At 42.7% G+C, this 140354-nt stretch overlaps 5 protein-coding genes across 10 annotated transcripts in view; 3 read left to right on the plus strand and 2 right to left on the minus strand.

Moving 5' to 3' along the window:
• The first annotated feature begins 616 nt into the window (after positions 1 to 616).
• On the plus strand, positions 617 to 34461 carry LOC309377768 (TGF-beta receptor type-2-like). Its single transcript, XM_081925501.1, has 7 exons — positions 617 to 836; positions 19873 to 20023; positions 21626 to 21828; positions 29204 to 30015; positions 31181 to 31322; positions 32917 to 33044; positions 34170 to 34461. Exons 1-7 carry the CDS (start codon positions 785 to 787, stop codon positions 34404 to 34406), a joined length of 1725 nt encoding a protein of 574 aa, XP_081781627.1. The 5' UTR covers positions 617 to 784; the 3' UTR covers positions 34407 to 34461.
• Positions 34462 to 35724: 1263 nt separating this feature from the next.
• OSBPL11 (oxysterol binding protein like 11) lies at positions 35725 to 81362 on the minus strand. 3 transcript variants are annotated; one of them, XM_081925018.1, is made up of 13 exons: positions 80474 to 81362; positions 60842 to 60910; positions 57127 to 57302; positions 55649 to 55728; positions 54191 to 54370; positions 51722 to 51923; positions 50409 to 50554; positions 45679 to 45819; positions 44525 to 45014; positions 41612 to 41798; positions 39664 to 39846; positions 38643 to 38796; positions 35725 to 37501 (listed from the first exon to the last, which is right to left on the minus strand). In XM_081925018.1, the coding sequence occupies exons 1-13, from the start codon at positions 80668 to 80670 to the stop codon at positions 37424 to 37426; spliced, it is 2283 nt and encodes a 760-aa protein (XP_081781144.1). In that variant the 5' UTR covers positions 80671 to 81362; the 3' UTR covers positions 35725 to 37423. The 3 variants fall into 3 exon arrangements, with proteins under 3 accessions (XP_081781144.1, XP_081781145.1, XP_081781146.1); XM_081925019.1 differs by lacking the exon at positions 80474 to 81362 and adding an exon at positions 71135 to 71207; XM_081925020.1 differs by lacking the exon at positions 80474 to 81362 and adding an exon at positions 66582 to 66735.
• Positions 70975 to 100666, plus strand: LOC309377682 (glycerol-3-phosphate dehydrogenase 1-like protein). 3 transcript variants are annotated; one of them, XM_081925311.1, is made up of 11 exons: positions 70975 to 71082; positions 75848 to 75904; positions 86627 to 86702; positions 87758 to 87970; positions 93982 to 94159; positions 95258 to 95398; positions 96674 to 96812; positions 97445 to 97557; positions 98742 to 98975; positions 99724 to 99830; positions 100497 to 100666. In XM_081925311.1, exons 4-11 carry the CDS (start codon positions 87930 to 87932, stop codon positions 100591 to 100593), a joined length of 1050 nt encoding a protein of 349 aa, XP_081781437.1. In that variant the 5' UTR covers positions 70975 to 71082; positions 75848 to 75904; positions 86627 to 86702; positions 87758 to 87929; the 3' UTR covers positions 100594 to 100666. The 3 variants fall into 3 exon arrangements, with proteins under 3 accessions (XP_081781437.1, XP_081781436.1, XP_081781438.1); XM_081925310.1 differs by lacking the exon at positions 86627 to 86702; XM_081925312.1 differs by lacking the exons at positions 86627 to 86702; positions 87758 to 87970.
• Positions 100667 to 105831: 5165 nt separating this feature from the next.
• On the minus strand, positions 105832 to 121402 carry LMLN (leishmanolysin like peptidase). Of its 2 annotated transcripts, none has more exons than XM_081921050.1 (17): positions 121213 to 121402; positions 118439 to 118536; positions 118011 to 118041; positions 117324 to 117406; positions 116956 to 117073; positions 114161 to 114336; positions 113519 to 113624; positions 113180 to 113274; positions 112755 to 112872; positions 111360 to 111467; positions 110347 to 110423; positions 109475 to 109585; positions 109187 to 109319; positions 108478 to 108637; positions 108118 to 108248; positions 107467 to 107680; positions 105832 to 107297 (listed from the first exon to the last, which is right to left on the minus strand). In XM_081921050.1, the coding sequence occupies exons 1-17, from the start codon at positions 121369 to 121371 to the stop codon at positions 107197 to 107199; spliced, it is 2019 nt and encodes a 672-aa protein (XP_081777176.1). In that variant the 5' UTR covers positions 121372 to 121402; the 3' UTR covers positions 105832 to 107196. The 2 variants fall into 2 exon arrangements, with proteins under 2 accessions (XP_081777176.1, XP_081777177.1); XM_081921051.1 differs by lacking the exon at positions 121213 to 121402 and adding an exon at positions 120714 to 121142.
• Positions 121403 to 124743: 3341 nt separating this feature from the next.
• LOC309378019 (protein mono-ADP-ribosyltransferase PARP14-like) overlaps positions 124744 to 140354 on the plus strand; it is a 23047-nt gene continuing 7436 nt past the window's right edge. The window contains exons 1-10 of the mRNA XM_081925814.1: positions 124744 to 125122; positions 126950 to 127089; positions 128089 to 128122; positions 128327 to 128524; positions 129910 to 130179; positions 131469 to 131705; positions 133148 to 135414; positions 136035 to 136265; positions 136865 to 137086; positions 138729 to 138872. Coding sequence (XP_081781940.1) covers positions 124927 to 125122; positions 126950 to 127089; positions 128089 to 128122; positions 128327 to 128524; positions 129910 to 130179; positions 131469 to 131705; positions 133148 to 135414; positions 136035 to 136265; positions 136865 to 137086; positions 138729 to 138872 — 3939 coding nt within the window. The 5' untranslated portion in view covers positions 124744 to 124926. The remainder of the gene's footprint in view (positions 125123 to 126949; positions 127090 to 128088; positions 128123 to 128326; positions 128525 to 129909; positions 130180 to 131468; positions 131706 to 133147; positions 135415 to 136034; positions 136266 to 136864; positions 137087 to 138728; positions 138873 to 140354) is intronic.

A 140354-nucleotide genomic window follows, 5' to 3' on the forward strand; every position in this document is an offset into this window, starting at 1 on the left:
AGAAATCGTGTGGTGGCAGTGGGAGGCCCCATTAGCTAAAGTGGTCCCTCAGGTTAAGAACAGACCTCCAGAACGAATTAAGTTCTTAACCCGAGGTACAACTGTACTGTGTTTCAGACCTGAAGCCAGACTGAAAGGTTAAAATAGGGTGTGCTTTTGTATCCTTTTAAGATCTTTGGACTAGTTTTAAATAAAAGCTTTCAAAAAAGCAACAACAACAACAAACCCAATGATGATATCGGCAACATGCTTATAGCAATGAATGTACAGATGTTTTCCTGAATGTCGGATTTTGGTATTTGATGAAGCTTAACATCAAATTCCAGTACTTTCTAAAGGAAAGTGATAACATAGGGAAATCGTCACTGCTGGATTCTTTCATTCTCTTTCCAAGAAAAGGATTTGTACATCTAATCTTAGTAGACCTGTTAAAATTAGAGGCAGGAATTTGGTGCTCTTCAAACAGCGTTGGACCATACAGAGCCGTTTTTTCCTGAAGCAGCTTAGCATTGTCATCATTATATCAAGCCCTGCTCTCCGTGCCAACTTTCCCCTCCCCATCCTCCCCCTCCCATATTTGTGTGTGTTCAGAGAGTCAAGCTTAGCCTGCTCATAAACTTCAGTTCCTGGGCGGACCCCACACACGCACAGCTGGATTTGAAACAGCTGGATCTGCCTCCCCTTCAATTTTAGACAGGAGCCCCACAAGCTCTGGATGGGCTGGCGGAGGATGAACCGATCAACGCTGTGAAGCAGGGATTCAGTTGCTGGCAAGATCCAGAAAATGGGTTACTGGAGGAGCCTCACTCTGAGTCTGCTACTGCTGCTGTTGCTCCGTGAGTAAAGAAAAGAAGGGCTTCTGCTTCAGCTGTTTATGTTCCTTCTCTCAGCTCCCTTCTCCTTTGCTGATGACTGGAAGGATAAGAAATGTCTGATAATTTGGTATAAGCGCTAGTTGCAAGGCAGGCTTGAAAATCCAATCTCTGCTTCTTTCTATCGGTAGATGTTTGTCCTCTACAGTCAGCCTTCTTGTAGCTGCAACTGTTACGGTACTTGCTGTAACCAAACGTGGGTTAATGTTAGATGAAGAAACTAATGGTTTTCTTGGGGGGAGGGAACTGCATTGGTTGTTTTTACATTGTCTTGCAGCATTTTAAAATCAGCGGAAAGACTTGGTTGGATATTTTGAGATGGTCAGGGTTTTGAGATGGTTGTAACATAGCTTGTGTCACTCTCACATTGACCCATTCGCACAAATTTAAGTGCAGTACTAACTAAACCAATTAAGTATGATGTGGAGGGAAATGAGGATTTCTGCCATTGCATCTAGCTGCTTGGCAAGGCAGCCCAACTATCGCATAAGCAAATAATTCTTTGTGGCAAGCACTGTGTTTCTGTTAACATTCTGTTAATACTGAAGATACAACTTCCATGCATGGATTTGATAGGATGCCCCACCAGGCTGCAAAGGCTCTTGTTTAAATCATAGATGCACACATATAGATGCTATATATACACAAGTCAGAAGAAGTATATACACTTCTCATATATATGTATATATATGTATATATATATATATATATATATATATATATATATATATATATATATAAAAAATGTGGCGCAAACAGCATGACTTTATATGGGATTTGTTTATTGCACTGATACACAACATTTGAACAAAAAATGCATTCTGTGTCATTCTATGAAACCATAAGGGTGCCTTTTGATGGATGATTACTTGGCTGTCAGTTATGGCAATTCAGTGTACCCAACGCCTGGAGGGTAAGGCTATCAGTGGCTACTAGGCATGATGGCTGTGTTCTGCTTCAGAGGAAGTATGCCTCAGTATGCTAGTTTCTGGGAATCATAAAGGGGGGGAATCATAAAGCAGGGAGAATTCTGTCGCTCTCAGATCTTATTTGCAGGCTTCTCATAGGCATTTGGGTCTTACATCTGATCCTGCAGAGCTCTACGTAGGCTCATGTGCAAGCCACACAGACAGGACCCTGCCTGTTCTGTGTGCTGCAGTTTCCCACAAGCACAAATAACAGAGCAAGGGTTATCCTGGGGGGGGGCACTGTTTAAGTAACCTATTTTGGCAGCATTGTCATGTTTCTTCCTGCACAACCCTGAGCTCTTCTTCATGGTTCTGTTTCTCCACCCTTGCACGGGACAGGACGACAAGAATAGGGGCAGGCTCCTAGAATTATATACCCATGAAGCTGTCTCATGCAAAATCAGAGCATCAATGCCTCTGGTCAAATAGTGCCCACTACAGCCTTCAACAGCCTGGTGGCCTTCCAGGTGTTTGGAGCAGGTAGGAGTTGGAGTCCAAAACCTCTGGAGAGCACCAAGTTGGCAAAGAATGGTCCCCTTCACTTGACAATGGCTCTGCCAGTTCTCAAGTAGAGGTCTTTAATAAAACGTATGTATACCACTTGACGGTCAAACCCGCCACCTCAAGCGGGTTATTAGCTGTGGTATCATAAGGGCATGACTTTGGGGCAGAAGTCTAGAATGAGCTGGAAGGCTGGATGACTTTGAATAAGTGAAATAACTCATATTAGCATCTAAAGAAAAGGACCCCATAAGGTTATTACATCAGAAATCTTCGGTTACCTAAGTGCACCACTTCATAACTTGAGAAGCCAGGAACAGAATTTTCTGCATGCAAAGCCTATGCTTTTTGACTGAGTTATGGCTCTTCCCTGTTTTTTTCTTGGGGGGTGGGCAGGCAAGCTCCTGCTTGCCACCCCCACCCCACTTTCAAACAGTATGCTAAAGAATGAGGACTGGAAGCAACAAGAGTTTCCTTTACTCCCGATTCCTTTAAGGGAGTGCCTGGATCAAAACTCCCTCTGTTGCCAGTTTGGTACTAAAGCAGAAATGCAGAAAGCGGAATGCAAAGCAAAGTAACATATAATAGGAATGAATACCATGTTTCATGTTCCTTTGCAAAACCCTCCCCCAACCTTTACAAATTTCTTAATTCTTCCCGTGTATAGTATGTAGTAGCAGTGTTCCATCGATGAAGATCTTGTGTAGTTAGTGAGGATCAGAGACTGTGAATCAGGACCTCTGAGTTCAGATACTGGGCTCCAGACAGCCAAAATGAAGCACTTTGATTTCTATGGAAGGGCCTATTCAACATCCTGATCCAATAGATGCCTACTCTGAAGTAAATTCCACTGCATTCAATGGGTATATGATATGAAATACACCCTCTCTGCAAATATTTCATACCTTGTATCAATGCCCTAAGAAAATAATTCTTAATCATTTCAACAGCACTTCCCGGAGTATTTTATAACCATTGTCTTATTCCTACCCACAACAGCCCGTCAGATAGGGTAACTGATTTGCCCAAGGCAACTGGGGAATGTTTAGTGGGGCTAAGAATGCATGACTTTGAGGTCTCAGTCCAGAATGCAAGCTATGGTCCAATGCAAGTACAGATATGCCTCAAGTGCCTTGAATTTAGGCAGACTCCTTCGTGACAGAAAGAAAGACTGTATCTAGCCAGCAAGTAATAAGTTTGGCTTTCTTCAAACTGGACATATGGAACAGGCAATCACACATGTTAGACCAACAAAGCCTTCAGAACTTTTAATTTCTGTATTTAATTTGCAAATAGGCATCTTTCCAAGGTTGCTGGAAAATTCTGTAGGATATTCTCACCAGATGTACAGGAAGATAGTTTTGGGGGGTTGCTTGCCATCCTCCATCACACATTCTGTTATTGTTGTTGTTTCTCTAGGGATATAGTTCTCAAAAAGCGTGATCTAGACCTTCCTCTAGAAATGCAAGGATTACTTGAAGTTGGGGGAGATGAAAGGTGTCTCCCAAGGGGGAGGGGTTTCAGCTGTGATTTGGCAAAGCAGAGACAGGCAAGGAAGAAGTGTCAGTTTATTTCGCAGCAGGGACGAGGATGTTATCTCCTGGGAAGCTATTTGCCAGTCCCCTGCATGTCAAATAAGTGTGTTTTTTCTCGGAAAGAAACCCACCAAATAAGCCAAAAGGAGGAAGGAGGTAACATTAAGCATCGCTTTCTTATGACCAATGAGAAGGTAGAAAAATAGTGAATAACCTTCATTAGGCTGACTGTTAAGTAAAGCATAGTGGAGTGAGAACAAAAGCTGGCTTCAGATTGAAGCCATAATGTCTGCATTAGTGAAAAGTTAATTTTTCTTCAATAGTCTTAGTACTCCAGAATTTATCACTGGCTTTGAGAATGGTAAAGGTAAAAGTAAAGGGACCCCCTGACCATTAGGTCCAGTCGTGGCCAACTCTGGGGTTGCGGTGCTCATCTCGCTTTATTGGTCGAGGGAGCTGGCGTACAGCTTCTGGGTCATGTGGCCAGCATGACTAAGCCGCTTCTGGCAAACCAGAGCAGTGCACGGAAAGGCATACTGAACTGAGTGTGGTGTCATGGTTAGTGTTGGACTAGGACCTGGGAGGTAAAAGTTCAAGTACCCACTTGGCCATGAAGCTCACTGGGTGACCCTGGGCCACTCGCTGCCCTTCACAGGGTGGATGTGGGTATTAAATGAAGAGGGGGAGCAGTGGCGTAGCGTGGGGTGTCAGCACCCGGGACAAGGCAAGTAATTTGCGCCCCCTAACCCGTGGATTTTAGCAGGGGGCAGAGAGCTGCGAGTGCAAGCGCGCACCCTCCAGATGTTGTGCCCGGTGCGGCTGGCCCCCCTGCACCCCCACGCTACGCCACTGAGGGGGAGAACCATGGACATGACCTTGCGCTCCTTGGAGAAAAGAGTGGCATATAAACATAAGGAGAGCCCTGCTGGATCCGGCCAAAGGCCCATCTAGTCCAGCGTCCTTTTCTCATGGTGGTCAACCAGATGCCTATGGGAAGCCTGCAAGCAGAAGCTGAGGGCCACAGGGCTCTCCCCCAACCCTTTGTGATTCCCGGCAACTGGTACACAGAGGTATAATGCCTCTTGACAGTGGAGGTAGAACTTAGCTAGTAGCCATTGCTACATCCTCCATGAATTTGTCTAATCCTCATGTAAAGCTGTCTGAGTTGGTGGCCATCATTACTCCCTCTTGTGGGAATGAATGGTATAGTTTAACTATGTGCTATGCAAATAAGTACTTTATTCTCTATCTTTCCTTTTCTGGCCTACCACCATGTGTCTTGGTTTCTAGTCACTAGGCAACTGTAAATTGTTTTTGTCAGAGCAGTGGCTCATCAAGCTCAGTATTGTCTACACAGACTGGCCATGTCACTCCAGAGTTCTTTCTCAACTCTCCTTTTATTGCATAAGGTATCCGAAGGATTAAGGAAGTTTAGGGATGGGATGACGGCAATAGGATGGTGAATGAAGTGCGATTGAGGGAGACTATAATTCAGTGGCAGGACACATGTGTTGCATGCAGAAGATACCAACTTCCATTTCTGGAATGTCCGGTTAAAAAGGATCATAATTTCTGCTTTAAACCCAGGACTCAGCTGTGCAGCTGCAAATGAAACGTTTTTAGTGTGTTGCGAAGTTCAATATACAAAGGTGACACTAGATGGCGAAAGTGAGCTATGCTAAAATCAATATATTTTCCAAAACTCTTTTTTTTTAACACACACATTTTCACAGTGTTTTTTTTAATATGTGTGTTGAGTCCACCCCAGTCACAGTAGGCAATGCCAGGAGTTAGATGTTCAAATAACCTGACAGGTGTAATGAAGCTTTCTATGTTCTGCAGATCTACTTTGAATTGAAAAGTTTGCAGTCCAAAAATTGACTCATTAGTTATAACCAACATACCAGGTTGGGAAAAGCTGCTTTAAGTCTATTTATTCCCTCTCAGCCACCTCTCACTAATTCTTTCTTGCCTCATTTCTCTGTCTCCTCTGTCCATTGAGTCTACCTACCTTACCCTACCCTCAGGGTTTGTGCGAGTTTTAATCCTAGCCCACCTTTTAATACCCTTGCAAATCTGGACTAAAAGCATTATAGCAGCTTTCCTCCAACAGCTGGAATGTTTATAAGCATTCCATGCCATCACACAGTTCAATAAATCAGAGGATTTGCTACCACAAGCATAATACTGTATCAATTCAGTATAAACGGAAATCCTTACCAAGTCTAAGGGACTGGCATATGAGTTAGAATTTTATTTATTCCAGCAGGCTTTTGGGAATTTGTGATCCACCTTGAGTTCCAGTTCTGGGGGAAAGGGGGGATATAGATAAATAAACTTAATAATAATAAAATAAAGAAGTCTTATTGCACTGTTCACATTATAGTTACTGTTGTAACACATAGAGGGCTATTGACTGAGTTTTGCAAACCCAGCTGCTGTAACTTGCAAGGAGTAGCAAATAGAGGACCAAGAAATATGAGTTTCACTAATTGATTATAAAGCAACATTTTTTAAAAAAATTACATTTCAGTTTTCTAAGACTTTAAAAATAGTATCAGTTGGCAACTTTATCAGCTGCAAGGAGATGGTTACTGGAACTGTCTGATTAAGAAAGGGGTGGCATTAATTTTTAAACCCTTCTTCTTGCTTCTCATGATTTATAGCCTCTTGCAAGATTCGTCATTGCAATAAAATAACAAAAAAGGCTGGAAAATGCTTAGCTTAGTGGACCACAGAAGTTTGTCACTGAGTTATAGCAGTTTCTTTGCTCTGACATCTCTTTGTTGGCTCATCAAAGTCTTTCTGCCAGATGGTAAACAGAATGCCTGCCAGAAATTTTCAAACACTCCCCAGGAAGTTCATCTAAATCACCAGTAAACCATTTGCACTTAAAACAGAGCACAAACCCCCGTTGCTCAAATGTGACACAGATAACATTTCTGCCATGTTTACTGTTCCAAGGACAACACCAGATTTCTTTACACTGCCCTTCCCCGTTCCTTCCCATCCACTTAGATAGGTCTACAATTCCTACAGGGGAAGCAAAATATAGGAAACATGAGTCTCAAGGACAGAGTTGTCACATGAAATTTGAGCTGCTTCCTGTGCAATCCTATGCGTGCCTACTCAGAATAAGCCCCACTGAGTTCAATGGGACTTACTCCTGGGCAAGCACACTTAAGATGGCAGATTTAAGATTCTGAATTTTGGATCCAATGTCAGATTCTTTGCTTTTGCTGCATTTTTGTAGACTTGTTGGATACAAGTCACCATCAGCACATACCCTCTTCCACAGAAGGAGCGTATTTGAGCAATAGTTATCCTTTGTTATGGGGCTTAATTCAAGAGGGAAAGTTGCCTGCATCCTTCTGGACATGCTTGATGTGGATTGGTTATAATGTTACAGCAGGGATGGGGAGCTGGTGGGCCATCAATTGTTGTACAGCTACAACTCCCATTAGCAATAAACCTTTTGCAGGCAAGATGATTGAAGAACCTTGGAAATGTATGGGATCTCTCTGAGAATCAGGTGTAGGGATAGCGGATTTGCTGCCTGCTGTTGGGGTGCTTCTTTACTTCCAGTGTCCTCTACCTGTGTGTCTGTAAGTAAAACAAATATTACAAACGTGGGAAACTGCAGTCAAATAGAACTCTTAAACTCAGGGCTAGTTAATGCACGAAGGGGTTAAGACCACATAAATTGTTTTGTTAGACTCAGTTAGGTCATGCCCCCTCACCTCCAGTGAAGAAGGGAGTGAAGATTCTTCATTCTCTTCCACTATGTGAAGCTGACCAGGCAACATGCCTGGGCTTGACTGCTTCAAGCACAGACCGTGTTCTCAGAAATATTTTTCTGTATTTTGTAAACCCAAGTTTTCTACTTGAGTTCTTGCTGCTGCATGGAATAAGGCATTAATCTGAGCTTTGGAGTTTGTAAGTAAAACCTTTAAACTTAGTAACTGTGTGGTCTGTTCATTGCAAGAGGAGCAGAGGGGAAATGCTTTAAGTGGCTACAACGGGTTATTTAAAAGGTCTATTAACCTATTATTCCCATGCTTCACTGTGCTGCATAATCCTGTGATTTTAATACTCTGCTGGGGTCTCTCAAGTGTTTTTGGATCCAGCAATCCTTCCAATTCTTTTATTAATTACCCCACACAGGTGATCTATATCTAATTTCCACCCAGTAACAAAGACACCATAAGATTTAAGGGTTCTCTTAGCCAAAGGAAACCAAACGCTGTGTAGCCCTATCCCTGGAAACTCACTGTTTAAGGAAGTGGGGAGGGCTTAACACAAAATATGATACTTGGGTATCAATGGGCTATTTGTCACTGAGATAATAAATCTGTTTGTTCTGAACCACTTCAGAATGCAGGTGGGAGCTACTGTGTTAAAAAGAAATTCCCTTCATACAGAAAATTAGATGCCAGGAGAAACCATTCTAACCTATCCATCCAGACCTCCTTATTTTTAAATGAAATGTGAGGGATATAATTTTTAAATTCACATGTCATCCTAAGAGTCCTGTTACCTGAAATGCAGCTCATACATTGACAAAAAGAAAAACCCAAATGTAAGGGTATCAGGGGGTTGCTCGAGAGCAATCAGGCAAATGCCTTCCTGGTTGGCTGTAAAGCCTTGTTATTGGTGCAAAAAAAACCTTAATGCAGAGTGCCACTAATCCGTGGCTCGCTCATTCATTGGCAGAATCTGAGAGTGGGCGGCCCTTAAACCTTCCCCAGCAAAGTAGTTTCTTGACGCCCAATCTGCGCTTCCCCTCTCTGCACGGAAGCCTACTGCGCAGGGAGGGCGTGGGTGACGGAGGACCTCTCTCCTCCCCGCTTTGCTCAGGCAAGGTGTCCTGGCACCACCTGGCCTCCTCCGAGCCCTGAAGCTCCTCTCCACTGGAGGCGTGGTTACTTTCCTCTGCTGAGGAGGTGCTGCTTCCCACGATCTTTGGGGGCTCTCTGTAATCCATCTGGCTTTTCCCCTCTCGCCCCTGAGCCGATGGCAGTTCCCTGACACCAAAGATTCCACCATATTAACCCAAACTGCAGTTTGAAATAGTGAGGCCCAGATTCAGGCATTACCACCTCAGCGAGAATCAAGCCCAATACAAATGGGTAGACAAGTTAGATCTTGTACTCTTAATACCTGGATGAATGTGAGAACTGTTTGTCTGGCACCGAGGCCAATCTGCCTGGTATACACATGTAGCAAATTCTGTTGATGACAGAGAATGGACTGTACCACTCCAGGTTGTCAGTGAGGGAAAGCCATTTCCAGTGTTCCTACATTCATTCATTTATGAAAACACTGTCAATAAAAGAAAAATATCAAACATATCGGAGAGAAAGATTATTATATTGCCACTCTTGAAGTATTTTCTAGGCTTTGGCCAAAGCCCCCAAAGTCAGTGGGAATTTTTGTTGTTGGTGTCAATGGATTTTAGAAGATGCCACGACTTGCTCTAGGATTCACCAATTTAGTATGCAATTTCTCATCTTCCCCGTTTTATTGAAGGATTTTCTTTATTCACTGATCTGAATAATTTTCTACAAAGTGCTTCAGTAAAATCTTGATCGTAAATCAGTTTATGAGAGCAAACTCTTTTATTAAACTTGAAAGAGAGCCCTAAAGAGGAGAAAATTGGCTTTATAGCTGTAAATGTTTATTGCTTAATCTTCTAATCCCAGAGCAAATGGAGAATATGCGTTCAACATATTTGTAGTTTAGAATGCCATGCAGCTCCTCCATTACTTTACTGTATTTCCAAGGGCCTGAGGTCTGATTAGTTGGGAAATGGAAAAGATTTATTGTGAAAGTAACAAGTAAAAAGGCGCAGAGAAGAAATAGTTCCCCATCACACACACGCATGCAGGTGTATGTACCAGGGTAGCAGGATTGACCACGAATCCCCATTGCACGTACACACACGCAAAAATATATTGGCCACCATATTTTCTCCACACCAGCTTGATGACAGAAGTGTGTAGAATTTTATAATGTATACCAACCAGAGAATAAGAGAGCCTGTGTGGTAGCTCCTATCAGAAAGGTGTCCAAGGGGACATCTGCCAAAACCAAAAACTGTACAGTATTGCCTTCTCCCCGCAAAGTCACATCTTTAGAGGCAGGGGCTCCTATTGTTCTCTGTTCCATTCCCACTAAACTGACATTCACCTTTGCCTTCTCCCCATTGCTTGCACCAGATATAGAATTGAAGTTTATTGGATTAGACACTAGTGCTGTCTGTTGCCAATGAATACAATGCAATATGCATTTTGCAGGGATAACTGGACTGTCTTCAAAGATAGGAGTTGATTTATTATAAGTTTGCTGTGTTTCACCTCATCCCCCAATCATATTTATACTAACATGACTATGTAGATACAATGACTTAAACGTTATGCAGAACAAATCTAATGGATTGTTTTAAATAATTTAATACAGATTAATGACCAGCAGAGGCTTTAACCACTATTTTATAGACACAGAGGTAGCAAAAATGGGGCAAAGGAATGGATTATTCCCCCGGGCATTTTCAGTGTATATTTGTCTTTGAAATATATTTTCTAAGTGCTGCTTCTGTTGCCATTTCCCCCTCCTGACATGAATTCTCATTAAGACCCTTGGGTTGTGCAAGTTTCCTGTTCAGCGTCTGTGGTTATTTGTGCTGACCAAGTTGTGTCTGAAAAGAACGCCACCCCTTCTCCACAGGCCATAAATAAGTCTTATAATGACTTTCAATTAAGGCTGTTATTAATTTGAACTGTTTCATTTCAGTATCTTTACCGGTAATTTCAAAATGTGTGCCAGTGGAGATTAGAGTACGGTGCAGGGATCGCCAGCAGGCCTGAAGAGATAAATAATTAAACTTTCCTATGAACCCAGAATATCCACCGAGAAAAGAGGCTGAAACACACCATGATAAATTCCTGGGCAGGGACTTATGCAAGAACATGGGGAGTAGGCTCCTCATGATGTTATTATATTCTGTTATCTTCCCCATATAATGGATGAGGCCTGCCCCAGGTAGCACATCTTGGATGTCATGAAAGGGCAGCCTACTATTAGTTACTTAACTTATTATTGTGTTTTTACTGGCAGAAAGTGGGAGAGGCACTTGTGGGATTTATTTATGTCTCAGGTGATAAAATAACTTGACTTGGTGCCATTTGCTGCTTCATTTCAGGCATCGAAATGTATTGGGTCAGCCTTGGATAGCACTGTAGGCATGTTTATTTTTTGAAAGAATGAGAGCTATGGAAAAGGAAAACAGACTAGTGAATGTGTCTTCATTAAGTATAATTTGTGTTCAGTTATCTTCAGCATTTCGGGCATATCACGGGGATTTGAATAATTGGATGTAAACAGGAGTGGTGTTTCCTTAACATTTCATGATGAATACAAAAAGAAACCGAATGAAGAGCCAAGTTCTTTTCACCCTATAGCTAATCTTGGAAACACTATGTATGTCTATTCTTTGACAAATTTAAAATGCAATTCTTCTTAATCATGATCATTTGGAGAAAGTTCCACTTGAAACTATTCAGATTGGCGTGGTTATGTTTCCCTATGTAAAATAAATAACTCCCTTAAAATATAAAGCTAGCAGAACAGGGAAATAACTTGTCTATAACCCTTCCCTGGTTTGCTAGTTTCCTGCTTGCATGGAATTATTTTCTTGGGGGAACATTTATATATATATATATATATATATAAATATATATATATGCAGGTTTTGGTGTCCTCGGGTGTCTTCCCGTGTAAAAGTTGGGGTGTCTAGGCGACGTTTCGACGAGGTCTCACTCGTCATCTTCAGGCTGGTGCTTTCAGCTTCTTGTTACTGGAACAGAGCAGGATCTCAGTGTTTGAGTTCCTATAAATACTGTTGAGGGGGTGTGGTGTATAGCCTCCAATGTTCTGGGCAGAGAGGAAGTTCCCAGGCTAGTGTGCCTTTTCTTCTTTTGTTCCTTAATTACTTGAGGGATATCTTGAGTGATTTCTTGAGTGATATCCTGAGTACCACTTAGGTGGGTCATTAGGTGTGGATTAGTTGCTAAAGTCTTTGTGTCTTGACCTCTTGAACTTTGTGAAGAGTTTTTCTGAGAAGATGGCTGTACTGCACTTAGTTGTGCTCTGGCTTGGCTTCGTGTGTAGGGGCGAGCTGTGGTTTTGTGGCCTGTGTCAGCCAGATCTGTGTAGGGATTGCAGGGGGGTGCAGCATCCGGAGGTGCCACCATGGTTTGGCTACTGGATGGTGTCTGTAATTTATCTGTGGAGAGGGTCTGGGTTTGGGTCTGGTGTGGTTGATTGGTGATGGCGTTCTGTGTGCCTCTGGATCTGGTGTCAGTTTTTGCACCAACCAAAAAATAGCCAATATCCTCAGAAACCCCAAGGATAAAATCCAGTTGGAAAACCAAGGGGTCTATGAAATACCCTGCAAAGTCTGCCCAGCCACGTACATTGGACAAACAAACAGACGAATAAATGCACGTATCGCAGAACACAAGAATGCCGTCAAAAAAGAAGAAAAAACTTCCTCTCTTTTCCAACACATGAAAGAAACAGGACACGAAATTAATTTTGCAGATTCCAAATTGCTCTTTAACATGGAACATCACCACAAGAGAATAATCATGGAAGCCATCGAGATAGAGAAACACCCTCACAACATGAACAAGCGTGACGACACATCCCGCTTGCCAGACATCTGGAAATTAGCCCTCCCCACAAAAACTGACACCAGATCCAGAGGCACACAGAACGCCATCACCAATCAACCACACCAGACCCAAACCCAGACCCTCTCCACAGATAAATTACAGACACCATCCAGTAGCCAAACCATGGTGGCACCTCCGGATGCTGCACCCCCCTGCAATCCCTACACAGATCTGGCTGACACAGGCCACAAAACCACAGCTCGCCCCTATACACGAAGCCAAGCCAGAGCACAACTAAGTGCAGTACAGCCATCTTCTCAGAAAAACTCTTCACAAAGTTCAAGAGGTCAAGACACAAAGACTTTAGCAACTAATCCACACCTAATGACCCACCTAAGTGGTACTCAGGATATCACTCAAGAAATCACTCAAGATATCCCTCAAGTAATTAAGGAACAAAAGAAGAAAAGGCACACTAGCCTGGGAACTTCCTCTCTGCCCAGAACATTGGAGGCTATACACCACACCCCCTCAACAGTATTTATAGGAACTCAAACACTGAGATCCTGCTCTGTTCCAGTAACAAGAAGCCGAAAGCACCAGCCTGAAGATGACGAGTGAGACCTCGTCGAAACGTCGCCTAGACACCCCAACTTTTACACGGGAAGACACCCGAGGACACCAAAACCTGCATTCCTGTACCCGTGAAAATCTACGAAAGCATATATATGGACACACTATCTACCGGAAAAAAACACACACCAACCGCTACTTACATGCACAATCACACCACCACCCTGCACAAATAAACTCCGTAGCCAAGACTCTCATCTCCAGAACCAAACGCCTGGCTGACAAAGACCACTTGACAACTGAGTTACAGAATCTCTCAAATGTGTTAATTGCCAATGGATACCAGCAAAACAGGGTTACGAAGCTAATCCAAAAAGAAACACCCCCCAAAAACCAAGACACAGAAGAAAACAATGGCATGGCCCTCCTTCCTTATATCAAGGGCACTACAGATAAAATTAGCAAAATCCTCCATAAACACAATATCAAAACAGCCTTTTGCACCAACCAAAAAATAGCCAATATCCTCAGAAACCCCAAGGATAAAATCCAGTTGGAAAACCAAGGGGTCTATGAAATACCCTGCAAAGTCTGCCCAGCCACGTACATTGGACAAACAAACAGACGAATAAATGCACGTATCGCAGAACACAAGAATGCCGTCAAAAAAGAAGAAAAAACTTCCTCTCTTTTCCAACACATGAAAGAAACAGGACACGAAATTAATTTTGCAGATTCCAAATTGCTCTTTAACATGGAACATCACCACAAGAGAATAATCATGGAAGCCATCGAGATAGAGAAACACCCTCACAACATGAACAAGCGTGACGACACATCCCGCTTGCCAGACATCTGGAAATTAGCCCTCCCCACAAAAACTGACACCAGATCCAGAGGCACACAGAACGCCATCACCAATCAACCACACCAGACCCAAACCCAGACCCTCTCCACAGATAAATTACAGACACCATCCAGTAGCCAAACCATGGAGGCACCTCCGGATGCTGCACCCCCCTGCAATCCCTACACAGATCTGGCTGACACAAGCCACAAAACCACAGCTCGCCCCTATACACGAAGCCAAGCCAGAGCACAACTAAGTGCAGTACAGCCATCTTCTCAGAAAAACTCTTCACAAAGTTCAAGAGGTCAAGACACAAAGACTTTAGCAACTAATCCACACCTAATGACCCACCTAAGTGGTACTCAGGATATCACTCAAGAAATCACTCAGGATATCCCTCAAGTAATTAAGGAACAAAAGAAGAAAAGGCACACTAGCCTGGGAACTTCCTCTCTGCCCAGAACATTGGAGGCTATACACCACACCCCCTCAACAGTATTTATAGGAACTCAAACACTGAGATCCTGCTCTGTTCCAGTAACAAGAAGCCGAAAGCACCAGCCTGAAGATGACGAGTGAGACCTCGTCGAAACGTCGCCTAGACACCCCAACTTTTACACGGGAAGACACCCGAGGACACCAAAACCTGCATATATATATATATATATATATATATATATATATATATATATATTCTCTCATCCTACAGTCCAAAATGGCCCAGCACTCTTGACCAGCTCATGGGTCTACTATCTCATTCTCTTGCATGTGCAGTAGTTCCAGTCAGGTAAATCCTCTGAAAACAAGCCTTAATATAAGCTATGTGAAAGGTGTTTGGAAATGCAATTACATCCTCAGTGTGAAAAAGTGTTCCTCCCATGTGACACTTGAAACCCTTGCTAATGGCCCTTTTGAGGTTAGGCTGAGGAGAACCCATCCTCTTGAGCAGGGGTCTGCAACCCGCGGCTCCGGAGCCGCATGTGGCTCTTTTACACCTTTGCCACGGCTCCGGGGCGGATACTAGCGAGGGGAGGAGGCGCATTGTGCTCCCCGACACTCCCCACTGTGGCGGGCGCTGTACTGGCTGTGACGTCGCATGGGGGCGGTGCGTGCGTTAGTCACACGCCGTCCCGATGTCACCTTCCTATCCGCCCACCCGCTACATTTTAAAGGGCATGTACGCTGGTCACTGCATTGAAAGGGGGCATGTACGCTGGTCACTGTTTTGAAGGGGAGTGAAGAACACACACACAAAAAGGTAACTTGTTAATTTAACATTTAGTTCTATGAGGAGCAGTAATTCTGAGGGGTCAAACAAAGAAATAATAAAAAAGTGACAAAAAAGTTATTTTTATAATGTTTTGCAGCTCCCAGGTGTTTTTTTCTTTGGAAACGGGTCCAAGTGGCTCTTTTTGTCTTAAAGGTTGCAGACCCCTGCTCTTGAGCCATAGGCTCTCATAGACCTATCAACCCCTTCATCAGTAGGGTGTAAACTGTGTGCTTCCAAGTAGGAAGCGTTGAGGAACTAAAAGTAACTGATACAGCAAACAGGATCACTAAGAAGAAGCGTGCTGGCTGAAAATTATTGGATACACATGGAAGAATCAACAACACTGGTGCCTTAGCAATCCCAGAAGCATATTTCTTTTAGGGAAAGATGCCTTGCCTATGTGTCATTAGACACAGCTGTCAGATAAATTGAAGACAGGCAAGTACACAAATAGGGGCAACATATGCATTAAGAGGCACTCTATGGAAAAACTGAGGTTCATCGCATAAATGAATGGATCACTCTTGCTTTTATCTCCTACTGTCAATTATATTTTCTTTCTCGGTGCCAGGCAACACTGTCACATTCCTCCAGATCAGCCTTTCTCAACCTGTGGGTCCCTAGATGTTGTTGAACTACAACTCCCATCACCCCTAGCTAGCAAGACCAGAGCTCAGGGATGATGAGAGTTGTAGTCCAACATCATCTGGGAACCCACAGGCTGAGAACCACTGCTCCAGTTGATCATGTAGATGCAGTTCTTAATTTTGGGCTCTGGAATCCATGGCCTTGCAGGGGCTCCCTCCATAATCACTCAATTCAAAATATGGCAAGCCAGTCCTGCTGCATTTGGGGCAGCTTTCCTGCTCATTCTGCTGAGAGGGGCTCTGGACCTCTGCCCCAAAGCCCCGCCCTGGCAGCACCACTGTGTGCAGATGGGCAGTGTTGGGTTGTGAAGAAAGACTAGTGCTAAACAATACTGTACATACGTGCAACAAGCCAGCAGATATTTCATATGGCCACATCTGTACCTTTTGCACAACTTACTAACAGAAATAGGCTTGCCATCACCCTCATGCGTAGAGCCCTACTAGCCTTTCACCATGTGGTTGCGTTGCTGCCTATATAGTTATGTGGAGGAATTTGCAGTGTGAACTGGCCCTGATGAGATTCTACTATCAATCATGGGACCCACAGTAAACAAGCCCATTAATCGGAGCTATCGCCAAATCACACTAGGAACACACCCAAGTATTGCACGTGTAATCTTAAAAAGAGAGAGAGAGACGTTCAAAAGAATGTTGGTTCTGATTGGTACACTGCCTCGAAAGAAAAATCATCACCAGCTGTGCTACAAGATGCATCAAGATGAGTCTAAATGGAGGGGGGGATCTTAAGTGCAAAGGCAAATTAGGGTTGGAGGGGGGGAGTACTAACCAGTCTCCCACAACCTAGTGTCCTCAAGATGTTTTGGACTACAGCTCCAATCATCCCTGGCCATTGGATCACAACTTGGGGGACCTATGTTGGGGAAGGCTGGTAGGCTGGTCCATTAGGGCAAGTGAGGGACTGCCCCACCAAGCTCAGTTAACCAGTTTTCCCTCCTTATTTACACCCAGTCTTGGGGGGCAGGGGGAGGTGTCAGCTCCCTCTTCCTCCTCAATCTCAGGGTTTGCCCTTGCTGCAGAGAATTCAGCAGGGACAAGGATGGAGACAAAACTAGAATTAGTAGGCTCTGCCTGTCAATGGCTCTGGCTCCACCTACTATTGGGCTCCCCAACTTCTGCCCCACCAGTCTCAATGGGTACCAGCCACCTCTATAGAGGTGGCAGATAAAACCTCCACCAAGTTACGAAAACTTTCAGTGAGAGGTTATTGCTAGCTTGGTTCATCATGTGATTCCCCCTCATCTGTTTTGGAAGGCAAGCTTTTGCATAGGAGCCCAGCTTCTTAATTAGTGAAAATCAGGGCAAGAAACTTGCTAAAACTACTATTAGAACTTTGTGTCCCTGAACCATTAGCTTGTAGTTTTAACTGCCACATCACTCATCTTACCCCTAATGAAACCCAGATGAATGCTTTCAATGTTAATACTCAGATAATTTAATAAAGCTGCACGGGCAGTAAAGTAACAATAAGCTTCTACAAAAAGCTTTCCAGATGTTGCAGAGGCAAATGCAAAGCATCAAAATAAAAACTTTTTTTTAAAAAAAAAAGTTTGGGAAACAAAACTTGGAACGAACTATAAACTAATTAAATATGAGGATGAGGTCTCCAAGAATAAATTGAAGACATAAGGGTTTAGCGGTAGCCAATAATGATTGTACTAGTCAACGTTGTTGCAAAGTCTGTCTGTCTGTCTATCTCTTCTCTCTCTCTCTCTCTCACACACACATCAGAATTCACCAATCATAGGATTACTGTCTCTTTTGTAATGCAAAATTTCATTTTATGCATCAGGAAATGGGATGGGAGATTTATTGCTGGTTGCCAGAAACTAGAGAACAATAAAGGGTCAAATCTGAATATTGGTATAAAATATTCTTTGGAAGAACATCATGATAATCAGAACCAGATATCTAGGTCTGCTTTTCAGCTTCTGAAACAGCATCCACTGACTCTCGTCTATAACAAATTTGCTGAGTACTGAATCTAACGAAATTGCTCTGCCTCATTCCAAAGAATTGGGGAGCTGTGCAAGCTTCTAGTAGCTAGGGTTAGGAACCCTGATGGTCACAGGATTTCACCTGGGGATGAGATTAAGTTTAATAGTGTTTTCCTTGACCCTCAATGAAACTGACTTGGGAGGCAGGTCCTTGTTCTGTACTGTCTTGATTTTTGAATCAAGCATGTTGCCTTAATTTGCTATTCTGCTACTCTTGGTTTTCTCCATCTGTCAGAACTGTGCCAGATAGGTCAACACAAATGTTTGTGGGAGAGAAGGCCTTTTCTGTGTGATCAGCAAAAATGTGTCTCAGTCACATTTTGGCCCTTGCTTGATCCCTCCCTCCTAGTCTTGTTCATGTGAAAAGGTAATGTCAGAGCAGTTCTGAGAGCATCACACATGGGTTGCCCCCAGACCACAGCACCATATGTACAAGATTATTATGCTCAGCCCATTTTGTGTGTACAGAACTTACTGGGTTCTGCTTCCTTTGGAAGGAGGTCAGTGGCAGGCTTATGGCATTTCGTAATATGTGAGTTCATTTACAGATATGAAGGTTGATTATAGGTAAAGACACAGCTTAAATACTTCAAAAGACAGCCAAAGTCTACATCAGATCACCAGATCATCAAATCACCAGGGGCTTAATTTCCTCTAATACTCTGAATTCAAACTGCATTTCCTATCGTTTCTCTTCACACACAAGACATCCAGATTACATCATCAAGGGGGAGGAGGTCTGCTTTTGCCTGATTCATAAGACACAAGGAGGATTGTCTGATAATTAGTTTCTATGGAAACACATCACCTGAATTCCCAGGACTATTAACAGCCTCCTCTGTCAAGACTCTGGCACATATTGCCTTAAAACAACTCATGGTGATAGTCCCATTCACCAAAAAGAAAAGAAAAGAAAAACCTTACAGCAAAACCCATTGCAGTATATTGCCCTTTGAGTGCTCAGTGGATACAATATCCCCATAACAGAAGTGCAACTTTGAGAGAATATGAAGTTTGCTATAAGCATGTTCCTATGCATTAACATCGGGACACGGGTGGCGCTGTGGGTTAAACCACAGAGCCTAGGACTTGCCGATCAGAAGGTCTGCGGTTCGAATCCCCGCAACGGGTGAGCTCCCGTTGCTGGGTCCCTGCTCCTGCCAACCTTGCAGTTCGAAAGCACATCAAAGTGCAAGTAGATAAATAGATACCGCTCTGGCGGGAAGGTAAACGGTGTTTCCGTGCGCTGCTCTGGCTTGCCAGAAGCGGCTTACTCATGCTGGCCACATGACCTGGAAGCTGTACGCCAGCTCCCTTGGCCAATAAAGCGAGATGAGTGCCGCTACTCCAGAGTCGGTCACGACTGGACCTAATGGTCAGGGGTCCCTTTATGCATTAACATAAACGTATGCAGAAACACCCAGAAAGCTTGTGACTGTGCATGTTAGTGCGTGGATGTGTGAATGCAAGACACAGAATTAATGAGTGCACTTTTAATGAGGCCTAAAGGGAAACAGAGTATGGTCAGTGTTTGCTACAGAAAGAGAATCCCCTTATCCCATACAGCAAACACACACACACACAAAAAACCCAAAGGGCTCAGCTATACAGCTGCAAATAAAACGTTTTAAGTGTGTTGTCAAGTGCATTATACAAATGTGACACTAGATGGCGATGGTGAGCTATGGCAAATTCAATATATTTTTCAGAACGTTTTTGGAAAAAAGCATTTTCACAACATTTCTTTATGTGCATCTAGATTCCACCAAACACACACATTCACATGGTGCCTGCAATATGTGAAACCTGTGCATTCTCTCCCCGTGGATGATGGTATCATAGTACTTTATGTCAATTAATGACCCATGTGTGAACTCAGAATCAGCAGATGAGACATATATACAAAATTGTTCATTCAAACAACTAAAGATGCTCCTTTTGTTTGATTTCTTTTTATTCACAGCACATGACGGCCAAGGAGGGCGGAATGTGAAGAGCAATTTATGTAAGTGGTGTAATAACACGTACCCAGTCTGTAAAGATCAGGAGTGCTACAGCAACTGTGATCTGAGCTCCTATTGTGAAAAGTCAGAGGAAATCTGTGTGTCTATATGGTAAGCAGGCAAAGAGCACCAACCCTCATTAAGCACATCCCTAATGAGCAATGAAACAAACTGTCAATGAAATCAAATGCACAGATAATATTAGAATATGGGTAAAAGGAAATATAAACATTATAAGCAGGGATTTTTTTTTTAAGCCGTAACTCACCAGAACTCAGTTCTGGTACCTCTCAGGTGGCTTCTGGCACCTCTGTTAATAAAAACATTTACATATTAAATGTAAAATAAAGTGCAAGAACATAGTTACGGAAAGATCCACACCTAGCAGTTACATTTTCCAACTGCTGCACATTATATCTTGAGGATTCTACTAAGTGCAAAGTCACAGTTGGGGACAAGCAATTGACATTTTAAATTTATATGGGAGTTCATCTGATAGGAATGAAAATGTTGTCCTGTACCTCCCCCACCCCTTTAAATGTGGGGGTTTTGATCCTGTCTATTTTGGACTTTCCAAGGATGGAAAAACCTTACATTTCCGGGTTCAAGACAACACTATGATGAGGAGCCTGCCATGTGGACACCACTACATCAATGGGGAGGCAGGCAGGTGCAAATCTGTGTTTTGATCCAGTGTGAACAAGCCCAAAGACAACTTTTGGATACACTTCCAGTTGTCATCGGGAAATATTAACAGCCTTGGGCAGCATTCACCTAATGAGCCCCATCAGCAAGGACCTCCAGTTGTGCAACAAGACTCCCCCCCCCCAAATGGTCAGGAGAACCCCCAGAACAGTATGCGGGGGGAGGAGAGGAAGGGATCTGGCAAGCCGCAGAACATTTGTAACAGGCAATGGTGAATTCCACCCATTGTACAAAGCACTACGTAGGCTACTGTGTCAAGGTACATTTATAGAATCATAGAGTTGGAAGGGATCCAAGGGTCATCTAGTCCAACCCCCTGCAATACAGGAATATCAGCTAAAGCATCCATGGCAGATGGCCATCCAACCTCCGCTTAAAAACCTGCAAGGAAGGAGAGTCCATAGCCTCCCGAGGGAGACTGTTCCACCATCGAACAGCTCTTACTGTCAGAGAGGGATGTGGGTGGTGCTGTGGACTAAACCACTGAGCCTCTTGGGCTTGCTAATTAGATGGTTGGCAGTTCAAATCCCCATGAGAGGGTGAGCTCCCATTGCTCCATCCCAGCTCCTGCCATCCTAGCAGTTTGAAAGCACGCCAGTGCAAGTAGATAAATAGGTACTGCTGTGGCGGGAAGGTAAACGGTGTTTCCATGCACTCTGGTTTCCATTACCGTGTCCCATTGCACCAGAAGTTGTTTAGTCATGCTGGCCACATGACCTAGAAAGCTGTCTGCGGACAAACGCCGGTTCCCTTGGCCTGAAGTGAGATGCGCGCCACACCCCATAGTCACCTTGGACTGGACTTAACCGTCCAGGGATCCTCTACCTTTTTACCTTTACCTTACTGTCAGAAAGGTTTTCTGTATGTTAAGTTGGAATCTCCTTTCTTGTAACTTGAAACTATGTTCAGGACTGATTTATTATTTGTTTATGAACAAGTACATAAATGCTGGCTTACATTATTCTACCTTCACAGTGTTCATTTTTTCCAATTAATTATGCATTTCAGGAAACAAGACAACGAGAGCATTAGAGTGAGTACTCTTTGTCACAATCCGCAGCTTCCTGTGGAAAATGTCATGGTTCCCAAGTATAACACATCCCAATGTGTTATGGTCCGTCAGCACAATGAGGAGGGGATATTTTACATCTGTGGCTGTGTGAATGAACAGGAATGCAATGACAAACTCATTTTTGAAAAGCACACTAATAGTGAGTATGCTTCCTGGTTTGAGTCCACCTTTCTCGATCTTAGAGATTATTTTTATTGAGACTGTTGGCAGTGGCAGACTTTGGGCTTTAAACTTTCCGTGGCACCCCCACCTCTCACCTTCTATTGTTTGTCATTGTGTGTGTTGTTTTTTTTAATTGGTTTTCACATATTACTTTACAATACAGATGTACCAAAGCCAACACCATTTCCTCCCCATCCCTCCATACATTTACATTTCTATTTCCTCAATCTATCATATTATTCCTTTCTCCTTCCTCCCACTTCCCTCTGTCCCCACTCAATTTCCTCCATATTATACAATTTACAATAATCTTTGCATTCTACAACCTTCTCAAATCATCTATATATTCTTATTATCTTTCCTTACTGATTTTTCTTCCATCGAGTACTTCACATTTTAATCTAGGCATATTAGCATATCTTTTTTTAAGCAATATTTTGCCATATATTCATCAGAACATTTCCACTCTGTTAAGTTGTGGGAGAACATAGCAGACGACACAGCGATTTCTCCAGAGCAGCTCTTTATTTGTAAGCTGGACAGAACTGAACAGCAAACAGCTCAGCCGGCCTGCTTTTATAGGCAGCCGGCTGTCAACATTGTAGTAACAACAACCCAGGGTTTCCCGCTTAAAATAACTGACGTGGACCTGAGTGAAAACTATCTACAGTATCCCCCTGCTGGCCCAGGGTGAGAACTTCAGTACATAACACACTCCTTTTTTAATTTTTGATTTGACTGATTTTTTATTCTAGCAGTTAATTTTGCCAAAATAAAATATTCATTTAGTTTACAAATCCATTCCTCCTTTGTGGGTATAGTTTGTGACTTCCACCTAGCAGCAATCACTATTCTAGCAGCTGTACTTGCATATAGAAAAACTCCACCCCCCTGTTGTTTGTCATTGTTGCGATGCCCCCTGTGTTGCCCTCTCAGTGTAGCACCCAGTGTAGGCAAACTGATTGTGCTCCCCTAAATCCGCCTCTGCCATTGGGGTGCGTGTGTTAAATCCTTTCTCCCCCATCTTCATTCTCAGTCATTCTTGCCCCTGCTGCACTTGGGGTGAAAGCGGGGAGGAGAGGACTGATATAAAGGCAATGTTATTTGGGTTGAAATGATTGAGTCAATTCCTAGAGAGGAGGAAAAAAATGACTCCAGCATAATGTAGAAAATGGCTAGACTGAACAATCTAACCTGGCGGATTACAGTGGTACCTTGGTAGTTGAACGGCTTGGCTCCCAAACAAATCAGCTCCTGAATGCCACAAACCCGGAAGTGAGTGTTCCTGTTTGCGAACGTTTTTCGGAAGCCAGACGTCCAACGCAACTTCCGCAGCTTCCAATTGAGTGCAGGAAGCTCCTGCAGCCAATCAGAAGCCACACCTTGGTTTCTGAACCATTTTGGGAGTCAAACGGATTCTCTTGAATTTAGAGAATCAAGGTACCACTGTAGTAACACAGCCGGCCATTTACAACTGGGGAAATGATGCAGCTATTCAACTGAATTTTAAAAAGCTTCACTTTCTGAGCTCTCAAGTGGGGCAGGGGGAGGGAAGCTGGACAGAACATGAGAGGGGGATGTTTTGTTCACAACATTATAGATTCCCCAGAAAAAGTGAAAGAATGCAGTGTAAATATTCTACAGTAAATGTTCAGTGTGAAAGTAGCCTATGTTGCAAGGCAGGGGAGGAGTTCTGCCTAAGGTCTCGTTGACTGTCGGAGTAGATCAGTTAAAGTACCACAACTGACCATTAAAGTAGACCAGTAGTAGCCAACAAGGTGACCTCTAGATGCTGCTAGACTCATGGGCCTTAGCCAGCGCAGCTGACGGCCAGGGAAGATGGGAATTGCAGTCCAATAACATTGGAAGGGCAGCATACTGGCGACCCATGGTGGATTGATGGTTTGACTTCGTATGCATATGTTCAAGCCAGTATTATTTTAGACTTGTAAGCTAAGCCATCGCTTTCAGTGTTGACCTTATCAGATGTTAGTTTTGCAAGGAATGGGATCTGTTTCCTGCTTATACAGTCTAAAAACAGAGATGGCCCAACCACATCTCCCCACCTCCCAAACATTCCATTGAAAGTTTGCCTGTCAGGCAAAAACATAAAACACCAGGCTGGGTCATGTGTGGGAAGGAACAAAATGTAGCAGGGAGATGCCTCTCCCCCTCCCTCTTGCCCTAATTGTGGGTCTGCTTAGTTTGGACCAAACTGTGGTAAAGTTTGATGCAGTTTTTGAGCTGTGAAACTGAAACTTGAGTTTATCCAATGTGCAATGATTACGTAGCCTGCTTTAGGAAGAAAATCGCCCCTTAAGTCACATTATCAGCTTCAGAATCTATAGCTGAATTATAAATGGTGCTCCAGAAAATTCCACAGGCATGATGGGCAGACTATTTATTTTAATGCAACATTTAATGTTAATATTTATTTATATGTCATGTGATATTACATATAAAAATTAAGGTTAGAACTGTTGCATCTTAATTGCATGGAAAAACAAGTAAAAAAGCAACAGGAGCAACAACAAACCGTAGTTGGAAGCAAGAGAGCAATAGAATTTTAGTTGAACATGTAGGAACTTAGCATTCTGTGGTTGCTGTCATTGCACGCAGTTGATACTGTTTGCTGTGGTCTGGCTTACACATAACACTAACCCAGACCATGGCTAAGTGTGAATGTGCAAGTGTTCAGGTACCAACAGAAAAAATCACAGCCACTTCACTGTTCCCTCAGTCCTCTTGCAGCCATGCTACCTTGAGTTAAGCGATGGTTTGACATGTTAAATCTGTCCAGGGAGAGAACTTGAGCATGGGTTTGGACATAACATTAAGCCAAATCATACCTTACCTTGCAGCAGGAGGACTGGAATGAAACAGACTTGATTTTTACTGTAAAAACACACACTTATTCAGGCTTAGCCATGGTTTGGGCTTAACATTATGTGCACACAGGGCCAGTGACTGTTCTCTCAACAAGGAATATATGAGCAACCAATTTACTGGATAAAGCTATTGTCCACTTTCTTTTTTCAACACAGACCAAGTCGACATAACATAAAACGAAACTGTTTGACAGGAAAAGCGTACTAAGAACATGTGGCCGTCGGTGGCCATCACTTCCAGGTTTTGCCAGTATTGTGTGAGGGAAGCTCTCAAATGAATTATCATTTTAATTATCAATAAGGTACACTGCGGATTATGATCACATCTTATGGCAGCCAGTGCCAAGGTCAAATGGACAGTGCAGTGGCGGCGACAAAAATCATTGCTTTTCATTATAGACCAGGGGTAGGCAACCTAAGGCCCAATCGCCTTCTCAATCTGGCCCACGGACAGTCCAGGAATCAGCGTGTTTTTACATGAGTAGAATGTGTCCTTTTATTTAAAATGTATCTCTGGGTTATTTGTGGGGCCTGCCTGGTGTTTTTACATGAGTAGAATGTGTGCTGCTTTTTAAAATGCATCTCTAGTTTATTTGTGGGGCATAGGAATTTGTCCATTCCCCCCCCCCCCATATAGTCTGGCCCACCACATGGTCTGAAGGACGGTGGACCAGCCCACAGCTGAAAAAGGTTGCTGACCCCTGTTATAGACAGTGCATTTTTCCTGGAGGGGCTGCAGGGATACACATACCCCTAAACATTTTGTGAATGTTTGTATTTTTGTCCATTTACTGTATTTCTTTTTCCCGATTTGAACTATAAAATGGTGGTTTTCTTGAGTCAAAATGAGAGTACCCCTAAAAATTTTTTAAGAAAAAAGCACTGATTATAGATATACTGTGTGTGAAGTTTTACCTCAGGCCCTTTAGAGTTAGCAGTATGCAAAGAAACTCATATTTTCTTGGCTTCCCTGGATCATTTAAAGCAGTGGCACATTATTGTTTCGGGTTCAGCAAGGAGCATACCATATTTATTATATGCCATTTATCCTCCTACACCCTTTTGAGAGCAGACAAGGACCACAGGAAGGTGGCCAAGGCTATATTATAACTCTAAATCTACCTAATAGAGATTATATTGCTCGATTCAGAATATATCCGTTGAGGAATATTTAGATGCCCTCAACATTTCTTGTTTCATTTGACCGTGAGGTGGGTTTTTTTCTTTCTTCCAGAACCAATTCATTTCTGGCAGAAAAAGCAGTGGGAGGCACAGAGAAATATGAGGCGATGGTTTTCCTTTTCTTTACATTTCAGCATTTGTTTTCATAGAAAACAACTGCCTGCCTGATAATTCTTCAGGCTCATTTAATGATCCCTGCTACAAGCTGATGACTTTGCAGCCCAGGAGGCAACATACTTAAGCAGCTGATGGGAATTATGTACACAGTTATTACTTCAGGGTTTGCACATAAGAGTAGTCCTGGAAAATCCTCTGAAAACAATTCTGCTTTCCATTGGATTTCACAGCCTTTAGCGATGTAGTCATACCCATCAGGTAAATCCATTAGAGAAGCAGGAGATAGCCAGGCTTCACGCTTTCCAAAACAAACTCAAATTATATCATTTGAGGTTGATCCTGTGGTTTGAACTCAATGCCTATTTTAGAAACATTCACAGCTTAGCAGAAGTTAGCTGTGGCAGATTTTTATTTTTTTGTAAACTGCCAAGTAAAACAGCCAAACGCTTTGAGTTTCTTTTTCCAGTATCTGAACTGTGGGCTGCACCCACTGAGGTCATGCAGCAAAGGCTTTTTGCTTAGGGGATGGCTCTTGAACTTCTCTTCCTCAGTATTATACTTGGCCAAGAATCCTTTCAGAGATTTTATTTGAATTTCATGAGCAGCAGTGAGGAACTGCACCTATCTCTTTGCAACGGGGAGAAGAGATCATATCTCATATCTTGCCTGTATTGAAAACAACTCCCCTGGCTCCCAGCAGGTTTCCAAGTTCAGTTGAAAGTGCCAGTATTAACTCTTAAAGCCACAAGGTTTATCTTCCTAATATCTGATGGGCCATCTTCTCCCATATCCATCTGCCCATCCACTGAGGTCACTGCCTGAGGCCTTCCTTAAGCTGGTCTCACCATCTGAAGTGTGGTGGGCAGTGACCAAAAAGAGCCCTTTTAATCTAGATCCTCAGCTTTGGGATGCCAACCTTCCTATTGAGACTCATGTAGCACCCTTATTACTCTCATTTGGCTGCCAGGCAAAATCATTTATGTTTTCCCCAGACTTTAAAGAACCTTTAGCATCAATGGTAGCTTTATTTTTTGCAAACTTAAAATAGTTTCCATTTTTACTAGCTATCTGAATGAACTGTTCCCATTTTAGTTCATTGTGTTAGTTTGTATGCTTTCTTTTATGAGTTTCATTTTTTAAAAAACGACACCTTTAAGCATGTGTACAAATGCACGCACATGGACCTTACGGTTTATTCAAGGGTGCAGTCAGTGAGTATCCCTTAGGTGGATCTCAGCATGCAGAAACGTTGCAATGTAAACTCCGCAGTAAAGCTTGTTTCATTGCAAATACTCCCAGCTAATGGGGCAGCAGCAGGTTCAATTACAACCAGCAGGTGGCAGCAAAGAGGCTCTTGCAACAGTCTGCAGCATCTGCGAATCAGAGGCGCAAGTACTGTAAGGTGCTATAGTAGCAAGTGCGGTTTACAAACATCCCCATCCTAGTAGTGATTTCAGCCACTAGGAACTGCAGAACAGGATCTTTTCCACAAAGATTAGCCAGCCTGTTCTTCACGCGTTCAGCATGGTTATAATCCAGCTCTTACAGACCTGGCCTAATAGCAATCAATCTGCTCCGTAATCTTCACTTCACAAGGAAAGATAGTGGTGCCCAGTCTTGGTTTCTTTCTTGACCAGAGCTGCACTTCCAGGGCCACTTGGCTGCAGTGTGAAACAGGTTCTTACTTGCTGAGTGTGGCCAGTGAGGAGAGTGAGCATCTATGGCAAGTCCACCCAGCAGGCTCCTTTCACAGTGATGCATTTTGTGCTTCTTATGAGTGCATTGACAGCACCCACCACTGGGAAATTAAGAGGTCTCAGCAGCACTGCACCTAGCTGCCCCATGATAAAATTAAAAAATCTGTGAGTTAAAAGGGTGGGGGGAGGGAGTGGAAGGAATCTTGGGAGTCAGAACCTCTGGACCACGCTCCCAGACTGCCGCTGGACGGACTGCTTTTATTTAGCATTCCTTCCTTAGATTAATCTGATCATTGATAGCAGGGCCATTTATATTTTCAAAAGACCTAGAGCAAAGTAGTTACCAGCATTTTCCACCCTTGGTCTCTTGGGTTTATGATCTAAGAGCTGAGTTTTTGTAAAGACTATTCCTTTTAGTCGGCAAAATTTGGCTCTGTCATCTTGAGTGCATATGAAGCTGCTTATACCGCCGTCAGATCTACAGTACATATATACTAATTAACAGCACATCTCAAAAGGCTCCGTCATGTGCTTTACCCAGTGAGTTGGGGCTTCTTCCCAGATCAGATCTCCTGACTATGTCTGAGAACAAAACAACTTACCAAATTGTAAAATGTGGGGGAAATTTGCCTGTTTCCTAAATGCATGGTAAAGTGCTGCGATACAGATGACTGCGGCTGACTTGGTTGTAATCTTTGAGTGGCTGCAGCTCTGCCGATAGTTGCTGAGAATAAAATGAAAAGCAGAGGGGGACCTGATACACCATCTTGAGCTCCTAGGAGGAAAGGTGGGATATACATGTAATAATAAACAAATAATAAATTAACATTTGCCATGTGTTACGACTGCATGGCTATTTTTTCCAAAATCGCACTACAGTGGTACCTCTGGTTATGTACTTAATTCGTTCCGGAGGTCCATTCTTAACCTGAAACTGTTCTTAACCTGAAGCACCACTTTAGCTAATGGGACCACCTGCTGCCGCTGCACCACCGGAGCATGATTTCTGTTCTCATCCTGAAGCAAAGTTCTTAACCCGAGGTAATATTTCTGGGTTAGCGGAGTCTGTAACCTGAAGCGTATGTAACCTGAAGCATATGTAACCCGAGGTACCACTGTATATATTAAAGAAAACAGACAACCAAGCAAACCCATGGTAGAAAATGTGAGCACTTGAAATGCTGAGCCCTAGGATACAGGAGAAAGTACATAGGAAGCTGCCTTATTCTGAGTCAGACCATTGGTCCATCTAGCTATTGTCTGCACTGAGTGGCAGCATCTCTCCAGGGTTTCTAGACAGGGAACATTTCCAGCTTTAACTGGAGAAGTTGGGGGTTGAGCTGTGATTCTTCCCCACAAGTTATTAGTTTTGTTCATTCTTCGCTAAGAAAAGCTGTTCATGTTGACTAACTGGCCTGTGCGGAGATGTTCTTGCTCTATATTATTTTTTGCTTTCCTTTCGCCATAGGATACTCCATGCTACAAAGCAAAGAAATAATTCCCGTGGCAGCCATCAGCCTGTTGCCCCCACTGCTGGTTGCCATCATGATAACGGTGACGTTCTATCTCTGCCGAACCCACAGGCAGAGGAGGAGAGCCAAGGAATGGCCCCAGAAACAAGTCCAGCACCGCCCACTGCCTGAACCCAGCAGAGCCACTAGCTACGACGAGATACTATCTGTCAAGATCGACCACCGCGTCGCCCTGAGCACAGCCTGCGCCAACAACATCAACCACAACACGGAACTGTTGCCTATCGAGCTAGATGAGCGAGTCGGGAAAGGGCAGTTTGCAGAAGTCTGGAGAGCAAAGCTGAAGCATGCCTCTTCGGGACAGTACGAGACGGTGGCAGTGAAGATTTTCCCCTGCGAGGACTATGCTTCCTGGAAAAACGAAAGCCAGATCTTCAGCGATGCCAACCTCAAGCATGACAGTATTCTTCAGTTCCTCACGGCAGAGGAGAGGCACTCTGGACTCCAGAAAGAATACTGGCTCATCACGGCCTACCACAGCCAGGGAAACCTCAAGGATTATTTGTCCAGGAATGTTCTGAGCTGGAGGGACTTGCAGAAGATGGCTGGCTCCCTAGTGAGTGGTGTGGCTCACTTGCACAGCGACTACACTGCCTGTGGCAGTCCAAAGATCCCCATCGCCCACCGGGACATCAAAAGCACCAACATCCTCATTAAGAACGAACAGGAATGTGTGCTCTGTGATTTTGGGATTGCTCTGAGGCTGGATCCAGCCTTAAGTGTGGAAGATTTTGCAAACAGCGGACAGGTGAGTGCTGTAGAATGAAACCAGCAGAGCAATCCATTCTGCTTGATGGAAAGTAGAAAGATCTTAGCTTCTTTCATGCGCTACCCATGCAAAGAGTTCTGCGCACTGTGCAAGGAGCAGTGGGGGCTGTGCCACTGGCCCCACCCCAAAACATCATTTGATTTACCAATCCCAGCTTCCATGTGTTGAGCATGGACATTTGCATAGTGGAAGCCTGCCTATATAGGTTTTCCATGTGATCTAGAACCTTGCGTGAATGGGGATCCAGGTCACATGAAAGCCTACTGCATCTGTAGAGCATGACGCTCATAAGCTTCCCCTGGACAGCCTGTTCAGCATGTAAATCTTGGGGGTGGGTCCAGAAGTGCTGCCTGCTGCCTTTCCATGGATGGAGGGCCCTTCTATGTGTGAAGGGGGTCCTTCAGAATGGCAAATATAACCCACAATAGCAGACAGCAGGCAGCATGAAAAAGCTCTGAAAAGGCAACGCTGCTATGGAATTTGCTGCAGGCATTCAGCATGTTCCATATACAAACATGCAACTATGATTTAAGAGAGCGCCCTGCTTGTTGGTACACAATTGGCTTGGAATCACCTTTGTTGCTGAATTACAAATAGCTACTGTGTTCCGGGTTCTGGAGGGTATATTGTTTTTGGCAGCTAGTTTGTAATCAAAGGCCGGGGCTACTAGATCTTCCCAAGCTCTTTTTGCATTCAAAATCTAACACCACTGCAATACTCAATGTCTTTCCCCTCATGGTGGAGAAGCAGCAGGGAGAGGAGTGATTTGAGCAGAAAGCTGCCCACTGGACAGTAGTGTGGTACTTTCCTCCATTCAAACTCACAGCTGCCCACAGCACCTTTTGGTTTGAATGAAACAAACAGAAAACCCAGGAAAGAAGCTATCAATTATTGTCACATCTAATTTGGGCCTTGGTTCCCATCCCAGTAGGGGCTGGTAAGTTTAGAGAAGATTTTACGGTCACTTTCCTGGCTACCCTATACTTGGACAAAAACCTAGAGATAAAGGGGTGGAGCAATTCTGGAGCACAAAAGGTCCAGTCTGTATTGCAGATCTTCTAATGCATTGCAGCCTCCTTTTAACTTGGAATCACCACAGCTTCTCTCCTCCACCCCTTCTAACATCTACTCAATTTATGGCCAGGTGGGCACTGCCAGATATATGGCTCCTGAAGTTTTGGAATCTCGAGTGAATCTCGAAGATCTGGAGTCCTTCAAACAAATGGATGTTTATTCCATGGCTCTGGTTTTATGGGAGATTGCCTCCAGGTGTGATGCCATAGGAGGTAAGTCTATACCAGCAGAGTCTTCTGTCTTCCAAGCCCCGCTTTACAGGTCCACTGGGCAAAACAAACGTGGCTGTTCCAACATGCCAGAGGGAGGTGGGAGCAAACCTTAGTGCAGAGAAGCTAACCTATTGCCATCCCACCCTAGATGCTGATGAACTAAAACTCCCAATATCTCTGACTGCCAGTCATGTAGGTGGAGGCTGATGAAAGCTGTAGTTCAGCAAACACCTGGAGGGCCACAGGTTAGCTACTCCTGCCTTAGCAGAAGAACGCATTTCTCAGATGGAAGGAGGGCATCTCTTGCAAAAATGGGTCTCAGGTAGCAAGGCTGGGAAAGGCTCCTGGCCTCAGGACTCAAAAAGCCACACTGCCCATAGCCAAGGCAAATAATCCTAGGATAGATGGGCAAATGACCTGTCTCAATAGCATGGGGATTTGTGTGGCTCCACAGTGGAGATTGTATTGCCTCTCCACTAGGAAATGATTGTACCATTTTATTATGTTAAAAGAGGCGTCACTAAGAGCCTGCTAAAATGAAAGGAAATACCAAGAAGATTGAAGGAAGCGTTTGGAGTGCGGATGGCCACTAAAGGAACCCACGTTTCATCAGCAGTAACAAAAATTCATTAACGGGGATTAATTTATTGCTTTAGCATTTCCTGCTACACCATCAGGCTTTGAACTGGTAGCAGCAATGCTAACCTGTCCCGCTAATTCAAAGTGATTTGGGCTTGTGCTGATGCTAATTCTCATGAGATGCAAGTCCAGACACTAGCATGTGGAACAGTCTACAAGGGCAGAGTATGTGAAATCTATGGGCAAATGTGTTAACAGGATGGTGGGGATGGGGAGCTATACAGCACTGGTGCAATATGGATTCGGGTTCATTTATCTGTCATTACATTTATATCCCACCTTTGCTCCAAGGAACTCAAGGTGGCATGCAAGGTTTTCCCCCTTTCCACTTTTATCCTCAAAACTAAACTCAGGTTAGGCTGAGAGGCAGTGACTGGCCCAAGGTCACCCTGTGAGCTTCATGCCTGAGTGGGGACTGAACTCCTGGTCTCCCAGGTCCACCACCCTAACCACTACAACAAGCAACAAATACTTAGCGGCCTCTGCTGTGTCCTACAACGTGGTCCATTAAGGAAGTACCTGCTGTACATCCACACACACATCCCTCTGCATCTCCACATCTCATACACAACCTGGTTGGGCTGTAGCTGCTACTACTTTTAACAGTTTACAGGTTTTAAAACAAACTGTGGGCATCAACCAGCCAATACCGTGCTGCCAATACTAAATGAAGAAAGCTTCTTTTCTGAAACATACAGTGGCATTTCGACAAATCTTTAAACGTGCTGCCTGAATTTAAAAGTGTCCCCTGTTCACAACCTGGCTGCCAAGCTTTGTTATCAATGAACAGTTCTTCACCAGGTACAGCTGCAAGCCGCCACTAGAGGTAGTTTTATTATCTGTTTCCTGGTGAATGTTCTCGGTGGCACCACAGCACTGCCCCGACAAGTACATAGTCAAATGTGTATCTAAATTGCACGCACATCTAACTAACATCAATGCTGCTTCCTTGCAGAGGTGAAGAACTATGAGCTACCATTTGGATCAAAGGTCCGGGAGCAACCCTGCATGGAGGTTATGAGAGATGTTGTATTGCATGGTCGAGGGCGTCCAGAGATACCTGGCAATTGGCTGCTGCATCAGGCAAGTACAAAAAAAGGAAGGTAAAATTTATGGCTTTGCCACGAGACAACCTTCTTTTGCCTACTCCTCCTCTTGAACTGTTTCCATTCAAGCTTATAACTGAGAACTGGTGCCCTAGTTTGCTTTCTTCTTTCCTCCTCATCCGTTTTGGTTTCTTTTCTTTTTAGATCGTAAGCCTGAGGGCAGGGGCAGTCTTATTTGTTATTGATCTCATGTTATTTATCTCTGGAAGCCCTTCCTCTGAAGAGCAGGGCAAAAATGCTTTCAATAAATATTTCTGAGCAGCAGACCTAGAAGTGTGTGGCTACACAAACAACATTTGCAGAAAACTTGAAGCCCGCCCTCCCCTGCCCCCCCCAAAACACTGTCCCCCCACCAGGTTTCTGAGGCAAAATGGAGACTTTGGGGGAAATTGAAATTAACATACTTACCGTATTTTTCGCCCTATAGGACGCACTGGCCCATAGGACGCACCTCGTTTTTGGGGGGGGGGGGAGGAAATGAATTTAAAAAAATTATTCCCCCCCCCCCAGCCGTGGGGCTGGGGAAGCCCAAGACCCTTCCAGTCAATTTTTAGTTGCCCCAGCAAAGATGGCGCTGGCTCCGGCAGGACTTGCACATAAGCTAACTGGACAAATGAGGCAGGACACAACCTTCTGTTTCCCCTGCCTGGTCAGCTCTATTGGGCTAGTAAAGCAGATCATCTGCTTCATCTGTTTGACTGGCTTCCCATACTGGCTGCGGAGGAAGCGTCTTCACTAATCACCAATATGTGCCTGAAAGAAATCAATATTTATTGCAGCTTTCCCAGTAATCATCAATATATTTATGTGGGCAATAGTATCAAGCAGAGTTTATTTTTTGGGAGGTGAATGGAATACGGTGCCCCTTAAAGAGGGAAAAGGAAAGCATGCACAAGGTCAAAAATCATGTTACTGAGCCAGTAACGCACACTGATTAGTCTTCTTTTTACTTCAAAAGTGGGCAATAATTGCAGTGAAGCAGAAGGAAGAGCACGGAGGAAAGTATCAGAAATACAACGCATGTCCTTATTTCGATGCCCTGTTGGTTTCATTCCCCCTAGATTTGAGATCGCTAACTTCCCAGCTTCCTTCTTAATTTCAGGGAATGCATTTACTGTGTGACACCATCACAGAATGCTGGGACCATGATCCTGAAGCCAGACTCACAGCTCACTGCGTGGCAGAGCGGTTCAACCTGATGGTGCAGACGGATTGTGATGACATCCTTAACAACAACAACAGCAGCAGCAGTAGCCGTGGCAGCAGCCTTGGTGATGAGGCAAGCAAAATGGGTTGCCCAATAGATGAGAATCAAGGGAGTGACAGGAATATCCAATGACTGGAGGAAGAAATAAAAGCTGGACAGAAGCACCAATGGACATGCCACTCAGAAACCCCCCCCCCAAACCCCATTTAGTTCTCTGAATGAATAAAACGTATTTACAAGCCCTTTTAATTTACTAGGCAAAAAGGCAGTCATTGTATTATGTTCAGCACACAATATAAATCATTTTATACCTATTTTAAATGTATAACACAAAAAATTCTTTATTTTTAAAAAGATTCACAATTAATAGGCATTTTTTAAAAAACCCATCCAATGTTCATTCTTTATGAGGGGGTAAGGCAGAGTATGGACCCCAGCCTGTTATTAGATCACACAAGAAATTGCTAGAACCATTAGGTGTTAATCAGAGAAGAACTCCATTCGCTTGCTTTTTTGAAAAAATAAAATAATTTTTTCTATTAACACAGGCTTCCAAAGTTTTGAAAAATTTGTTACATCTCTCAGACTTTGAAGAAACCCAATATTGATACCATGTTTATTCCTAAAGTTAAGGTTTGACGCCTAACTCTTCCTAATTTCCACTATTGTCATCTCAGCCAAAACCCACATTTTGTCTAACCAGCTTATTTGGTCTTTAAGCTGTTCTTTCACTTCAATAGAACATCTATTAAATTAGAACGCCAAACGAACACAATGTGGGCTTCCGAGTAAGAGCCAGGGCTTTTCAGCATCCCACCCTTTCGACAGGAGTACCGCACGCCACCTGAAAAGCCACTTGTGAAAGTCACTGCTCTCTTTGGACAAGACAAGGCGTTGGCTACTGGATGAGGAAGATCTCTGCACAGGCATTGGGCTCTCTGGATTCTGGACTAAGATTGCAACTGTAAGCATACTGGGGAACTTAAGTTCTATTGAAACCAACAGGAGATACTTGAACTATATATATTTATGTTTCACAGTGAAAGACACTGGCTTGTGTGGAAACCTGGCATTCTGTAGCAACTACTGGCAGATTTCTATTTCTTTTGTTATTTTGAATGGGCTGCTTTCCACGAAAACTATACAGCAACTTCATGGAAGCATACAGCTTGCCTGCAATGCCAAAGCACCATCACATCTTATTCGCAAAAGCTGTGCAAGCTCTCTATGAAGAGAAATCTGGATGCTTCAGCAGTGGCATTTGGGTCATCTGCGTGTTTGAACAGACCAGAGCAGTGTGGGACAGGAGAGAGAGAGAGAGAGAGAGAGCAGAGATATTCTTAAAAGCCCACAAATTCTGAACTGGAAAATCCTATTCCACAATTTGAAGCTGAATATGCTGTCAGCACTGAGCACCACAATGATTTGAACACAGACAAAAAACAAACAGTTCCGTTTGGTAGCTTTATTTCCTTCCCTCCCCATTTTCTCACACATGGAATTGTACACTAGTTGCATTAAGATTTCAGTGCATTTCACAGCAAAAAAAAAAAAGTACAAGGGAATCTTAACACATGTGCATAACCCCCCCCCCCAAATTCCCCCAAACACTTTTCAGACTTTGTGGAAAATGAGGGTGATTACTTAACCACTCTCGGGTGCATTCGGATAACCTTTTCCCTTAATATGGAAGAAAAAACTAAACACACTTGACCAGCACACACAGAGTTTGAAGGTTTTCATGATGGCAGGGAGAGGCCCCACTGTTGACACAAACCAGAAGATGACAGATAATGGTATATACACTGATTGGAAGACTACATCAGAAGAAACAGAGTAAGGCACCACTCTTAGAAAAATTAAGGTAGCTTGTAGTAACAAGAATGAAAGCCATAAATCAGTACTATTCTTAATTGCCAGCAATTCTTAGACTTCAATAAAATATTGGTATCATAAAAAACAATGGACGTTTTTACCTGAACATGGTTTTCCGGTATCAGATTGCAACTGGTTTTGTATGTAGTCCCATAGCAAAAAAACAAGCCTTCTCAGGTGTTGTAGAAAAACCAAAGTGACGGTCTTTGTACTCAGCGGGCACACAAAGATGTCTGACTTGGAACTTACACAGAAGACTAATCAAATCACTTGCCTGGGCAACCTGTAACACTGACTCTGTCTCAGAGATGATCCATGGAGAACAGTGAGGGGGGGCAATGAACTGAAGTATATATATAGATATATTTTAAAAAGGACACATCAGTCAGGTCTGAGCTTCGGTCTCTTCAAAGAGACAGAACATCTTCAGGGTATTTACAGCAGTTTGGTAAGGAAGTGAAGCTGGCGGGAGGTTAAGGGAAATTCTAGAGCTCAAAATTGTTCTGAATTTTACTGCTCCCACCTTTCTCTCCACAACTCTTTCACATATAGGAAACACCCCATAGTTACAATTCTAATCTACTTTAGAATGTTGTGGGGTGTGTGTGTTGTTTTTTTTAAAAAAGGCGTGGTTTACGTGACTCCCTCATTCTTCCACAGCCATGCACACTTTGCCTCCGAAGAATAATTAAAAAAAGAAGTGTCAAGTCCTGATCCAGACAGTTCAATAACACTGATTCCAAGGTCAACATGAAGAGCTTCCTCTTCAAGGTTTTCAGCAGGAATAATAATTCAGAGCAGCAAAAGGTGTTTCTCTATATGGGCACTGAGTAGTTCAGAAACAGGTGGAAAATGGAGCACAGATTGGGAAGAACTGTTCAGCCAGTAATCCAGAAGCAATTCCACTTGGCCAGAACAGCATAGCAGCTCTGAATGCTACTGTTTCTAGAAGATTTTAGATATATATATAAAATATCTTAGGCAGCTTTTGCAGTAGGTGTGCTTAGAAAGAATACAATACACAGTTCAGATAAAATCTTCAGTGCCATATAAAATTTTTTTTGAAGTGGGGGGAGAAGACATATCTGGCAAGGTTCTCTCTCGCTATCTTTTGATTTTCTGCAACTTTAAAGTGCCCTAGTAGTTTATTCCATTATGCTTACTTAATTTTGTGCAATTGTATAAAAATCCCAAAGGACTGTTAGTGAGACACAGCATTTTGGAAGTTGTAGGGATTAGAATAAAAGAGAAGAATAATTTTGAAGAAATGTCATCTAGTTTGTGTCTGCTGGTTGATTTTCTACGGCAGGCATTCTTTTCCAAAGAGGGTTATAATAAACCCAGCCCTCTCCCTGCAATTCAAACAGAGAACAAGATTACTCAGTTCAAGAAAAAGTATCCATGTAAATTCAATGGCGAATGCTAATTGTCCTAGGAACTGAGTAGTGCACTACTGCCCAGAGACTGACCATAACCATAATATCTGAAACCACAATTTGATCCTTCTCACTATCCACAGTTTAAACAATCCACAGTTGCCTGAGTTTGGATACCTTCAGGAAACCCACAAACTTCAAATCAGAAGCTGAAGTTACAGGTACAAAACTGGAGAGTTGGAAGGGGACTATATATGCCTGAGGCTCACTATGACCCCCTTACCAGAAAACCAGAGCTTTCTAATACATCTAGGAAGACAGGTGACCATTGTTCTCACCCTGGCATCTGATTGGCTACTGTGAGAACAGGAAGTAGACGGGCTCTTTTTATGTTCTTATAGGAAGCTGCCTTACACTATGCCAGACTATTAATCCATCTAGCTCAATATTGCCCACATTGTGTGGCAGTGGCTCTGCAAGGTTTCAGATAAGAACATTCCCAGTCCTACTTGGAGAAGCCAAAGATTGAATTTAGGCCCTTCTGCATACAAGTCAGATGCTCCAACGCTGAACTACAGATGAACTGAGTCAGTGCATAGTCTGGCCCTTACAAGAGAAGAAAGCCTAATTTTGGACTGCCTCCCTAGGCGCTAGAGATTCTTCACCATAGCGGCTAATAGGAGATCTCTAGTTCATGTTAGGAGATCCCTAGTACAAATCTCAGCCACAGACTCAGGGAGTGGCTTCAGACAAGTCACAATATCTTATGCTTGCAAGATAAGGATAATAATGCTAACCTACAAGATAGGATTGTTACAAATGTGACTTATTAATATGAAGCCAAAACTACAGTTCAGTTCCAAAAAGAAGCATATACATTGAGCATGTAGAGAAACTGAAGTGAAGACATTAATCTATAAAATAAAGTGGCAAGAAAAATGTTCCAGCAGAGGCTATTTATATTCAACTATCTTCTGTATATATGTGAGCTTTTAAAAAAAAAATGCAAAGAACTAAGAAGAGAAATATTTTTTATATTTACAGAGGCAAGCAGTAGCCCCTATGATATGCTGGAAGGTTGGCATTTTAAATATTCAACTTGTGTTGAGGTACTTACATCTTTGACGAAGTACTTAGTTTGCCACAGTTCTCCTGTCTCAGCCCGGAGTCGTTCTTCATTTCTCTGCCGTTCCTCAAGTGCTTTCTTATGCTCTGTCGCCTTATCAATGTCCCCGTCCCTCAGAGACTCTGTCACATGTTGCCACAGCTTCCTGAATTAAAAAAGGTACAGCTGACTTCAAGCTCTCTTAGCAGGTCAGCGTGTTGTCAATACTTGCAGCACATGAGCAGAATTCACAGCTATAATCTTGGCTCCTCTCAGATTAAGAATAAGGTGAACTGAAAGGCAAGAAGGAACTGCCACCATATTCTGGAAGTGCTTTCTCTCCAGAAAAAATTATGAGGAATTTGCAGTGCAATATAGAATATAGCTGTTACCCAACTGAAGAATAAAAATGCATGGCAGCAGTGGAGAACCTCAGTGCAGCCACATTTAACGAAAGTGCCAAACCATTCTATGAAGAACCTCTAATTCTCTGGGCCATTTTTTGAGAGAGCCTCCTATGCTCATTTTGGTTTTCCTAACACATTTTTTTTAAAAAATAAAAAACCACTTTGGCTCCCACAAATATGAATGAAAAAGAAATGCAGGCATCTAAGTGTAGGGACGCAGGTGGCGCTGTGGGTTAAAGCCTCAGCGCCTAGGACTTGCCGATCGAAAGGTCGGCGGTTCGAATCCCTGCGGCGGGGTGCGCTCCCGCTGCTCGGTCCCAGCGCCTGCCAACCTAGCAGTTCGAAAGCACCTCCGGGTGCAAGTAGATAAATAGGGACCGCTTACCAGCGGGAAGGTAAACGGCGTTTCCGTGTGCGGCTCTGGCTCGCCAGAGCAGCGATGTCACGCTGGCCACGTGACCCGGAAGTGTCTCCGGACAGCGCTGGCCCCTGGCCTCTTAAGTGAGATGGGCGCACAACCCCAGAGTCTGTCAAGACTGGCCCGTACGGGCAGGGGTGCCTTTACCTTTACCTTTAAGTGTACCCAGTAAGTGTTAATTGCGAAAACAAAAAAGAACTTCTCTTACCTGGACTCAAATGCCCCTTGTTTCTCAATGGGTCGGACTCGTTTTCTTGTGACAGACAGCTTTGTCAAGTCCATGCATTTTGTCTCTCCATTGCTGTAGGTGAATTCAAGGATGCTATTCCATTCCCCTTGCACTCTACAGACAACAGTGTTGGTAGCGTTCTGTTTCACCTCACCGGTAACCCTAAAAAAACAGCATTCAAAAAGTAAAATGTGACAATAGCTGGATTAGCCCACGCTCTGTATTCATGTAGGGTTACAGCTCACATTGTGTTATTTATTTTTAGAAACAGAGGAATACATGCAAGTTCTAGTACGGCAAGATTTGAGTGCTCGTCATCATCTTTGCAAATGTGTTTTAAAAAGCTACATTTCTAATGTTTAACTGTGCAGCTTGTTCAAAACAGTTTTCAAACAAGAAACAAAATAGTAAACTTAGGAGCCCACTAATTATTTTTGCACTCATCTCTTGCATTTTACTTCTTTAAAAATCATTGTTTTCTGTTGATGGCAGCTCAAGAATTTCATGCCATGGAGGGTTGAGAGAGAAAGATCGAGATCAACTTTTAAATATGTGGCTTGCCAATTAATACTGAACAACAAAGTTTAATGGGAACTTCACCCAATTTGTGAAATCTAGCGTACCAAAAAAGGAGCATTTTGCTTACAATTCAATGCTAGATGAGTTTCTGGTGGTCTCCTCTAAGCTTTCTAAGATAGGAATGCATTAGACTGGATAAACCTTCCTCTGCATCAAGGGTGGCTACCCTGTAGCCCTCTGGCTGTTGCTGGACTCCAACTCCCATCAGTCCCAACCAGCATGGCCAATGGTCAGGCATAAGGGGAGCCGCAGTCCAACAACCTCTTGAAAGGCCATTGGTTGGCCACTGCTACCTTAACATGCTGATTACAGAGAAGTATTACAGATTTTGGATTACAGAGAAATATGCAGTTTTCCTAACATCCTGTTAAAAATACCAATACCGACCAATACTAAATATGAAATAGTGTCTAGATATTATATTCTATTTTAGGTTAAAACTCCCTGAAACCAAATGTTTCCCTAGCATTATTTTAAACCTAAGCAAATGCGAATTGTACTATGGAAGCCAACTTTTGCCTCAGCAATTCAGCTGTGCACAATACAGTTCCGCTCAATAAAAAGTATTTAATAGTAAAGTTCTCTGAAAAATCTATAGTAACATTATTTTCATTACAATATCAACTAGCAGCAGAGTCACTATGACAGCAGCATTTTCTCTCTTGTACTTATGACTACAAAAAGCTCATACAAACACTAATCCAAAGTCCCATTGGAAATTGAAATGACAGACAAGTGCTTTGATGTATTTGATTTATTTGAAATGATTATTGGCCATCTTTCAAGGCAAATGCTCTCCCAAGGCACTTGATATAGAAGCATAAAATTAGGAAGCACAATTTCAATAGCACAACACAATACATAAAATTCTGCTATTATTTCCCACTACTTCCCTGCCAGGGGCCAGAGTTCAATCAATCTTCTGCAAATATTTAACTAGTTAAATAAATCAAGGTGGTTTTAGATGCTGAAAATCTAGCTGAGATTCCTGCATTGCAGGGGGTTGGACTAGATGACCCTGAGGACCCCTTCCAACTCTACAGTTCTCTGAAGATCCTTTTCGAGTTACTGAGACTCTTTGACTTGAAAGGGACATTTCAACAAGCACCAAAAGCATTTCAGAAAAGGTTTAGCTTCCTTTTAAATGTCCTTCTCAAGTTTTCAGAACAAAGTGGTGAAGTGGCTTGCTTAGATCAGTAGCAGCAGCAGCAGCAGCATACATGGACTTCATTTTTACAACATCCAGCTCAAAAGAGGAAGATGAAAAGATGCCATTCCCATAAGAAACTTATCTGCAATTGATTCTGAACTACATTACACCAAACGCCTGCCAACCATAAATACTTACCGGTGAAGCTTGCCACCATAGAATGGTTTGGTATGGAAAGTAATACTTGCAGAGTATCCCGTTTTTGCACAATTAACACTGACTTTTCCTCCCAGTTCTACCCAAGGGACAGTCAGAATTGACCGAGCATATGCACAAGGCAGAGAAAACGTGTACTCCTCTCCATGGTCCAAGAGACTTAAAATACCTGCGAGACAAGAGAAATTCACATCAGCTCCACAATAACAGAAACAAATAATTCATACTCCCCATACTTATATTAGAGGATGAAGAGAACCAGGACATTTTTATCATTTAGTATTATCAATTATATATCACTTACTTAAGGTGACAACAGCCCTTTTCTTTTAACTCACAGAGGAGCTACTTGCACGAACAGTATAGGGTTGTATCCAAACAAGCTTGTTTGTTTATAAAAATATTTATATACTGCTATTTCATAAAGTTATCAAAGTGGTTTACAACAAAAGTACATAAAAGCATGCAGCAAAAACCATATTAGAAAGATTAAAATCAGTTGCTGTTCCGTTAGTGCAAGGACTTTTACCTGTGCAATATAACTTCTTCCCCCTGAGACGACACCCCCCCACCCCCCACGCCTGCAAATATGCTCTGGAGGGTTGGGAGATCCCTTGGAATAGATGGAAAGAAGTCCTATTGCATATGTGGAAATCCTTGCTCTAGCAGGACTTTGTTGTATATGTTAGGAAATTACGATCATTAATTGTAAAGACAGAAGATATACCTCCCGTTTTCCTGTGAGTGATAAAATTCATTGGGTTCATCTCCATTTGCATTTTCTACTTAAGAGGCCAACATAGTTTAGAACAGTAAAGCCTATGACCCCCCCCCCGCATCACAATTCCTCTACATTTCTGAGGCTTGCTGGTATCTATGTCTTACTGTGACTTGTCAAACAACCCTACATTACAAAAAATGTCTCCACTGTATAATGTTGAGCAACAGAGTAAGATTAGTTTTGGGTGCAGGATGGGCGGCATCACCTCTCACAAGGAACTAGAGCAAAGCGACAGTTTCAGAAAAAGGGGTCTGTGCGCCTGGAATTCTGTAGGCAATATCTGAAAATAACAGAAATGTGCAATGCAAAAGAACCAAAGAAGAAACTGGAATGCATACTAGGGCCGGGACATAGGCATCATAAAAGAAGACACAAAAGACATCATCTGGAGACAAACTTTTTTATCATTTTCACGTGCTACAAGATTTCCGAACTTGGTCCCAGCTGCTCCCAAAACAACTGAGGTCCACTATAAGTTCTGACAGGACTGGAGCCTGTCTTCTTCTCTGACCAAGAGACCAAAGAGAGGTTGCCCTTGGAAGGAGCACCTAATCCTGTAGTCTGTTGCATCAGCAGCTGTCTGGGTCAGAGGGCATAAAAGCTCAGCTGCCCTTGGGTGGTAGGCTTGGCACCAAAAGGGTGACACTAAAGGGGTTCATTCCTCATAAGGTGTCTGTGCTTCTTGCACAGGGTGAGAACCTGGACGGTGAATTGTATGACTGGAGAAAGTTGCCAGATTCTCCCAGGGCAAGAGCCTGCAATGTGAATATGAGGCAGGACTGGAGTGTGGCAGGGACCAGGTGGTTTGTACATGCTTTTAGTAAAGCTGTTCATAACCAGCTAGATACCTTCTGGGATAACTGATGGGTAGTAGTAAATTTTTATTATTGGGCTGTTATTTATATCATGGGCTTGTGAAGAGCTGAACATGGTTAGGGTGAGAAATGGTTATGGGAGACAAGTTATCACAGAGGTCGAGGGAGAGGCTATTTACACCTTGATTCTTGCTCCCACCTCTCCCATGGCTGGGTTCCTGGTGGTTCATCTGCTGTGGCCATCAGCCTGTCCATGGTGCATATGAGACCTGGGTGGGCAAGCTGGGAGTTGATCTGACTCAGCTCTGCCCACCTGACTACAGCATCAGCACAAGCTACAGAGATAGGGTGGCAATGAAGTGGATGTGGCCCATAGTACTTCCATCTACATCACCAGAAAAAACCCTGTCTTGGAGCTGGTTGTTAGGGCCTGTACCTATTGTTGGGCCAAGAAGACAGTCAACAAGGGTCACTGCTGGTTTGCCATCTACTCTGCTTCTCATCAGCTTATCTGACCAAGCTGATGGGCATGGTGATGGAGGAACCCAGAACAATAGTCCTGGATGATGTCAACATGCAATGATGATGTCAAAGGTGTTCCTTTTCAGGACTTCATGGCCTCCATGACAGTCATGGGGCTGTCCCAAGTTATCATTGACCCAACACACTGGCCAGGGCACACCCTCAATCTGGTCTTTGCTCCAGATGGAGGAAGGGGTTGACTGGAAGTAGCAGGGGGCTCATGGTCAAACCACTTTCTGGTGAAGTATGGTCTAGTGGCTTTGATCCACCGCTGCAGGGGTGGGGTACTGAATTGGATGGCCCACCCCCACCACTGGAGATTAATGGAATCCAATGGGTGCCTAAATGCCCTGGGCATTTAGAGCAGACAATCTGTTTGAAACTTAGTTGCACTGTTGAACAGTGAAGCACAATGAGCTCTTGACATGGCCATCCCTGAGCATCTCTGGCACCATGGAGCCCTGTCTTCACAGGTTAGATCAGTGTTTCCCAACCAGGCGCCATATGGCCCCTGGGGGCCCCCAGGATATTCCAGGGGGCCACAGGTAAAAACCTCACAAATGGGGGGCCACAGCACACAGCTGCCCCCTCTTGGCTCTCCATGGACAGGCCACAGGAAGGAAACAAGGTTGGAAGGGGGCCACGGTTGGAAAAAGACTGGAAAACACTTGGTTAGCTGACAAGTAAAGCACAAGTGGTGAAAGACACACTGTAAAACCGACCAAACATGAGGGAGCCTATTGCGGCAAGTGGCTAATTGCAGCGTTCTTCACTTACCTTCACCAACCATAGTCACTCCTATTGACATTCCTAGGAATTTACTTTTAGTCCAGACATGAGCATTGACACACATATTCCTTTCTACACATTCGGCATAAAACCCTGAGACTGGAGGGTGATGGGACACTTGTTCCGCTACAAATCTGACTGTGTGGTAGTCCGACTCTGCTTGTTCCTGTGACTCTTCTGAGACAGTCCCTTGCTCAGAGAGGGAATGGGACGAAGAGTTACTACTCGTGTCGGACGGTACTCGGCTCCTCCACGAGCAGTGAAACGTTTCCCCGATGATCGGGTTGTATGGCTTTTTCGCTATCGCCCCTTTGCGACCTTCATGAAAGGAAGTGAGGTAATATTCAACAAAGCGGATCATCCTCTCCTCGGGGCTGGTGCCGCTGGAAATCGCAATGAAGAGATCTGGGTGGGACATGAAGTCAGCATACATTTCCAGCAAAGAGCGTTTCTCTAATATAAATGTGGGGAGTACCACCTGAAAAGAAAGAAAGGCATGAAGCACACCTAAAGCTTCGAATTGCAAGTGATGGGATAAGGGTATAACGCTTTTCTAAGCAAAGAGCACAACCTTAACTAGCGCAAACAAGAGGAAGACATGTTACTTTGTGTATTCTTCAAACGCTATGAAATACTTCCTCCTTCTCCTCTTCTTTAGGTGTTCCAACACAGTGGAGGGTGGCTGTCTGAAGCTAAGGCATCACTTATACTTATCGGGGCTCCCTGAGTGTTCTAGAACCCTGATTTTCCAGGGCTCTGAAATGTACACCAAGCCTCCACAAGTGCAGGAAGCTTCCCATTTCAGTCCATGGTGGTCAATAGGAACGACAACCTGGGGTGAGATGGAGCTAGTACACACACACACACACACACACACACACACACACACACACACAGAGCAGATTCCTTATTACCCGAAAGAATTCCTAAATAAACAATTCTGAGAGCGCAGTTCAACTAGCTGATATAAATTCAGCTGGTAGGAATGTCTTCAGCGAGGGCTTTTTTGTGGGAAGGGGAGCAAAGGCTTAATTCCAAGTTAATTAAGTTGTCTGTGCAAATCCAGATGTGGCTGGGCCAACCTTCAGTTCCAGAAGCACTTCCCTCTCAATTTCAAGAAGATTAATGTTTCAGTCACTTACTCTTGTTAAGTCCATGCCAAGTTTGAGTTGAGACAGGAGATGCAAGATAACGCTACGCTGTTCTTCCACGGCTCCAAGGTCATCCTCTTTAAGTTCACATGTATCCTCTATCTCCTCATCTGGGTTTATTTCCTCTGGTTCCTAGTGTAAATTCCAAAAACAAATGACACTTCAAATAATTCACCAGCCCTAAATATCTGGGCTGTATAACTTAATCCCTCTTCCTCCCATGCACGACAGTTCAGTCATCCTCCCAAACCTCACAGATAATCACTCATGTCTCAAGCAACATCATATGTAGGAGTGATACTGAACAAGCCACTTAACAACAGTTAAGGCTGCAAGCTTCAATTAACAGTGCAATCCTGAGAATGATGAATCAGAAGAAAGACTTAGTCCCAATTAAACATCCTAACTAATTTCTCGGGCTGACTGAAGATAATATCACTGTTCATCCTCCACAGTCACACTAGCTCTCTTCTCCCTATGGAAGTTTTATTTTTTAAAAACCCAGAAATTTTATTTTTAGTTTCTCTACAAAACTAGCCCATATGTATGATTTCACTTCTAGGAATAAGAGACACAAGCTAGTTGACAGCACTCAGTTTAAACCAATGTCAGTGTATCTCTTCTGCAATATGGGTGGGATTTCAATATGCTCATTTTTTGTGTCTCTAGGGTGCTATTAAAATAGGAATTATTATACAATCTGGATTTCTACATTGATAAAAAAAAATAAAGATGGTTCAGCAATGAATAGTAGCCTTTGCTTACAAGTTCTTATGCTGTCCAGGAGCATTCTTTAATGATCTTAAACACCCACCTCAAACACACTCAGGGTTTTGGTAATATGTACATTTACTTTATCTGTTAATTAAAAGCTGGGTGTTTCATCAATTGCATTTTAACTTCAGCTGATAGACCTGCTTAACAGATAGGTATAATCATATTTTGCCTTTGATGGAACAATTTTTTTATATTTCTAGTCCTTGCTGTCAGTTTCCTGAAATGAACAGGACAAAATCACTGAGTGGGAAATTAAAAAACCCACTTTAATAACAATTAAATGTAAAAGAAAAATAAGAGGAGTAGCATATGTTATGTTTAATGCTAATGATGCTCGGTTTCTCCTATGTAGAATGATGACTTCAAGTATTACAGATGGAAAAAAGTGGGAACAGTAAAAGTTCTCTGACAGACTTGCCCTGAATATAAAATGTGCCAACACACAAAAAAAGAAATAAATGAAGTATAGCCTGCATGTATCCATGTATCACAGGATATGAAGTTTACTCTCCCAGAAGGAATTCCTGCTTGTCCTAAGTGGAATAGCCAACTACAAATTGGCTATAGAACAAGCATAGCAGAAGTATTTAGTAAGTTGACCTGGCCTGCCAGACTCAAAGGTCTATAAGCTCCAATGGCAGAGAGGGAATGATATATTCAGTATCATGTCTCACCTTGGAAGAGGCAGACTGAAGACAAAGACAGATAAGGCACACCAAGTATTTGTTTTTAATTAATTTTAATACTGTATTTTAAATTGCTGTATCCCACTCTGGAACCTTGTGGTGAAAGGCAGGTAACATTCTGAATAAACAAGGAGTCTTAACCACTTAACCACTATGGTATCTATCAAAATGAGCAAAGCCTTTTCAAACATACGGACCCAGGAGTGACCCTCCATATTCCACAAAATATTTGTCAGTGATATTAATAGAGACTGCTTATAGAATAGAGTAACTGTGAACGCTTATGGTTCCTATGTCCCATTTGAAGTGCCCTTCAAAGCTATACTGAGTAGACATCTTCCTTTAATAGTTCCTCGGAAAGGTGCAAAAATATTACCCCCCTCTTCCCTACTTTCACTACAGGCGCCAAAATGCATCAGTATTTTAGGCTGTGACAACGATTCTTCAACAGTAGGTCTGGGAATGTCAGTGGGTCCCACTGCACTTTCAAGTGGGCCTCACTGACACAGTCCACACTGTGTCTCCTCACTTGCCCGCCCTGCCCCTGCCATTTTGGTTGGACTGGTGCCAGTACCAGCAATTCCTTGCTGATAAAGATGGGCGGGAGTCAGAGTTGGGGTGGGGGAGGAAAGGGAGTTTTCCCTTCTCTGAGAGGAAGGGGCAAGAGGAATGGAAGGAAATTAGAGATGCAAAAGGCTAATACAGTGGTACCTGACGTTACAGACTCCGCTAACCCAGAAATAGTACCTCGGGTTAAGAACTTTGCTTCAGGATGAGAACAGAAATCGTGCTCCGGCGGCACGGCGGCAGCAGGAAGCCCCATTAGCTAAAGTGGTGCTTCAGGTTAAGAACAGTTTCAAGTTAAGAACAGACCTCCGGAACAAATTAAGTACTTAACCCGAGGTACCACTGTACTTAAAAATAAGTAGCAACTGGAAACGGAAAGAAAGGAGATGAGAGGAAAGCTGTTGCAGAAGAAAGAAGTGAACATAAAATGGTAAGGGAGGAGGAAAGGAAAAACTGGCAGCTTAGGTAGATAAGGCACAAGTGTTAAAGGAGAAGAAATAACAGGAGATGAATAAAGACTTTGAAATGGTGTGTGTGGGGGGGGGGGAGAGTATAATATAAAAAACTTCTCCATCTAGAGCCTCTGAATCAGCAAATTCTACCTAAAACGGGCAGGCTGAGTCATATCATCTCAGGGCCAGTATCTGTACAGCGGAACTTCTTGCCACAAGGAAATCGCTCTGCCAGGGAATTTAGAGATTTCTGAAGTGGAATTAGATATCAATGAAGAGCGATGCCAGTAACTGCCAGCTGATTATGTCTGTCTCCGTCTCTACCTGCCACCATTTTGTAATTGTTTCTGCCCCTGAGACCCAACAGTTTTGTAAGTGGTAGCCTTCAGTCCTCTCATGTGGGCCCTGGGGGTAGAAAGTTTGAGAGCTGCTGGGATACCTGAATTAATTTTTCTGGGATGGAACTATGGTGGATATTCAACCCAGTGTGGGCAGAAAAGTAGCTGAGAGAACAGCCACGTTCACACTACTATTGTGGAAACTCAAAAGCTTTGCAACAGGCCTTGCTCATTCCAGCAACTGGGAGAGAATACTAAGGAACAGGGGATACAGGAGCAGAGGTTGGGGGGCAGCAAGAACAGCATAGGAAGTGGGCTATGAAACTGACTCTTGCCTATGGCTGATGAGGGAAATGTGATTTCATTTTAAATCATCTAGTTGCATCTTACTAAATGAGTTTATTTCTTTGCTTGTATTTGTATTTACCGTATTTTTCGCTCTATAAGACGCACCAGACCATAAGACACACCTAGTTTTTGGAGGAGGAAAACAGGGGAAAAAATATTCTGAATCTCAGAAGGCAGAACAACAAGAGGGATTGCTGTGCAGTGAAAGCAGTGATCTCTCTTGCTGTTCTGGCTTCTGGGATAGCTGCACAGCCTGCATTCGCTCCATAAGACGCACACACATTTCCCCTTACTTTTTAGGAGGGAAAAAGTGAGTCTTATAGAGCAAAAAATACGGTACTTGTATTCCTCTCCCAGCCTTGCAGTTCCCTGCTCACGGCATACTGCACTCTGAATTCTATTCAGTTACATACACTCATCATTTAGGAATGCTTGGGTGTGTGGAGATTTCTGCCTCAGTGAAGAATGGGTTGGGCACCAGGTCTTTTCAGGTACAATTCAGTAACTCCTCTAAGTAACACCATCAAGTGCTGCAAGCAACAGGGTGTGTAGTGGGAATTTGCCATCTCCTAGAGCAAAGTATGGTGGTAACCAGGGAGAAGTAAAGAAAAGCTGTAAACAGCAGTCATCAGAACAGGAGCAGCAGCCATGACGGGGCAGGCAGAGAAAGGGAGCCTGTTTTCTTGCATTGTCTCTCCAGGGTGCGAACAGCTGCTGAACTGTCAGTAAGTATACTGGCATCACATTCTTCCAGTAAGGGTATTCCACTTCTGTAACTCAGTTTCTTGTTTGGAAGCAACCATGATTCAAATCCTAGCTTTGGCTTCCAACTCATTAAAAAAACTTAAACACACAAACACTTTAAGTAAAGTTTAAATCAAATGGGCAATCACTAAATTTCTTCATTTTTTAATATGGGAAATGAAGAAATGACAGCATCCATTCACTACAACTTTGATTCGTGTCAAGGGTCATGGTTTGCTTTCTGAAATATGGTCGTATTACAATTTTTTTTATAGCTTTCATTATATCCATTCAATTTAAGATATTTTAAGATCAGATATGTAGTTTTACAATGAGATCTTATAGCTTGTTGCTCCATTACTATTCTAATCTGCTGTTAATTTTTACGAAAATAGATTAAGTGACAAAAAATATATATTAAAAACATCCAATTGAATTCTCACTTTATCTTGACTGATCTGGGCACATATACCTGGAAAGGTTTTCACCGTTTAATCTGCTTATGGCTTTGTAACTATATTTAACTGCATGGGATTTATTATAATTTACTTAATTATTCCTTTCATCAATGCTCGCTTTTCCATATTTCCTCCTGTTAATGACAGAAGGGAAAAAGCTACAACTTAAAAAGTGATACCTGTATTGATACTGTGTTACTTTTTCCTGTTTACACTCACAGAAACTGTTAACACTCTGATTTTTTTCAATGATGCCTACTCAAAATAGTAGTATATTAAAAGCCTGAGCCGTCCCCATTTCTCAAGTAAAGGAGGAAAAAACCAAAAACAAGGCACACAACAGGGGCTTACCCTGGTCAGCTGACTGGAACCTGAAATGGACTGCTCCTCTCTGATCGATGATGGCTTGTTTTGATCTGCTGGGAAATTCTGATCTGCTCCATTTTTGAAGTGGTTTGGCAGGGAGATCTTTGGTTCCAACCAGCTGATAGTTGTCCCTGAAGCAAACGAGAGTTTACGCTGAAACTTGCTCATATTCTAGAAGCGTATTTTGTTTTTCAAAAAGGAACTGTCATTAAGCAGCTTTACTCCCCCCTCCCCCCAAAATGACTAAAAAGCAACTGAACTTGCTCAAGCAGCTACAAAAAAACAAAGATGGGTGCAGGAGAACACCACCTCCTCGGGTCATTAGAATGATGCCTGTGATTGGGCCATGATGAAACACACAACTTGCTCCGGCAGAGGAGGAGATGGGGTTACGAAAGGTGTAATCAGACACCAGTTAAAGAACCCAATAAGACTGGGTTGTTACGTAATCCCTTTGGACAGGTTGCAGCATCGACATTCTAGCAACACCATTAGGGGAAAACAATTGCAAACTGCAATTTATTTCTAGGAAGTAAAGCTAAAACTAAAGAACACACGTTTTGCCAGAGGTCTTGTTGGGGCATTGACGGAGTGAGGGGGAATACTTGGTTCTGCACAGTTGAATAAATCTCTGTTGAATAAATAATAGTTGCTTGAAAATAAAAGCTGCATCATTTGGAAAACTGTCACCCGTTCGTTTAATGATTCTGGTGTCTCCAATTACCCCCCAGCTAGTCTATCGGAATGGATACAATTCCTCATCAATAATGAAAATGTTCCATTCTGTTCTCAAAGGCTAGTGTGTGTAGACTCTAATAATGCCCTATTAAAAGAAACACATACACAAACTTGAATAAAAGAACAGTCAATCTGGGACATAAACATTACTGGTAACTTGGCATCTTCTGCCGATCACAGTGCTGGATTCTGAGCTGAGCTGTTACACCATACAAGGACCCTGGGGAAGTTCAGCAGCAGCAGCAGCTATCTAGGTTGACTGAACATTCCCCTTCGGGTATGATCTGAAGGCACATGAGGCCACCACCATTTGGAAACTAAGCAGGTCTGGCTGGTGCCTGGATGTCGACCATTTAGGAACGCCATGTACACCATTGTGAATTCCATGAAAGGAGTGATGTAAACTCATGATAGGCAAATGCTAAAGTGCAAGCAGCAAAGTGGGAACGTAAGATCTCCAAAGTACTGAAGGCATTTAAATGTGTTTCCTATTTTGCACAGAAGAGAAATATCAAATCAAGGCTTTATTAAAAGAAGAAGACAGAGCAAATATAACTCACCAGTAGGTAAGGACCCTTTTTGTTGCGATGCATGCTGCAGCTGAAGAATGTGGAAACAATCGTTTAAGCAATTCATTGTGGCCATAGAGGTTGCCTTGAGCATCAGCAGGTCTTGGTCCAAGGAAGAAAGATGGCCAGAGGAAGGAAGACATTCTATGTTCCTTATCAAGTCTCTCTGCTGTCCCTCAGCTTGCGACATCATCTAGCAAGCAAGCAATGCACAAAAGGCTGAGGTTTGGGTCATCTGAAACATCAGCTGAACTCTCATTTACCTAAAACTCCTTGTTATTCAAATTCAGTGTGCCAACGTAAATTACAAAAAGAGCACTCAGGCTTCATCCAATCCCCTGAACTCTTCAAACATCCACACTATATAGATTGTTAAATGAAGCTACTTCTTACTTCAGTGGAGGCAGTGGAACAATGTCCTTCACCATCCCAAGAGCTAACGGCTAGTTATGGGGGCACAGGACAGGTCACACGTAGCCTGCCTTCCAGCAAAAAGGAACAGCCAAGGGCTCAGCAAAAACATCTGGGGTGGGTGTGTCTGCCTCCATTGCCTCCCAGGTCTCTGCCTAATTATAGGACCTGCCTTGCGTTGCAGAAATGGCTTGAGACCTCAGGTGGTTCTTTAGTCAAATTACCTTGGGAAATAACTCTATCTAAACTCACCTAGCCAGTTTTTTTGGCTAACCTACTCATTCAAACCAGCAAGAACATATTGCACCAGACTAAATAAGCAAACACACACACACATAAAAATGTATTTTTAAAAGCACCATATGATGGCGCCAATCCATTCCTTTAGAACCATAATCATATATATGATGACATTCCACTCCTTTGTTAACACCTATGGCAGCAAATTGTTAGTTATTTAATTTATTACTATTGCATTTTTATTGCCAGGGAGAGGCGATTGTGGGCCTTTTTGCCTCGCATTCCAAAATAACACAACCTTGGTTGGGCCAGTGGGTTGGGGTGGAGGAAGGTGGAGAAGACAGCTGTTTACTGTGAAATGTCATGGGCTGAACCTGAATGGAAGAAACATTCGTGCTAATAATCTACCACACAAAAGTATCAGCCCTATATTAAAAAGAAGCACTATTCTTTTCCCAACTCAAAACAAGTTTTATCTTTTGCGGATGCTTCAGATGGGATGGAAACCAGGTAAGATACCACATATCTCCAGAGTCCTGCACCCTCCCTCTTGTCTTAACCTCCCACCCTCCGCTCTCTGAATGAAATACTTCAGCATTGGTTTTAACCACAGTCAAAGATTAACCACAATTCTTCACCCTCTTGAAGCCTCAAACCTGTCCAGTTCTCTGTCCTGCTTGTTCTTAATGCTCTTTTTAGACAGAGGAAAGCCAGAAATGTGGTATGGTTAACACTGCCGGAGCAAAGCCAAGCACCAACCTAGAAGTTAAGACACAGTAGCAGAAATAGCTCGAACTAGGTTCACCCTGACTTTCATCATAGTTGGTGCTCAGTAGGAATGAGGAGTTACCATATCCTCACCCCTCGAAACCCAAGGGTAAAAGGATGTCAATGGATCCTAAACTCCAGTGTTTTCGACTTTGTTTTGAGCAGATGATGAGCAGGCAGCACAGGACGTCTTGTTCATGATCACTTGACAGAGTACTGAGAGCACAACTGGGTCACTCTACTTTTTGGCTATGTGATCTATTATGCATGGCGATCTCAACCTTCTGTAGCCAGCAGTGAGAGCAGATTACATAGATAATTCACTGCACAGTTTATTCAAACGAATTTAAGGGAGGCTACGAGAGGGAGACTGATGGAATTTCATCACCATCCAGTGCTACATTCCAGCCCTAAGACTTATTACAGGAGTGATGATGGAACTAGTCATGTGTTTCCTGCTCAGTTTCCTAATTTAAAGAATCATGGTCCAAGTGTCTGAGCTTGCTCTTCAAGAAAGAGCCAATCCCAAGTTCAGAGAGTAAGGTATCTCCCCACCCCTGTTAGGTCAAGATAACACCTGTAACCTCTTAGTTCCATGTGTAAGATTTTCTTTTTCATCATGAAAGGATTATTTATTTATTTATTAAATTTCTACCTTGCCTTTCCATACAAAATACTCAAGGAAGCCAGCAATAAAATAAATAAGAATAAGTCGCAACTATCACCCTCGGGTACCCAGATAAAGAAGTATAGAGAATGGAAATAGCAGTTTATCAATTACTAGTTTTGTACTAACAACCCATGATTAAGGCAGCGAAGAATGAGAGCACATGTTGAGCTCAATGCTCACTGCCAACCTCAACCTGAGTAGATTAAGGGGAAAAGAACCAGAATAAGTCATTGACGCTGCAATGTGTAAATTACTATTATCATAAATTCAATTATTGTGCTGAATTTCAGATAGTACAGGGACTATTTGCTTCCCAAAGCAAGCTCTTCTTAACCAAGAAACTGGTAAAAAAAAGTTAAGATTATACTAACCTCTCGTACATCGATTAAATGATCTGGCTGCAAAATGGGAATTCTCCTCCCAGCTGGCAGCTTGTGATGCCCAACATTAAAAAAGGAAGCTGCATTTTGGCTGGGTCTTCTTTGCACACCAGGGGAGCCACTCCCTTGAGATGCGAGAGAGAAGCTGCGAGATTTCAGAGGAGGATTGTTCTGGTGAACAAACATACATATTAGGAAATACTTGAAAACTAATCTTTAAGTCTCCACCTTTTTTTACTTATATACATATTAAGTACATAGATATACTATTAGAATATGCACTCAGTGATTTAGAAAACCCTGAGGACTGGCTAAATCATCAACATATATTCAGGCCTTGACCAATGCTAAATATTCTTCAGAATGCAGAACTAGCACCCATGGGGCTGCTGCTCCATCTCCCCCACCATAAAAGAAAACAGACATCTTCTCTGTTGTGCAGTACGCACTGTACACCTACCGTATTTTTCGCTCCACAAGGCGCACTTTTTTCCTCTTAAAAACTAAGGGGAAATGTCTGTGCGTCTTATGGAGCGAATGTGTGGTCCCTGGGGCTGGGGGGGGGGACTCGGGCTTCCCCAGCCCCGCAAGCTCCAGGAGCAGCGGCAAGGCTGTGCGCAACCTTGCCACCGCTCCCTGACCTGTTTTGGGGGCTGGGGTCAGGGTAAGCTCGGGCTTCCCCCGCCCCAGCCCCGCAGCTAAAAAGGAAGCTAAGACAGCCAGCGGGATCCATCCCGGTCACTGTCTTGGCTTCTTTGCTCTTTGGGGCTGGGGGGGGGGACCCGGGCTTCCCCAGGCAGCCCCAGCAGCTCTGGGAGAAGCGGACATAAGATTTTTTTTCTTGATTCCCCCCCCTAAAAACTAGGTGCGCCTTATGAGCGAAAAATACGGTAATTTACATCTACAAGAAAAAACAGATTCGCAGTCTAATCCCATGCATGCTTCCTCAGAAGTCCATCCCACTGGGTTCAACAACGATTACTCCTAAGTGAAAGGGCTGCAGTTTCAGTTTTAAGGACTGCATTGCCATTACAATTTAAGGAAACAGACTTCAGATCTCCCAAGTGCAGAAGAGACAGTGGTCCACGGAAAAAGCCAAACCTGGTTGGAAAGTTGTAGAATTTCCTTCTCTGGGCGTTTAGCTAACTACCTGTCAGATTATTTAGGTTTTACTGAACAGTGCCATAAGAAGCTACGGAAAAGTTACTTCGGTGGCAATCAGAGGAGGTCCCCGCTATTCAACTATTACAACAAATACACACTTAAGTTTGCAGCATCACTTTTCAAATAAAACGTCATTAAAACCTAATTCGTCTTGGCATTGCTGCCATCTTTCTATGGTAGGCTCACGCTTCTTCAGCAATTGTAATTATGACCCTTTAAGCTACATAATTGATGGGCAGTTTAAATAACTGCTGCATAACTTAAAGTATACGTTACAGACAGTACCTTTCCAATGGCTTCAGTGTGGTGCTGTGTGCATATCTGAAGCCTGCTGACCCAATGCTGCCGTTCTTTGGCATCAGTAGCTGGATTTAAAAAAAAAAAATCATCAGAAGGAAAAGGAAGTTCAGAGGCAAACAAGGCAAACAAGAATATAATTATTTATTTCAAGTTAAGTTTTGTTTAGGGAACGTCACTTCCAGCAATGCAGAAGGAGAGGGTGTGCAAAATGTGGCATAGATACAACCTGTGGCACCTCTTTCTTTGGGTTACTGGGTCTTATCCTGGGCATATCATAACTCTAACCTCCCACTGCAATGGTTCTGTGATCGATGTAGCATTGGTTGTCCACAGTACACTTTTAGGTGATGCCAGGGCCACAGCAAAAGTAGAGGAAAATGTTTTCTACAGCAAACAATGGCAAATGTTGAACTAAAACAACTCCTCCTGCACTCTGAGGAAGCTATACTGAAAAAGGAGGGTGCACATGTCAAAAGGAGCGCTAAGCCCTGGTGGGCCACCCCCTTATCCGCTTGTGACTGACGGACAGTCAATCAGGATTTTTCTTCTTCATTTCTCACTTCCCTCTGTGATCCCTGGCCTCTTGTTGTGGCCCCCATTTATGCATTTTTCACCTGGGGCCCCCTTAGAATATCCTGGTGGCCCCCGGTTGGGAAACACTGTTCTAACACACCCACACCTTTTCACAATCCACTGATTGGGCTGGGACAAATATGGGAATCAGATAAGTGCAACTGTAAGATATACTAAGTGTTGCAAGTATTCACTATGAGTCAGAAGAAGCATTCCAATCTGGACTACAACAGAAAACTCCTCTTCAATGAAATGTGGCATTTGTCTGAACGCCTGTGTAAAAGGGTGAAGACCTATCAGCCCTCATTCTTCAGCAGTCACATTTTGCAACTATGTATTTTAGTAAAAATTTACAGCACATTGATTGGTTACATCTCTTGTTTTGACTAAAAGCACCACTCTCCCCAAACGATGCACATAGAAAAAATGTGACTGTTTTTATGCCAACTATTGAAGTGGAATGGTTAACATGATTTCAATTGTTTAAAATATATATTTAAAAAAAAACTTGAATGAATCTCAAGAACACATGGTAATTACAATGTATAGTTTTGTATATACCTATAATATGCCTATAAATATTTTACCACATGGAGACGTTATATTCACCAACATTTGTGTTATAGTCATTATTCTTAAATTAGAGGATTTCACTTATCTTTAGTATTTCTCTTGTCTACTGTGCATTTTTTATGTAAAAAGAAAGTGCTTTATACCTCTAGCAGTTTAATTTGTAAAAAATATATTGTTCAAATTCAGACATAGTAATTTTTCAGAATGCACAAAACAGCAAGCAGACACTGACTTGGAGAAGACAGCTATCGAAATACAAGCAAAGAAGAGGCAAGGCTTCCTCCTAGTGGGGAAGTCCTAGAACTACGGAGTCTTACCTCGCAGCTTATATTGTTCTCCACTAGCTGCATTCACTGTGAATGTATGAGAATCTTCATCACTAGGAGAGATCACAGCTCCAGCCAGCTGTAATGTACCCCTGGGCTTCTGGTTTCTCAGCTGTTCATTCACAAAATACTCCAGGAGACCAGCTTCATTGTTCAAGACAAAATACCTGTAAGTTTTGAGGGAAATAAACCATGTAAGAGTAAAGCAAGACTAAAGGTTAAACAAATTACTCTTTACGCAGATGGCCATATTTAGGTATTTTGGGATTACAGAAAACTGGGTTGTGTCAGTGAAGTGATTAGTTTTGGAATGCCCATCAACTGACTGATCAAATATTCCATGAAGCCAAGGGCAGTCATTGTCTGCCTTGAAGACCAGTCCGCCAGCTATAACCAGTTTCTTCCTGTTAGTTCAATAAATTGACTCCCCACTCAGTGAATAAGCTGCCTCTGGGTCCACAGTCATGCTAAATGTACAGGCTGAGGGACAGGACCTGAGGGATTAGGTCACCAAAGTTTATCAGAATACTCTCTCGTCACCAGAAAACCTCTTGAACTTGGAACTGGCTTAGAGGGTCTGCATCTGGTGCTGGGCCATAAAAACAAACTAGGCATACCACTGCTGTGCCATCCCCCCCTTTGCTGCTCAGTAACCTCAGCGACTGAACTGGCTGAAGTGGTCTCTGGTAAGATTTTGGAAGAACAAGGACAATTATTCTAGGCAATTTCTATTTTCATGTGGGGTCTACTGTCAGTCCAGCTTGGCACAACAGACTGTTGGCAAACCGCACAGACCAGAGCATACCCTGAATGTGGTTTTTGCTCTGAACAATGGGAGGAGCAGTCTGAAAGGAGGGGATTCCACAATACCCCTATGTCACGGACAGACTACTTACTGGGAAAGTGCGGACTTCTGGTGCCAGTGTCTCCCTACAGGGATGGAGGACCAAGAGGGATAGCCAAGCCCTGAGATTTATGGAATCCAAGGGATTCCTGAATGATATCTGGAGGATTTCCCACAGGTGATCCTGTTGAAGATTTCATCACATTGAGAAAAATTGAGGTAACACACAATTGACCCTGAGTGTCCTCTCAGGTGCTGCAGAGTCCAGGCAGCCCCATGGTACTCTAAGGAGCATAGAAGATGAAGCAGGGTGGATAATGACTAGAATTCAAATGGCACATGTCTCATCCTGAAGCTGATCAAACACTAGTTAGAGTGCACAACCATGCTGACTATGCAGTAGTGCAGATGGCAAAACTTTATCAGATGCACTGCACCTTCCAGTAAATGTCCAACTGCGTTTTCTAATGTGGCTTGAAGTTTGATCACAACTGCTGTTGTGGGTGGACCCATAGTGTCCTTGGAAGCCCTTTGTGACCATTTTGCTTTGTACTTTTGAGGACAAACTCACTTGATGCCCGAAGGACACCTCTGTTGAGTTGTCCGTTGCCATGTCTAACCAGCTGCTGCAGCCTGACAGGGTGCATGCAGCAATGCTCTCTTAACCCCTGCTCTTCTTGGCTAATAAAAACTAGCAGAAAGGGTGTGACTGGGTGGGTTCAGAATGTAGCTAAAACATTTCTGCATTGGGGAGGGTCCCTGCTGTCCTCAAGGCAGCAGAGGTGTAGCCACTCCTCAAGCAGCCTACCCTGGACCTTTGATATAGGGCAACTTCCTTTCTAGAGGAGGAAAGTCATGGTGGAATCATGGTGGAGCAACTGCAGGCATGCCTAGAGGATACCGATTTTCTAGACCCTTCCCCGTCTAGGTTCAGGCCTGGTTATGGGATGAATCACCCTTGGGTCATTCAAAGGATTACCTTTATTAAGAGCAGGACACAGAAAGTATGACCATTCTCCTTCTTCTATGGTTTTTGATAGTACTGACAATGGCATCCTCTTGGACTACTCTACAAAATTAGTACAGGAGGGACTGCACTGCATTATCTCCAATACTCATCTGCAGGGTCCAGAGAGCAGGTTTATGACCCTCTGCCCAATATTTTTATTTAGCCAGAAAGGAACTTTTAAGAATGCCACATGATGTTTGCCTAGCTTCCAAAAGATAGAAGTCCTTTAGACTGTCTGGGCATAGGTTGTGGAACTCCTTCCCTATTACTATTAAGCAATAACAATTGGTGCTTTGTTTCAGATTCCTGCTTAAGACTCTTCTGTTTGCACAGGCCTTTTCTGATGTATGGCTCAGTCACTGGTTATTGTGCATTGCAGCCAATATATTTGCTGAATACTTTATAGGGGGAGGGAAACACAGCAGCAACTTAGGATGGAATCATCTAGATTAGGGAACAGGGCTTAGGGACTCCTCCCCAGCACTGATGCTCTGACCAAATTCAGAGTTCTATGCCTGTATTTAAAAAAACGGGTTGCTGCTGTTTCTAAAAAAAGATTGGTAGATCCAGTCACATATCATGCATGGCATGGTCTTTTCTGTTGCTGTACTTGTAAATTATGTGTACAACATTTTTAAAACTTGCTAAGTTGTCCAAGACATCAGGGCTGGGGAAGTGGGATAATTTTTTGTGGAGGACTTTTGTGGCACTCTGTTGGCTCACACACACCAAATAACACTAATGATAATTTTATACTACTATTTCCGTTATTAAAATATGAAATTATGCTACTGCTGCTTCATCACCGCCTGTTTATAGGACAATAAAAATGCAATGGTTTCCTATGGGGTTAGTTTAATCACTATATAGCACCAATAACAAAATGTGTATTTGGGAAACCTCAGTGCAACGAAAACTAGTTGCTGACACATTGAGAGTTCAAGTTCAAACTGCACAGACAATAAAGATGGGAGAAGCAAATTGATACAGCAGATATTTAGAGGAAATCGTGAAATGCTGTTCCCTTAGCTCAAAACACACAATGCAATACAACTAAGGCATTAGGATAGAAAAGGAAGGTGAAGTGCTTGGCTCACTTTTTAATTCTTCCCCTTAACCAGCACTAAAGTCCAAGCGAATTTAACAGGCTTTAAAAATATACTGATGTGATTAACCTGAACCAAAACATAGTGCATACTTCAGAGAGCCGGGAGGAAAAAATAAGGAGGGGCATACCCAAATCTGTCAAATCTAAATAACATTGAGCTTTTGGGGTAGAAGGGAAGACTGCAGGGGTTGGGAGCAGCAGCAAAATTTGAATTCCTCAAAGCCTCTTTAGATTTGTGAAAAACAAGCACTTCAAACCTTTTTCAAATGTCCCCAAATACTAGGTATGCTAAATATTCTCCAAGAAATATCTCAGAATACCATCTGTAATATTCAACAGGGATGCAGTATTTTCTCTTGTAAACACTATGCTTTTCAAATGTACTGTACAATATAACATTTGAAAGCAAAGCATGCCTCATTATTTGCACTTTACTCCCAAATATTAACTGTGCTCTGGGTTTTTTTAATGTGTTTCATAGCAGAGTTTTCCCTCAGAAACACACAAAACCTACTAGTCAAATGAGGGCATTTACACCTCAGGCAATCAATGCCTGGCACAAAAATAAGAGATTACTGATGCAACACTTCTGCCTTTATCTGTAGTTTGCTTATCCTTTTCTAAAACAGAACAAAAGCAGCCCTTGACTATTTCCAGCATTTTAAAACAAATCCCTGCCTACTGATTAAGACAACTTCATTTCATCATTAGGTAATACAGTGAATTTTTAAGAAACCGTACTTACCGGTACTGCCAGCCTGTGACAAGATTTGTGTATTTCATTAAATAGCCCGATATATTTTCCATGTGGTCACTGTGACAAATATAAGAACAAAGTCCATCAGAAAAAGAGTAATAATGACAATGAAAACATTTCACGTAGAAGTTCTGCAATTTCATATTTGCAGCCTAAATCTTCTTCCAATAACTTTATTTTTAGAAGCTGACTCTAAGTCAGCATTAATGTCAAATGACTCTGAAACAGAGACTGCTGCAAGTGCTTGGTCTTCTCCTTGTCTTTGCAGTGTGGATTCAGAACAGGAGATGCTTTACACCTACTACGCAGATTAAGGGGAGCCAATTCCAGCATTACTGACACAGAAACCACTTTGAATCTGCATTAAAATTACGCGGCACATCTCATTTATAAAGCTTCAACATTAAGATTAAATTACTCAACACACTTAAGGTTTCTAATTTCCCCCAAGATTATGTCTGGGCTCTTGGACAACTTTTCACTATGAAAATTGTTCTTAACTAAGGCTGAAAAGAACAGGCTTAACAGAATGGAGTTAAGCAAATCCATCACTGGGCACTAGTAATTAAGGAAAGAGTTGTTTTCATTTCCAAACTCACTGTTCTTGGAACCTCTAAGTGCACATTATAAATTATAACTCTCATTGGAAAATGGAATATTTGGTGCAATTCCAAAAATCTAAAAGAAAGCTCTGAAACCCTGCCATGGTTCAGAAGATCATAGGCTTGTTTACATGTTGCACTGAACACAGATGCAAGCAATCTTTACATACGTGCAAGTGTTTGTGCAAGCCTGTGCACTTCCTAATTGATAAAGGTAAAGGTAAAGGTAAAGGGACCCCTGACCATTAGGTCCAGTCGTGACTGACTCTGGGGTTGCGGCGCTCATCTCGCTTTATTGGCCGAGGGAGCTGGCGTACAGCTTCTGGGTCATGTGGCCAGCATGACTAAGCCGCTTCTGGCAAACCAGAGCAGCGCACGGGAACGCCGTTTACCTTCCCGCCGGAGCGGTACCTATTTATCTACTTGCACTTTGAGGTGCTTTCGAACTGCTAGGTTGGCAGGAGCAGATACTGAGCAACGGGAGCTCACCCCGTCGCGGGGATTCGAACCGCCAACCTTCTGATCGGCAAGTCCTAGGCTCTGTGGTTTAACCCACAGTGCCACCTATACGGCTCAACTAATCTGTATAGGCTGTGCACTCATTAAATGTTATATGTGAATGTCTGTAGAAGTGTACATATCAACTCTTTGTATATACAGATCATACACTTGTTGAATGTAACATCTGAACACCCTTCATATCTTAGCTTAATAAAGTAAGTTCACTAGGTGCAAATAGTCAAAAGCTGCTACCTCTCTCTGTCTCTGTCTCTGTCTCTCTCTCACACACACACCTCTCCCTCCCTCTCTCTGCCTAAGTGCATTTCTCCCTCACACAAACCACACATTCAAATATACCTCCCCCCTCAGACACATATATATCCATCTCTGTGCCCAACTGTGTAATTCTTAAAACACACAGTCCTTTCATGGGGTGAAGCAAGTGCCTTCTGTAAGCCACTCAGAGTGGCTGGGAAAACCCAGGGTATACCGGTAAATAATGGGCAGGGTATACCGGTAAATAATAATATCATTATTATTGAAATTATTATTTTTATTCTGCCAGTTCTAGGTAGGCAACAAACAAGCAATGAGGATGGGCCACTAGGCAAGCAAGGAAGTCATCCCTACCATTTCTCCCCCCTCCACAATCCTTCAGACCAACCAAATCCAAGGTGGCAGGCCCTACCAGCTCAACCCTGCCCCCCGCCCCCAAATATTGAGGGTTACCAAGCTGGCAGTCGTGGGTGCCATGGTGCCTGGAAGAACCAGGGAAGGCCTTCTGCATTGGTTATCCTCAATTTAAAGAGTGTGCCTGGGCCACTAATAAATGGGCCACAGCACCTACACCAGACGCCCTCCTCCCTTTAGACACTGGATTCCCAGTTAGTATCAGCTCCACCATCTATTCTATATATAGTTTGTTCTTCAGCCCAATGGGCCGCTAAGACATTGTTCCTAACTGAATCCGCTGTAAAGGAAACATACTGCTGTGTAATGCAAGTATATGGACATGTTACTGCCATCCTTTTGGCAATCTCTTCCAGCAAGTCCACATGGACACTCAACATAAGAGGACAGAATGAAACCCTGACATGCCAGCACAGAATTACCGAAGAGTGGAAGAACAATCCCTGATCCACCTATGAGACTTGCCCAATCAAAAAGGAGAGTTCCTCTTCTGGGTTCCTAACCCCAGTCAGATCCTATAACTGGCCCACCAAGTTGGGTTGATGTAACTCTGAAGTGATATTTCCAGCCCTGGTTAAAGTACATCAAACAATCAAACTGGAAAATCTACCATTCAATGAATCTCATGCTGTACTGGGAAGTTGTCAAGATAAAGCAATGCTTCTCCGTGGTCACTTGGGAGAAAAGCAGCCCTGCATGCCTAAACACCAGAAATAAATATTTTAAAAACCTATAGAAACTCTAAAAGACCTATAAAAATCCAAAATCAGCATATCCCATACAGCTAAGGGCACAGCGATATTCTACTAGGCACAGCCTTACTAAGTAAGTCAGCACTGCTGGGTGCCTATTTCATGAGCAAAACACAGAACCTGCCCTAGATGCAAGCTGAACTGAAGCATTTACTAAATATAATGACCTATTTTTCATTTAGAATCCTACATCAAAGTGCCTTCCTTTAGAACTGCAGACACAGGGTGTGTGAATAATTGAAATAGCATAAAAGAATCAGAAACGTTACTCAATTCAAGGGTGAGAAAGAGCAACACATCTTATACTGGCGCAAACTGCCAATATTTTTAAAGTGTTGGATGGCACAGAACGTGGTGTCTAGTACTTTTTCTCAAATTACATCAACATAGAACTACCTTGCCACAATTTGTAAAGGTGAATTGCCGCAAGTTGTAGTTCAGAGGCTTGACTCTTTTAACAGAAACTATGGCAACAAAAGAATTAAGCCAAATCCATGATGAAAAAATTGACGAGTTACAGACAGAAAATATAGTAAAGATGAATGAGTGCGTGAATCAGTGACTGCCTCAGCAGAGTAATCAGGCATGTATATCATAAATCAGGTGGCTATGGTATTAAAATCTGGCTCCTATAAAATGCATGTTGCAACGTGGAGAAAGATAGATATTCCTTTGACCATCTTTTCTCTTTTACTACATAATAATTCTAGAACAGCATATTAAGATTTAATCATGTTAGTTTTGATGATTTAGTCAATGAAATTGACCATTTTACATATAGACATAGATCGGCCATAGTGGTGCAAGCATTAGGGAAAATACAAAAAAAGTCTCTTGGTATCCCAGTTGAAGCTTTGGTAACTGGTGAATTGGACTATTGGAATGCATGGGCTACCCATGAGGCTGATTTGGAAACTGCAGCTAATATAGAATTCTGCAGCCTGGTTTTTCCTTCTGGAGTAGTGAGACTAGTAATTTGGAACAATACTTTTATTGAAATCAGACAGCCACCAGTTTTGTTGCCTACTGAAAACACTTTTGTCAAAAACTTTTAGAGAATAATTTTGACCAAGTGTTGGTCATTCCTTCCATATTTTGTTATCTTTATAATTTTACAGTGTTTTCATGATTCTGTTGTACACCTCTATGGTTTTCAATGAGTTGGCAATGAGTTTGTGTGTGTGTGTGTGTGTGTGTGTGTGATAAAAATACACATTACTCTTGTCCATTAGGCCCTTGTATATGACAAAAAGCTTCATTCCATTGTTGTCTCTGGCGTTTTTCACCAGATTCTTTCTTTGCCCTTCCCACTTGCTGAAGAAAGTCTCTTTCCAAAAGGCTAGAGGAAATATTTCTAGCCATCAAGGTCTAACAAAAAATAAAATAAAAAAATAACCATATATTCTTTGCTGAGTGATTGGCTGCTGATCACAGTAAATGAGCTGAACTTGTAACAGCATCTCTGTCTGTCTGTCTGTCTGTCTGCAATCAACCCAAATGACACGGGACACAAGAGATTCTATCCAACATGGCACTACATTTAATCCTTACATCAGTGCAAGGATTTCTAATTGCACAATGGAACCTTCTCCCATGCACCCCCTAGATTTGTTCCATGGGTTCCATTTGTTCCATGAACACTCCTGAAAAATTTAAGGAGGGTACAAGGCATACAGTGTGGGAGGGGGAAAGGGGAGAAGGTCCCAATGTGCAAGAAGAAATCCTTGACGGGAAAGGTTAGTTGAACGTTACCCATTATGTTCCAGCTTCCTCTGGTTCAGCAAAAGCATTACTTTTGCTAATACTATATTAATTTACCGTAATTATGTACCAGCAAGGTAGGCAAACAACAGTATGTATCAGAAGAAAATGCACTAGCTATGAAAGTCACCTCCAGGAATGTTAATGTGTCCCAAACTTTGGTTTTAAATGCAAGCAAGAAGTAGCACTATCCTGATTGACATTCACAATACAAATCATTCCGTGCTACTGTTCAAGAGCACTTCTTAGTTAAATACCCACTATCTGAAGAAAAGAAAGTCATTTTTGTCCAGCATCTACAGGAGAAACATTTAGCTTAAGAACCACTTAAAAGAGTTAATGCACTGCTGCCTCCCTGAAGTGTTGGGAAACACAAGAGTCTCTGCTTACCCTGTAAACACAACACCACAAAATCTCAGCAAATGTGTAATGCCCCCCACACCACCTATTGTTTTTTTCATGAGGTCACGTAGGGACAAGAGGGTACTTCCTGCACTCACCAAAACACTCATCCCACCCCTTTTCCTGTTAACTTGCCCCTGCAGGAGGGGAGAGGAGTACAAAACAGGCAGTAACCACAAGCAAATAAGACTTGGCCAGTCTAAAACAGATTTTCAAAAACTGCCGTAAGAAAAATCTCAAGACTGGCAAGCTGTCCTTTAAGCATCCCCAACTGTAACAGGCAAAAACAAGATAGGTTGTTTACTTCAGGTCCAAGAAAAGTGGACTGAAGCTCCAGAAAAGGAAAGGAGCACAGCCCACTGGCCCGGGTGATGCTTATCTATCTGTAGAAAACCAAACTTATAATGGGGAAAAAACAAGCTGCTTTGCTGTGCTGATGCCCCAAGCTTAGTGTGAAGAGTGGGGAGGACTTGCACCTAACTGGGAGAGATGAGGGCATGAGATAACTCTGCCACTGGTCCTGAGAGAGGAACAGTCAGGGGTGCGAGAAGAAGAGATCAGGGAAACTTTCGTGCTTCCCTTGGCAACTGTCCATATCTCACATTTTAAAACCCATTGATCTAATGCAATGAACCTTACAAAACAGCTCTGTTCTAAAACAGTACAACTTATTTATATCACAGGCAGGAAATGCAGTATTAGATCCTCTACAGAGCACTGTGAGGATAAGGAACAGAGCCCACAACACCAAGATTTTGCAACACAAAACTACTTATTTGTGGCAGTTCCAGTTGCTAAACCCTGCTGCTTAGCCTGCATCAAAATCAAATCATGTGAACTAGCTCTCTCTCTGAAATTAAAGTGCTTAAAATGAGGAGCTACACTCCCTACTCACTGCTGAGAAGCCTAGAACAAGCAAACAGTTCACAATCAATTTGCAGTTCTGAAACAAATCGCTCACATTTCTGGCCAACGTGCACCACTTAGAAAGTAGCTCTCCTATCAGTCTCTGAAACCTACCTTTGAAGGGTCTTTGAAGAAAAAGCATAGAAAAACAGAACAAGCCCATAAACAAAGGCTCATTTCCTCTCAGCTAGAAAGTGAAACATGTTTTTAAGCAGAGGTTGTAAGCCTTAGTGCTGAAGGTCTGTTTCTAGCCCCTTTTACATATCCAACTCCTCCTGCCCTGCCCAGAATGGGTTAGTTAGTGTCTGTAGATGAGAAGCATGCGTCTACATCCTCATGACCAAGTTAAGAGTCTTGTATGCTTCCACTTACTTTGGCACAACAGTCAACAACCCTCACTGACTTGCTATCTAAGGCATGTTTTAAATTCTGAACTGAGCAGCGTGAACTGTTGAGATAACCGAAGGCCACTTCAAAATGGCTCAATGAAGCAGCAGTTTCAGGACTTGATCTGAACTAGAAATCAGTTACAGCATTCACCCCTGAAACATATCACACACAATATCAGTACATGCCTGCAGCTCAGGGAATGAAACCTCTCAGACCTGGCAACTCCAAAGGCTGCAGCACATATTGCGTGTCAAAACCCCTCCCACCAGAAAGAAAGACACAGGACACGATGTTTAAGTTTAATGGGCATGAAATGGCCACAACTTTATTGATTATAGAATTGAAGGTATTGGCCCTAGGCATTGGCCTCTATCCGCTACCCGGCATGATGTCCAGGAAGGGTTAACACAAACCGTGGGAGGCCCCTGTTGAAGTACGCCAACTAGGATCCCACGGGTGTCACCGCTTGGGGCGTGCCGGGGGCCCTTACCTAGCTAGGTTTCGGACAAGACAACGCCCCTCGGAGTCCTCTACCGGACTACCCAATTTCCTCGGGGAAGGTGATGGCGTTCCTTCCCCCCCATCCATTTGCATAACAATAGAACCCCAGCCAATGCCTAACCGCCAATACAGGGAAAGTTGTGACGTTTGCTATGAGGTAGGCGAAAAAACCAACTGGTCGAAGATCGCCAACTTGGAAAAATTCCTACCAGGCCCCTTGCGGCGACCAACCGAAGTCCATAGCAAGGTCATGACGACCTACGGCTGCCTAAGCGTCTAAGGGTGGGTGGGATGGGAAAACCTCTCAGCTGGTCGGGAGTGAAGAGGGCGGACCCTGGGCGTGCCCGGCTTAAAATACCTTAAGCCACGCCTCCCCCCGGCCCGCCGATAGGCGGGCAGGGTCACGAGCACGCCCAGGGATTCCCCCAATTCTCGCGGGGGCCAAGGTCAGCCCCCGCGCTTGGGGGGGGAGGGGCTAGACCGCAACCCCCTCTCCTCTCCAGGGTCGGAAATGGCTTTATGTGTGGCAGATGAACATTTATTACCATGTGTATAGGCAGTGGAAAAGAACAGACAGTTTCACCTTTCTAGTGCACACACCACATTTTTGTGTGTGTACACAGAACATTTAGGCTGCTGTCTTATGCATGTTTACTTGGGAGCAACTCAGTGGAACTTAGTTCTAAGTTAAGTATAGACAGGATTTCACTACTAATGTGTGAAGCAGCCCTTTTTCTACTTTCAATTGTACCGTGTGGCCATATTTTTCAAAAGCTGAAAATCTGAAGTTGTACTAAGGAAACACATTTCACATTCAGAAGAGATTATTCAAATGTAGTTCCTGCAGAGAGACTGAAAAGAATGCCAGCTAGTGATAAAGCTAAACTGATGCTCAATAACAAGAATGAATTCTAAGGATGATACTCCAGGTCAGCTCTTAGCCCTTCAGTTCCTAAAAGTTCTTCTTCAAGAAACAGGATGCTGTCACCTTCTCTTGGAGACTAGGACTTTGCGTGTTGTTAAACAATGTTCTCCAGGCATATGGGAAGGTTAAAGAGAAACACACCCATCCCCCATGAAACTATTCTGTTGAAATCCTAAGCACTTAAGACATGGAAGAGAAGGAGTGGAATTTTCCACATCTTATAAATGGGCCCAACCAATTTGTTTGCATCCCACAGTTGGAACTATGGCACAGGGAACCAGCACAAAGGCAACTCCCAGAACAGAGGTGAGTCCAGTCAAGGTCAGGCACATGAGCTGGAGTTGTTGACCAACAGGAGCCAAGACAAAGTACATAGAGAAAGAGAGATCTTGGGAGCTGTTGTACCAGCAAAGGTCAGTCAGAGATTGAGATGCTAGTACAGATAGATAAACTCCTTCCTAATCAGCAGCTGACTGCATGATACAGCTGATGCCTCCTCCTCTTGAGTAGGCTTGTCCTTCTGAAGCTACCTTGCAATCACTCCTTTGTCAATTCATTAACTACCACAGGGCTTGCCTTCATCTTAGTTCATGGGAGTTCGGCATGAAGGGGAAAGAGCCTGGGTCCATTTTACATGTGGTGCAGCAGCTCATCAGGGGCTCCAAGAGAGTCAGTGAGGTGTAAGAGTATTGGACTATGACTTGGGACTCCAGGGTTCAAATCCCCACTCAGCCCTGAAGCTCGCTGTGTGACCTTAGGCCAGTCTCCATCACTTATCATAACCTACGTCACAAGGTTGTTGTGAGGCTGAAATGTGGAGGAGGAGAGCTATGTACATCATCTTGAGCTTCTTGGAAGATAAAGGTGGTACATACATTTAACTAACTAACTAACTAACTAATTAATAAGGTGTCCTCATTATCTGGAGAGTTGGGTTGTTTAGGGCACCCTTCAAGTGTGCTGGGGCTTTCTGCAGGGTCCAAAGCCACTTGCTCAAATAAATATGCACATTTTTGTTATTTTTATTTGGTTGAAAGTAGAAAAGGAAATAAAGAAGGTGTATTGTACGAGACCACAAGGTGGTAAGACTCGGTTTTTTCAGAGTGATGAGAACAAATTGGACAATGCTCAGGGTAACCCATGAAGACAATGTGCGGCATTTATAGTTACCATTACTGGGTATAATTTCTAAGAGAATTGTAGTTCAGCACCACAGTAACTTAAAGGTTGGCTTCAACCATAATTCCAAACGCCCATGAGCTTCCAAAATCATGAAGCTAGATCACCCACTTACTTACTTACTTGCTCGCTAGTAGTTTGGATCTTCTATTTATTTCTTATATTTATATCCTGCCTTTCTTCCCAAGAAGAACCCAAGGCAGCTACAAATTTCCTCCAGGAGCAACAGCCAATTTCCGCAGCACTGAGTGGCTGAGAGTGCCTCACTAATCACTATTTAGTCCAAGGCTGCAGTCTGAAAGACATTTACTTTTAAAGTAAAAATGCATAGGATCTGGCTCTAAGTGCAACTGATGTTCACTATTCAGCCTCAGTCTCTTGCCTTTGGGAAGTGGGTCGTCCATGTACAGTACTTGTTGCTGAGTCCATACTGGAGGAGACAGCACCAAGGATTTCTCATCTCTAGAACAGGTGTCTGAATCCACCAAGTAAGCAGGTCAGTAACAATGCTGTTTCCCTAGTGCAGGCAAGTCCAAAAGACAAACAAACAACACTGCGCAATCTTTTCGGCTAACTCATGGCTGTCTGATCAGATGCCTGTGTGACAGATCTTGTCTATCAGTTCAGATTTTCAAGCCCCAAAGGTCATCCCAGCAACTCTGTCAGAGCATTACAAATCTCAGGGGGTCCTCATCTGCAGGTGTGCATTACTCATTATTTACATGGCAGTGTACATTCACATCATGCTTCACAGACAGTTCCCCTTGTTTTGCTACTTAAAGCAGGCTGCAGCCTTGTCAGAAAATATATATATATTCACATGGTTGAACACAAAAGTCAATTTATTAAAGTTTATACCCCACTAACCCAAAAAGGTTCTCATGAATTTAGTACAATGCAGTAAGAAATAGTGTTTCTGTGGAGACTTGGAATGGTAGAAAGATGTAAATACTCAGAGACATGAAAGGAGGAGAGGTCACTGCTTTGGAAGGGCAAGTCTGAAGGAACACAGACATAAAAATAGAACAGGGGAGTTAAATGGAGAGAGAGAGAGAGAGAGAGAGAGAGAGACAGAGACAGACAGACAGACAGACAGACAGACAAAAGGAATGTTAGGTAATGTAAAAGCACACACGGTAGCATGAAAAGGGGTTGGAAAAGCTCATATGAACAACTTGGACTCCATACATTAAAGCCCTGGAGGAAGCCTCCCTGTAATGACAGCTGTCTTCTTCTTATGAAGCTAAGATTCAGATCAAAGTTATTTGCGAAAAGTTAGCCTCTAATTTTAAAATACCAATATTGGTTCTAGCTGTGTCACTTTAAAGCAACTAAACGGAAACTTGATTTTCAGGAAGTACGATCTTAAGTAGGGCACCCATAAATCATTACAGAAGCACTGCAACCAATAAATCCAAAAGATGGAAACATAAGAAAAAGGTGGGTGAGGGTATCCCAGTGATTAGCAGCTTACTTACTGATGTCACAATCCAGCCCACTACCCAATTATGAGCTGTTTTCAGAGACATAGGACAACATGAATGAATAAGCTGAAGAGCTGGCCAGAAGAAAGGCAGCAGAGGAAAAGCAAACATGCCTGGCTCAGCACAGAATCACCAGGTAAGGGTCTTAAAGCAGAAAGAACAAGGAATAAGGAACCTTAAAGACTTACACAGATTGTGGCATAAGCTTTCGTTTGCCAGAGCCCACTTGGTCAGATTGTTAAAGCAATCATCTTAAGAAACACCATGGAAAAAATAAACAGGTCATGGTAATAGGTTCAAGCTCATTTTGAAGCTCCCAGCTGAGAATGAGAAACTGGTGCAAAGGTTAAAGTACACTGGGTAGGATACTATCTACATCAGATAAACTAATATGCTACAGGCTCTGTGCCCTAACAAGATCAGTCTCAGCAGCTCAACAACTAAAAATTCTTTATTATTTGGAACATGAGGTGCCTACAAACTGAACTTGGGGAACCAGTCAGAATCAAATGTCTTTCGCAAGTGGAAGCCAAGAGGAGTTTGTCAAAATAAAAATCAGAACAGAACATTGTACGTGAGGGAAGATATACAAAATAAAATAGGAAAGGAGGAAAGGAAAGGCTGGGATTTTTGAAAGCATCAGAGAAAACTAGCCATCAACAAATTACGCAAACAAACCACCTTACTCATCAGAACAGCAGACACTTTCAATTTAATGGAAGCTCTGGCAAAGTCTCAACAGTCTAATCTCCATTAGGTCAATTATTACTACCTATAGAATTCTAATGCACCGTCCAATACCCTAATATGAAAAAACACAGGGTTAAAAACTGGGAAAGATTCAACAACTGTGTTAAGGAAACCAATACTGTATCCCGATTTTCATTTTCATGACTTGCAACCTTAAAAAAGACACAGTGCCACCCGCTTATGAAGGGTTAAACCACACATGTGATTTTGTCCAGAGCACATTGTAAGTATTATACAAATATACTCTTTGACCCCATAGTCATTTCCAGTAGCCCAATCACTCTAAAGTGAGCTAATGTACCCAGTCTGCCTTTCCCTATTTTACTTTTGAGTCAGGTTTGCAAGAATCCAACAGTATCAACTTAAACTGCAAGTTGATACACATTGTACACAGTGGGGCAAACAATCACATTTTTAAATTTACACTAACTGATGGGATCTGAACTGGGAAATAGATATTTGGGTTCAGATGGATAGTGCAATGATAGCACCAGCTGTGGAGCAGTAAAAGAGGCAAAGTATCTAGGCATCATTAGGAAAAAGTCTGAAAATACAACACTTAGTATCATAATGCCCCAATATAAATCTATGGTGCAGTCAGATTGGGAAAACCATGTACCGCTGTAGTCACCCCATTTCCCAAAATGGACAGTGTAGAGCTGAAAAATGGCTTTGCTAAGAAGAAACACTAAAGCATTGGGGGCTTTTTAGTTTAGGGAAGAAAGACAAGCAAGGGCAAGGAGGAATACTCAAGAAATGTATCAAATAATTAATGATAGAGAGAAAATGGAGAGAGATAAATCTTTCTCCATCTTTCATAATACTGGATCACATGGGAAGTCAATGAGATTGATGGGCAGTAGGTTCCGGACAGAGAGAAACAAGTACTTATTCATGTAACGTTTACAATATAAACCTTTGGAATTCGCTCTCAAGATGTGGTCATGGCCTCTGGCTTAGACGGATTCATGGAGGACCAGCCCATTACCAAGCTACTGCCTGTAGCGCAACTGAACCTCCAGGTTTAGAAACAATATACCAAGTTGCAAGAGGGCATAGATACAACAGGAGTGGGGAACAGGTATTGCCTTCATGTCCTCCTTGCAGCATTCCTAGAAGCTTCTGACTGGCCTAGCCGTGTGACCCAGCAGGACTCTTAACGACCTTAACATTGCCTTTCTCTTTTTACTGTCCCAACAGACAAATGTTATGCTATGTAGTTATGTTGGTGCCTAGAATTTCCAAACATTTTTAAACTACCCATGCTTATGTGCTTCTAACTTCATTTAGCTCATTGAAGTTTCTGAGTGTTCTGTAGAAAAGTACTGTCCAAAAATAGTGGCACTATGGAGTCACACCGCAGATCTAAGATGATGCCACAGGATGACAAATTAGTCCCAAGTTCAAAATGAAACAAAAGTTGAAAATCATGTTACATGCACACAGTATTCGCCTGGTCAAGTTACAGATGACATCCTTTGATATTTGGTACATACTGAATGTTTAGAACTTAACTATTTCTTTGTGCAATCTCCTGGCACTCCCATTTTACTTGCCAAAGAAGATCCCTACAATTTAGGGATTTTTTTAATCAAGAGTTTGAAATGGCTTAAGTTGGTGTGTACAGCATCTAGCTTTCACACCCACATAACCTGTGAAGTACAGGCTTAGGGAAGATAATCTAACCTGGTATGTGATGAAATGCCAGAACAGAGAGAGTATTATAGCATTTGTGGCTATATAACAACACTGTTAAGACTCAGCATCAGGAATGAAGAGTCTTTTCTTTAATCTGGGAGTCATATTGATAATTTAAAAAGCAGCCAGCAATCTTACACATGTCCTGTCATCTGTCCCTTTCCCATTCCTCATAGACAAACAGAACTGTAGTGCATTATCCCTGGGAGAGCTCAGTCGGTACAGCATGAGACACTTAATCTTAGGTCATTGATTTGAGCCCCATGCTAGGCAAAAGGCTGCAGGGGGTTGGACTAGATGACCCTTGTGATCCCTTCCAATTGAAAAATTCTATGATTCTATTATTCTACTTAGAGGGCTATCTTCTCCCATCTAAACTAATAAATAATCTGAACCTGCCTAAAAATACAAAAGGCACAAGAAGACTGCATGCACAGTTAAATTAGACCAACCTGTCTAATCTGCAATCTATCATGAGAAAACTGGAATGTTCTAAACATTAATAAATTCCAGAATATTTGTCCAAGTTGCCTGAAATTTGGCATGGAGTATCTATCTATACACTGAGTACCATATGGCCAAATTTCAGACGGATCCATTACAAAGATGGTTGAAATATACAAGTTTCCCTTCTTAATAATTGTTGTGCTCCCTCATAATATCTGTTTTTTCCTTGTCTCTTCGAAGGAATTCTAAATTTAAGGAAATTGCAGGGGTCCTTCCTTCTTTTGTCAAAATGCATTGTGCCTTTATGAGTATATTACTTTTTAAATTACTACTTTAAATCCATCAGTTCAGGGTCAATCATCTTGAAAGACACAGTAAGTCCCTGATTCGAGTCTTTAGGGTGGAGCCTTTTCCCTAAGCAAAGATGGCTGCCACCAGAATAAGGGGGAAGCTGTTAAATGGCATGTAGATTACATAGCTCTAATGGCTGGACTAAAGCAAGACCACTTTCCATTTTCAATTGCCTTTTTTTCATTGTCTCCCAGGGCAGAAGTAAGACTTGTGTGGGAAAGAGTGGGAATTAATGCCTCTCTTTACTATTAGTTTTCAGCTTTTGGGGGGGGGTAGCAGGGGGTGGGCATCCAGTTGCCAAATCATACCTACACTAAAATCCTGAATTTCTCCATTAATGTTTATGAGCTCTTCTCACCTCCATCCTAGAGGACTTAAAAAATGGCCACTGTAATGTAAACCTAGAAACTTCCTATATAACCTATGAGATTCTTTTTCATATCTCTGCAGCGTATTGGGGGAGTGGTACATATATGTGTATCTGTTGTAACTATGTACAGTGGGGTTAAGTGAGCTTTGTTTATCATTTCAAAAGAAAATGGGGAAGAAATAAAAAACAGATTATCATTTTGTTTTCTCCTCATGTGCTCCCACACCTGCAGAAGCTTTAGTACATTAGAAAAGTCTGTATCCTTTTATTTCTGGCTGTCAATGTGCCTAAACTAAGACAGGCAGGCATGGACATGCAAGCCAGTAACTTTTGTAAACTTGTTTGCAACGCTGCCAAACAGCACATCATATCACATACAAATCCAATGTAGATGTAATTCATTAAGGGCTCTACAATGGATATGTCATAGAAGCACAGACAGCAATTATGGCTTATCTCATACCTATAAGGTTCGCTTGCACCTTTCAGTAGCAAGCATTTCAGTCTAGCCAAATCTGAAAAGAAAAAGACATCCAGATCTGAGAGATCTATCTTTGCCTGTTACTTTTTAATTTGATCCATTTTTTAAATATAATACAGCTCTCGAGTGCATGAATACCTGCATCATCCTTGATTCCCAAACATGCTGGCTGCGGCCAATGGGAATGGATTCCAACAAGAACTGGAGTGCAACATATTCCCTATCCATGCCTTGCACCGTATTGGCATTTGGTATTCAAAGGCATTTCCCTTACCTATCCAAATATCCCATAAATTGAACCTGGGATCCTCCATGTGGAAAGCATAGTATAAGGGTGGGGAAGCCTCAGGTAGCCCTCCATGCCTCTTTGTCCAGCCTTGACACACTCCCTGTGGCCCATGTCCCCATAGGGCCATGCCCCACACCTTTCTTAAGCGCACTTGTCTCTCTATAATGTGCCCTTTAACCCTGGCAATGTCTCCTGCTTGTAATGCATGGAGAGCTGTGTGGCTGTAGGTATGCAAAAAGCTCTGATTTTTTCATGATTGGAATGCAACCTACTGTACAAAGGTAAGATTTACAACCATTGCTCCACCACGTTTTGCTTCTGGCCCTGTGCACCACCGACCTTCAGGTTGAAAACAGTTCCTCCATCCCTAGCATATGCCCTACAGCTGACCTATAGGTCTCTGAGCAAAGCTTCTGGTGCCTGGTGCCTTCAGTATGTGTGTTACATTTCTCGAAAAAGGACTGGATGAGCATATTAAGAGGTAGCATGTTAATGTGTTACGCTTTGCTTTTCAGTCACAAGCTACATCATTTCCTTAAGAACCTTTGCAGTTGAAAGATCTCTTTGTCAAGGTCAGTACAGCTAGTTTTCAACATATGATCAAGCAAGTCCAAATAAGACGATTTAGATTATTTTTTAAAAAATAATGGAAATTACCATTAAAGCAGCCCTATTCAAGTATCATGCATATCTGGAAACAGAACACATTAATGGGGAGACAAGCATAACAGCTTCATCCTTATCTGAAGCGGTGAAACTCCTATATGCTTCTAAACCCCAGCTGCAGGGAAACACAAGCAGAAAGAGTGCTGATGCACCCATGTCCTGTTTGCAGGCTTGCCACAGACACCTGGCTGACCACTGAAAGAACAGGATACTGGGCTAGATGAGTCTTTGGCCTGATGATGCAAGGAATTTCTTGTGTTCTGTGCTCACTGATGATCACATGCAATGTAGAACCTTGGGAAATGTGGGGAGCCTATGAGAGGAAAAGCACGTGGGTGGCAGTGGGTGGAACTAGCAACACATCCCTAAAATCCCTGCTTATGCGTTATAGATCTAGGTTTTAATAACACCTGAGCAGGGTGTACCTAGCTCCACACCCAAATTCTCATAGTCCATTCTTTTAAAGTAGTAAATGCATAGCCCTTCTCGTTGCAAATAAAAAACTTACAAATGCAAAGCATGTGGGCTGTGCACAACCAATGGCTTTTTAAAGAGCTGGATATGGTATTGTAGAGCTATCATTGCCACACTGTGCCCCTCTCTATCACCCGTCGTGATTTTACTGCTTTCTGTAACATTTCAAGGAGATACATGGCAAAAGCTGTAACTAGCCCTCCGCAGTGTAGCTACCACAACTGCATTTTTTAGTGTGACAGTAGATGCCCATGAAAAATATCCCCTTTCCCTATCCCACCATACCTGGAGAAACTTTGGAAGCATTGTAATGTATTGTCTAAAAACAAATTTCTTGTTTAAGTAACAAAGGATATGTGCATATCCACAATGGCACACATTTGGTTCAGGTATGGGGAACCTGACTTAAATACCGTATTGGCCAGCATATAAGCTACTCCCGAATATAAGCAGCACCTTTAATATTTGGGGGGGGGGGTGGAGAGGAAAAAAAAGACAATACCCGAATATAAGCCGCTCCCTTAAAATTCCGCAGGCACTCACACCCATTCCGTTTTATCGTATGTCTGTTTCAACAGTGATATCGTAAAAGCCCATTTTTGTAAGGTCGCAAACTTAAGATGCACTTTAACTTTTCACGGTCGGAATTTGGGGGAAAAGGGAGGCTTATATTCAGGCCAATACGGTATGACTGTCGAAGCCTCCCTATCTGGCCAGGCAACACACCCTCCTGAGCCATACCCCTCACCAGCCCTGATTAGCACCCTTCTGAAGTGTCTTTTCCTGGATGAATGTGTCCTTGAACTCTGATAATGCTTCTTGCTTACCTGGGTGGAGGACAGAGGATGTGTGCATGCGAAAAAACTAGCCTACTGTACAAACGTAACATCCACATTTATTGCTCTGCCCACTTTCCCCTCTGGCCCCACTCATCATTAGTCTGGGGCCCCGGAAGGGAATGTGGCCCTCAGGCTGAAAACGTTTCCCACCCCAGTGCAGTTAGTTTTAAAATGTATCTGTGATTATAAATGCAGAATGTGACACCACGTACCTGCTCCTAAATTAAGAGTGTGATACTCCTATGGGACTGAACAGCAAGGAGCCCTCATTCTGCCTATCATCAAGACAGCAAAATACATCTCTCTCTCTCTCTACATTATTGGCTCCATTTGATGGCAATCAAACAACAACAAACACGTAGTTGTGTTACAGACCCAGTTTGGGATGGATTTGAGTGCTATACAAATGAAAATACACTTCCCAGCCCTAATTAAATTAGCTCTACACCACTCTCTCCCCCCTTCCCCTATTCTAGCATCTAAAATAAATAAAAAAATCCAGAGGTTACAAAGAAACCAAAGTTCTGCAGTCAAGAAGGTACAGCAAGTAAGGAAATGTGTCTAGTTTAGCACAACTTCATAAAGTTTTTGAAGCTTTAGTGCTGCAGTGTGTGGGCTGCAGTGTATGAAGTCAAGATTAAGAAACATTACTTGCTATGTGATCTATCTGCACGGCTTATTTCCTATTTTGTAACTACCGTTCCCTCATGCATTGTACCCTTCTGGGATGTTCCAAGTCAAAACTGGACAGTGAAAGAAAATTTCTGACTACCATTATTTGTCCGAAAAAGGCAAACGTTATCTTCAAAGCTGGTATAAAAGTTACCTTTCAAAGAAAGCTGATTTCCAAAACATTATAAACTAGCAGAATTGGAGCAACCTGGACTCCCAGATGAGGCTCATGATAATGAAAAGTTGTACTTTACAGATAGGACCAAGCCTGAATCCAAGAGTAGACTCTTTAAGTAGGCTGATTTTACATAGCTCATGATTTACCATGAACGTGGGAGATTTCTCCTGCTTTGTTTCCTCCCTCTGTAAGTGTGGGAGCAACAAAACACAATCCATGGCTTAGTATTATGTCTAAAGTGGGAGATCATAGTTTGGTTTGCTCAAACTTACTAGAATTGCTCAGTCTCAGGTTCATGTATCTACCATTTTTACTCTTCTCCTCCAATGCAACCATGAGAAGTTGGGAAGCAGTGTTTCTATTTTAAACTAATTGCAGTTTGTAATTTTGTCCAAACTGTGGTTAGTTTAAACCAGCACTCCAGATTTTGTTGAACTCAAATCAGCTCTGACTACTGGTCATGGCTGGGGTTGATGGGAGTGGGAGTCTAACATCTGGAGTTACAAATGTTAGCCCCCCTGGTTTGAATTTCAGTTTGTCAAAACAAGTCAAGATCAAGTTGTGGTTTCTGATCCTGACTTGTTGGAACAAACCATAGTTAAAACAGCAGTCCCTGCTTTGGATGAAACACAGTTGGTTTAAAATGAAAGTGGATACTTCCAATTTCCTGCTTACAGCTTCATGTTCAATTGAGGAGGGGAGGGGAGGAGGAAGCAGGTTTGTGTATGGAATTCTAAACTATAATCTGTCTGAACCAGGTGAATGCCAAGAACTAAGTGATTGGTTTCATTTTGTCATGTATGAAATCATTTACCATGTTCAAAGAAAATTCTAATAGCTTCAAGGAGTAATGTGCTGGCAACTTAGGAGGAGAAAGTGTAATGTAACATTAGAAGTGAAAATTCAAAGTGACATGCTTTAGGGGAGTTGAAGCTGGTGCTTAGCAATGTCCTGACATTTAAAAACAACAACAACATTCCCTAAACATACTTTCTCACAATTGCTTTAAAATGAAAACACAATGACAAGGTATTTAAGGAGCATCAAAGTAGATACATTTAGTGAATTCATTGGGGTTTATTTTCTAGTACGAATGGATATGATTACACAATTGATGTATAGAACACCTGCAATTCACAAATCAATCTTATGGGAAACTGCCTTATACCAAGTCTATTGAGCTCAGCATTGTTGACTAGACCAGATATTAACTGACTGTAAATATTAAAAATCAACTGAATGTGAAATAATGAAATGCCTGTATGGGGATGATGTGTATTCATTTTTGTTTCCTTACATCAAGGAACAGGACATATAGTAATATCTAGAAAGAAACAAAGTCTATTTTGCACAAGTCTCAGTGTTATTTCACACACGGGGAGAAATTCAATGTTACGCTTTCCTTTCCTGACTGTTCCATCAGTGGAAGCATTTCTACATTTATCTACTATATATTTTGGAAAGTTCCTTGCATTTGGACATCTCTTCAGATATCATAACCAAATTTTGCATAACCATTTCTGATATCAAGGAGCAGGTTTTCGTCTATGTTTGGATATAACTGATGCCACTTTGAATCAGAATGGAAGACTGAATCTTTCAAAACTGCACTGATTTTAATTACTGATTTCAAAATTGTACTGATTTTGGGGGGCTTCTTAGAATTCCCAAGCAACCCTGGGTACAAAGCTGCTATTTTTAGGTATGCAGGCAACTCTCAACTAACTCTGGGGTTATGTTCCGGGAATAGCGCCTAAAATCAAAATCATATATAGTCAAACACACTGGCAGTTCCACCTGCCATTGAACCCAAAGTTTTTAATCTCAGATGCCCGCCCCCTTTCCATTTTCTTTTTAATTGGTAAATGAGTGAAGCTGAATGCACACTAGTTAAAAGCATGTAATTTGTGAGTTACCTGTATACCCAAATATGTAAGCAGCTCTTGCCAAGGGACAATTTAAACATTTGTCAAAGCACTAAATGCTTTAAAGTACAACCCAAAGGAGTGCAATGGTAAACAGGCAGAAGATCGCAGTTCCACCACATGTGTCCACTGAGTATTCCGGCATATTTAGAAACGTAAATTCCAGCACATCACATTTTACTGTGTCATCATTCCAAAGCCCTTCAGAATACAAAATAAAACACTTGCAACTTTAGGGTCAGGCCTCCGTGGTGAAAGCACACCGGATGGTTTTAGGTGTATGCTTCCCATTTCTCAATACTCCCCCCTCCCCCCTAAAGAAAGAACCACCACCCACTTAAGATACCAACAAGTCAGTCCCCACTAGGCTTCAGCAGAGATACTCACCTATACTGCCAGCTTTTGGTAGTGCTTCCTCCTCTGCTACTGCTGATCCCACCACTGCTGATGCCACTACTACTGCTGCTCTTGCTTGTGCAGTTCTGGGCTGGGATCAAAATCTCCAGCTTGCCTTCACTTTCAGACACTTTCATCGCTGTCGGTGGCGCTGCCGGAGCCGTAGACACAGGCTCCCCACTTTGCATGGTGGGGCCTGTCGGGCCCCTGCCCACCCAAGGGTGGGAGAGTGCAACAAGCCAAGTCAACAAGGGCTCGGGGAAAACTTTTTTTATCAAGGCTGTCAAGTATCCTTAGAAAAAAACGAGGGGTCACTCTGGAGTAGAACTTTTGTGAATGGGGCCAAATGTGGGCCAGAGATGGAGCAAGTCTATGGAAATAAGCTCGAATGACAGCTTTGAAGGGGGCACAGGGAGAATATGGAGGGGGAAAGAGCCAGGTCTGGGGAAAAGGCCAGGGATCCAACAGAAGAGTTTCCTGAACACTCAGAGAATGAATCGGGAGCAGGGCAGCCAGCTGCGTTGGCAACGTCCAGGCACTCGCTCCCTAGGCGTGTTTAAACCGGGGGAGCAGCTCCGCGCACCTCAGTATCCCATGGGAGCGCAGAAGTGGGGTGGTAGGGAGACAGCGGGAAATTCCTCAATTGTTCAGAGAGGCGGGATGCTGGCGCCGAAAGGAGGGCGGCCGCCTGGGGTTTGTACCTCCTTCCCCCAGAGGCTGCCTGCCTGCCTGCCTGCCTGGGGCTGGTCTCTCACCATGAACCGCAAACGCCCCTCCTGCAGCCCCCTCCCTCACTCGGCCAGGCTCCGTCTTCCAGGGTTGGCGGCGGCGGCTCGCAGCCCACACGAACCGAGGGCAGCAGCAGCAGCAGCAGTGGCGGAGCCGCTCCCACCCCTTCCGGGTCAGGCTTAGCCGCTCCCCGCCGCCTTCGTCCCTGTTTCTCCGCCCCGTGAAGGCCGAGGGCGGGCGTGAGCGCTGGCGGCGCCATCTTTGTTAAGGGAAACGGGGGCGGGATGCCCTGACATAGGAAGGAGGAGCTGGCAGTAATAATAACAATAATTAATAAATAATAACGAACAATGATAATAATACCTGCCTAAAACACCAGAAGGCTAACATAAAGGGCCTTTAAATCAAACATTGTTTGTTTGTTTGTTGTCCTCTTATTTCTGAGGAAGAAACCGAACTTGGAGCAAGGGTGTGACTCAGCTGCACGCCAACGCGCCCTCTGAGTCCACGTCTGGGTGTATGGAGATCTATCTATTTTCACACAGCCTCTTATATTTTAGTTCTCGTCTGCTCCGTATTGTTCACGACGTTCTTTGCAGCCCCAGCAGCTCCAGTCTGCTGCAGCAAAATGAAAAACAAAGGGCTTGTGACCACTTTTTAGCCCGAACCAGACTAAACCCGTTGAAATTAATGGGCATGGCTAACTTAAGTTCATTCATTTAAATAGCGTGCTCTAACTTAGCTGGCTGCAACCCAATGGATTTTGTGGCATCTAAAAAGGCTAGCCAATTGTGACGTATAAGACTTTTTGGACCAGAACATGCTTGATTGAAGCTAAACTTATATTTTAAAAAGCCAAATTATTCTGTTCTTTTCAGCTAAAGATAAAGCCAATTTAAATATGAAAACAAGTGTAGAAGAGCCTATTGATATTTTCTGGGCCCATAGAGTTGGTGGAAGTTGTCTGAGCCACCTGGAAGGTACCACCAGTGTCTACACTCTTGTTGTTGTTTAGTCATGTCTGACTCTTCGTGACCCCATGGACCAGAGCACGCCAGGCACCCCTGTCTTCCACTGTCTCCCGCAGTTTGGTCAAACACATGTTGGTAGCTTCGAGAACACTGTCCAACCATCTCGTCCTCTGACGTCCCCTTCTCCTTGTGCCCTCAATATTTCCCAACATCAGGGTCTTTTCCAGAGAGTCGAGTCTTCTCATGTGGTGGCCAAAGTATTGAAGCCTCAGCTTCAGGATCTGTCCTTCCAGTGAGCACTCAGGGCTGATTTCCTTAAGAATGTTTGATGTTCTTGCAGTCCATGGGACTCTCAAGAGTCTTCTCCAGCACCATAATTCAAAAGCATCAATTATTTGATGATCATCCTTCTTTACGGTCCAGCTCTCACTTCCATACATCACTACTGGAAAAACCAAAACTTTAACTATACGGACCTTTGTCTACACTCTTATATTGCCCCAAAAGTTTAGCCATTCCTATATGCTACTCAGTAAGACAAAGCCATGGATCTTGCTGCCTTGGGATCCTACCTGTGCTGCAAAAACACAGTGGACAGTCACAGATGGAGAAGTATTCCTCATTCATCCCTGTGTGACACTGCATGGCTTTTCATTACGCACAATGCCTGCTATACTTGATGAAATAGGTTGTTCCCTATGAGATCTAAACCAACTGAGACTGCTATACTAAACATACTCCCTAGAGCGTAAGCCTGTTTATAGACAATGGAGCTTACTTCCTAGTAAAATGCACACAGTTGTGCTGTTAGTCTCTGTGATGTCCTAGTATAGGAGTGGAGAACCTATAGGCATTCAGGCATTATTGCATTTCAGTTTCCTATCAGCCCCAGTCCAGGTTGTCAATAATAAGGGATTCTGGGAGCTGAATGCATCTGTATCCAACACCTGGAAGGTCACAGGTTCCCTACCCTGCATTTAGTGATTTTCCTCCTATAAAAATATGCATATTTTTGGCTTGCAATACACTAGAAATAAAGGCTCTTTCACAAGGCAGCAATTGAAAAGTCCTGGCTGGATACCGACAGTTTCCATTGTGAGCATGACAGCTGCTTTCCATATGATGGTTGTTAACATTCTTTGCCTTTCAGGTTTCAAATATTATATATGTGCAATATATAATATTGATGTACATAATATAATATAATATACAGTATACTAGATTGGCTAACAGATTCTAATAGACAAGGCATTAGAAAACCTTTAACTTTTAATATAAAAAGTGAAATAACTACCTGTAATTATATGTTCATGTAAGGGCTTCTTGATTACAAAAATTAAGTTATTTATTTGCATATGCATAGTAGTATGTGTCTTCCCTAACAGACTACTTTCAAATCTTCCAGCAATAGGTGCGGTCTGTTCTTTAATAGTTCCCCAGCATTAATATTTAGGCAAACACAATAACATAAAATGAATCAAGTCTTACACCTGAAGCACACTAAAACCAAAAGAGAATTGTAGATTGATTTTATTTAGCTGCTGTTTCCCTCTAGTGACCAAACTAAATACTACATGTGAAAGAAGAGAAGCCAGTACAATGTCAAACACCTGTTTTTTAATGGTGATGATGAAACGTCTTTTTTATCTTAAGTTTTACCAAATCATGACACACAAAATTCACATAATTCTCACATTAAGAGATAGGTGAACCACCACACCTCTACCATATGATGTGACAGGTTACATGTTTCAAGCGGAGGATGTGGCTGGGTTGCAAAGTATTGATTTACATGACACTTGATACTAGTTGGTTAACATAGTTTATGCCCTGAAATGCTGCAGCCAAAGGGATTGTTCAGCTGTTGGGAGACCCATTCAGTGGCGTAGCGTGGGTTGTCAGCACCCGGGGCAAGGCAAGTAATTTGCACCCCCTACCCGTGGATTTGCACACCCTAACCCTAACCCCCAGATGTTGCGCCCGGTGCGGCCGGCCCCCCCCTGCACCCCCCACGCTACGCCACTGGACCCATTAAAGGGTTTTCATTAGTGCTCCTGCTTTCTATTCACATAGGAAACATAAAAAACCTCTTTCCAGCACAGCTGGGCGCTCGAACTTTGGCAGAGAATTATGTTTTTAATATCTTCTACCACACACAAGATGAATAAGATCAGGCCATCTTGGATGACATGTGAAGCCAGTCTTATAATAGGTTCAGTCAACTTTGCCCTATCATCATTCAGGGAGTGCATTCAGTTGCATGCACCCCCTCCCCTTATTATTCATTCACAACACTTTATAATCCAGGGAAACATAAAAATACATTGAAAATACTGACCTTAACTGAATGGTTAGTGGCCACAAATATTCAGCTCCCTCCATGGCTCCTGGTGTTCTACAGTACATAGTAATATCTACTAGATGGATTCTGATTTTCTTGATCACTGGAAAACCAAGCGTATATGCTGGTCCTGATTATGTACAGGTCATACTTGCAATCTTTCTCTTTAAAATGTATGTTAGTAATTTGTATCAGGTAATCAATTCAGGTTTATTCCGAATGGGTTCGCTGAAGCTTTAAACAAACAGCAGACAGCTGGGTGCCTCAAACAAACGACATGTAGCTTTGAAAGTGTAGGTAGCAAACTTAACACACCCACAAAAGTCAACAGCTCACATGCCTAATGTGAACAAAAGCAACCTGTTTGTGCTTCAAAGAGCCTAAAATATGTTCCCCTGACAACCATCAAGCTATCTGAGGGGTGAAATCACATATTTATTAATGCAGCTCAAGCATGCATGACTTTTGCCTCAAAGGAATAGGGGAAGGGAATGGCCCAGTTTCGGCTAGAGGCGTGCTGTCAGAAGGAGCAGAATAAAGGACTAATTATACTGGGGTTGGGGTGCTAACTATCTGTTCAGAACAAAGCCAATTTAAAGTACCTAAGGATATAGCATAGGAACACAGAAAGTTGCCCTAAGTAAAACCATCAGTCTGCTTATTTCAGTCTTGTCCATGCTGGCTGGCTCTCCAGAGTGCCACACAGCAGTCTCTCTCAGGGCACCTACCTGGGGGCACCAAAGACTGAACCTGGGACCCTTTGTATACAAAACATGTGCTCAGTCACTGAGCTTCAGCCCTTCCCCAAACTCTGACCCATATATCATCATTTCTCTTCTGTTCTTTGTTGCTGACCAGACTGCATCCCTGTTCTCCCTTTCCTACAGCTTCCCTCAATCCTGCTTCCCTGGTTTCTACCGCTAAAAGAGTTTGAAGGATTTGCATTATTAACCTTATCATGCTGTCTCAGCCTTTGGATTAATGGATCTCTGGGTATTTATCAGAAATACTTGAGATTGAGGGAAAACTTGGAGATGAATTGGGATCAATTCCACTGAACTTAAATCTGTGCAATCAGTTCACGGCACCAGTGACTCACTTCAGACCTTTATGAGGCTGGCCTTCATGTGGTGACAAGAAAGCTATGCGCTTCTGGCATGACCATGTTCAATGTAGCATTTGCTCCTGTAAAAGAACAGTAAGGAGGGAGGTCATATTCCCATCTGATGCTAAGATAAAAGCTGCAGCATCACACCTTTAGTCCTGCTTTTCAACATATTTAGAAAGTACTTCTATATCCATTGTGTTGCTTGAGGTCACCTTTATACTTTAAGTAGGGTTAGCTTAGCAAGCATGTATTTACAACCAGAGAGGCTACAAGAGAGAGAAAGAAAGAAAGAAAGAAAGAAAGAAAGAAAGAAAGAAAGAAAGAAAGAAAGAAATAATCTTGTTTCATCAACCACACCATTTTCTTCAGCTTTGATACTTCAATTCCCTCTTGGACTATTTGTATCTTAACACAATTATATTAATAGCTGCATCAAATGTGCTGAGTTAATTTTGCTTTCTCAGTCATGGGACTTTACTTCCTAAAAGCTACATTACCATTACTTCTACTGGGTTTTTTTGTGCTTCAGTTCCTATGGCAACATGGCAATCTCTGCATCTGCACATGCCACCCACTCTCGCTTAAATTGTGTTTCCCTTGGCTTAATTGTGGTCCTGATACTCCAGTTTTATGGATTAGCTCATGACTGCAGGGGAAGAGCAATCTTTGCCTGGCAAAAGGGGTAAAGCTGTGTTTCCCTGGAGCTAGGGATCTGTGAGGCAGGACTGGTAGTTCTGGATCAGGGCTGGGCTGGGGTCTAGATCTGATAAAACAACATACATTGCCCACCTACCCACTCCAAACTAGGATTCTTTATGCCACATGAAACACTATTGGCATTGTAAATCCTAGCAGAAGCCTGGCTTGAGTTAATATATGGCTTGTGTGCACACCGTATATTTAAAGCACATGTTCAATGGTGCTTGCTCATAGGTGAATGGGATCAGTTTTCTGCTTCTCCAGTGTGACCTATTCTTTCTGTTTTGTAATAATAGACCCTGAACTAACAGACCCAGAGATTACTTTATGGCATCTATACTCCAGCCTTAGTCAAGAAGGCTCTCAGAGCAAGTACAGGCATTGTGCACTCTGTATATCATCACCACATTCACTCATTAGCACCACATCCACTCATTCTTAATTAATCAATGAATCAAAGTTCAGTAGCCATAAAACAGATGTTTGTTTTGTGGTCCAGATAGTGATTGGGGAATATGCTAATACTGAATATATTGGTCTTAAAATTTATATTTCCTTTAATCATAAAATGTGACAGTTTTCTCAGAATGTTTAAGTTGAATTCAAATTTAAAAACCTATTAATTCATATTTAATACATGTGGGTCCTTCCAGACATTGTTTGCTCAGAAATGGTACAAGAACACAGCCCAAAGAAGAAAAATGTTCTGCATTAGCTGGTGCCTATTAGGAGTGGTAATGCAGAAACAGCACTGGATTTAGGCTAGTGTGAGCGGTTCCCCCCCACAGGCCCTGAGCAGAGGGGGTGCAAAATCGAGAAGACCCATTTGGGGATGCCAAATTTTGGTCTTGCACAGAACGCCATATTATAAAAGATTAGCAAAGCCTGCCCCTGGGCTGAAAGGAGCCAACACACTCTAGTTTTGTCCTTTTCCCTGTTGAGTGCCATGAAGGCAACACTGAGGAAGAAGAGGGAGCTATTAGCCCGTGCCAGAACCTGGACTGGTTATAAGAAAGAAGACAGGTAGGTGGGGAGGGGGTCTGGCAGAACCTGTGGAAGTTGGTCCATTAGGGCAAATGGGACACTGCCCCACCAAGCTCAGCCTGCCCCACAGCAGCTGCCAGCCTTTTTTCTTCCAATCAATCAGTCCAGGGGGTGACACTGGCAGTCAGCTTCCTTAGTCTCAGTGTTATCCTTCTTGAGCTCACCAGGGAGGAGGATAGGTTGGCTTCTGCCTGACCTTGGCTCTGGCTCCCCCTACCGTTGGCCTCCCTGCCTTCTGCCCAACGAGCACCAGCCACCACTGAGGTTGGTGGGGCCGGGCTCGTTTGCCCCAATGGCTGACCCAGCAGGAAGAGAGCTACTTCTCCCTTCCAACGCCAGCCGGCTGGGCTCCCTGACCCCGATCTTCTCTGACTGGTCTTTAGGGGCTGACCTCCTTCCACCGCGGGCTGGATCCCGGCAGACAAGGCGGCGCATGCAGGCCGGGGTGTGTCAAGCGTCCTTCCCAGCCTCCGGGATACTTAAAGCGGACGAGCGCCGAACTTGACGCCGCCGGGCGCGAAGGGACCCAGAGACGACGTGGGGAGCCCAGACACCATGTCTGCGCTCAGAGTCTGCATTATCGGTTCCGGGAACTGGTGAGTACGACTCGGACGGAGCCGAGGGGGAATCGCAGGGGGGCAGAGGACGAAGAGCCCCCTATCCACCCACCCATGAGCTGGGTGCATGTGCGCCCTTGCAGTGGCGTAGCGTGGGTTGTCAGCACCCGGGGCAAGTAATTTGCGCCCCCTAACCCGTGGATTTGCTCCCCCTAACCCTAACCCCCAGATGTTGTGCCCGGTGCGGCCGGGGCCCCCCCCCTGCACCCCCACGCTACGCCACTGCGCCCTTGCAACAAAAGCCGAGGGTGGCCGACGGGCTCTCCAGAGAGGGGACGAGGGAGCGCGGAGAGAGACAGCCATCCCTCTCCGGACCTTTCCTCTCTCGCTCTGCATTCATAGCCCGGTCCATATCTGTCTTAACTTGGACACCTGCGCAAAAATGCCCCCGCCCCCGCTTCACCTTAGAAAATTTAATCGCCTTTGGATTGCCCCGATCGTTCCCTACGAGAGTCCAGAGGAAACCAGCAGATGAGGTTGCTTAGGCTGCAATCCCATCCCATTTACCTGGGAGTAAGCCCCACTGAATCCAATAAGGCTTCCTGCTGAGGAGGCATGCTAGTGCTGAGGGCGCATCTGTTCTATGCGGCTGCATATGCTCCCCTGAAATGTCAGTACCTTATAAAAACAGGAATGAGGAGCCTCTGGCGCTCCCATGGTTGTTGGACGGTCCATCAGTCCCAGGCTGCAGGACCGATGTTCAGGGGTGCTAGGAACTTTAGTTCCGCAGCAGCGGGAGGCTACTGGTTGGCCACCTCTGCTATAAAATAAGGGACAAGCGCAGAGCAGCTCTGTAATCCAAGCAGAAACGCTGTAGACCGACAGTCTGTCCTCTGTAGACAGTCGGACAGACTAGAAATCCCTGACCGACACAGACCTGTACCAGTTTACTCGGGAAAAATGCCCCACAGGTTTCCCTAAGACATGTTTCGGACCACAGCCTTCCAGAGCTTTGCGAGAGGGAATCGTTTGCTTGTTTTGCAGCGTTTCCACCTCCCGTCTGAACCATGCTTCATGTGTTTCTATAGCACCTGCAGATCAGACTAGAACATTGGCCTCAAAGGGAATATATATCCAGTGACAGGCTGAGTTCCCCTGGGAGAAAAAGTGCTAGGGGAAACGGGCATGAAAGTGTCGTACATTTTATACCCCCCCCCCCGAAATCAGTTTGGGATTAATTTCCCAAATTTGTTTTAGATGTGGTATTATTCCTGTGCTTTCATAATATCAGCCCTACACTGAAAGCCAGCATGGGTACTATTTCATAATGTGTACTTGCAGAGCAAGATGGTGGTTGTGCATCAGAAAGGGGAGGTTTTTGTTTATTCTTCTCAAGCGTTTTCTTTCCATAGTAGCTTCATGTAGGTCTAAGTGAAAGTCATTAGGACCAACCAGCACAGTTAATAGGACCAAAATGAAAAATTTACTAACACTGGCCAAGAAGGACACTTTGGATTTTTAAAATTTATTTCCTAGACCAGTAGAGAAACCTGCATTTTTTTGTAGTCATGTCCTCGCAGCGTGGAATAATTTGATACCATCTATGAAATTGAATGTTAGTTTATTTGCAGGAGTTACTTACTGGTCTCTCAAGAGAGAGAAATGTTGCACACACCCTGACCGACAGGCCGAGACTTAATTATAGTCATACCTATTTCTCCCTGTCTTCCCCACCCTTGTCCTTTTCATGTACGTTTTCAGATTACTATGCTCAGATTTGCATAAAGATTTATGCTTACCTTTCCATTCTTTCAAAGAACAGGGCATTCAGAGACAGATCTTTGTTATCTTAACATCCAGTTTGGGCACTCACCTAGAAATCCACACCAATGAAAGGGGCTTTGTTCTTATTCCACAATAACAACACTAAATAAATAAATAGAACCTGCAACTACACAAATTTCATTATGGCTGTACACCTCAGTGACCTTTTCTGGTGAGCTATAGAACTCCTTGACCTTAGAGATGCATACTCCATAATGTAAACCCTGGGCAAGCTTCAGAATTTATGTTAAGCAGGGTGGAGGTTGAGCTTGAAAATAACAGGGAGGATTTATGTATTTTATTCTTATCTTTTCTCTCTTTGTGGCATACTCGAATGATGTCTCAGTTGGTAGTTTGGTGCAAATTCACCATTGTTTGTATGAAGAAAGAAAAGACTGATCATGTGAGATGGGACACAACAGCCAAGGGCAGCACAAGATTCCTGTCCGGATAGTTAGGCAGAGATTATACCTCTTTCAGGAGTGAAAAAGGAGTGGGTGGAGCAAAGGGAGGAAAGCAGTAACAGATCACACAGAGTGTAGCATGGATGAACTGTACCAACTCCACATTCAAGGTACAAGCTGTTGGATACTTTCACAGGAAAAGCTGACACCTTAAATCTGCACCTTAAGTCCACCTACGAAGGCAAGTCCTGCAGAAAGGTAGGCAGGTTCCCTAAGCCTCAACCCACAATGCACCAGAAATGTACCATGACAGATAAAATATGGATGTTCTGCTCCTTGTGCTTTGCCTGCTACTTGCAATTTTCCCACTCCCAGTTGCATAGCTACAGTTCCTTTGTTGGATTGGAAGCTCTAGCTGCATGGAGATTGGCAGTAGCAGATCCTACACTGAAGCACTGGAGATATGGAAAATGGTGGCTGTTACAACTGCTTTGTTGCTGGTCCAAGGGTATACTGGGTAGCTGGAGCTGTGCTCATGGAAATCCGCCCCTCTGGTGCCCAGAGCATCTCCACTAGTCCCTTGGTAAGCTTTGAAAGGCTGAAGGCAGCACTGGGGTGGGGGCACCAGAGGGTCATTGTTAGGTTTGATGGAGCCCTGGGCAAGGTGACCCCTGGCAAGCTCCCTCAAACATGGCACCAATCCTGGAAAAGGCCTCTTATTTGCACCCAAACACAAAATGAGCCACAATGAAAGCTGTCCCCGGACACAACAGCATAGCATGGGTAGCTTCAAATACCAACTTTTTGGTGATATCCTGGATACAGAGGAACTACCTTCAGAAAAGATGTCTGTCTCCCCTACAAGAAATAATAATTGTGCCTTTCATGTACACATGCAGAATGGTTGTGTCTAACAGAGGTTAGACATTTGGTTTTGCAACCCACCTCACATCCCACCAGCACCCCAAAATACAGATGCAGCTCTCATGTGATAGGCTGCAAGTCAGAGTCCTTCAGAGGTGGGGGGAAATTTTGAGCTTTTTTGTTTGTGAGTTGAGTCAGAGACACTAACCTCCAAGCTTATCTGTAAGATTTGCAGTCAGGGTTGCATCCCTTTAAGCTACCAAAATAGATGTGAAAGTTCAATGGTCAGCAATACTGTACTTTCAAAAACATCTAAACAACCCCTTGCATACTAAACATCCGCTCCTCAGTTGTTGTTTTTGGAGATTTCATAGTCAGACCTTGAAATCTTTATTTTCCATAATGGTTTCTGATTTGCTGCTGGTTTGGTTTTATTGTTATTATTAGCTGTTTATTTATTAGCTGTTAAATTGACAAACAAAATCAACATTTTGAAAATGTGGCCATCAAACTGATGTCAGGCATGACATATGCGAACCTGATTCTCAGACAGCTCAATACCACACCTTCCTGTTTCAGATTAGTTGGCCTGAACTCTGGAACAACCAATGTTCTTGTTCAATATCCACAATCACAAATGTGGACTTGCATCCCCCACCTTATGCAAATGTTTACTTTTCTTTCATCAGTGTGACTAACTAACCCATGTGCAAAAGTTGTGCTTGAAGAGTCTTAAGGAGTAGTTTGTCTGCTCATCTCTGGTGACCTGTGGGTTAGGAGCTCTACTAGATTGTTGTATATACAGTAACTTGTGAACCTGAATTCAATAGGTATCACAAGCTATCTTGTAGTGTCATTAGGAGAATATAAATATATTAATAAAGAAACGTACAAGCTGTCAAAATGAAGGCAGCTGCTAGGACATGGCTCAGTGAGGTAGAGAGATCCAATGCTGATCTAGCAGCCTTCTCTTAGCTGAGATGACCTTTGGCTTAGATATGCTTGACACAGACATATGCAAAAAGGTATTGCCAGCATTTTAAAGATTTATTTAAGTTCTAATTTCAGAGAGGTGAGTTTTATGTGTGAAGTCTGTGGTAGCTCAACACACTCAGACCACCTGAAAACCCAACTTTATTTATACAATTAATTTGAAAAGCTTTTCAACTGGTCTCTCGGCTGTAGCTTTATGTTGCTTACATTTCTGTGGAGATACAATTTTGCTGACAGAATTTTGGGACTCCCAGGTTCTGTTTTACTTTCACTTGTTCGGTCACAACACAAGGCGTTCAGATATAGCTCTCCTGAGGAAGTTGTGTTTGCTTGAATGACCTTGAATACCATTAATCTGGCTTAGAAAAACACAGTGTAACTTCACTGGATCTGCAATGGTGACACTCTGATGTTGCCCCAAGGAAGCCATTGAGGGAACAGCAGTGGCGGCAAGTCTCACAGGGGGTGCTCCAGCGGTGGGAGCCTCCCAGGCTGGCACGCCATGGCAGGCGGCATTTGCATCCCTGGCGGGCAGATTTTCACGATTGGCACGATCGTCGTCATGAAAATCAGCCCGCCGATCGCGTAATACCACCCGCTGGGGATGTGAGTGCCGCCCGCCAAGCGAAGCAAACACCACCCGCCAGGGGGTGCCAGGCTGATCACAAGGCGTATTTGCACGATCAGCGGGCGGATTTTCACGACAGTGATCGTGCCAATCGTGAAAATCCACCCACTGGGGGTGCGAGCGCTGCCACTCCAATCCGCCCGGGGGAGTTTGTCACCCCCCTAGGCATGACACCTGGGGCAAACCGCACTCCCCCCCACACCCCTTGCGATGCCTCTGGGGGACAGAAGTCCTGGTCTCCTTTCTATTTGCATGGAACAAGGAGAAAAGCATTAGGAATTATTGTTATAGAGATTAGGCAAGATGGCATGATAATTCAAGTAAGGTTCATGTACTCTTTTGTGTACCGAAGTATGTTCCCCGACATTTCTCCCCATTTTTATTTTCATTATTTGTTAAGTTTAATATTGCCCTTCATCTGTAGATCTCATGGTGGTTCACAACAATTTGCAATATAAAAAACACAAAATACAGACTAAAAATAAGAACAAAAACAAGCCGGAAATCCCACATCACATTTAAAAGGGCATTGGATATCAATCAGCCTGAGGCCTGGTTGAAGGGGAACACTTTCCACAAACGGGGAACTGTTGCAGAAAAGGCCCATTCTCATGTTGCCACCCTCTGGACCTTTCATGGACTCACATGAGGAAAGGGCCTCAGATTATGATCTCAGGGTTGAGATAGGCTCATATGGAGAGAGGTGGTCCTTGGGGTATTGTGGTCCTAAGCCATAAGGTTTTATTGGTCAAAACCTGGGCCTGGAAATTTATTGGTAGCCAGTTGGGCCAGGATCAATGTAATGCTCAGACCTTCTTGCCCTGAATTCTGCATTAGGTGGAGAAGCAGTTCTAGACTAACTGTGCACAAAACTCTTTAAAGGGGAAACCATACTTCCTCCTCAGTTAAAATCTTTACGGTCTAAATATGACATAGGTATCTAAACTGCCAATTTTCTTTGCTAAAAAAACCCCACATGGAATTTTGATGTGGGGTGTTGGTTTTGGCATTTGTCTGTCTCGAAATACAATGGAGGGCACCTCCAGGGATGAAGTCAAACTGCTATGTTAGCAGCACCAAAGTGACCATCCAAAGTGCGCAAGCAGTGCATATGTACAGTACATATGTTGTATACATTGGCAGCCATTTGTGAAATTTACTATAGGAGGTAAAGCTTTATAAAGTTTGCTAAATCCAAATTACTATGCGAATTTTGCTTGTGTCCAAATTCTTGAGATATAGTGCTTGTGCAACCATACGCTTCTGGTGCAATTAACCCTGCCTTTAATGATTTGCCTTCTTTTCCTCCCCCTCCCCCGCTTTTCTTTTTTTTAAAGGGGAAGTGCCATTGCAAAAATCATAGGCAAAAATACCCAGAAATCCCTCAAATTTCACCCTACTGTAAATATGTGGGTATTTGAAGAGCAAATCGATGGGCGAAAACTCACAGAAATAATTAACCAAGACCATGAGAATGTGAAGTATCTCCCAGGGCATAAGTTACCTCCTAACGTGGTAAGTTCAATGTAACTCCTTAACTGGAGTTTCAGGTTTTAAAGGTAGTGTAGTTGGGCCATAATGCAATTCAATGTAACAAAGGCTGCTTCCACGCTGGGAATTTAGTGTACAATAGCTGCATTTTGGGTCGCTCACTTTTTATGAGGCTCGTGCTTAACGTTGTGAGCTAAACACCCTACTCCTTTTTGGATTTCTTCCACCCCCACCCCATTCCTCAAGCTTAGAAAAATCTGCCCTTTCTTTAAAAAAACATAGCAGAACAGCTGTGCAGCTTTCCCAGGAGCAGACTGAGAAGGGAATGGTACACAAAATCTATCAGAAGGATAATGCTATTGATTAAAGAGCAGCATAGGTACACACAGACATTGATATGAGTTGTGAGTTATCTAGACTAGAGAAGAAACCCTGGCACAGCTGACAGAACAATGCAAGAACCTTGTGAGTTTTGCAATTGGTTAGGCTTAGATACATTATTTGTCTTCAAACCTACTTGGTATTCCAGAATACTCTGAGGACCTGCAAACCATTGTGTCCCAAATTGTAGAATGTGCACAACAAAGGCAGGGCACGAGGTTGATCCCCCCCCCCCAAGTGGCTGCCAAGCTTGAGGCTCTAATCCTATACACACTTACTTGAAAGCAAGCCTCTCACCACTGGATTTATTTCTGAGCAAACATTGGTAGAATTAGGTTGCTAAGAGAACTTCAAGAAGTTTTTCAGATGCAAAGCTTAAATCTATGTTTACTTATATATAATATAAATGTAAAAGAGTGGTTTCTTTCTCTCCAAATATTCATTTGCAGTTGAACATTGTGTTTTGATGTGAGTTAGTAGATTAATGTTATTTTGTACGGACCTCAATTCAGGACAACTGGCCATATTAAGACTGCTGCAGGAAATACTTGTGTTGCATATATGGATGTGCCTTCCTGCTTGCACAACCCCAGGAAATACACATTGCATGCTCAAAATGTGTATATATGTGAATGTCATCTCGATCCACTCTTGCCGCTATGGGAAATGCTGCTGGATAGCTGCCCTTGTTTGATTTTCAGTAATAGAATGTTTACATTTTCTTCTTCTTTTTTGTCTCAGGTTGCTGTAGCAGACCCAGCAGAAACAGTAAATGGTGCAGACATTATAATATTTGTTATACCTCATCAGTTCATTCCTAAAATCTGTCAGCAGCTAACTGGCCATGTAAAACAAGGAGCCATTGGAATTTCGCTAATCAAGGTAGTTTGTGAACCTTTCCCAAGGGGTAGGACTGGTTAGGGAGAAAATGGAACAGTGGAATTTCCAGGGTCTTGACTGCATATAGGGTGCAGCAGGGGCACCAACCTGAATAAAATATTGTGGGGGCCCAGGTAAGCCCCACCCCACATAATCAATAACATGTGTCACGAATATGGCTCACCTGAGCGCAGGGGAAGAGTAAGACTCAGAAATTGAGCTAAGTGAGAGACCGACTGCAGATGAGAGCTAGCTGACAGAGCCAAGAAGGGGTAGCTCAACCACCCTTCCAGAAGATGACACTGTTAGCTCTCAAGAAGCGGGAGAGTTAGGAGGCAGCCGAAGTGTTGCTAGGCAATCAGCAGATAAGCAGAGGACTGAGAGTGTGTCAAGTGGAAGTGGGGAGGGGGAAGACCAGCCTCTCAGTCCCCATTATAGGAGACTGGATAAGTTCAGAGGACAACGGAAGGGAAAGAGGGGAAGGGTGGGAATTTGGCATCCTTCTTGCTGTGAAAGGGGCGGAGGTTCAGACTGACCAACTATCGTCAATGTGAGCAGGTGAGAAGCCGTGCTGTAGATGTATGGGGTTTTTTTTGTAAATAAACGTAACATAAAATCGCTGGAGTCTCATTACTTCTTATCGGGGCATGCTTGCCTGCCTGAGATCATTATAACATGACACAGTACACACACTATTTAATGGGAATGCCCATCAATTTTTTTGGGGGGGGAGCCCCCTCAAATATTTTATTGGGAAGGCTGAAGCCCCCATTGTCCCTAGGAGTTGGCTCCTATGGGGTGAAGACAAAATTGTTTCTAACATTGTGTTTTAATTGTTTTAACCTGCCTTGGGTGATAAATAATAGTAACTCTAGAGCACACTCCCTCTCTGCCTGCAGTTGGAATGAACCATGCCTCTGGGTTGGTTTCAAGAGCTATGGACACCCCGAGATGCAGAACAGAAGGCAAAAGTGCCATATTTGGAAAGGACTAGTCATTTCCCCACAATATATTATTTTATTTTCTAAAGCTTATGTTATTATATAAAAAGTTGGCTATGTAACACACATCAATCTTAAGAGAAATGTACTGTGTGGGTCATAACCAAGATATATATCAACCCAACAACGTGCTGTCTGTTCCCATTATCCTTTGTTGTAAACAACTCCTGCACGGGCTCAATTTCATAGAGTAACAACAGGATCAGATCTATGTTTCATCTACTGAAGTGCAAGGAAGGCTAGTCTTACTTTTGTTCACTGCCTTCCTGTTAAACAGGGCATAGATGAAGGCCCTAAAGGACTGAAACTCATATCGGACATCATTCGAGAGAAGCTGGGCATAGAAGTCAGTGTACTCATGGGAGCCAACATCGCAAATGAAGTGGCCGATGAAAAGTTCTGTGAAACCACCATTGGTAATTCTGTGTTCAAGACTAATGACTAAACGAGGGATCAGTTCAGTCCACTTACTCAGAATATAGATCCAGAATGTTTCCCCTGCTCCACTTTGTGGTGATCTAGAAGATATATCTGTGGATCTATAGCTGCTGTGATGAGACTTCCCCCCACCCCACCAAAAAAACCCTTGCCAACTTTTTTGTTTGTTGTTGCTGTGTTCTGCACAACCCTGTAAGAATGAAAGGTAGCAGCTGGTAAAGACCACCCAATGAGATTCATGGATGAGTGGGAATTTGAATTTGCGTCACCCTAGTCCAACACTCTTATCCTCTATATCTCACTGACACTCACAGCTGACCTAGGTGGTTTTTATTATTATTGCCCATCCTTTTGCAAATGGGAATGTTTGTAGCATTTGAATACAGGCATTCTTGTGTTTTCGAAAACACAGCACTGAAAGCGTATTTACAAATCATTATTGAGCATCTCTCCCTATAGAAAGCTTACTGGGTTTGGGTATGGTGAGTCTAATGGTGAGTCGCAAGCATAGCTGAGATTAGAAGAGATGCTTCCATTTAAGTTAAAGTCATATGATATGGTGTTACTTGGCCAACACCTCAGTCCTGATTTACTGTGCTTCTTTTCATAGGTTGCAAAAATCCTGAAAGTGGAAAGATCTATAAAGAGTTGTTGCAAACCCCAAATTTCAGAATTACTGTGGTAGATGACTGTGACACCGTGGAGCTCTGTGGAGCCTTAAAAGTGAGTCATTCCAAATCAAATATTGTGAGGCCAATTAAAGTTTCTTGCAAGCTGTTTGGCCAGCTAAGCTTTCAAAAAAAATTTCACAGATTTTCTCATCCATTTGTACACTGGCTTTACAAATCTGTAAAATGGGAGAACTGCACTTACATCCCACTTGCTATACTAATTAAAAATGGCCTAGATATAGGTAGGACAATAGCTGGTTGTTAAATCGCTGCCACCAATTAGGAAGCAAATATATGTGACTTGTCACCTCAGAAAAAATGTAATCCTTTGGACATACTATTCTCAAGTGAATTTTCTTGGCTTTGATGTAGGCAGTGGGGAAATATGTCCAATGACTTCTTTTTTAAAGCGAGATCTGTTAGTTTTATGTTGGGCACTTTTTAGATGACTTTCTAGGCAACGTCTGCACTGGAGTTTGTAGGACATATGATAAAGTACTTTTTAGAGATTTGTTGAAGGTGGGACAACATACACATACTTTTGTCCACTATGAGGAGTTGTGAAATACTTATTTTCAGGTTTCTGATAGAGGAAGAAAAACCAGCGTCCACACAACACCATAGGCATTACTCTATAATACATCCAAAGTTGTTTTCTTCTAGGTCAGACTATTTGTAGATCAGCTCTGTGCTGTCTACTGCTGTCATTAGTAGAGGCCCTTTAATATCACTCTCTACCTGATGCTTTTACCGTAATTTGAGATGCAAGGGAATTTGGGATCTTCCGCCTAAAAACCATGTGCTACAGAGCTATGATCCCTCCCTCATATCACTATCTCACTTAAAAACATTCAGTACAAGGATACATCTCATTAGCTGCTTTGATCCTATGGAAATGTCTCACCAGCTGCTTTGATAAACAAGAAGTGTGGCTTGTCACTACCAAGACATATTTTAGCAGCATATTCTTCAACTGCAGCAGCACTTCTTATAGTGACCAGACTTGCAGACACCACTTGCTGAATATATCTGAATAGACCACTGAACTGCATGCAGTTTTGCTCTTGGGGGCATTTAGGAGCAACCGAATAGAGAAATGCAGCTGTTGGAATGCATTTGTGAATGGCACCTTTTGCTAAGCATTCATGCTTTCTGAAGTCATTAAACGCGATGCCTTTGTCTCATGTGATTTTTTTCTTCACTCTCCTTTTCTCCCTCTTTTCCAACTGGATTTAGAATATCGTTGCAGTAGGGGCTGGTTTTTGTGACGGGTTGGGCCAAGGTGACAATACCAAGGCAGCTGTGATTCGTTTGGGCCTAATGGAAATGATTGCCTTTGCTAAACTCTTTTGCAAAGGCCCCGTAGTAATAAATACATTTATGGAAAGTTGTGGTGTTGCTGATCTGATTACCACATGCTACGGGGGACGCAACAGGAAGGTGGCTGAAGCTTTTGCACGTGGTGGAAAAGTAAGTATTTGACCCCAAGATTAATTGCTGTAATGGGTACACTTTTGCCTTATCAGCCCTTTCTCAATAGTATTCTACATTTACTTATGAGGACAGGGGGCATATCTAACTATAGTATATTACAGTATGCATTTGTTTGTGGATGAGACCAGTGGTAGTGACCAAGGCCGCTTGCTAATAACTGACTTTGTGTGATGTTAAACTTTCTAAAATGGGCATAATGTGGAGAAAGTAGATAGAAAGAAGCTCTTCTCTTTCCTCCTTTCATAATATAACCAGGCACCATCCAGTAAAAAAGAATGGTGGGAGATTCAGAACAAAGAAAGGGACATAGTTATTCACACCACGTAACTGTGGTATCCATTCCCAGAAAATGATGTGATGGTCTTCAACTTAGATAGCTTTAAAAGATTAGACAAGTCAGTGGTGGGTATCTGCCACTACTCAACATGATAGCTGTTTCGGCTTTCTAGTGTCACACAGAGTTTAGCTGGAAATAATACCAAATGAGAGATGCTTGTCCTAATTTAAAAACACATACGTTTTTAGTATGTATAAGTAAATCTTGGGTATTGCTTAGATTGGAAATAATAATTTTGTGCAGACTCTATTCTTTGCAAAAGAGAACGAAGGGAGTTCCAGCTTCAGCACTTTCACATTTATTACTTAGTTTTAAATGGAGTTTAGTGATGCAGTTTCCTTTAAACCAAATACAAATGATCTAACACTCTTTTAAAATAATTTCCAGACAATTGAGCAGCTAGAAAAAGAAATGCTGAATGGGCAAAAGCTACAAGGGCCTCAAACATCTGCTGAAGTCTACAAAATCCTGAAGCAGAAGAAAATGGTTGACAAGTATGTAGCTTGACTTTCTAGTAAATATCCTGCCTGAGAAGTCAGAGTATTCTCTGCACTTTGCTGGCTCCTTTGGCCATGGAAAAACTCTTGGGTGTCTCTGTTGTGAGCCATCACTAGGGTTGGGGGATTAGTTTGTATTTAAAGGTGAATTTACATAATTCACGCTTTCTGAGAAGGTATGGGAACCAAAACACACTCATCATTCAAACATCACACTTCTCTGAATTTTGCATGAAGTTCTATGGCCAAGCAATGTTTACAAAATGCATATAGTAGGATAAAGTGCACATCTAAGTGAAAATAACATACAAAATGCATTAAATTATGGAAAACTGATTTGTAAATAACTTGTATAATGAGAAATCAGCTTTAAAATGCCAGTGAATTTTCATGAGGCTTCTTATTTAAAAAATTGCAAATTGACGTGGAAATGTTGAGAACTGGACTTGAGACACAGAGAAACAGAAGTTGATATTCTTCCATTCATACCTGCTACAGTGCTTTAAAATATTTCGATAGTATTCTGTCCTGTATCTAATCATAAAGTTTACATCATGCATCAGCCATGTACGGAACAGCAGGCTAAAAATGACCTTGCTGGTAAAAACTTAAATTGGTTGTATTTTGCATGAAAATTTACTTTAGCAATTGCATTTCTCCCAGGTTTCCATTATTTGTGAACGTCTACCTGATCTGCTATGAAGGGAAGTCTATCAAAGAGTTCATCACTTGTTTGCAAAGTCATCCGGAACACATGTAAGATAGTGTTGTGACTTGCCTCTCTGCATGAGGATTCTGTCAGTTTGACCATGCTGAATAAAAGCAAGCAAAACAATATCATCTGTACTACGTGTTCATTGTCACAGGCTATACAGAAAAACAGCGTAACTATTTCCACAGAAAGTGAAGTCCGCTAGATACATCTCAGTATAAACTTCAGAAGCCAGGGAAGTGGAGGATATTACATAGGGCTCGTAAGTTGAAAATGAGGGTGTAATCTCAAAGTCACTCATGAGAATTCGGACATGGAACAGAAGAGTGTGTTTTTGTTCAGGTGCGCTTGTTGAGCCTTTTGTTAAAGACCTCCAGTGAAAGAGTGAAGAACCTCCTGAGGCAGTGTCTTTAATTTCTGAAGCTTTCTTTCCCCTGAGTGACACATGTTTCAACTTGGATCTACTGAAGCCAAAAAAAGCCTGGCTCGGTAGTGGAAATCAACTTGTGAAATTGAGTGGGGTAGAACTTGGCAGGGAGATCAAACGCTCTAGGTATTGTATGATGTTTTGCCAGTCTCCGCCTCCCTTCAATGTCTCCACATCTTGTCCCATGCTTTCCTGCCCACTGCCTGCCTTGTTCTTTGTTGGCCTCCTTGGGATTCCTGTCTTTCCCCCGATTCCAGCAGGGGTGGGGGAGATCTGCCCCACCAGTTCCACTTCCTTTGCCCTGTTCTTCAAATCCTACTTCACCTCTGCCCACCCTCATCTTAGATTTCTCTTTCTCAGTCCACTGCTGACTCTCAGCTCTTCTTTCAGCTGCATACCTATTGGGAGCTTCCCCACAAAGCTATGCCATCAGTGACAAACTGCTTTCCCTCACAGTCCTGAGGGAAAATTTGTAAGCTCGTGGAGGAAAATGCAGTTATATGGAGCTTAAACACACATGGAAGCTAGGTCAAATTCCCCTGAGGCATTTAATATCTTTTGTTTACAATTTCATTTATGAATAAAATAATTCCCATGAGGTATCCCAAAGTGATATCAAAACAAAGTAGAATAGTACTGAAAAGTTTAAAATAATGGCATGCTTATCACACAATTCAGTTTTTTCGGAGCAGTTGCAATGTATTCTACATTTCTCGCTACAAAACTCAATTTCCTTCTAGAAAGTGTACGTTTTCTGTAAACAAAAAGGACCAAAGATTTTTTTTTAAGACAAGGTTCTTTAATTTGACACTAATGCTCAAAGTGCTTATGCTAAAAGAATCTTCCACATATTTTAAAAATAATAAAATCAATTGCACATATAAACACCATACACAATCCAGCCTGAAGTCCACTCATGACAAGAAGTGGAAAAGAATAGTTCTGCATAAATAGTATGTTGTATCAATTGGCAAAGTACAATTTACATGTAAAAATCTATGTTGACATTTTGTACTACGGAGTGACAGACTGCACATATATACGGACTCTAACTGCATTACTGTTCTGAGTCATGATCCTGGTTCTCAAGAGATGTGCATCCGCAGACAGTTCTCTACTGCTCATCCACAGCTTATACTGGATTTTAAACTGTATAACATTCATTGAAATTACCGTATTTTTTGCACCATAACACTCACTTTTTTCCTCCTAGAAAGTAAGGGGAAATGTCTGTGCGTGTTATGGAGCGAATGCCTACGGGTCGCGGGGGGTGGGGGATCTGCTGCAGTCGTGAGCAGAGGATCCATGGTTCCCCTTCCTTCCCTCCTCCGTGGCTCGCTTTGAAACAGCAAAGCGGGAGAAGAGCCGCTGAGTGGGGAGGAGAGAGGGACAGAGAGCAAAGCGGGAGAGGAGAGGAGCCTTCTCCCCTTATACCCCTCTTCTTCATTATTAGCAGCATCCTTCTCCACACCCCCGTGTGCTCCTTGTCCCTTGAGTGCTTTTCCTTCCCTCCCCACTTAAAACATGGTTACAAAGCACAGATCCACATGGATCCTCAGGATTTTTGCATTGGGCTACTCCAAACTCACTGTCAGATCACATGTCTGTGGCCACACCATGAACCACAAAAATCATACATCCACTGTTTCGTTTAGATTTTTCCCCCTTGTTTTCCTCCTCTAAAAACTACATGTGTGTTATGGTCGGGTGCGTGTTATAGAGCAAAAAATACGGTAATTCAGATAAGCATAGCGTCTGCTTTGGCCCACATATGCAGAGATAGGTAAGATTCCGCCCCCCCAAAAAATCTATACCTTATTCAAGCTACACAAAATAAAATAATAAGATAAAATGTAAGTATGCTCTCATAAAACCCTCCCACGAGCTCAAGTTGTGAATCTGAAATAGAAAACAGCTCACTGGCATGGAGAAACTTGTCTAGATAAAATTAATATTTCAAGTAGGTTTATTTTGAGCCTATCTGTACAATAACTGGGACATAACACAATGAAAACATTTAAAATGAGCAGCTTTATGTAGGAGATCGCTTTAACATTCATTTCTTTCCTCATAACCAAGATATGCAGCATTCTATAGTATCAAGTAAAACATAGGTCATATTTCCTTATGACATTTCATCAGAATGACTGGTAGGCTAGTGAATGCCAATATGGTGAGGAGTCTTGTCAGGCTAAATACAGTAATGCATCTGTTGTTTGTGTGCTTGCCAAGAAGAAGAAGAATGGTGGCAGTGTTATTTTGTACAGTCGTACCTTGGAAGTCGAATGGAATCCATTTCGGAAGCCCGTTCGACTTCCAAAGCACGGCTTCTGATTGGCTGCAGGAAGCTCCTGCAGCCAATCAGAAGCTGCAGAAGCCCCGTCAGACCTTCAGATTCTGAAGAATGTTCGCAAACAGGAGCACTCACTTCCGGGGTTGTGGCGTTCGGGAGCCAAAACGTCTGAGTACCTAGGCGTTCAGGATCCAAGGTACGACTATTTAGAAAAATTGTGGGTATTTAACTGGACACAACAGGTTTCTGTTGTGAGCCACCCTCTAATCTTCAGAGGAAGGGCGGTATACAGATTTAATTAATGATAGTAATAGTTGAAATGTAAATACAGTTTAACTCAACTGCATCTACTGATTTCTGTCCTGAGTCAGGGATGTGCTCTTATATTCTGTGTTTTGAAATGGTCTATGGCTTCCTACTGCTACTTTTGCTCTCTTTAAAAAACAAACAAACACCACCCTGACCCATTTTTGATGAAACACTCAATCTCATTCTAATAAACTTGAAATCTCAATGCATCCCCAAAGAACAAAACGTACCTGAAACAGAGAGGCAGTTTTGTGAAATTATTTGTTCCAGTGTGGGAAACATTATTCTACTGCAGAATCTAATCTAATTTGTCTAATCTGAGGCGAGAAGCAGTTAATACATTTTATGAATGCCTCAAGCATAGCATCAACTCCCAATGATCCTCTCATGATGAGCTACCCTCTTGCATCTTGGAGTTGCTAACATGACACACATGCATACACATGTACATACACATGTACATTGTACCATGGGAAATTATTTGGAGAGGGAAGGATTATCCTTTTTCCTCCCAGGCATGATGATCCCTTTCCAAGGCTTGTAGGTGATATATAGATAGCTCTTGTTTCTCCAGCTGCCCTCTACAGGAAGGTTGCTTGCTTGTTCTCCCTGCCACAATGCTTGGGTGAGGCAGGGCAGCAAACATGCTTTTTGCCAAGCCTAATTTCAGGAGGAAGGGCGAGTGTGCTGCCCATAACAGCTTCTCTGGTTGGCAAATGTGCACAAGGACTTGTGACCCCTGCTCAGAAAAGCGCCCAGAAGCAGTTGAGATATCTACAATGGTAACAGCAGTGGTAGCAGACCTTGCTTCCTGCACATGAGATTGTTCTATAACAGTAAAATATGTTTTAGATGTATTTACCTTTGCTAATCAACCAGAATTTGTCTAACTCATAGAGGAGAATAGACTACTTCTATTTTGACTAAGGAGCATTTCTTTAAACACAGTAATCAATACCAGTCACATCGGTTAGGGCTGTGGATTATAAATTGCTACCAGATATAACTAGAATCTCATATTAAAACTGTATTTTGCTTTCACAAGATGCATAAAAGCAACTAATAGCTGCATGCAAAGGAGCTGGAAGGTAACACAGCCAAATGCTCTCTTAAGTTCTGGGCTAACATATTTACAAACTTGCAACTTTTACAGGGACCTTTAGATATTTCTCCATTTCATTACATTCTCAGATGGACAAATGCCTAGCAGAAGAAAAACAGTTTCTCAAACAGGACAATGTTCTATTTTTACGACACAAATTCATTAACATTGGTAAAAATGCCTATACACAAAGTTAGCCAAAAAGTCGATACAGTGCAATTGTTTTGCTTCAAGACAAACAATGAGAAAAATGTTCAAGTATATAAAAGCATCCTTACAAGATGCTATTTAAGTTCTATTATTATTGCACAGATAAGAATTAGTCTTTACTCCATGTTCCATGGAGCCATTTCCTATTAGTTGAGCTATAGATCTATTTAGAGAATTCTCATTCATATTCAAATTGGACATATTTAAAGCATTTCTTAACCCTAATATTTTATTGCTATTTCCATGCCTTCCCTCCCCCACCCCCGCTTATTTAAGGCTAATGTCGTGTGTAATATAAATAGCATATTTATAGTAGTGTACACATATTCACATCATTGGAGGAAATCCCCTCTCAAATGCTTCAGTCAGCTTTCTCATGCTTCAGGTAGGAAGCAGTTTACTGACTAGCTGTAGTCACACAAACCCTCTTTGTAAAAATAAGGTTTATTTTAAGAAAAGAAATCTAGCAGGCACTATTAGAACGGGGTGGCCAACCTTTAGCTGTATTTGGACCGTTGACCATCCAAGTTATGGTCCAACATCTGGTTAGCCACAAGTTAGCCACTCCCAATGTACTTTCTTCAATGAACTGCATTTCTTGTTAATGGAAGAGTTCACCTGATTCCACTCAAGTTTCTGATCTCACTATGCTGATCAGCCTGCTACCACTGCACACTTTTTGAGAGGACTGGAAGATTTAGGTAAACATTTGCTTCTCCTAGTGCAGCACTGCTTTCAATGGATCAGAATGCTCAGCAGGACCAGGTGTGAACCCCTCCAGTCCCAAGGCAAAACCAATTTGTGCCAGTTGCAAGAAAGGAAAGTTATCAGAACTATGATCCCTGAGGGTTTTTCAGTCTCATGGGAACAGATTCTTCATCTACAAGTTGCTCACTGACTGACTTTTAGCAATTTCTTCGTGGCACAAGCAGCATACGTTAAAAAAAAAAAGGAAGTTTACAAGTCTTCATGTACCCAACATAATTGAGCTCAGCAGTTCTTTCACCCAAGAACCAGAATAGGGCCCCTGATAATAGAAACCCACATTTTAGCCCCAAAGGTGTCAGTATGGAATCTGTAAGTATCGCAGTTTGGTGTTGTTGTTTTTTAAAGCCCCCTCAAACTTAATTATGAATTCAGTGATTTCACTCTTCCTCTGGCCTACTCACCTAAGTGTGTGGAAAACCCCCCGAAGGACTGGCTGTATACCAGCATTTGAAGAAGGCCAATGCAGTGAAATGAACGAGGGCTACTCCTTTCTTCAAATTACCTTGTAAGAAACTGAACATGAGTAACCTAACCCAAAACAAGTTTACTTAGGAATGTTCAATCCTAAACATGCTGGCTAGGATGCAAATCTTCCTAGTAAGTATGCTTAGGACTGAAGGTTTAAGTCCATCGAAATTACAGCATAATACTTTAGTTTAGTAGTTGGTCTTCAACAAGTTAAGGGGAGATTAAATATTTTCATTATTTAGAATATCAAAAGTGCATGATGTGCAGCTATTGAAAAGTTCCTCCATATTCTGAGCAGCAGATACTTCAGAGAATACAGTGGTACCTCAGGTTACATACGCTTCAGGTTACAGACTCCGCTAACCCAGAAATAGTGCTTCAGGTTAAGAATTTTGCTTCAGGATGAGAACAGAAATTGTGCTCCGGCGGCGCGGCAGCAGCAGCAGCGGGAGGCCCCATTAGCTAAAGTGTTGCTTCAGGTTAAGAACAGTTTCAGGTTAAGAATGGACCTCTGGAATGAATTAAGTACTTAACCTGAGGTACCACTGTATCTTCAAATCACCAGAGTGTACAAAGCAAATAACAGTTCTGGAAGCATCCTAAAGCTGTACCAAAAGGCTAATTCTTTGGATACATCTGCAAGAATCCATAAAGCCACACTAGGCTCAAGTTATTAGCAATGATGGCGACTATTTTCATGGCTTTTAAATTAAAGGAAACTCTGAGGTATATCTCTAAGGATGCCAAAAATTCTGCTACCAGTCTCAGAGAATTCTGCCTATCAAGAGTGCTCCAGACCAGTGGCAACATAACACTACTGGCGATTTTGTTCCCCACAATTTGTTACCAATGTAAAAACAAAACTTTAATACTGGCACTTATTGAGATGACGCTGTAAACTTCGCCTCTCTTGGGATGGAGGCTGTTTCTCCAGCACCTTCTGCCTGTGATCAGCCGGCCTTCTTGCCACAAGGCAGGTGGAGAAGTGTTTGCTCTTCTGGATAGCTGCCTTTGAGAAGAACTCAAATGGAGTGTACTGTGGACGTAGTCTATGGGGTAACCTGGGAGCCCAGTTTAACTCCATGCACAAAGAAGAAATCCAGCCAGTAGCGGAAGCAAGTTCGCCATCAATAGCCATAGGGTTACTACCAGGCTAGGGGAACAGGAACACAAATCTAAAACAAATGTTAAAATGGTATTAGCATAGTTTAAGTACTTCTGCAGATGCTGTTCAAAATAGTCCTTAACAAACAGGAATAGAGGCAGATGCTCTTTGAGAGTCTAAACTTTAAAACAAAACAAGAACTCTCTGTTTCACTTAATGACTTTTGAAGGGTTGCTTACCAATAGATGTGAGTCTTGTTAAATTAGCAACTGGAGGAGGATCCTGCTCAGGTGGGCAGAAATCGCAGAAGTCTGAACACGCTGGGCAAATTAGGTTCCCAATATGTACCCATCCATTCATCTGAATATTCACTGTTAGGATTTGACCTGAGCGACTGCACAAATATGACTCATCCTTGACCCAAACAGTCAGCCCACGGGGAGAACAAGAAACCTAAGAAATAAAGTTGGACTAGCTAGATTATTGCAAGCATTTATTTAATTTTTAAACCAAGTCTTTTAAGAGACATGTTGCTTGTAGTCGAGCTGTCAAAAGGAAAAGCTAGAACAATTTGTGTGTACCTTCACTTGTTTGCATGCAGATTTGGAAAATGACAGATTGTTGGTCAGGCTGTGTAAGAGGGTATCTGCTCATTTTAGAGACTTATACTGTTGGCATAAAACTAATGGGCATGAGGTAGGGAGATATTTTGACTTCCACATGACTATCTGGTCTAATACAATTAGATACAAATGTAGAAACATGTAATTTGGTCTAATACAATTAGATACAAATATAGAAACATGTAATGACTAATTAAGAGCAATAATGATTTCTAAACAGCACAACTTTACAAAATGCAACCTTAAATTAGGAGCTCCTGCAGTTACCTGGTAACAGCCACTGCCCCAGTCAGGGTAACTGAGTTTCTTTCTGCATTGTTCCATAACAAAAGCTGACTTCTGAATGAGACACACAGAATTTGGTCCATATTTCTCTGCACCATAGTTTTTGAAAGGATCTAAAAAAACCAGGAAAGCACTGTTAACACATACTGTGGACTGCTAACCAGCTTCAGACTATGATTTCAGATCCTAGTTTCTGAGCCTGAAACAAACCTGGGTAGACTCAGATACAGATGCAACATGACAACCATGGGTTAAGCTAAAGAAGCTATGGGTTTCCCTTATATTGGAACCCAAAATTTCTGAAAGATATTAAAGGAAAAAATAAACACAAAACCAACTGACCTGGTTGATTTTCGAGTATTCTACAGTCTGAACTTCGCTGAAATTCACCACTTAAGTGCCAGCTAAATTCCTGACTGAACGGACAGAAGTCTGCAATTTCAACAGACCCACCATAATAAGGCAAATCTTCTGATGGTACCCCATAAAGACGGTCAAAATACTGCAAAAGATACAGTGACAGAGGCAGCTATGAAGGTAGAAGAAGCACAGTCATATCATCATCATCACCATCACCTGGTAGTAATAGTAAACTTTTACAACAACGGCAGAAACCCCCATTCTATACATTGTATTCATGTTAAAGAGAACCAAAGCACAAAGCTATAGTTGCTACTGCCATTAATAATTTTTATTTTAGGACCAACAGTATTGCTAGGTACTGCACATACAAGTCTGTTAAGCACGACAAATGCATTCTCTTTTGACTGTGTGTTGTCTGAACCCTAAACTATGGTTAATCTTAACTATGGTGAGTGGAAACAAGCCAGCTGCTTAAACTATGATTTAAAGTTGACTTGTTTCAACAAACTACAGTTTGTAAGTGATCCGACAACAAATCAAGCTGAATCTAAAATGGAAGCAAAAGCTTCTAAATTCTTCCTTGTGGTTGCACTGGAAGAGAAGGAGGAAGCGCCCAGCCCCTCTGCTTGTTCTCATGTCTGAATGAGACTGGTGGTTCATAGAACTTACAGAGTCACACCCTTTATACCTGATATTCCTGAGGAAGCTGTTGTGGGAATTTCTGTAAATTGCACACTGCCACTGCTCTTTGGTCCTGTCTACAGGTTAACTGCAATGGATTAGTCCGCAGAGTGTCACAATATGGATCCACCAATTCTTTCCTGTGAATAAAGTTGAAAACCTCAATAAGGGAACTGTTAAAAAAAAATTATACAACACTTAACAAAAAAACCAGTACTAACCAGACAAACATTAATAGGCTATTGCAATGCCAGTGGCATCACATACCATGCAATCTAAAGAAACGTATTCTTACCTTCTCCTCTTGTGATCAATCCAAAACTTACAGCTTTTCATCACAAAGTCACAGCCTTTATCTCTGCCCCAATCAAGCTTTTCTGCCATGTTGTAATTGGCTTTATACCAGCTGTAAACATATGTTGAAATAGAAATTAGATTATTGTACTTCTGAACAGTCAGCAAAAAGTTATTTCAAAGCTCTTGCATGTGTTAATCAAGCTACGCGATATGAACCATTTCGTAATGCAGGTAGGCACACGTATTGTCGTCTCCAAGATTGCTGCTCCTCTTTTGGATTAAGAAGCAAAGCCCAAAAATGGAATTGCTCTTCTCCTTCAATGAAGGAATAAACATTGAAAGGGGGAAAAGATTTCAACAGCCAGCACTAATGCCACTCTAAGGTAATTTAAATCTGACTAGTTATTGCCAGCCTTTTCCATCCCCCATTATCCACTTACAACTGGAGGGAAATGCTTGAGAATTATGATTAGTTCAGGAGTATCCTTAATTTGACTCTACAACTTCACATTACACTAGCAGATAAATGCAAAATGAACGGAGAAATTTTGATTTCAATTTCATGTTAGAATTTAAGTTATCCAACTCAAGGTATAGGCTTTTCACATGCATTAAAAATAGCTGACTGGCAGATGCAAATCCAGAACGGAAAGATTAATCTTAAGACAAAACCTCACATGAAACTCCAATATTTACAAGAACAAGGAGCGGCAACAATATCGACAAAATGATTTGCATAGAAATGTTGCATTGTTTCCAAAGCCTAAAATTCAAACACCTCCAACTACATAAGTTTCTTAACTATATATTTAAGATCTGTCCAAACAAGGCATATTTATGAGAAAACCCAAACCAACTATACCTCCTTACCCAGTGTCTTCCATTAATGCCAAAGTGATGCGGGAGAAGACCCTGTTCTGAGTGTGCGATCCAGTCATAGCTTCATTCTGAAAGTAACCACCCAAAAAACCCGTAAGCTTCGTGACAGAACAGCAACTCATTCCTCGTTTTGGGGTTGGGGAGAAGAAAGAATGTGTACCTTTGGGCATAAACACTTATTACATAGGCCCATTAATTGTTCCTAACATTTTCTTGGTTATTTCATTTATGATCCCTCCCCATGAAACAGTCTGAAGTGATTTACATGTAAGTGCTATTGCTAAGCCAATTTGGATAAAGTCTGAGATAGTCTTCATCTCCACTTAGGAGGCCTGATGGTAGAGGATTCAATAGGTGTTTAAAGCCAGTGAAGATGGCAGCTCCCAGGTTTATAAAGGTGTGGTTTCCAAAGGGTAGGCACTGCCATGCCACACTAGATGTCTAATTCCCACACTGTATGGGACAGGCTTCCTGATGAGCTGATATCTGTAGGAGGCCCTCTCATCACGGTATAAGTGTATAAGCTGACCACAAAATGAGGAGTTGCATGTAGTCAAACACTAGGGGACTGCCCTAAATTGCTCCTCTGGTACTGCTCATTTAAAACAAATAGTAAGAAATGAAAGAGTGGAAAGATAAAGACAAATGAAGACAAAGGTAATAATTACAATATATCTTCTTTATATATTCAATATATATTCTTTATAATGCATGGTATTCTTTCACAAAGCAAGCTGTGCTGCTCCTCTTTTAAAAACTGCTTTATATAATCCCATTTTATCTAGATTGCAGTGACTGTCCAATTAACAAGTTCTAAGGGAAAGATTAAATAAAAATTTGAGGATGGGGGAAGGAATCTTTCCAGTGATAAATCTTACTTTTAAACTTTCATCAATCTGTCGTCCTGGAGACAAAGTATCCGATACCACAAAAACCTGCATTTTAGTTTATGATCACCTTGCAAAAAACCCAATAGCTACTGTATTAGAATTAGCTGTACTGACCTCCAACAATCTCTTTTCCCAATGATTGAGCTCTGTACCCATGCCACCTTGATTTTCAAGTTCCATCCCCTCTAGAAATTGACATCCAAAGTGTTTTCGGGCCTCCTCCTTCAAAAAGATGCACCAGAAAACCGCTGTCAAAATAATTAGCAACACCCTTCCTTGAGAATCAAAACTAACCCCCCCCCCCCATATTTTAAGTTCCCAGGAGGGGCTTCCTTCATCTTGCACAGATTTCCAATGAAAAGGGTCCCCCAATTCTTCTTCCTATATGTGTTGAAATGTAAGGCTGCTATCATAATGTGGTTCACATGACTGGCAATAGGCAGCCATGCTGGACGGCAGAACAGGCAGGCAAGCAAGCAGTGTGGGTGGCAGGTGCCCCAGGCAAGATGTTTGGGAAGAGAGGCACTTCATAGAGCAGTTCTCTGAAGTGCTTCCCCTGTTAAATACAGCTGCAACAATTGTTAATGGAGGGAGGAGGCACTTCAGAGAATGGTATTGGGCAAAAAAAGCCCCTCCTTTAAAGCTTGGGGTGAGGGGAAGGGCAAGATGCAAAGGGAGGAGGGGTTACATATACATGGAGAAGGGAGGATTGTGAAAGGGGTTGGTGCGTAGGTGAGGTTAGTGAATGGAGCGAGCCGGAGATGGAAGCTGCTAGTAAGAAATACTATTTAAAGTTCATGAACCTGAGAATAATAATAATAATAATAATAATAATAATAATAATAATAATAATAAAGTTTAAAAATTAATTCACCTATATGAAAAACATAACACGTTCTGATCTCATAAAACCCATAATTTAAAGTCTTCAGAATGATTCGGTTATTTGAATCACTTGGAGGATAAAAAGCATATCTAACCGGTAGCTATGCAAGCCACAATGTGAACAGGCTTTTGCCCAACTTCCTTCCGCTTTAGTAGGCTGAAGGAATACAAGCAGCAACCCAGCGCTGACGTTTTGTGTCTGTGCTGTGGCTTCATGCCACTCAGGTTCTATGGCGGCATGATGGCAGCTTCCATGCACAGCTTGAGATCTTTCCTTTAGGTCTCTCATTTCTTTGAACTGATATCTTTGGCACACCTGCGATATCCGGAACCAACCCCACTCCCATGTCTGTGGGTGGCCTTGTTCTGGTGCTCTAGTAGTTGGAAAAGGGCCAGCCACTTTACTATTACAAGGATTGATAATTTTTCTAATGAGAATTATTCCTTTCAACATGCATTATTTTACCAGTAAGCAGCTTGCCAGGGATACTGGGAGTAAGCTATTCCTATAATTCTCAAAGTGTTAGATAAACCTCCTAAAGAAGGCAAGGCAAATTGTATAGATGTCCTTATCTGAGGAAGTTGGTTAGATTTATTCTGATAAAAAGTGAAAATGATACTTACAACTACTTTAGGAGTTATCAGAAGGAATACATTGTGAAGCAGTTTCTTATTGCCCCGTACATCCCATAACCGCACAGCGCTATTCACTACTTTATTGCTCCATTGATATACACCAAGGCTGTAAGGAAGGCAGACTGAATTAACTCGACTGGCAAGCAGGATCAATTCTTAATATGATGAACAGGCTGACATCAGCAAATGTTAAATGCATTTCAAAAAAAATAATATTAAACATGATAACTGTGAAGCTCATGGCAGCTGGCTATGAAAGAGGACATGGAAGAAAAATCAGCCAAGGAAACAAACCCACTGAGTCACAAGGTATTAAAATGTTGACAAAAGAATTATTTCGCAACTAAGTCACATCACTTCCTTCAACAAAACTACACAGATTCATAAAGTCCAACATAGATTTCAATATATACCTTTCATTAAAGGGTGGCAATCCATTTTGAGATGGGGCAGTCAAAGGATTTCCATCATCATCACGATAAAATGCAAACAGCCCAGCAGAAAAACCCTTTAAGGCAATGCAAAGTCATTTATATTATTTATCAACAACATAAGAAAGCATGTTTTGCCTAGAAGTTAACAAACCTCAAAACTACAAAAAAAGTCGTCTGAAAGTAAAATAAACATACAGTGTAGGCTAAGTTCACATCTATGTCTTTTAGAAGAGAAACAAAATCAAATAATTTTTTGCATGGTGCACCACAAAGATGTTGCTAGTATTTTAAATGAATGCAACAAATAACATATCTTACCAGTGCATGAATGATTTCATGTTTCACAGTAGACAGCATGCCAGCAAATTCTTGTGCTTGGGTTGAAATCATATTCGGACAAAGATTAGCATACCCTGCAATTGGTCTGGGAAATAATGAAAAATATATTTCTATAGAATAAAAACTTCACCGTCTTAGGAACATGCTAAGCTTAATAAATGAATACAAACAATGTGCACTCAACAACAACCAAATATCTAAATTTAGAATGCTAAAGCGCGTAAGCAATTGTAGTTTCACCATTTACACAATGGACAGCAGAGTGAAACATATTTTCACTCAACCCGCATCTGACCACAAATTAAACAGATTTTGATAATGGTATTGCTAGTAAAATCTCGTAACAAAGAGATGTTGGATTTCTCTGCAAACAATAGAGATGAAGAGTGCAACATCTACTTTAGTAGGCGATTCTTCTAATTTCATGATTCAGGCTACAAACACAGGCATCTACTGCTCAAAAAAGGAACTTAGAATAGACAATTCTAGTACCATTAAGAATTAGTCATTAATTTGAGCAGCGCAGTTCATCTAGTAAACTGGTCAGTTAAAGCCACCTTTGGAAGTCATTACACCAGTACACTTATAAATGAAAGTTAATTTGGAGGGGGAAAATGTTACCTGTCCATATCAGCTTCTAGTTGACAGTATGCTGCATATGCAATAATATTTTCTTGGCCACACCTTTCAGTAGTCAGAGCACTAACATATAACACGAAGTCAGCATCTCGAACCCCTTCTTGGTCTCTTACACCAACAGGTCCGCAATCCAGCATTTCATTACACGCCCTGCATTGCTAAGACAATAAATTTAGAGGAAATTAGTTTCAAACAGACATAATTTAACAACTGTCTTCAGTCTAACAAAAGAAATTTGGTAACCAACTGCTCAGAGTTGAGGCACTGAAATCAATGGCCATGACTAATTTATTGAATCACAGAATTGTACATTTTGAAGGGACCACAAGAGTGATCTAATCCAACCCCCTGCAAGGCAGGATTATTTTGCCCAACAGGGGGCTCAAACCCACAACTCTAAGGTTAAGAGTCTCATGCTCTACCAACTGAGCTAGCCAGCCATTTAATAGGCCTGCTTTGAGCATGACTTAGATACAACCCATCCTCCTTTCTATTTTTCTTTATCTGACGGAAGAAAGATATCAAGACAATGATTTGCCACACTTATATTGATTTTGTAATACTGCTCACAGCCAATATCCAAAGGGTATAGTTGCACCTGATTATTTTTTTAAATAGCTTTTGAAAGCTATACCCTCCCGGAATACACAAATGCTTTTTAAGAGCCCCAAGTTCAGAAAATGGCAAGGTGTGTTAGGACCAAATGGTATTGAAATAGAGAATGACATTAATGAATGCATAATCATTTCTTCCAGCTTTTCTTTTGGAAAGCTCTCATGCCTACTACACTGTCTTCCAATCCAGAGACATCCTTCAGATTGTGAAGGTGTGGTGTGGTGTGGTGTGGTGTGTGTGTGTGTGTGTGTGTGTGTGTGTGTAGCACATAGCTGTCAACGTTTCCCTTTTTAAAAGGGAAATTCCCTTATTCCGAATTGGATTCCTTGCAAGAAAAGGGAAAAGTTGACAGTTATTGGTGTAGCATCTGAAGATGCTGTAGTACATTATATTGTGACATCTTATTATCATTGCCCATATGTAGATTGTACAAAGCACGTTGTCTGCTATGGTCTACATGCACTGTGGTTAGCCTTAATATCTGCTGCCAGAGAATTTACACTGGATGAGATATATGATCACTCTTGATCTGTTCAAGGTTTTTAAAAATGCAGCTTTCATCCGGTTTATCCAGCTGTTTTGTTAACTCAAGGAAAACTGAGGAAGTAAACACTGAAAAGTGTAATACAGGGACTGCCCAAAACTTATTTTATTTAATGAAATTGAAAAAAACCATTCAAGTCCATTTAAAAACAAGACATTAAAACTGAAAACAATTTTAAAAGTAGCCAAGGTCCATCAACATAATATACAGTGCTGCCTCGCAAGACGAAATTAATTCGTTCCGCAAGTCTTTTCGTCTTGCGAGTTTTTCGTCTTGCGAAGCACGGTTTCCCATAGGAATGCATTAAAAATCAATTAATGCGTTCCTATGTAAACTGCCTTCAGACCAGGTCCGGGGACAGTCTGTCCCCCGACCTCTTCTGAAGGCCGGCGGGGGGGCGAAAGTCTTTGCTTCCCCCCGCCTGCCTTCCCGGGAGAGCGGAGAAACGCAGCGCTGCGTTTCTCCGCTCTCCCGGGAAGGCCGGCGGGGGGCAAAAGTCTTTGCTCCCCCCCCGCCGGCCTTCAAAAGCCATCCGGGATAGCGGGAAGCGCTTCCCTGCTATCCCGGACTGCTTTTTAAATGCTGGCGGTGGGGAGCAAAGCCTTTCGGCCCCCGCCGGCCTTCCTGGACCTCTTCTGAAGGCCGGAGGGGGGGGAAGGCTTTGCTCCCCACCGTCAGCATTTAAAAGAGGTCCCCGGAGATTTCCCTATGGGCTTTCTTCTTGCGAAGCAAGCCCATAGGGAAATTCGTTTTGCGAAGCGCCTCCAAAACGGAAAACCCTTTCGTCTAGCGGGTTTTTCGTCTTGCGAGGCGTTCGTCTTGTGGGGCACCACTGTACTTTTGAGTGTTATTGAACCCCACAATTTCTCTGCACTCAAGCTGAAAATTCAATCCTCTCACCAATCTGTTGAACTCAGCCCCTAGTCCTCTCATTCCTGTTGATTTGCAACATTATTTGCTCTTCTTAACTTCACCGCTTGATGCCACTGATTGATTTGCCTTGATACCACAGTTAAGTACCAAAGGAAATGGAATCTTCTCATTGTGATACTATAACGGGATTTAAGATTATACCCTTGCAAGTGACGACTGGCACAGTTGACTCACAACTTCTGTTCAGAAATTTGCTACTTATAAGAGCTGCTATGTTTTTTTCTGGCCAGGGATGTTAACTGTGGATATATAGTGCAACCATTCTCATAAGACATGTGCTAAGAATTAAGATATTTTTATTTGTCCAGGAATATGGATTATGAATCGTTATTTGTGTTACAGAGCTTTATTGCTGCTGTCCATTACATTTTCATTTGTTGGGTTTAGGAGTGGTTTTATTACGATTATAGTATTATATAATTGTTGTTGTAAGCTGCCCTGTGCTCCATTTTTGACAAAGGCTAGGGTGTAGATCAATCAGATCAAATCAAATAAAAGCAAACCTTGCTCAAAGGAACATGTCCCAGTTGTTCCTTTAAAGTCCTGCCCTTACCTGCCCCTCATGTATGATATCGGGTGCAGGGCAGGTAGGCGTGGCTTACTGAAAATGAAGGATGCCTGGAAGGCCATCTTCGAACCATGAACTGGAAGTTCCCCACACCTGGGCTGCCAAGGACTGAATTACCTGCAGGTGTTCCTCAGGAACTGTGACTGGACCACACTTTGTATATTCTGCACATGCTTTTCGGCAGTATCGGTGAGGGTCATCTTTCTTCCTTAAATATTCATTTGTTACACACTGTCTTAAAACAAATCAGAATTACAGATTTAGTTATCAATGAAATGGATGCATAGAATAAACCCACATAACAAAGAAGGTAGGTATACCAATGTAACCAAGTTAATTTACTTATTGGAATGGAATTACTCTTAAGTGGGGTTTTTTGGGTGGGTGGGTGGGTGGGAACAATTCTGATCTACAGGCAGAATATAATCTTAAATACAGATTTATGTTGACACTTACTATTAAACAACACTAAACCATGTACATACCTGCTTAATAGAATGGTACCAGTAGGTTTCCGTACTTGAAATGTCTTCTCTAAATAGGAAATAGCTTGCGGGAAAAGCTTATTCTAAATGTGCAGAAAAGAAAAGTCTCTTTACACCAAAAAAAGAGAAAGATGAAACTAGATTCTAAAGAATGAAGTCCCAAGTCCCACTTACTAAGTATATTTTCACAGCTTTGAACTGAATGAGATAAGCATAAAGAGATGCTGATTTTATTGCATTATCAGACAATACTCATGTATCCTGAACTTTAACAAAATCTGCAGCAAGGTGACACAAATTAAGATTTGTAGCATACTTCAGAACTTGGTTCACACATGAACTCTGGCTAGTGCTAAAACCACATTTATCATTTCTGTAGTTCTTAATGCTGCTTTTGGTTAAAGTTGCCAAGATAAGGGAGAATGGAAATTAGACCAAAGAGGGAGGAGGAGGGAGAAAAGTCAGTTTGCTCCTGATCACATAACCACGGTTAGGAGAACACACAATGTTAGGTCTGCACAAATTTCAAAAGCAGTTTCAGATATGGAGCAGGAAAGCTGTTTAGAAAAGTTAGAATACCACTTACAGTCACGGATCATGCAGACCAGTGGATTGACGCAATTAAACTAGAACTCCATTCAGCAATAGACATGACTGATATACATGCAAGAAGGAAGAGTCACATACCTTTATAAGGTGCTTTTTTTCAGGTGGCAATCTATGAAGAAAGAAAACAATAAGGGGAGGGAATTGTTTCTTTTCTATTTGTATGAAATACTATCATCAACCAATCCCTTTCCACCTATAAAACCAGTTACTCCAGACTCAGTCCTGCAACACAAATCTGTCCCCCTTAGCTACGTATTCCCTATTGCCTTACCTACCGTACTTGTTTGGTGAGGAAAGTAGAAGGGGGACAGGTCTTCCTAGCTATCAGCTAATTCTCCAGTACAGGTAAGATGTCCTCAGGTTGGACATGAGCTCTCCCTAGTGCTTGAATGCAGGAACTAAAAACTGAAGGCATCTCCACATGTGCGGAGAAATACCTCTCAGGTAGGACCAACAGCCCCTTCCCACTCAGAATAAGAATTTTAGAAGGCTGCCATTATACTTACTCCTCAATACTTTTGTCATATACTGTCTTAATTCTTAGTTGTTCATCCACATTTCTCTTTATAACACGATTTTCCTTAAGATAAACTTTATAGATAACCTAAATAAAGAATAAATAGATTTGACTCAACAAATAACATGTATAACTTTTTCTTCAAAAAATATAAAAAACAGATGTATCTCTCAGATTTATTTACTAATTTCCTTTGACCCCCCTTTACTATAAAGTTTCATGGTTATAACAATAAAAAATAGTAATAGAAATGAAACGGCTGCAATTATTTTGCTTGATGCTGGGAAAGCATTTCACAAAATATATTGCTGGGTTCTTTTTGTTGCTTTGGAAAAGTTTGGGTTCCCACAAGAGCTTATGAAATAGATTATTTCATTTGATTAAGAGAGAGGAACAAGTATTTTCTTGATATTCAGTTTGTGTCTAGAACTGGTGATTTGTGCCATTAGGCAGAAAAGACCAATTCATGGCTTTGTACATGGACAAGTAGAATTTAAAAATGACTACATATACAGATTATGTTTTTTTTAATTAGGTCTTAATAATCTATATAAGAATTAATAAAAATTATTAATTTTGGTGAAGTTTCTGGCTAGTTGTTAATCAGTCAAAATCCAAAATAATGCCAGTAGGCACTATAAATCTATGTAGTTTATGTGCTAATTGGTAATTTTGTTCATGCCACGGTTGTAACATATTAAAGCTCAACTCCTGCCAATGAGGCAGAGGATGTGGCTTGCTCCCCTCCCCACTTTGGGGAGTGTGTATGCGTCCTTGGGGCGGTGTGTTGCTTGTCCCTGTAGCCGCTTTTCCTTGGCATATGTGGCTGCCAGCTGCAAGTATGGGGTTGTAATCACTGTTTGGGAGTGCCAGTGTGTGCCTGTGTGTTTGTTTACAGTTTCATGCTGGGGCATGCGTTTGGTGCATATGTGTTGATGACTGGTCATGAACAAGTAGAGCAGGTTGTGTATGCCTGGTGGAAGGTGGCAGGTTTGGCTGGTGCTGGCAGGGTATTATAGATGCTGTGGGTGTCTTTGTCGTCTGGCATGTAGGCCACAGCCTCTCTGGTAGGGGGGACGACGGGACAGTTGGATGAAGAAGTTTTTACATCACCAGCAGATCACTGGTGGCCACAACACATGGCAGAGTCTGGAAGTTGTTTCGGATTATTATTATTTTTACAATCTTTACTGAAAACTTTTAGAACTATTACCAAACAACCTGTTGTCTTCCAGGACAAAAGTCATGTATGGAGCCATCTACATGGCATCAAAGCAGACTTTAAAAATATTTTCCTTTAAGCTCGCATCCACAGGCTATACGTCTATCTAAAACAGAGCTTTCCAAATTTTTCATGTTGGTGACACACTTTTTAGACATGCATCATTTCGTGAAACAGTAATTCAGTTTTGCATCATTTTGCGAAACAGTAATACAGTTTTACTAGCAAACCAGAGGTTAAACTAACCCCTTTCCAGCCCCAAGAGGAGCATGGGGAGTGTACCTACACCACAGCCGACACACTAATGTGTGGTGACACACAGACTGCTGTGATTGAGACGGAAAAGAGATTCCCGTACAGTACTGTTAATAAACAATATAAATTCAGATCATATGGAGTCAAATCCATTTTTTTTGTTATTCCTCTTATCACCCTCCAATGATGAGCTGAGCATTACATAAGTGCTATATCCCACACATATTGCGTCCAAGTTTCTATGGTGGGAGGGAGTCCCCCCCCCCCATTGGAAGCAACTATTTGTCTTGTTGCTAGGAGTCTTACAGCTTAAACTTCTCTGTTAGGCCATAATCCTATGTACGCTTAATTAGGAGCCAAGTCCGATTGAATACACTAAAATAAAATCACATAAACAGGATAAAATTTTCTATTAAATCCATTACCACTGAAAATATCAGGCATTTTTACAAACCAAGTTTTCTGTTAGAGAAAAGTAATGACCATGGGATCTTAATGGGTGGGTAATAAATATATAATACGATTATTTCCATTTTTAACTTGTGCTATGGGGTGGTTTTTTTTAAGTGCATCATTAGTTTAGACGTCAATAGAATCATTTGTGCCATAAATGGTGGCAATAGTACTGAGAAGAATTAAAGAACAGAGCATAGCGGATTACTTCAGAAAGAAAACTAAGCCTAGCTTCTAATCTCAGTATTTTGTCAATTGGATCACCTTGGCTTTCTACAATAAAGCAGCAGAATAGGCTGAGTCGCCCAAAACAACGGGAAAAGGACGTACCTACCCCGCGAGGTAAATACCAAAACTGTAGAGCCATTTCCCTGCCTTTAGTCTAACATAATGACAAAAAATATCGGAGCGGCACGGCTTAAAGCTATTTTCCCATAGCGTTTCGCGGTCCTCCTTAGGAAAAAATAAGTTGCTGGGATGCGTGGAAGAGACAACCGGCACCAACCAACAGGTTACTGCTTTGCTGCAAACCGCGACACGCATCGGCATTCCCAAACGAAGGATCCCAAGGAAGTGGAGGAGCGGAGAGTTTTAAATCAGATTTCCGAAACCGGTCCCCACCATCCTCACTTGCATTCAAAGCAGGAACTTTTACGAGCACAAATGCGAAAAACAGGCGGCCGACAACGCTGCAAACGCGGCAACCGACGGAAAGATGCGCGGAAGCCAAAGGCGAGTCCTAACCATCATTGGCATCCGCAGGTCGAGGCGGAGATCCCGTGTCGCCCTCTTAGCCCCCCTTCCCCCCCCCCACTTCCAAAGCCCCGCCTCACCTCCCTGGCGCTGGGGATGCGGTGGTGACACACAGGGGCAGAAGCAGCAGAAGCTGGGCCGCAGCCAAGCAGAAGCAGCACCGCGAGGGCGGCGGGGAAAGCGGAGAACGGCCGGGGAGAAGCTTGCAGAGCCCGCCGCCTCTTCGCTCCGGCCGCCATCTTGACAGCGGCCTTCGCTACCGCCGCCTCTCCACGGGCAAGGTCGGTTCCCCCTTCTCCGCGAGCCAGTAAGCGAGCGCGGAGCTGAGAGGAGCGCGGTCCTATTGGTCGCACCTCTTTACGGGGCGGGGCGACGGCATCAAGAGAGGAAAGGAGAACGGGCGGGGGGGGGACTCCGTGACGTAACGCCCAGTACTGCAAGCCCAGCCAATTAAGAAGAAGGAGGGGGGAAAACCCTGCCGCCGCAGCCTGATTGGATGTCACTCCAAAGGGCAGGACGTAAACTGGCTGGGAGGTGGAATGAGGCATAAATATTCGCAGGGGTTTGGAGAAATTAGGTGAAAGCAGAGCTAGAGATGTGAGGCGCGTCTGGGGTGCCCCGTGGTTTTCTGGGACGGGGAATTCGAATTTAACGAGGCTATGAAGTAGTCAGTGCCTCATCTCTCAAATTCGAACTGAGGAAGGGGGGAAAAAGAGTAAAACTCATTCGTCACCCTGAACGTCAATTACCTGAACTGGATTTCCATGACACAAGCATTTAATTATAACCAAGCACAATTACAATAGGCAATAAAGCAACCCCATTATGAAAGTGCAGTAATTAAAGCAGGAGATTTGGGCGCATGCAGGTGTAAACAGGTGTACCTTCAATACTCTTGTATTCTAGTTAGCAGTGTGTCCAATAAGAGCGGTGTCATCAGAAATAAAGGGGGTGGAAGCTGCCACATTTGGGAGGAGGTTTTGCTTGTGAATTGATTCTTCTGAGTCTGTAAAGTGTTAAGGTCACAGATCAGAGATATATTTGGACCTCTAGGCAAGAGTTTTCATTCATCATCTTTCTTTGTCTTTCTTTAATTATGGTTCTACATTTTGAAGTTTTGAAGCTCACTGGGGACCCAGAGGTTTTCAACCTTTTTGAGTCCATGGCTCCCTTGACCATCCACGGTACATTCTTTCTGCGGCACCCCTGTGGGGCTCAGGAGCCCGGTTACGTCACCCCTGCAGAGCTGGCAGCCTCTCACTCTTTTTCAAACACCCTTCCTTGTGGAGTCTTCCCTCAGCCTCATCTCTTCTCCTTGTGATTTCTCTGGGCAGCCCCTGGTCTCTGAGTTTCCTCCCCTTGCCCCAAAGAGAGGTGCCTCTTCACACTGCCTCACAGAGGCCTGGGAAGAAGATGCCCTCAGCCTTTGTAGTCCAACAGAGACAGGCCAAAGGTGAATGTGAGGCCAGCACCTTACCATGAGAGGCAGCAGTGGCCGCTACTGGGCCGGTATGGCAAAATGGCTCTCCTTCAGCAAGGGGCACTCAGCTCCCAGGCTAGGCATTGCACACAGCAAGCACAAAAAAGACCAATGCAGCACCTGCCTGCCTGCCTGGCCTCCCACTTGGCTGTCCATTCCCAATAGCAAGGGCCGGCAGACTAGCTGGCTGGGCTTACTCGCCCTCTTGCTTGCTTATTCCAAGGCCGCCTCAGCTCCTGACAACCAGCACCCCCTGGCCCAGCCCCAGAGCGCCTGCGGAGCTTGTAGCCACGACTGCTGCAACAAACAGCTGTGCACACCTTTGGGAGGCAGAGACGCAAGAGGGCATCAGAACAGGGAGGGAAGGAAAGAGGGACAGAGGCCAGTGTTGCCCACAGCACCCCTGACCATCATTCAAGGCACCCCAGGGTGCCACGGCACACTGCTTGAAAACCACTGTCTTAAGCTGTTGAACCTCAGTAAACTGATGAACTTTGCTGCCTCTGCGTGTGTTTAGTTGGACACAGCACTAGATTTTCTTTGCCTACTGCACATGCTACCAGCATGAGTTTGACCAAACTGTGGGAAGCAGTGGAAGACAGGAGTGCCTGGCGTGCTCTGGTCCATGGGGTCATGAAGAGTCGGGGTCATGAAGAGTGCTCTGGTCCATGGGGTCATGAAGAGTCGGACATGACTAAACGACTAAACAACAACAAACAACAACAACTGCACATGTCTGGGTACTCTGCTGCTTGGTTTTCTGTGCCCATGCGCTAGAGGTGATTGGATTTTGCACCAGCCCTGACCCAAGGCACCTTTAAACCATGCTGGCCTAGATGGAGAGGATGAACAAATGGACTCCAGCCAAGAAGGATGAGGGAATCCCCTGAAGGCAGCTCATCCAAGATCCTCCCTGGACTTTCCTCTCAATTGGCCTAAACCGGAGTATTGTTTGCTGCTTGAATGCCTGAAATATTTTTGCAACACACGCTCACCCCTGTCATTTATGTTGGGGTTGTGAAGGATGGTGTTTATGACTGGGAACCCTACTGCCATCATTATGCCTAGTGCCAGTTGTCATTGCTGGTTGGGGTTGATGGGAGCTGGCTCCCAACAGGATGTGGAGGGGCACATATTCCTCATCCCTGGGGGGGGGGACATCCTCCTTTCTGCCTCCCACTTCCCGATTCTGAGGTCCAATGACAATTTTGATGCTTTGGGTTCAAAATTGGAAAATTTGGCAAGATTATTGCACTCATGCACTGAACAACTAAAATAGATTATTTCTCCTGACCTTTCAGGCTGGAATCCTATATCTCCTTGACCTATTAATGACACAGCATTAGTGTCATTAATGACCCATTAATGACCCCATTACTTGACCTATTAATGACACAGCATTTAGTAAAATAAAAATCACTCTTAATAAAGTGCTTTTCTTAAAAGAAAAAAGAAAAAAAGGCACTACCACATGATAAATAAAAGCTCCATCAGATTAGCCAAGGAATAGCCTTGGATCTGCTTCTAATTTTCCTCTTCTTCAGAAGGGCTCACAACAAACAGTACACTGAAATCTCTGACGCCATCTGGGGCTTTCCAAACTGAATTATTTTCATTTCCTCATTCGGCTTTCCATCGAGCTAACGCTTCGCGGAAATAAAACAGCGGATGAGCATCCACTGAACAGTTAGTTCAAGGATGTCGATGAAGTTTGAATTGTCCCCGTATCTTTTCCCAGAGGAATAATTTGATCCTAGAGATACACTTACACGGGAGCAAGTCCCATTGCATTCCGTGGGACTTACTTCTAAGTAGACTTGATTGGCAAATATCACTGAATGCTTTTTTAGAAATGGATGATTCTCGATTTCGCTCCGCCCCGTTGTAGTCCCCCCCCCCCGGTTATTCTGTTAATAAGGACTAGTCAGATAAAAAGACAGGATGTTCGAACGTTTAGGTAAGGAAGATAAGACGGTAAGGTAGATTAATCTCCAAAATAAAAGGTGCCGAAGCTCCTCAAGACTACTAGAAAAAGGAGCGTCCCCCTTGTAGACCCTTTACGACGTTATTTAGTATGTGCGCTCTGCACACGTTCAGATACCCCCCCCTCCCTTAAGATAACGTGAAACTTTTCAGAAGTCAGCCGGGACGCGAGAAACAGCTTGTAAGGCTGAGCTGTCTGTGCTCAGAGCAAAACGGGAAGGCTTGAAACGGAAAGGAGGGGTTATAGTGGGAACGAAAATCGAAAGTAAAACGAGTCTGCTGCTCTCTCTTTTTGCATTTGAGCGAGAAACTAACTCAGCCATTTCCCAAGATGGCTGAGACGGAGGAGGTCTACATTTTCCCAGTCTTGGTGGAAGCGAATTGGGGCTGCAAGATTTCCAAAAGTCTGAAGAATAAGCTTTTGCTCTACTTCCAGAGTTCGAAGAGATCAGGAGGTGGAGAGTGCAAGATCCATGTGGAAGCCGGCAAGGAGGAGCGGGTAGTGGTCTGTTTCGCAGAGGAAGAAGGTGGGTTGGGGGCAGCTTGTTTGGTTCCCGACTTGTTGACAATATATGGGAGGAACTCAATATATTTATTGGGGAAAGGAAATAAATCAGTCCCCAAGGTGGGACGGTGCTTTGTGGGTGTAGAAATCCGTCTGCTAGGGCGCTGCGTAGTATGCGTCTACTCAGAAGTAAGCCTCAGTGAAAGTGTTTTCTGTAACAAATAAAATGCATGGTGTTCTTTAACTTTGATGTGTCCATTGCCTGCGCCCGCTGATTGAGGATGGTTCACCTTAAAAGGAGTTTTGATGACTCACTGCGAAAGATGAATATTCTTCGACTTTGTTTTAGTTAATACTGTATACAAGTCGCCAAGTTTTAGAAGGAACCCTTCCAGTTGCAGAAATGGTGGACTTGCAGCGGAAACGGAGTGAATAGCAGCAACCCCAGCACAGTTGTTTGTTTTTTTAAAGTATGAGAAGGAAAAACCAGGAGGCAAAGAGATACCAGTACATGGTAGAGTAAGCTTATACATGCTTACGGGGGAGTAATTTCCATTGTTCTTAATGGGGCTTCTGCATAGACATCTATAGGTTTGCCTCGAAAGAGAGGCTGAACTTTTTGTTTGCTTGCATATTCTATTTGTGATTGCTTCTCAGCTTTCTTTTCCAGGAATCCATAAATGTTCAGTTTCACGTCTGGTTTCTAAACTCGGGACCCTCTTACATGCTAGTTCTTTCTTTGCTTGTGGCTAGCAGTGTTCACTTCTTAAACCTGAAGTAAATAAAAAAATGTAGTATTTCATAGTGAGGGGGTGCAGCCCCTTATTTTACTAACAATATAAGGCTGTTTACAGCCTCCCATTTACTTTGCATCCTGAGGTTTCTCCCCACTAGTTTGGGAAGAGGTGCAGTCACTGTCCTGTTATTTCTTACAAAATCCTACATTTTATATTTATTTATTTCACAACACGTACGCTGCTTGATTGTAAAAATCACACACCTTCAAAGTGGTTTACAAAAGATAAAGCAGTAAAATCAAGAAAAAAATGCAACTCTACTACAAAAGTTAAAATACCACAATTTTAACTTTTATTGAGATTACAGTTACCACAACGGTTGATTTACCTCAGCATCATTTGGATGCGTTTCTTCCCAAACCTGCTTCAATCTGAATTGAGAAAAAGAACGGCATAGCTGCAGCTGTGTCTACACAGCAGTGTAGACTTATTTATTTGAGTTGCATGGAGTTTGTGGTTTTGGGTTAAGGAAAATAAATGCATCTAAACTTCCTTTCCCTGTTTAAAATACTTAGATTTCTAAGATGTGCCATTGAACAACATGTATCAGGATTATGTACCTCCCATTTATTTCTGCTAATATAGGTGGAGGGCTGGTAAAGATTCCCATCAGAACGCCTCTACCAGTCAGAGGCCTGGTTCTCAGACAAGCTAAATCATGGTTAAGTGTGAACAAGTGGGTATCTTGGCTTAGCATTGTGTCAGAACCCAAACTCTTGTGTTGCCTCGCTCCAGGTAAATCATGAGCTGTAGTCAATGCTTGTTCTGTGGCTTTTGACTCATGGTTTGTCTGAAGGAGACAACCCATAAGCCTGGGTTTAGATGTAATGCTAATGCAATCTGTGGTTTGCAGGATTGGGGAAGAAGCAAATCACTTGCCATTTCCCCTCTTGAATGCCCATGTAATTGCTTGCTCACAGTTTGACTTTTTTAAATGTGTGGATTAGGTGGCCCATTGGTCTGACAGTATGAGGCAGGTTTGTGATGGTATCATAAGGCTGCAAGCTAAGGTTATTTTGATACAATGATGGCTTTCCTGTTTTTCGTTTTAGTGAGGCAGAGAGTCCTTAACATGAGCCACCATGAACTTGATGTGCCTGAAAAAAAGAAATTGAAGCTGGCCGTCTCCTTGCCTCCTGAGGCAGCAGCAGCAGCTGACGATAAGCCCCGGCAAGAACCAAATGCAAGTTTGGTAAATGTTACATGCAGTTCTACTCTGAAACTATTTGCATAGCCAAAAATCTTTTTTGCCACTCTGCGTACTGATCACCCTAGGAGTGAATTTGCACTTGGGGAATACAGTGTATATTGCATCTTCCATGCAGAAGCAATTCCAGTAGCTACAGAGGCTGAAACATGACACAGTGATGGAGACCATGACTAAGAAGGGGTGTATTTGTTGAGGGTCCCCAAGTACAGTTACAGATGCTTCAGGTTACAAACTCTGCTAACCCAGAAATAATACCTCAGGTTAAGAACTTGGCTTCAGGATGAGAACAGAAATCATGCGGCGGCAGCAGCGGGAGGCCCCATTAGCTAAAGTGTTATCTCAGGTTAAGAATAGTTTCAGGTTAAGAATGGAACTCCAGAATGAATTAAGTTCTTAACCTGAGGTACTACTGTAATGTGATGTTCAAGCTCTGTCCCCAAGAACTCTAGCATTCCCTGGAACCTTATCAAGAGTTCCGTGAATATCAGGAGTAGCAGAAAAGTTTCCTGAAAGGTAGCTTGTGTTCCCACTACTGTCCTCCTTCGGTTTTTAGGGATGCATTGGGTGCATTATCAGTTGGTTGGGGTGATAGTGAGGCTCAGCAGGCCTCACAAATGCCCTGTGTAAACTCTAGGCCCTAGCATATGTCCCGAAATCCTTTTGCTGCAGCATTCAGGGGTCTGTGGCAGGTAGTCTGGAATTTATCAACATCAGTCAGTATGGAAAAAGTTCCCCGAAGTCTTGGACATTAAAACAGCAGCTTTAAATCATATCCATACTTACTCAAAAGTAAATCCCATTATTCAATGAGACATACTCCCAGGCAGGTGTGCAGAGCACATGACTAAGGCTGACATTCTGTGTTTTCAACTCACTTGGGTTTCTTGGATTGGTAGGACAGACCGTATGGAGGAATATTTCATTGTTTTACTCTGGGCAGAGGGTTTGCTTTCTGATGCCTTACTTTTGTCTTGCTTTCAGAAGCCTGTTACAGCTGAAGAACCCAAAGATCTGGGTAAGTTACTTTTAAAAATATCCTGGGAAGCAACAATGAATTACTTTTTGCTTTTATACAAGCCTTGTAAGTATGCTTCTTTCTGAGAAAGAATATTCAAATTCTGCTATTTGGAGAACTTTAAAAAATAAATAAAATGGGATGGGTTTGGCTGGTTTGTAGTCAGTGTAGGAAACATTGTCTTTCTTTGCCTTTTGATTCTAGAACTTCCAAAAGATGTGCCAGAAAAGTTGGTGACCCAGGAAGAATTCAATGAAGTGGTAGTGACGCCTGTGGGGAATGAACTTGAGCTGGAGACTATAGAGATGTACTTCGAAAGTAAAAAGCACTCTGGCGGGGGCCCCATTAAGTCCTGCATTAAAGATGGAGAACAATTCATCATCACCTTTGCAAACAAAGAAGGTATCTTTAGACAGGGTTTGTTACATATATTACAACGGGTGGGGAACCTCAGACCCAAGTGCCCCCCGGCCTTGGACTTTTCCCAGATCACTTCCTCTCCCCAAGCCATTTTGGGTTGGCTGGAATGTAGCCTAAGGAACAAAGGAATAAATTGCCTCTACTCCCCTGCTCACTTTTGCCTCTGGTCCTGCTCGCCCCTGCAGTGTGCTTTATGTGGGGCGGTCCTTGAAAACTTCAATTGGTCCTGCAATGCCGGGACTAGATGAGCTCTGGATCCCTTCCAGCTCTACAATTCTGTGAAAACACAGCAGCCAGGTTACTGGCTGGAATTCCATTTAGATCTCATAACCCTTGTTTTAGAACAGCTACACTGGTTGCCAGTTCATTTTTGGGTTCAGTTCAAGGTGTTAGTGTTTAAAGCCCTAAAAGACTTGGTCCTCATATACCTGAAAGACTGCCTCCTTCCCTACAGACCCTATTGGGCGCTAAATTTGACAAAGAGAAACCTTCTGGTTGTTCTACCACCCTCAGAATCTCACGCCAGCAGTGGTGGCCTGGGAGAGGGCATTCTCAGTGGTGGCCCCTAAGTTGTTGAACTCCCCACATAGGTATATCTGGCAATACCATTCTGGCAAATGCTGAAGATTCACTTTTTTACCCCGGCCTTCGACACTTGAGATGTATATTTCTAGGACTCACTTTATTTTCAGTTGTTTTTAATACAGTCGTACCTTGGAAGTCAAACAGAATCTGTTCCAGAAGTCCGTTCGACTTCCAAAACGTTCGGAAACCAAAGCACGGCTTCTGATTGGCTGCAGGAATCGGAAGCCGCGTCAGATGTTTGACTTCCATAAGAATGTTCGCAAACCGGAACAGTCACTTCCGGGTTTGTGGCGTTTGGGAGCTAAAATGTTCGAGAACTAAGCTGTTCGAAAACCAAGGTACAACTGTACTGTATTTCAGTTGTTGTGATATGCCTTGAGATCTTAGGTGGAAGGGCTGGTAATAAATTTTAATAGTAATAACACCACCACCACTGATATTTTATGTAACCTGCCCTGGGCTCAACAGGCTGCTAGTTAGAATAATGAATAAATTAAGCAAGTGTTTATTCTCCATTTTAAACCATCACCTACCGTGAGCCTTGGTGATGAGAGGGTGTGAGAATACAATAACCACCTTAAATATTTTCTCGACATGCTGGGCCAGAAGCTTGAAATGGGATCTTGAGCTGAAGGAGCATGGTGTGAGGAGGCAGGGAATGTGTACACATCAAGAATATGCCGACACTGTCCAGAATAATAAGGTTTTTCTAATGGGTGATGTTTTGTTCAGGTATCTGGAACAGGAGGTTGTCATTATTCTTTGTGCTTCTTTCCAACTAGACGCTCAGGAAGTTTTGAAAAGAGAGAGTCATGTAGTAAATAAAACTGCACTTCAAGTCAGACAGCCCCAGCAGGAAGCTGCCCAAGCTGCGCCACAAATGTCTGCTTCTCTTGCTGTTGTTCAGAACGATTTGCAAGAGGCCGTAGATGAATGCATGCTAGTTCTGTTGGTAGAAAACGCCCATGGCTTATCAGAATCGGACATGGATTTCACTGTGGAAATTTTGCCGGAGCTCAGTGCTGCTGTACTCAGTTTCATCAAGCCTATAGGTAAGAGAGAGAATGGATAAAAGGTACTAAACAAGGTCTCCTCCCCACCCCCCTTTTAAAGGAGCCAGGCAATTGGAAAAGGAAAGGAAAACGGGTTTCTACTCAGCGTTGAACTTGTTGGAACTTGCCCCATAGTGTTTAACTTAGGAATAGGGCACAGGTGGACCTCTAGATGTAGCTGGTCTCAAGTCCCTTCAGCCCCAGCCAGGGATGATGGGAGCTGCAGTCCAGTAATATCTGGAGGGCCACAGGTTCCCTATCCCTAGCTGAAGTGGTGGTGCTCTGGTAATGGCAAGCCCTTGAGAGTATCTCTTCTAAAACTCAGCAAATGTCTAAAACCTTTGCTTCGTACAAGTATGCGGGTTCCCTCCTGAGCCAGTGCTTGCCACCTGCCATGTTTAGAAATGCTTGTATTAAAAATAACATCCTAAAAGTTATCTATATTTATTTATTGGTTGAACGTTGCAGCTCCTGATGTGATGCTTCTGAATGCATGTGTTTGCTTGGCAGCTCTGGATTGTCCTGTCTGTATAACAAGAGTTGTGCCATACTGGGTATATCAAGAAGACACATGGTATTTCTTTTGGATTGCATTAATTTTGCCATCACAAAGGCAGCAGAGCAGGGAAAGGTTCTGTCACTACAGTCATCCTGGCTGTATGAACAGAAGGGTAATTGAAGGAAGATACAGTGAGCCTAATCAGAATTGTTCCTTGCGGATGTGAATTTGGAACTGGAATGAGATACAAGAAGAGGAGATGGGGAAGACAAGGTGAAATCCTGTGCAGTGGAGAGAAATAATGGGAATAGATTGAAGATGTGAGTGACTGCACCTTGGGGCAGCTTTGTGAATACTCAGTAAAGGTAAAGGGTAAAGGGACCCCTGACCATTAGGTCCAGTTGTGACCGACTCGGGGGTTGCACGCTCATCTCGCACTATAGGCCGAGGGAGCAGGCGTTTGTCCACAGAGAGCTTCCGGGTCATGTGGCAGCATGACTAAGCCGCTTCTGTCGAACCAGAGCAACGCACGGAAACACCGTTTACCTTCCCACTGGAGCGGTACCTATTTATCTACTTGCACTTTGATGTGCTTTCGAACTGCTAGGTTGGCAGGAGCAGGGACCGAGCAATGGGAGCTTACCCCATCGCGGGGATTCGAACCGCTGACCTTCTGACTGGCAAGCCCTAGGCTCTGTGGTTTAACCCACAGCGCCACCCGCGTCCCAGAATACTCAGTACACATAGTTAATTGTGTTGCTTACTGCTATTTATTTAAATTCTCTTTTAGAAATAGACCAATTTATCAAAGACTTCAATCAGTACCATAGGGCTAAGCAATTACACTATTCTGCACATTCTCTGGAGGTGACGAAAAGCATTCTGGTAGAAGACATCCCGCCTCGCATCTCTCAGGACTTCATCAGTGTCTATTTTGAAAGCAAGAAGCATGGAGGTGGACCAGTGTCAGATGTCAACTACCTTCAGGAAGAGAACTCAGCTGTGGTTACTTTTCAGGATAGCAAAGGTAATTTGTACTATCAGATAAGGTAGGCTCATAATCCTGGATTATTGCAAAAAGCAGAGTAATAATCACTGTGATCAATGTATTTTGGTGGTAATCAGGTGGCTTGTAGGCAGAGAAAGTAGGAAGAACAAGAAAACATCAACTTGACTAGCTTTCTGACTTTTCGGAAGAGAATGATGTACAATATGCAGCAAGAGTCCCTAAGTACCAAAATACAAACATCAGAAATAAACAAAAAATATGCAAGTATACTTGTAATGTACTCCATAAGCTTATGAAAAAGTAAATAAACATTAATGCAAATGGGACAATTAACAACACACCATGGAACAACTGGTTACGGATCTGTTTTTATGAATAAGTCATTTTCACATATGACCCAATAATCTTAAAATTTTGGGAAGAGTATGTTAAACAAATTGCTCGTGCATCAACGGTAGAATAAGTCTCTTAACTGAGCAGCTTTCTTGTATATAAAAACCTATTAATAATGTAATGGTATGAACGAATAAAATAAATACTTGAGCACATCGAAGGTACAGTATATTTTCATATTTGTGGGTCTTTCTGTTGTTTTTGTAATTCTTAGAAGAAAAAAGGTTGCCAAGCTGACATTGGCTGTGGTTATGCATCTCACTAAGCCATGGTTTCATGAATTTTCTCTCATGAGCAAACAAGCCATAGTTGCTTCTCCAACCTCTTTTGCAATGAGGTTTGAGAGGCTGTTCTAGGGCTCTGCTGAATATAATATAGGAAAACAGCCAGAGTTGCCAAGATGGCCTGTCCATGCAAAAGCCACTAAGCCCTATTGAACGCTTCTAAGTAAACATACCTAGGATTGCATTGTAATAATTTATCCTAGGCTATACTGTATTTGTTTGTGGAACAGATGTATTAGGAGAAACGCAGTTCATTCCTTGAGTTTAGTCTTGAGTGTAATTGTTTTGATTGCAAAGCGGGGGCACAAAACAAAATACAACCCTCCGCTTTGGAAACTGCACCAGTTTTAGTTTGAGAGAACCTGGAGAAGGTAGGAAATTTGAAAGCAATAGTGATGAGGGTGTTGGCAGGGCTGGTGGAGGAAAGCAGGCTGGAGTGGTGTGCTGAGACAACTAGGTGTGGCTGAAGGAACAAGCAGGTGGATATTTGACCCTTCTGACAGAAATCAGAAACTCTTCCAGAAAGTGAAATGGTCACAGGGAAGGCAACTGGAAGTGATCCTGAGCAGTCTTGGCATGTGAAGGAGGGAAGAGAAACCCACTGGCCATGTGGGGTGACAATTAGATTACAATATTGAACTGTGTCCAAGTCTAATGTGTGGAGGAAGCTATGTAGTGCAGAGCAGTAAGTGTTGGGTTATGTGGAGGGAGTTGCACACCAATCTGGACTTGATCATGTTGTATTTATGGTAGTTGTGTCTCTTCTTTCTCTCTTTTTTAAAGATGTAACTACCGTCTTGAAGCAGAAGCATTCTTTTAACAGCGTGCCAGTTCTTGTCCATCCATACTATGCCTCTTTGGGAGCAGCTCTCTACGGGAAAGATAGATCACAAATTAGGATGCCGGACCCAATCGGACTGCCAATAGATCCCTACCACTGGCAATTTTTACAGCAGAATCCACAGGGACTTCAGGAAATCAGCCATGCAATGGCAGGTTGCTATTGTGAGGTTGAGTGGCCTGCTAGGTATTGTTCACACCCAGAAATTACCCTGCGTCCTTCTCTTGCTTTATCTAAGCAGAAAAGCTTCCTGGTCAGGACCTGGCAAGAAAATGTTTCTACCCGTTTGACACAGTTCCTGTCCAAGCAGAAGGTTGCCAAGTGTGTATTGAATGCTGAAATCTGGGAAGCCATAAGAAATAACATAGTAAAAGATGACATTTGGATCTTGCCCGATATTGCAAAGGGGATGGTTGTCTTGGTTGGGGCACCAGAAGCTGTCAGGTGCTTGGAGGAGGAAATGCAGGTGCTCATTGAAAAAGCTGCTAAAAAGATTGAAAGAGAGAAGCAAACAATAGAGGCAACTGTTCCTGTTGTTGCTGGAAAATACACTATTTTAAACAATGCTGGACTACAGGATAGTATCCACATGGAGTACCCAGATCTAAAGATTGCATATGATGCTTCCAGAGGGCTTATAACACTGCATGGTGTAGCTGCTGAAGTTTTTAAAATAAAAAGCGACATCTTCGAAAGGATATCCCGCATGGACCAACGATATGTTGATGTTCATCCTTACATTCTTCTTTTTATGCAACATGTAGATAATGAACATCTATCACAACTCTTATTTTGGTCCAAAAAGATCAATGCATTCTATGAGCTTGAGGGGAAGGCGGTTCTACTGATTGGGGCAGCTCGCCAGGACCTTCAACGGGCTGAGGAAGAAATGAAGATGAAGCTCACCTGCAAATGTGTTGAACTGGAGGACAACTCGATTCTCGGAAAGAGAGAGTGGAAAGAACTGGCCAACGGTTTGTGCAAGATTGTACAACTGAATAATTGTTCAAGTGAAACCATCAGAATTCAGGAGATGGAGGATCAAATAGTGATTGCAGGATATTTTGAAGATGTGGGCAGTGCCTATCAGAAGATCTTTGATTTTGTTGACAGAAACACAAAAATACAAAAAACCATCAGGACTAAATCTACAGCAGTTACAATGTATGTGGAAGAGGAGAAGCGTAATATTTGGCTTAAATTGGAGCAGCAAGGCATAACGATCCGTTTTGGCACGCAGGCAAATCGCAGGCTGATTTCCCTGGAAGGACCCCGGGTAGAAGTCCTGAAGGGACTTGAGCTCTTTCAAAACACCCTGTCCTCTCTGTATTGTACTAAAATGGTAATAGATAAACCAGGAGCCAAAGAATTCTTCAAGGAACAAGAACATTTATATGTTGCTGGTGCCAGACAACAATTTAACTGTTTGATCAGGATTCAGGAAAGCTCGGAAGAAAGTGAAGAGGAGGTCAGAGATGTGAATAGACCTGAAGAAAAGAGACTGCCAAGCTGCGAAGTTAAGCTAAATGATGGCATCGTAGTAGCAGTTCATAAGGGTGACTTGACCCGTTACTCAGTTGATGTTGTGGTCAATGCATCCAATGAAGACCTGAAGCACATTGGTGGCCTTGCATATGCGCTGTTAAAAGCGGCTGGCCCACAGCTACAAAGTGAGTGCGATGACCTAGTCAGGAAGCATGGATGTTTGAAGCCTGGCCGTGCAGTTAGAACACGTGCTTGGAATCTGCCATGTAAAGAATTGATCCATGCAGTTGGGCCGAGGTGGAACAGTTCAGAAAAAGAGAAATGTACACGACTGTTAAAGGAAGCCGTGAAGCAAAGCTTAAAGCTGGCAGAAACAGTTAACCATCGCTCCATAGCCATCCCTGCCATAAGCTCTGGGATTTTTGGATTTCCATTAGAAGAGTGTGCCCGTACCATTGTAACATCCATTAAGGAACACTTGGAAGAAACCTCTGAGAGTGGCTGCCTAAAAGAGATACTCCTTGTGGACTCTAATGAAAATACTGTTCGGGCACTGTCAGAAGCCTTGAATGAAATATTCACAGACACACTGCCTCCATCTAAGTCTTCCTTAACCTCCAAAACTAAGAGCCACACTACAAAGAGTAGTAGGGAACCTCAAGAAGTAACTACGGCTGAAGGTGTGAAAATAGTACTACAGAAAAAGGGAATTGAAGACTCCACAGTAAGTTGTTGCTGCAGTTTTTTCAAACTCCTTTTTAAATAGTGTAGAGTGGACTAAATGGTCAATTTCAATTAAAATAAAATCTGCTTCAGTGCAGTTAGATAGAAAAGCACAAAGGTGAAAAAACAAAGGCGATTATAGAATCATAGACTCAAAAATTGTGAAGTTGGAAGGGACTCTTCTGCTCTTAGTGACCCTGCACAGTAGCAATGTGTCTGTGCTGCAATATGTACGAATTGAAGCTTGCTTACACCATTATTGGCCCAGGTGCCACAGAGTAAAATTAGAGAATCTCCACAAATGTCTTCTTTCCCATCCCCTACAATAGTTATTGGCTTTTGCAACTTACTGATTTTGAGTGTGTCGGTTCTTAATGATAGTTAAAGCTGGTAGAACTCTCTGCAACTTCTAACATTTTCCCTCTGTGTTGGAAGTCTAAGAACATCTGGAGGGTTGCAGGTTTCCCATCTCTGCACAGACAAGCAGGCAGATAAGTGGGACCCCTCTTTGCTGCGTTGGGGGTGGGGTCGCTCTGGTGGCGTTGGCAGCGAGGGCTGGGCCGGTGTCCCCTGCCATCTTGTGCTATTCCTGGCATGTCTTTCTCCCTTTTCTTTTTTTAGGCGAATGTAATTGTCAACAGCGTTTCCAGAGACCTGCAGCTGGACAAAGGCCCGCTCTCCAAGGCTCTGCTTGCCCGAGCAGGAATGGAACTCCAGGAGCAATTGACCAAAGAAGGCCAAGGAAAGGACATCAAAGAGGGATGTGTGTTGAAAACAAATGGCTATGCTCTGGGTTGCTTTCATGTACTGCATGCCCATTTGCCTTCTTGGAATCAGGGTAAAAAGTCTAAGGTATGGCTTTATACTACCGCCCAATGCAGTGGTGGCTGGTTTCCATTGGGAGTGCTGGGGCAGAATGTGGGCAAGCTGACGGAAAGTGGAGCTGGAGTCAATGGCAGGCCAAGCCCACCCTCCTGCCTGCTGGGTTCTACAAGGGCAGCACTAAGGCTGAAGAGGGGGAAACTGACAGGTGGTGGCACTAGGGGTTGCTTGTGAGGGAGAAGGCAGGCAGGTGGGGAGCTGGCTGCAAGCAGACTGAGGTTGGAGGGCACTACCGCCATTTTCCCCAATGGACCAGCTTCCACTAGTCAATTGTTCAGAAAAACTGACCGGAGATGTGTTATGCTCCAATTTCAGCCTTCAGCCCATCCAGATTTAGATGTTTTTCATCTTGCTGGTTTGAGGAAGTTCAGCACCGACCTATTTAACTCACACGCATTTCCTTTTATCTGGATTAATTCAGCTGTGCTGGCTGTCTTGGAAAGAGTTTCATCCATACAACTAATTTTATTTGTCTTGGGAACCATTTAACTGCAGATATCTAGAAGATGCCACCTGTCAAGAAATGCTTAAATTGCAGGTTCTAAAATGTTTCCTTTTCCGGCCTCCAGATCCTGGGAGAGATTGTTGAAGAATGTCTGGAAACCACTGAGCAGCTTTCTCTGAATTCCATCGCGATCCCAGCCATTGGGACGGGTAACTTACTATTTCCCAAGCAGTTTGTTGCTAAAGCAATGTTCGACGAGGTGTTCAAATTCAGTCGGAAAGCGAATCCCCACTCTCTTAAAGAAGTCCATTTTGTTCTGCATCCGAGTGATACGGATACCATCAAGGTAACTATCATTTTTGCAGCATCCCTTTTGTTAAAGTCATCTATTTGATATTAAAGATAGCTTTAGAATATCCTAAGTGTTACAGGAGCAGTCCCCCCCCCCCAAAAAAAATCAGATCTAGCATGTCTCTCAAAATACGAAGCTTCTCCTTATTGTATGGCCAATGTGTTATCTTGCTCCTATATTGTACATTAACACACGGTCAGTGAGGCAGAAAAGATGGCTGGGACAATCAGCATCAATGAAAATACAGCATCAGTGCAAGAAAAAATCCTCTTCCAGTTTGATGATATCCTTAACATCATCCCACCTGTTCTACTTTTCTCAACTAAGTGATATAGGCTAGATCGCAAATACTCAAGTGCCGCATAGAAATGTGACCCCCTGCCCACCAAATGTGTTTTTTGTGGCTTCTTCTCCTTAGACGGGGGTAACCAATGCAGTGTCCTCATGATGTTGTTGGACTCCAACTCCCATCAGCCCAAGCCATCATGACCAATGGTGAGGGATGATGACAGAGTTGTAGTCCAATAACATCTGAAGAACAGCACATGAGCTACTCTAGTCCTAGGAAAATGGATGGAAGGAGAATTTCACTCAAACTGCAGGGTGGCCTTTGTCAACTGGTGCCCTTCAGATATTTTGGACCACAACTGATTGGAGCTGTAGTTCAGAACATCTGGACAACACCAGGTTGGCAGAGGCAGCTTTTAGAAAGCATAGCAAATTTGATGTCAGTCAGTTATTTCTCAGTGCTGGATTGGTTGGGAAGTGAAACAAATGGGCACTGAAGCTATGCAACTTGCTTGTTTGGACCATTTGATCCCCTCTGCTTAGTCTTAGATGCTACAGCCCACGTCTAGTGTATTGTCGAAAACGGGTCTTGCTTGAGTAGTATTTGCAAACAGCTTTTCTGATTTACAAAAGCTGGTTCTTTTGCTCCATAAATCACTGGAAAGGAACCTCTGGCTCACTGGTGTAAATTAATCCTAGCAGGTTTTTTGCCTATTATGAAGTCTCTTTCTCCCATCCACCCCCTGTCCTGGTGTCAAGTAAAGATGCAGCTTCAAAGGAATAGTTGTGCTCCTGATCGTTCCTTGGCAAGTGGGGCTTGTATGCAGTGCCTTTTGAATTTTGACACCAAATGGGAGTTTCTGATCAGGAACTCTGTGGAGTGTAGCCAAGTCATGCGGAAAGCAGACACTGCAGTAATTTCAAGCCCTGCTGGGAAGGGATACCCTCCTGTTCCATGCAGGGCTGATCATAGCTGATCATCAGTGACTCATAGTGAGTTATCAAATGTGCCTATGTTTATTTGGCACAATATTTCTGCTTCTGCTAGTCATGCAGACGACAAGAATGTGTTAAACACACACCCCAAGTCCTACTCACCTTCATGAAAGAGACTTAAACTTTAGAGGCAGTGCCGATACTCTTTCAAACCTCTAATCTAAACAGTTAAAAGGTAAACATGGTTTCATAATTTCAACAGAATGACTGCAAAGGCAGTGATGTTCCAGAAGAAATACCACATGGCACCCTTCTTGTCTCTTTTCCTGATAATGTGTTCATTGTAACGAAACCCTAAAAGCCTGCTTGAAGTTTTAGCCTGTTTTTATTGTGGATTTTCCCCCTCCTCTAGGCATTTACAGATGAATTAAACAACAGACTGAATCCCAGCCAAACAAATATAGTACCTGACAGCTCCCAACAGCTAGGTCAAGGTAAATCTTGTGGTTTTCAGAAAATCCCACCTGCAAAAACAAAAAGCAAAACGTTTGGAGCTTGACCCAGAAATAGTGGGAATTCTGGAATCTCCTAATGAGGAAGAAAAGTGGGAGAGCTGAGGAAAACTGCAGAAAACATTTGAAGATCAAGGTTTTCATGTAAAATAAGGGAGAAGAAGAGCCAGTATATATTTATTCTCTCTACATAGGCCAGTAGCCAAATAGCAGCAGAGCTAGTCGTATGTGCATATTTTTCATCCCGTGTGCCATCTCACAACTGCATTTTGAAATGGGACGCTCAAAAAGTACTTTTGTGATATGTTGTGGGATAGCCCTTAGAACAGGAAAAGCTCACAGGTTCCACTGGACTACTACAAGCATCTTGTGTGACCCTAAAGCAGCTCTTTGGAATCCTGGCCATGACTCTAACGGTGAAGTTAGTCCCAATAATCAGTGTGTGAAGTAAACTCAGGTAGCAGTGAGTCTTGATCTTGCTAGGTATCCACCCCTCCGCTTTTCTCTTCTATGGCATGATTTGTGAGAAGCCACCTTCTGCTTCAAACTAATACCATTTTATGCCCGGGACTGGGAAAACTCCATCTTTTCCCCAGTGTGGATTCTAGCAAAAGAAATAAAAATGATTTTATTTAACTCGGGGACTGGGTGCTTTCAACCTCCTCTTCCTTCACTGTACAGTAGTACCTTGGTTCTCAAACTTAATCCGTTCCGGAAGTTTGTTCCAAAACCAAAGCATTCCAAAACCAAGGCGTGCTTTCCCATAGAAAGTAATGCAAAACAGATTAATCCGTTCCAGACTTTTAAAAACAACCCCCAAAACAGAAATTTAACATGAATTTTACTATCTAATGAGACCATTGATCCATAAAGTGGAAGCAATAATCAATGTACTGTACTATAAAATAAATAAGTATTGTAGATGATAAAAAATTTAATTAATTTTTTTTCTTACCTTCACTGATGATAGTCATTGTTTGGATGGGTTTTTTTTTTAATCTATTTCCGCAGTCACACAATCAGTCAATCAGTAGCTGAACTGGGTTCCAGACAGTCACAAAAACAAATTAACTGAAAAAGCCTCAAAAACAAAAACACAAAATAAATAGCAAAAACAAAAGCGTCAAACCTAATCCATTCCGGAAGTCTGTTTGACTTCCAAAATGTTCGAAAACCAAGGTGCAGCTTCTGATTGGTGCAGGCGCCCCCGAAACAATAGCCGACAACTGCATCAAACGTTTGGCTTCTGAAAAACATTTGAAAGCCGGAACACGTACTTCCAGGTTTTCGGTGTTTGGGAACCAAGGCGTTTGAGAACCAAGGTACCACTGTACAGGGGACAGAGAAGGGAAAAATGGGACTGCATGTGCCTGCGGCTTGATGTTGCACATTCATGACCAGGGATGGCAATGTGGTGCCCTCTAGATGTTGTTGGACTTCAACTTCTACCAGCTCCAGCCAACATGGGCGTTGGGATGGTGGGTTTTGTAGTTCAACCACACCTGGAGGGCACTGCATTGCTTACC

This window comes from Podarcis melisellensis (genome assembly GCF_964234715.1).
Source record: "Podarcis melisellensis genome assembly, chromosome: 1".
In the NCBI taxonomy this organism is placed as follows: domain Eukaryota; kingdom Metazoa; phylum Chordata; class Lepidosauria; order Squamata; family Lacertidae; genus Podarcis; species Podarcis melisellensis.

Excerpts from the sequence above, each read along its gene's own strand:
- LMLN (XM_081921050.1), bottom strand. The coding sequence starts at position 121,371 with ATGGCGGCCGGAGCGAAGAGGCGGCGGGCTCTGCAAGCTTCTCCCCGG. Across the intron at positions 118,537-121,212 it reads GCATCCCCAGCGCCAGGGAG|GTTATCTATAAAGTTTATCT; the intron begins GTGAGGCGGGGC and ends TTCTTTATTTAG. Across the intron at positions 108,638-109,186 it reads AGCTTCCTCAGGAATATCAG|TATTTTGACCGTCTTTATGG; the intron begins GTATAAAGGGTG and ends TATCTTTTGCAG.
- OSBPL11 (XM_081925018.1), bottom strand. The coding sequence starts at position 80,670 with ATGCAAAGTGGGGAGCCTGTGTCTACGGCTCCGGCAGCGCCACCGACA. Across the intron at positions 60,911-80,473 it reads ACCAAAAGCTGGCAGTATAG|TGACCACATGGAAAATATAT; the intron begins GTGAGTATCTCT and ends TATTTGTCACAG. Across the intron at positions 54,371-55,648 it reads ACACTGAAGCCATTGGAAAG|AACAATCCTCCTCTGAAATC; the intron begins GTACTGTCTGTA and ends TTTGTTCACCAG.
- LOC309377768 (XM_081925501.1), top strand. The coding sequence starts at position 785 with ATGGGTTACTGGAGGAGCCTCACTCTGAGTCTGCTACTGCTGCTGTTG. Across the intron at positions 20,024-21,625 it reads GAAATCTGTGTGTCTATATG|GAAACAAGACAACGAGAGCA; the intron begins GTAAGCAGGCAA and ends TATGCATTTCAG. Across the intron at positions 21,829-29,203 it reads TTTTGAAAAGCACACTAATA|GATACTCCATGCTACAAAGC; the intron begins GTGAGTATGCTT and ends CTTTCGCCATAG.
- LOC309377682 (XM_081925311.1), top strand. The coding sequence starts at position 87,930 with ATGTCTGCGCTCAGAGTCTGCATTATCGGTTCCGGGAACTG. Across the intron at positions 94,160-95,257 it reads ATAAGTTACCTCCTAACGTG|GTTGCTGTAGCAGACCCAGC; the intron begins GTAAGTTCAATG and ends TTTTTGTCTCAG. Across the intron at positions 95,399-96,673 it reads TTGGAATTTCGCTAATCAAG|GGCATAGATGAAGGCCCTAA; the intron begins GTAGTTTGTGAA and ends CCTGTTAAACAG.